The sequence below is a fragment of the Oncorhynchus tshawytscha genome, linkage group LG01 (genome assembly GCF_018296145.1).
Source record: "Oncorhynchus tshawytscha isolate Ot180627B linkage group LG01, Otsh_v2.0, whole genome shotgun sequence".
Taxonomy (NCBI): Eukaryota; Metazoa; Chordata; class Actinopteri; order Salmoniformes; family Salmonidae; genus Oncorhynchus; species Oncorhynchus tshawytscha.
Genome location: NC_056429.1, coordinates 18,396,213 through 18,539,956, shown reverse-complemented (window position 1 = coordinate 18,539,956; position 143,744 = coordinate 18,396,213). Strand labels below are relative to the sequence as shown.

The 143,744-nt window shown below is 43.0% G+C and overlaps 6 protein-coding genes and 1 pseudogene across 21 annotated transcripts; 6 read left to right on the top strand and 1 right to left on the bottom strand.

The window, feature by feature from the left end:
* Positions 1-4,812: 4,812 nt before the first annotated feature.
* Positions 4,813-6,895, bottom strand: LOC112214646 (forkhead box protein A1-B-like). Its single transcript, XM_024373936.1, has 2 exons — positions 6,300-6,895; positions 4,813-5,351 (listed from the first exon to the last, which is right to left on the bottom strand). Exons 1-2 carry the CDS (start codon positions 6,732-6,734, stop codon positions 4,971-4,973), a joined length of 816 nt encoding a protein of 271 aa, XP_024229704.1. The 5' UTR covers positions 6,735-6,895; the 3' UTR covers positions 4,813-4,970.
* Positions 6,896-9,081: 2,186 nt separating this feature from the next.
* Positions 9,082-20,197, top strand: LOC112231534 (E3 SUMO-protein ligase PIAS4-A). The gene is made up of 11 exons (XM_024398270.2): positions 9,082-9,238; positions 10,203-10,581; positions 12,312-12,396; positions 12,498-12,539; positions 14,734-14,824; positions 14,939-15,067; positions 15,242-15,347; positions 15,464-15,537; positions 15,950-16,110; positions 16,709-16,854; positions 17,021-20,197. The coding sequence occupies exons 1-11, from the start codon at positions 9,212-9,214 to the stop codon at positions 17,260-17,262; spliced, it is 1,482 nt and encodes a 493-aa protein (XP_024254038.1). The 5' UTR covers positions 9,082-9,211; the 3' UTR covers positions 17,263-20,197.
* An 8,798-nt stretch (positions 20,198-28,995) lies between these two features.
* Positions 28,996-40,051, top strand: LOC112231367 (dual specificity mitogen-activated protein kinase kinase 2). Of its 2 annotated transcripts, XM_024398206.2 has the most exons (12): positions 28,996-29,267; positions 29,736-29,853; positions 30,129-30,339; positions 30,468-30,614; positions 31,021-31,098; positions 33,953-34,004; positions 34,793-34,917; positions 35,112-35,331; positions 35,522-35,586; positions 35,685-35,746; positions 36,146-36,191; positions 38,747-40,051. In XM_024398206.2, the coding sequence occupies exons 2-12, from the start codon at positions 29,765-29,767 to the stop codon at positions 38,855-38,857; spliced, it is 1,206 nt and encodes a 401-aa protein (XP_024253974.1). In that variant the 5' UTR covers positions 28,996-29,267; positions 29,736-29,764; the 3' UTR covers positions 38,858-40,051. The 2 variants fall into 2 exon arrangements, with proteins under 2 accessions (XP_024253974.1, XP_024253902.1); XM_024398134.2 differs by having other exon boundaries at positions 28,996-29,853.
* Positions 40,052-40,943: 892 nt separating this feature from the next.
* LOC112231294 (zinc finger and BTB domain-containing protein 7A) lies at positions 40,944-64,780 on the top strand. Its single transcript, XM_024398014.2, has 4 exons — positions 40,944-41,095; positions 51,474-52,025; positions 52,691-53,598; positions 57,390-64,780. The coding sequence occupies exons 1-4, from the start codon at positions 41,066-41,068 to the stop codon at positions 57,805-57,807; spliced, it is 1,908 nt and encodes a 635-aa protein (XP_024253782.1). The 5' UTR covers positions 40,944-41,065; the 3' UTR covers positions 57,808-64,780.
* A 10,561-nt stretch (positions 64,781-75,341) lies between these two features.
* On the top strand, positions 75,342-103,370 carry LOC112230859 (transcription factor E2-alpha). 10 transcript variants are annotated; one of them, XM_024397320.2, is made up of 21 exons: positions 75,342-75,834; positions 79,076-79,177; positions 80,607-80,679; positions 89,249-89,322; positions 89,790-89,862; positions 90,442-90,482; positions 90,744-90,879; positions 92,776-92,822; positions 98,341-98,440; positions 98,612-98,769; positions 98,907-99,048; positions 99,246-99,304; positions 99,418-99,496; positions 99,675-99,751; positions 99,861-100,067; positions 100,227-100,338; positions 100,505-100,646; positions 100,925-100,987; positions 101,554-101,789; positions 102,055-102,206; positions 102,299-103,370. In XM_024397320.2, the coding sequence occupies exons 2-20, from the start codon at positions 79,097-79,099 to the stop codon at positions 102,198-102,200; spliced, it is 2,046 nt and encodes a 681-aa protein (XP_024253088.1). In that variant the 5' UTR covers positions 75,342-75,834; positions 79,076-79,096; the 3' UTR covers positions 102,201-102,206; positions 102,299-103,370. The 10 variants fall into 10 exon arrangements, with proteins under 10 accessions (XP_024253088.1, XP_024253419.1, XP_024253261.1 ...); XM_024397493.2 differs by having other exon boundaries at positions 75,343-75,834; positions 98,937-99,048; positions 99,858-100,067; XM_024397232.2 differs by having other exon boundaries at positions 75,343-75,834; positions 99,858-100,067.
* A 14,609-nt stretch (positions 103,371-117,979) lies between these two features.
* Positions 117,980-137,845, top strand: LOC112230605 (methyl-CpG-binding domain protein 3). Of its 6 annotated transcripts, none has more exons than XM_024397123.2 (7): positions 117,980-118,127; positions 121,531-121,690; positions 121,940-122,077; positions 122,205-122,295; positions 122,970-123,147; positions 123,302-123,445; positions 128,615-130,751. In XM_024397123.2, the coding sequence occupies exons 1-6, from the start codon at positions 118,114-118,116 to the stop codon at positions 123,438-123,440; spliced, it is 720 nt and encodes a 239-aa protein (XP_024252891.1). In that variant the 5' UTR covers positions 117,980-118,113; the 3' UTR covers positions 123,441-123,445; positions 128,615-130,751. The 6 variants fall into 6 exon arrangements, with proteins under 6 accessions (XP_024252891.1, XP_042160044.1, XP_024252804.1 ...); XM_042304110.1 differs by lacking the exon at positions 117,980-118,127 and adding an exon at positions 118,949-118,967; XM_024397036.2 differs by lacking the exons at positions 117,980-118,127; positions 128,615-130,751 and adding exons at positions 118,974-119,240; positions 137,445-137,845.
* On the top strand, positions 135,431-140,479 carry LOC112260630 (annotated as a pseudogene).
* The last annotated feature ends 3,265 nt before the right edge of the window (positions 140,480-143,744 follow it).

The following is a 143,744-nucleotide window of genomic DNA, read 5'->3' as shown; positions in this document are numbered from 1 at the left end:
TCAATCAGCTTACATACCATCTGTGAGTGAACTGTGAGGATTGTCATGTTTCCCATGCCAATAAAGCCCATTTGAATTGAATTGAGAGAGAGAGAGATAATCACTGTTGAGCATTCCATTTCAAATAGTGTACAACTGTTCTATAGTCATATTGACTCAGCACAGTAGGGTACAGCAGGGTTAGAGAAATAGGCAGACTTATAGTCTTGGGGCCAGGATTATTGTTTCCCATCAGGATGTTGTAGGAGGCGGTAGTGCGGGGCCTTGAGAGCATCATGTCTACTGGATAGGCCTTTTTAAACCTCAAATAAGCTATAAGCTTGCAACAACTGGGTGATTCAATTAAGATCCTACTCCTGCATACACGGATTGTACAAAGCATTAAGGACACCTTCCGAATATTGAGTCGCACCCCCCTTTTGCCCTCAGAACAGCCTCAATTCGTCAGGGCATGGACTCTACAAGGTGTCGTAAGTATTCCACAGGCATGCTGGCCCATGTTGACTCCAATTCTTCCCACAGTTGTGTCAAGTTGGCTGGATGTCCTTTGGGTGGTGGACATTCTTGATACACACGGGAAACTGTTGAGCATGAAAAGCCCAGCAGCATTGCAGTTCTTGACACAAACCAGTGTGCCTAGAACCTACTACCATACCCTGTTTAAAGGCACTTAGAAATGTGGTTTTGCCCATTCCCCCTCTGAATGGCACACATACACAATCCATGCCTCAATTGTCTCAAGGATTAAAAATAATCCTTCTTTAACCCCTTTATCAACACTGATTGAAGTGGATTTAACAAGTGACATCAATAAGGGATCATAGCTTTCACCTGGATTCACCTGGCCAGTCTATGTCATAGAAAGAGTAGGTGTCCTTAATGTTTTTTACACAGTGTACATTCAGAGAAGTCGGCCAATTGTCATAACAATAGTCGTGTTTTGTACTGAGTATAGCCTTGGTCTGCCTTTCAGTGAGTAGGAAGGGATGTTGGTGAAGTATACCAACGCCAATAAAAGGCTTATTTTAACTTACTGTATTACTTAATGTAACTAAAGTTCATGATGATCAACTGATCAACTTGTACTTTTCTCCTACGGGGACATTCAGAACTCTCACACACACAGACACACACACACACACGCACACACAAGAACACACGCATCAGCACTGACTATAGTTTAGTAAGGAGATTATTGTATACATAAGCAATATGAAAGTTAGCTATGCAAAGTGCCAGATAGGTAACTATTTACAGTAATTGCAGTTCATTATTACTTAGTCAACAAACACCATCAGCCAACAGAAGATCGAGCTACCTTTCTGCCGGAAGTAGACTTGCCTAGTTAAATAAAGGGGACTAATTTACTTCCATTAGCTACCACTAGCTAGCATGACTATAGCCAGTAACCAAGTAGAGCTAACTAGCCAGCCTGCTAGCTATTCTGTAGCCAGCTAGTGCAAGCTAGTGCAAGCCAACTTTGTTCAATTGTTTTTGAGTTTGTTCTGTTGGCATGCTAACATCATAATTAGTTATGCAACTTTGCTAGCATTTTTATCTTTCTGTCACACTCACACAGTCTAATCCTTTCTTTCAGCTGCCAACCTAGGCTGTAATCCCTGTGAATATTCTGAGGGGCGTGTACGTCCAGGTATGAAAAATAATTGAATATATTTTGATGTTGTTTGTTTTCTGTTATTCCATGTCCAGTTTTGACACAATAAATGAGAAAACAAGTAGATTTCAGAAACACATTTTTCACACTCTGTCTTGACAGAGAATAACAAAAAACACATATTCCGTTATGAATTTAGTAAACCTAGTTGTATATCCTAGGTCATTGAACTAAGTGAACCATTGGCTAAATTTGGGTAATTTAAGGCTTGACTAATACAAATAATCTAACACATTTGACACATTTATTGAAATAATATTTTTTATATGCCAAGTTTTGGTGGTGCAGTTGTGCTTTCTTGTCTTATCAAATGTCATTCACATACAACCCCCAGCTTTATGTAATTTTCTTCTGTTTTACAGATGCTCTGTGGAATCAGACATCAGCCAATGTGTGGTCAACATTTGTCAATATTGTGTCTTGTGTTGAGCCATAATCAATCCAAGAGATACTACAACAGAGCTATCAGAGCTAGCTTTGGAATACTGTAATGTACTAATGTACTAGAACATGGCCATAAGTTTTCATCACAGCAGGACACATCTTCTTACCTCACTCTCAGATCTGTTAATCAGGCACAAGTCGTGGACAGTAATCCCCTGAACCCTTCAGCCTATCCTATTAGATTAAGAAGTTAAAGCACCCAACCTGACAACCTCCCTCTGCAATGGCCCTACAGGCTGGGGCTAAAGTGTACCACACACTGACCACGTCAGTCATCTTACTGTGAACACTTTTAACTTCTGACCACCATACATTGAATGGAGAGTTTATTTGGAATATTGAGATATCAGGTTTCTTGACGATGGACAACTCACATATTCCTAAAATGCATGGCACACCTACAATGTCAGAGGCCGAAAGAATATTGCACATTGCTTGACTATTCCCAACATTTTTTAAACCTTCAATTATGCTATTTTGGATTAGACATCATTACTAAAAGTTGAACAACTTGACAACATGTGTTGTATCACGTTAAAGTCATTCAAGGGGCTCTACATTGTCTGATAGTTTTCCCATTGTTCATTGCAAATTTTATTGTGAACTTCACTTTATTGTGTGTGTGTGTGTGTGTGTGTGTGTGTGTGTGTGTGTGTGTGTGTGTGTGTGTGTGTGTGTGTGTGTGTGTGTGTGTGTGTGTGTGTGTGTGTGTGTGTGTGTGCGTGTGCGTGTGTGTGTGTGTGGATGCAACCTGTTCAAAGTCTTGTTTCCTGCCAGCATGCAGCAAACATATGCAACAGAATTAAAGCCCTAAAGCTCACAAATTGATGAGGATTTAATGCAGAGTGCAATTCATGGGAATTAAACTAATTAGTGATCTAATTAGCTTGTCCACAACGAATCGAGAGATTTGGTCAACAAAAATTAATTAGATGGATTTGTCATTGCTCTAATGAACATAGATGGAAATTGGGTATTGAGATGTTTGTCTCTTGTATTTTAGCCCTTTCCCATTAATAGATTCATTCTATTTTCTTTCTATAATGTAATCTAATTGTCACACCCTGACCATAGTTTGCTTTGTATGTTTCTATGTTTTGGTTGGTCAGGGTGTGATCTGAGTGGGCATTCTATGTTGGATGTCTTGTTTGTCTATTTCTATGTCTGGCCTGATATGGTTCTCAATCAGAGGCAGGTGTTAGTCATTGTCTCTGATTGGGAACCATATTTAGGTAGCCTGGGTTTCACTGTGTGTTTGTGGGTGATTGTTCCTGTCTCTGTGTTTTGCACCAGATAGGACTGTTTTAGGTTTTCACACTTTTGTTAGTTTATTCGTGTACAGTTTCTTTATTAAAGGACAATGAATAACAACCACGCTGCATTTTGGTCCGCCACTACTTCAGCTAAAAAAAAACCGTTACACTAATCTACATGTCAGATGTATTGCTTTATCTGAAGAAAAAAAACTCATGTGATTTGCAATAAACAAGCAGCATAATTCATTAAAAAAACAACTCAAGTATTGTGAATTTAAATGTCAACCTTTGGAAATCACATAGGAATTTCCTATTAATGGAATAACTGATAGCTGATTGACTTTTCTTTTTAATCTTGTTGTATTCTCCAGATATGATTTTCTGACCATGCTGCTGCATATTTTAACACGTTTTGCCCTTTGGGAAAGAAATATGGTGTCAGTTCCCTATCCATTTTCAGATCTGTTTAAAGATCATTATTATTGTATACTGTATCATAACTCTTTCACATTTCCAGTTGGGTTTGATTGACTGTTGGGTTTGATTGACTGTTGGGTTTGATTGGACCTGAATACCTTCTACTTGTTGTTGCCTGTGATGACTTTGACAATGACCTTGTCCTCTTGGCCTATCCATGTCCACTCCTCCACCTGCACCTCGCCCTCTCCATGACATCCACTCCCCCTCCCCCTCCCCCTCTCATCTCCCTCCCTCCTTTCCTCACCTCCCTCCCCCTTCCCTCACCTCCCGCAGTGTCTCTTCACCACAGGAGCGGTTACAGATTACACTGTGTGATAAGCTTCCTATTTTTTTCGAAACTCCTTGGGATCTCTGGGATTATCCAGGTGCTTATCCCCGGAGTCAGCTTTGGGAAGCCTGCTTTAGTCTCTCTTACGGCACAAGATTTGGTAACCTGTCAGCTCTGACTAATTAGCATCTAAACCACGCCGGGCTGCCGGAGTGGGCTCACTTTTAACACCCTGTATCTACACACAACCACACACAGACACAATTAGGAACACACAACCACATACAACCACACAAGTGAATACACAGGCACACAAAAAGACACACAGACACATAAAGGTATTCGCACGCACACACACATGCACATGCTCAGTTGATGAACTGTACTACTCGGAGTACCATATGTCTTCTCAGAACAGTCATCTGTATGGTCCATTATTCTGTACAGATTTGTTACTTTAAAGTTCTTTATTTACTAGTTCAAAAAGTTATCATTCAGTTTAAGCCTTTTCTCATCTGACAGAAATCAATGACACTTTGCTGGGTGAGTTTTTTGTTTATTTATTTGAAATTGTGCAAGATATATAAAATATTGCAATATCTTCATTGGTATATTTACAATTCATTTTCTTCATATACAGAATTCATCAAATACAATATACATGTATACTATCACAGTACAAATCTGGTGTATTGCATTTCAAACAAAAATTGTGCAATATCATACTTTGGTGCTTTGGTACTCTTATTTGTGCCAGCCAGCCACAGATTTCACAATCATACTCAATACATCTCTCTCAGCCACCTGTCATATAAAGAACAGACCAACATGCAACATGCATCCAATTCTATGTGGTGCTATTGAACCGGAGCGTGGATGGGTGTCGTCTGGTCTGCAGGCTGGCCCAGCTCCAATAGATCCTGGCTGAGACGTAGGACAGAGGGTGGGCTGCGGAGAGAGGGTGGGCTGGGGGACAGCACCAGCACCACACCCCCCTGGGCCTATGGAGGGGGTAATAGGGTGTGTGCAGGGCGTAGGGGAGCTGTCCTGTTACTCTGCGGATCCTGCGGCGAGCCCGGCGGCGATGGTAGTCCCCATTGGAGAAGTCCTGGAAGTTAGTAGGGTGGATGGCCCAGAAATGGCCTTTACCATTGTCACTCCGACCAGCCTTCACAAAGCACTCGTTCAGGGACAGGTTGTGTCTGACGCTGTTCCTCCAGTTCTTATCCTGTAGGACAACAATAAAGTTCACATATGAGACATGAAGTATAAAGTTGAGTAGTGAATGAAGTGTTGTATGTGGCCCTGGAACAGAAAGTATCTTAATTTATTAGAAACTAATAATCATTTTCCCTCACAGCTGAATCCCCAGTATATACATTGATACACTTTACCGAGAATATGGCAATTTGCTCTTGCTTTCATTTCATTGGTGCCAAGTTCATGTGAAGGGTCCATGGTGACCTTTGGTCAATGACGTTTCAGTTGGCTGCCAGACGAAACCATCATGTTCACTTTGTCAAACTCCCCCAATCATGAGGTAAACTTGCTGTTACACCTGTTAAAGACCTAGTTTTAGTTTTTATCCTGTTGCGGCTATCAACAGGTTTACCTATAGCCTTGAGATGACTCAGTTAGACCTTCCATGCAACAACAGCATCAGCCGAGCCAGGGTCCTGCATGCAGCAATTATACTCATTACTGAGTCAGACCACTGTATTTCTACAGCTTACAATAGGAATATAGTGAACATTTAATATTATAGATCAACTTTTTTCAAGCTCTTTATTTTCAGATGCTGCCTTATGACTACAGTGGAGGAAGTGTGTAATGTCCCAGAATAGTACTTTACGTTTTGGAAACTTTCCACACACTAGTCATTGCTTGACCAAAGAACTTTGCAAAGGTCTACTGTTATTCAGTTAAATTGATAGGAATATCTGTAATTGGCTATTGGCTATACAGGGTTGGCAATGTCAATTCAGTTCATATATTAAATGAATTGAAATTGCATTTCAATCATTTAAAAAATCTGCTTTCTAAATAAATGGAACTCTTTTAAATTATTGAATTGGAATGTACTGTATCTCCTGAATTGAAATGAAACTGGCCCCAACCCTAATTCAGACAAATTCTCAACTTGAAATGAACCCTGAAATGAATCACTAGGACATACCTTGCTCTTGAAGTAGGGGTAGTTATCCATGATCCACTGGTAGATGTCACACAGCAAGAGCTTCTTCTCCTCTGAAGCAAGTATGGCCATGGAGATAAGGGAGATGTAGGACTGGGAAGGCTTGTCCTGTGGGCTGTCTGTAGTGGTTTCCTCTTCATCTTTCTCCCCTTTGATCTCCTCCTCCTCTTCATTCTCCTCCTCTGACCCCTCTTCTCCCTCTGGCCCCTTCTCAGGGCTCCCAGGTTTGATAATTTTCCTCACTGAGAGGATGTCAAGACTCTGGCCCTCCAGTAGGCTATGAGGGGTCTGCTCCACTGCGGGAATATTTTGCTCTTCTCTCATACACTTACTGTCCTTGTTGTACAGCAGGTAGTCTATGGTGAAGCGTATTCCCAAGCGCTCCCGGTCATTGTTGCAGCTGCTTCTGTCCTCCATGGTTCTTCTTAGACTTTTAAGGCAGTTACTAATACTTTCGATGTAGATGATCTATAACCACCACAAAAGGCAATCCTCAGATTCTTTCACAGGTGTTTTTGTTTCTTAATTTCAAGACGCTGGTCTAGGACACTGCTGTGCTCTCCATCAGGTAGGATGCCTCTCTTCAATGTCCTTTGGGCTAAGTAAGTTAAGTCTCTGGTCACAAGATCAAGTTAGGACAATTAAAAGGGATCCTCCCAATGTACTCTAATTGTTTGGTGACTCAAACTCAATGTGATGCCAAAGCTCGAATAAGTTTAGAAAAATCTAATTTGTTAGACCAAATAGATAGGTTAGAGAAAAAAACAGTATATTTTTACAATCTATGCAGTGCTCAACTGTATCTTGTGTACACTAGATCAGAATGGATCACAGTTGTGAAGGTACCACTATTTAAATGTCCGTGAATTTATCCTTCACAGTGAGGGGCAATAGAGACAGGAGAAGCAGAGGTAGGGGGTCTAATCGAAGCAGATTAATTTTATTAACCACAGCAAATCTTTGTAATTACGGGAGATTAAACACTCTGATTTAGTAGGACATGGTGTTCAGAGGGTGCTTCAGCAGCACCAAAAGGCATTTAAACAGCGTTATCCCTACTTAAATGGTTTTCGAACAGAGGATGCGCTGCATAGTGCACATCATTAGAGTTAGGCTTACTGTAAGCCTTTCTGTCATAAAACATTAAATCATTTATCATAAATGATTTGTTAAAATCCAACTCCTTTGGCACAATGACAATAGCCAAGAGGCTAGACATAATAACTCAAACTACACTGCTTGAGTTTATCTACTTGATCTAAATTCAATAATTTGGTTGCAGATGTTGAGTGCCAAATCAAGAGCAGAACTATCTCAACTTCATTATTTTACGAATATTCTACTATTTCTCGCATAGGTCTTGTCACAGTTGCTAGGTTCCAAATGGAATATGAAATATTTAATTGTTCTATGTCAAAAGCTTTAATGCTGCTGACTATTTGTAACTATTATAACACTAAAAAAGTGTTGCACTTGTGCTATTCTAGAGTTAAACTACAATAGCCCTGCCTATAGCCCTGTTCTGTACATAATCTTGCTATAAAATGTATTATCCTCAATTATATTTCATTCAAAGTTCTACTTTCCAGGAATGTCCCTAGCATCAGTAAAGAAAGCTACGTTGTAATGCTGTATTAGAACAAGGTAGGGCATGCAAACCGTCTCACACTGGCCAAAGAATGAGAGGCATGAAGAACCACCAGTGGAATATATCGCCCTCGTCTGTCCGAGTTGTGGAACTACTACTACAGCATACACAGTACTATCTAAGTATAAAGAGTGAGCCATGTGGTAAAATGTGTCATTAAATTAAAGCTAGAATCCTTCATTTAACGAATAACAAAGAGGTTACATCCACCTGTGTATTGGTAAAAAAGCTGAGGGATTGGCCTGGAGAAATGTAACCACTCTCAAATATATAGACAGAGATATGGATGCAAGGACTGACCATCCATAATATCAAAAGTATAGTTTTAATTAGTTTTGAGGCTATCCAGCAGTCAAACTCATTCCATGGAGGGCCTAGTGTCTGCATTTTTCTTTTCTTATTTCAAGACCTATTTAAGACCTAAAGCAGAGTTAGACTACTATGTTAGACTACTATGTATTGTTCCAATAGTATACTTAAGTTAACATATATCAAAGATGATATATGACAGCTTATATAATATTTAATTGCATTTTATGAATCAATTTGTACCATTTCTGTTCTTCAGTACAAATCACAAAGTTTGGAAATCCAGAAATGGATCTTCAATGGAGAGTGTGAAATCGGGATTTATTTAACTAATGACTGCTCTAATTCAATGCACTGCATTTTCAAATTGAAAATCAAATATAACCTCTCATCAGAATGTGACTTCAGTACGCTACATCTGTGTACTGCATTTTGACTTGACTCCCTGTGATTATTTAGGTTTTGTATAAAAAAATATATACAAAGCCTTTACAGTTGATAGCTAATAGTTCATTGCAAATCCCGAAGTGGAGCTTTTCACTCGGTCAGGAGTTGATTTGGCCATGTGCCTCTCCCCATTTAACAAGTCATGCTTTCCTCTTGTGTTGAATTTGAATTATTTCCACAACGCATATTCTCTTTGTCTCGATAGTATAAAACTCAGCAAACACCAACGTTCAGCTATTTGGAGGCTTGTTATGTTTTCTTATAATTGAGGCCTAACATGTAGGGGAGGCCTGTCTTTTAGTGTTTAAAAAAAGGTTGTACTGTCGCTTTAAAACAATGCTGTCACGCCTACTTTCAACACACTCCTTGAGGCTCGTGATGTAGTTGCGCTGTGATTGGAAGCGGAGAACCGTCGTCCAGCGACCCCTCTGTCTCTCATTGGCGAAGGACTATCTTTCGGCTCTGGCTCTCGCGGGGCTGCTGTACGAAGATGGCGGCCGAACTGGTGGAAGCGATGGTAAGCAGAGCTCCGCTCGCCTGGGTTGATAGAAAAGGGTCTGCTGTAGCGTGGGGTATGGCCTGCTAGGCTGGGAAACTGTAAGGGTGTGTCATGAATACTGTCTAAAATGATTTAACTTAGCTACTTAGTGATGGTTGATTAATTGTATATTGAAACTGGTTTCCGTGCGCTGCTAAGTGCGTCTAGTTAGCAGGGACATGGCAAAGTGATGAGACCATAAACATTCGCCAGCAGGGAGTCGGCGTGAAATTGTACCATTCAGTGTTTAAGCAAGATATTGCATTAAGCATTCGGGCCATCCGTTGTCCATTTGATGTATTTTCAGTATTGGGGGTGACAACAGAACAAGTGGAGTTAGCTTAGCTAGCTATGTAACCAATAGCCTAGCCTCTGTTGTCAGACAAGGCAATTGCTCAATGCCGCTGTCTGGACAAAACAGTAAGCATGTCACTGAGGCTTATGCACGAACTGTAGAAATTAAGTCAGTTGATGAGATTGACTGATGTAGCTAACTTGTAAGGTAATTTTCTTATTAACTAAATAGCTAGCTAACGTTCCATGTATTGCTGGGTCTTCGACTATACTGGTGTTGTGTCCTATAGTAGTTAAATGAGGGACCAGTCTAGGTTTTGCTTGCAGGAAATATATGTATGGCGTTTAGGAACAGAAGGGGCTCATAGGTCACGTTACTGAATCCTAGAGGGTATGGATGGGAAATATTGCTCCAAGCAAATACTGACACTGATATTTCAACCCAGCAAAAAAACAAGTTAGAATGACCTGAGTATACACTTAAAAAAAATGTTTTTAGACACCTGTGCCCATCTCTTTGTGTAGGCTATTTTTCTTATTGGGACTTGCCTAGGTCAAGGAATCCAAAGATTGTAATCCAGAATCAAAGATGGTAATCCCAAAACCTCCCCTCTTCTTCCTGACCCTCTCTCCATTGTCTTCACTCCAGAACATGGTGAAGAATTTTCGGGTGTCTGACCTGCAGACGCTGCTGGCCTCCATGGGCCGCAGTAAAAGTGGTCTGAAGCAGGACCTGGTGGGACGGGCGCTGAGGCTGGTGCAAACAGAGTGCAGCCCAGAGCTGCTGAAGAACGTGCGGCAGCTCTATGAGTCACGCTTCCCCAAGGCGTCGGGTTGGCTGGCTGCCCGGCGCCCGGAGGGGGTCTCTGTGGCCTATTCCTCCCTCAGCTCCTCGCCCACTGGCACACAGGGCACAGACTACCTCAACGGCATCCCCAAGCTGTCCTCCACACCAGCAGCTGAGGTCAAGCTGGTGTCACTGCCCTTTTACCAAACTCTTGAGAAGCTGTTGCTGCCAACGGAGCTGAGTGAGTGATTTTTGTATTATTATTTTTACTCGCAGTGACATGTCAGGCTAGTCTTTGTAGAGAGGCCCAAACATTTACTGCTCAAACGATAAAGCTCAGAAGAATACTTCCTGGTCAGGTCTTGTGGTCAGAAAACCCCCTGGCAATTGGGCCCTGGCCCTACACATACAGTGCATTCGGGAAGTATTCGGACCCCTTGACTTTTACCACATTTTGTTACGTTACTGCCTTATTCTAAAATTGTTTTTCTTTTATTTATTTTCTTTGTTCCCTTCAATCTACACATACTACCCAATAATGACAAGGCAAAAACGTTTTTGGAAATGTTTGCTAATTTATATATAAAAATAAACTGAAATATCACATTTTCAGCCCCTTTAGTCAGTACTTTGTTGAAGCACCTTTGGCAGGGATTTACAGCCTTGAGTCTTCTTGGGTTTGAAGCTACAAGCTTGGCACACCTGTATTTGGAAAGTTTCTCCCATCCATCTCTGCAGATTCTGTCAAGGTATGTCAGGCTGGATGGGGAGCTGCACAGCTATCTCCAGAGATGTTTGATCGGATTCAAGTCCGGGCTCTGGCTGGGCCACTCGGGCATTCAGAGACCTGTCCCGAAGCCACTCCTGCGTTGTCTTGGCAGTGTGCTTAGGGTTGTTGTCCTGTTGGAAGGTGAACATTCACCCTTAGTCTAAGGTCCTGAATGCTCTGGAGCAGGTTTTCATCAAGGATCTCTCTCTACCTTGCTCCGTTCATCTTTCCCTCGATCGTGACTAGTCTCCAGACCTTGCCGCTGAAAAACATCCCCAAAGCATGGTGATGCCACAACCATGCTTCATCGTAGGGATGGTGCCAGGTTTCCTCTAGACGTGCTGCTCTACCATAAAGGCCTGATTGGTGGAGTGCTGCGTTGATGGTTGTCCTTCTGGAAGGTTCTCCCATCTCCACAGAGGAACTCTGGAGCTCTGTCCGTGACCATCAGGTTCTTGGTCACCTCCCTGATCAAGACCCTTTTCCCCTAATTGCTCAGTTTGGCTCGGCGGCCAGCTCTAGGAAGAGTCTTGGTGATTCCAGATTTCTTCCAGTTAAGAATGATGGAAGTCACTGTGCTCTTGGGGTCCTTCAATGCTGCAGAACATTTTTCGGTACCCTTCCCCAAATCGGTGCCTCGACACAATCATGTCTTGAGGTCTTCAGACAATTCCTTCGACATGGCTTGGTTTTTGCTCTGACATGCACTGTCAACTGTGGGACCTTTATATCGACAGGTGTGTGCCTTTCCAAATCATGTCCAATCAATTGAATTTACAACAAATGGGCTCCAATCACGTTGTAGAAGCATCTCAAGGATGATCAATAGAAACAGGATGCACCTGAGCTCAATTTTGAGTGTGCATAGTAAAGGGTCTGAATACTTATGTAAATACGGTATTTCTGTTTGTTTAATACATTTGCAAGCATTTCTAAAAACCTGTTTTTGTTTTGTCATTATGGGGTATTGTGTGTAGATTGAGGACAAATGTATTTTTTAATCAATTTTAGAATAAGGCTGTAAGATAACAAAATGTGGAAAAAGTCAAGGGGTCTGAATACTTTCCCGAATGCACTGTATATTACTGATAGAAACATGCCATGGCATTAAAATTAGAAGTACTAAGGACATTTTGGACATTGCACAACATCACTATGCTTTGTAATGTGTATGATCTATTTTTCTGCACCTGTCCTTGTAGTTGCCCAGAACAGTGAGAAACTGCAGGACAGTCAATGTGTATTTGAGTTAACACAGAGCCAAGCGGACCAAGTCAGAAACTCAACGTGAGTATAACACTTTTATTAAAAGTTAACTGTCTATCCTACTGCTTGTGACTTTGAATGAGCACTGAGGGTACCATAATTTTTCCCTCTTGTTGTTTCAGTGAGCTTCGGCCAGGAATGAAGGCAATCCAGGTGGTTCTTAGGTGAGTTAAGATGTCCAAGTTTGGACACACCTACTCATTCAAGGGTTTTTCTTTATTTTTTACTATTTTCTACATTGTAGAATAATAGTGAAGACATCAACTATGAAATAACACATGGAATCATGTAGTAGCCAAAAAAGTGTTAAACAAGTAGCCACCCTTTGCCTTGACAGCTTTGCACACTCTTGGCATTCTCTCAACCAGCTTCACCTGGAATGCTTTTCCAACAGTCTTGAAGGACTTCCCACATATGCTGAGCACTTGTTGGCTACTTTTCACTCTGCAGTCCAACTCATCCCAAACCATCTCAATTGGGCTGAGGTCAGGTCATCTGATGCAGCACTCCACCAATCTCTTCCTTAGTCAAATAGCCCTTACATAGCCTGGAGGTGTGTTGGGTCATTGTCCTGTTGAAAAACAAATTATGGTCCAACTAGGCACAAACCAGATGTCTGCGTCTCACAAAGATACGGTTGGAACCAAAAATCTCCAGTTTGGACTCCAGACCAAAGGACAGATTTCCACCAGTCTAATGTCCATTGCTTGTGTTTCTTAGCACAAGCAAGTCTCTTCTTCTTATTGGTGTCCTTTAGTAGTGGTTTCTTTGCGGCAATTAGACCATGAAGGCCTGATTCACACAGTCTCCTCTGAACAGTTGATGTTGCAATGTGTCTGTTACTTGAACTCTGAAACATTTATTTGGGCTGCAGTTTCTGAGGCTGGTAACACTAATGAACGTATCCTCTGAAGCAGAGAACTCTGGGTCTTCCTTTCCTATGGTGGTCCTCATGAGAGCTAGTTTCATCACAGTGCTTGATGGTTTTTGCGACTGCATTTGAAGAAACTTTCAACGTTCTTGAAATGTTCCCTATTGACTGACCTTCATATGTTAAATTAATGATGGACTGTCATTTCTCTTTGCTTATTTGAGCTGTTCTTGCCATGTGGCCAAAATATTGCTATCTTCTGTATACCCTCCTACCTTGTTACAACACAACTGATTGGCTCAAATGCATTAAGATAGAAATTCCACATTAACTTTTAACAAGGCACACCTGTTAATTGAAAGCATTCCAGGTGACTACCTCATGAAGCTGGTTGAGAGAATGCCAAGAGTGTGCAAAGCTGTCATCAAGGCAAAGGCTGGCTACTTTGAAGAATCTCAAATATATTTTGACTTAACATCTCTTCTTTTTTTTTTTGGTTACTACATGATACCGTTTGTGTTTCATAGTTTTGATGTCTTCACTAATATTCTACAATGAAGAAAATAGTAGAAATAAAGAAAAACCCTTGAATGAGTGTGTCCAAACTTTTGACAAGTACTGTACATGTTAGGTACATACAGTTGATTTGTAAAACTCAAGTATGCAGTTATAGCCTATGCCATATCAGTATCTAGGTTTACAGCAATTTGTTTAGATTTTCATGCAAATGTTTGCTTAAAATATGCAAATTTCACAAGCAGTGGTCTATTTCCATCAAACGGTCTTGTTTATTAAAAGCTGTGCGGAATGACGTGAACATAAAAAGCACTTTGTCGTAAAACTTTTAATTTACCAAACAAAACAAGTACAATGTGTTTCCATCCAGTTTTTAACTCTGCCGTTGGTTTTGGCACAAGAAGTCTGCAACAAACGGTAAATGTGCCCACTGCTCTAGCCAACAGCTCGCATATGCCGTGCAGAGGGTAGGCTTCATGATGACATTTTGAATAAGAGCAAGATCATTTTTATTTGTCAATTGACAGCCAAGCATTGATCATCATGTCACTAGCGTCAAACTAAGACCCTCAATATTTACTGGAAAGGAGCATCAAGATCATCACTGTGCACTTTCACCACCCTGTGAAGTTCATCAATTATTTCATCTGTAGCCTAATAAACTGCAGTGCACATTCTTTTCTAAGTCATGGGAGAACCACGCAACATTCTACATTTTACTTTGAGATTGTTTTTTTGTTCTGTTGACATTTGGAAAGTTTTCCTCTACAGTGTCCTCGTTTGTCAACAGTGAAAGTAAAAAAATAAAAAAAGGTGTACAATTTGAAATGTGTGTATTGAATGACAAATCTGACCACCTCAACCATTCATTGGGAATGGCTCAGTGTCTATTCCCTGAGCCATAAATGTTGCCACTTATCTAACACTGCTAACCAATGAACCTCCTATGCTGTTTTTACGATGCTTTACAGAATCTGTTACACAGACTCCATCGGTGTCCAGGAAGATCAGTACCCTCCCAATATTGCTGTCAAAGTCAACCAGTCTTACTGTCATGTACCGGTGAGTATTCAAGATGGGGAATCACATCAGGCATACAAACCAACTAACTAATCAGAAGAAAATGCTTAGGCCTAAATATTAGAGGCTTAACATGTCTGTATTTGTTCTGTACAGGGTTACTACCCTTCTAATAAGCCAGGTGTGGAGCCGCGTCGGCCCTGTCGCCCAGTCAACATCACACCTTGGTTACAACTCTCCACTGCCACCAACCGGGTCACTGTCACATGGGGCAACTTCGGCAAGGTCAGTCTCTGGTTGACACTGTTCTGTAATTGAAAACCTCACTGCTGTATTCCAAATTTGTTTTGATTCATTTTTATGACAAGTTTTTGAAATGGTGTGGTTTGTTTTCTGTAAAACTTCATATCTGCTGCTTTCCAGTGTTCATTCTGCTCACTGCTCTTGTTCTGTGTGCAGCGCTACTCTGTGGCAGTGGATTTAGTGAGGGTCTTCACATCAGCAGAGCTCTTCGGCCAACTCAAACACTGCTCAGTGGAGAGTGCAGAACGCTGTCGTGAACGCAGTAAGTGGCCTCAACATTTTTCTCTTTCTCCCTGTTTTTCATGCTTCTTGCATTTTAGTGATGTTCACTGTGTAATGCTGTGTGATGTTCAACTAGTTTCTCTCTGCTGTGTCCAGTCCAGGACAAGCTACGCTTTGATCCAGAGAGCGAGATCGCTACCACAGGGCTACGGGTGTCCCTCATCTGTCCTGTGAGTATCTGGCTCCCACCCTAATCCATATCCACCCAAGAGAGGAAGTCACAAACCTTTGTTGTTTCTGACCAAAAAAAGAGAACTCATGACAAAACAGGTTACAACCCACCATTTGTCCACAGCTTAATAATCAAATCAAAGTGTATTCGTCACATGCGCAGAATATAACAGTTGTAGACCTTACCGTGAAATGCTTACTTTACAAGCCCTTAACCAACATTGCAGTTCAATAAATAGTTAATAAAATATTTACTAAATAAACTAAACTAAAAATAGAATCAATCAAAAAGTAACACAATAAATGTAAATAACAATAACTAAGCTACATACAGGGGGTACCGGTACTGAGTCAATGTGCGGGGTTACAGGATAGTCGAGGTAATGGCATGTCTCCCTTTCCTCCTCTCAGCTGGTGAAGATGCGGATAGGTGTTCCATGTCGGGTGATCACCTGTGCCCACCTGCAGTGTTTTGACGCGATCTTCTTCCTGCAAATGAATGAGAAGAAGCCCACGTGGACCTGCCCTGTGTGTGACAAGCAGGCTCCCTTTGAGCTGCTCACCATCGATGGGTAAGTAAGGCACGTTGAGACTTACTAGCACTACCACTCACAGGAATTTGAGAACCACGCTTCCTCTTTGCATGGGTCATTGCTTGTTCAACCTTGGAAACAAACATTTGCATTTTTGGAGCAATTTGTAGACTCCTGTTAAAACCTGCAATGGCTTACCTACACTGGGCTACATTTTCAATAAGGCTGTTGCCTCTCCCTGTTCTATTGTGGAACAGAGTAGAATAGTAGAAATATCAAACCATTTCCATTGGGCTCCTGAGTGGTGCAGTGATCTAAGGCACTACATCTCAGTGCTAGAGGTGTCACTACAGACCCTGGTTCGATTCCAGGCTGTATCACAACTGGCTGTGATTGGGAGTCCCATAGGGTGGCACACAATTGGCCCAGCGTCGTTAGGGTTTGGTCGGGGTAGGCTGTCATTTTAAGTAAGAATTGATTTTTGACTGACTTGCCTAGATAAATACAATTCCACAAACTTCCTATCTAAGATTTGAAAGTTGATAATGTGTGTTGTGGGACACATCTGATCGATCCCTTCTTGTGTGTCCTGATATGATATGTACTTCTCTTACTGACTGTTTGTCTCATGTTTCAGGCTGGCATCTGAGATCTTAAAAGAGACCCATGAGGATATTGAGGAGATTGAATATCTGACTGACGGTTCATGGAGACCCATCCGAGATGAGAAGGAGAAGGAGAGGGAACGCAGCAACACGCCTGACTACCCTGTTCTGGATATATGTAAGTGCATGTCAAATATTGCCATTATTGCCTTTTTGACAATTGCAGACTAACGTTTAGATTTTTAATTTAAGTTAAGACGCCACGCTGTGTAGGTCATGTCTGTTTATCTTTTTCTAAACAGCATTGGTTTGTAATAGTGTGTGAACCTGTTCCTTCTTCTCAGGTGTTCCTGAGGTAAATGGCCACTCCCCGGCCCACAGCAGCACCAGCCAGACGGGGAAGTCAGGAGCTGGGTCCACGGCGGGGGGGGCGGGAGGAGGAGTGGTGGTTGATCTGACTCTAGACTCTGAGGAGGAGGGGGGAGGGGCTGGAGGAGACAGCGACGACACTGAGGACAGCCAGGACAGCCCGGCCCCCAAGAGGGGCCGATACGACTATGACAAGGACCTGGTCACAGCGTACTGACTGGCGGACTGACCCCACAGACTGGGAGAGAGGGTTGGGCTAAGTTGGAGGACTGGAAATCATTAGTCCCTACTACATCACCCGCCCCCACTACTCTAGCATATATTCACACAGACACATGCACATACATGCACTGTCAACCTCTGGAGTGGTTAGGCTTCCTCAATACACCACTGGAAAAAGCAGCTCCCTGACACTTGTGACCCTCCCCCTCCCAGCATTCAAATTCTGTATCCTCCATCATAAAGACCATTGAAAAGAGTAGCCTCCTGAACTATTTATCCCCTCCATCTTCTTGTACTTTGTATTTGACTTGAACTTAAGGCTCTCAAAGCCACAAGCATTTGGTGTTTGCGTCTCAGAATTTCGTCACTTTTTGTGATCGCAGGCAGTGGGAGATATGGAGCCTCCTCCGTAGTTCAGTGGTAAGAGGTCAAAATAACTTAAATGAAACATTTGGGACACGAACAACAGACTAGATTTTTCTGGAATATGATTAAATTGAACAACACCCCTACTTTTTCTTTCTGTTTAATTTATTCAGAGAATGAAAATAAATTAGCTCTAACAAAACCTTTCCCCATTTTTGTCTTTAAATGCTGACAACCTACCTCAGTCATACACAGCAAACTTACTTGACCAGAGAGAGTAGTACCTGAACTAAGGTTGCTATAGTATTTAACAAGAGGGTCTTTTTTTATTTTTTTGTCTAACTTTTTTTCGCTCACCCGCCTCACTTTTTCCAAACAATTTATATATGGCCTTTCTAAGGAATGGGTTATTGGAATCAGGGTCGTGTTTATTAGGGCACATGTTGCAAAATATATTTTTATGGTTTGTAACAGAAAATTAGCATTTCTTATTGGACAAGTACAGTTGGTACCTCCCTATTTCACTCCATTAGAGCATTTTTGTTCCAATTTGTGCCTACTGAATACGACCCAGGAATGCTGTGTCTTTGACAAGTTCTTGTATATACCCCTCACTGCATTGAAATCTACGATTTGATTTGGTGGCTGAATTCATATGACAAGCAATTGTCTTTGTGGAGAGTTTGCAAAAACAAGCAGTTATCATTTGAGGTTTTGGAACATGCTCTTTTCAGATTCTTCCTAGTGTTCTGTTTTGCCAGTGTTGTTCATATTGATCAAGGAAACAAATGCAGGATGTATTCTTTTCACTTGCCTATTTCATGTCAGTTTTCAACAGTTGGATAGTCTAGACTGACTACTGCTGCATTCAACCTTCCCCTGATATCCTGAGAGCTTTGCAGGGTTTTGAACTGGACTAGTTTTTTTCTTTCTGTTTTTTTTTATTGAACAAGGCTCTAACTAAAGAATGATCATGTCACAAATATTACCATCCACACAATTGGTCAAGATCATGTTGAGGCAATTGTGCCAAACAGATTTGGGTCAGTTATCTCTTGTTGTTAGGTCAGATTTGGGTGCCTTTTTGTTTTGAGTTAAGATTGGTGGAGGCTGGAGCCCACAGTTGTTTGGCTACTTGAGCTGGTCTACACAGGAAGGCTCAGTAAGAAAATTAATTAACTTATTTTTTTTCTTTTCCCTGGAGTGGAGGACTTGAGGGATGTATCTTCAGATCTGGAATGAGATTCATTTGTTAGTGTCGTCATCCATTTTGACTTAATTTTCTTCGTCTTAAGTATTTTATTTATTGATAATTGATTGCTTCACGTCTTTTATTTGAATGGCAGTTTATATTAAAATGTACATATGTCTCAATGGAAAGAGTGCTTTACCAGAGCATTTATATACGGCTCTGATACACGTTTTCAGTAAGGGATGGCAGAACACTTACGAAGCTTGGACTTTTTGTGGAAGAGTGAATGATTGCGGCACAAAGCACTGCCATTGTTAGACAGGTTCCATTCCTTTTCCTCTGAGGAAACTTAGCACTTCTAACCAATTACACATTCTGCCTCCTCCCAGTTCAAAGATATTACCCTCAGAAATCAGCATTTATTATCACATAGATCCTAGATGAATGTCCTCTACATCCGTAATAGCTTCTTCAGAGGAGCTTTTTTCCACAGGCACAGTTAAAATTGTAATAAGCAGTTCATCTTTTGATGTTGTTGAGAGAATTTGGCTACATGGATGGTATGAGTTTAAATATCCTCTTACTTTTATTTACTTTCCAGGTCATTAGATTCCTCACCCCAAGATAGTCCCTGTTTTCATTCAGAACTGTAGAGATGGCATTTCTGTTTTTATAGAACTGTGTTCTGAATTCCAAAAATGTCTCAAATGGTATTGATGATGCATGCATTTGACTAGCATATTGATATTTTGTGATCATCCTGAATTCAGACTTGCATAGACATTTTGTCTAAAGTGTAGTAGTATACCTAATCTAATAACGAGATGGTAACGACCTGAGGAAACTTATGGGCTCTGGTCTTTTATGTTAACCTGGTCTTCCAACATTCTGCAGTACTCATGACATGTCCATATAGCTTGCGGATTGTTATACCGATTGGTGAGTCCTGTAAACATGAGAAACCCGCAATGATTGATGGCACTTTCTGTAAAAGAAACTCAAACCGTAGCCGTGTCCCTAAATATGAGAGTCGTTTTACAACTTAATGCATTTAAGCAACATGTTAATACATCTTGCCGAATTTAATCTTCAACTAACATAAATTACTTTACAGATTTAAATCACATTGTTTAAATTTAAAGGTGCAAAAGTGTAGAAGAACATCGCTGCACAGATGAGATTTCCTCAAGCTTTTTCATATCGTGGGCAAGGCGAGAGGTGAAGTACATGTTGTTTCTAAGGAACTCAATTATAATAATGCTTAAGGTAGCATGAGCAGTGGCTTGCAATCCATGATGTAAATGTTTTGTTTGTCTTTTTATATGTTCATATTAAAAGACAATACAATTAAAATATTTTATTAAGCTTTGAATTGCCTCCAGTTGTTCCAAAAGTCCAATAAAATCACAAATACCAGTGTTGGAACTGATGCCACTTTAGGTGTAAGCGAGGTGGTTGAGGTGTAGATTGGTGTGATGTCCTGTACCTGACACATTTGTCTCCTGTTCAAAAAGAACTACAATTCTAAATAATCCTATTCAAACACCTGTTATTGATGTGTGGAACTAATTTAAAACATTTTTAAATCTAATTGTCTTAGATACTTTTAAAGATAAAATTACTTAACTGAAGTTCCTTCTGGAAAAGGTGATTTAAAACAAACATTTAATCATGATCAAATTACTTTTGCCAGTTTTCCCATAGGTAATCAAATTGTATTTGTCACATGCTTCGTAAACAGATGTGGACTAACAGTGAAATGCTTACGTATAGGCCCTTCCAAAAAAGAGAAATAATAAAGTAAAACACATAGTAATGACCAATGAGTAACGCTAACTTGGCTATGTACAAGTGGTACCAAGTCGATGTGCAGAGGTACGAGGTAATTGAGGTAGTTGAGTATATACATATAACTAGGAATAAAGTGACAGTAAACGGTAGCAGCAGTGTTGGTGATGAGTCAAAGTTATTGCAAAATAAATAATGGCTATCAATTTATTAATGATCAGTCTTTTATGGCTTGGGGGTAGAAGCTGTTCAGGATCATGTTGGTTCCAGACTGTGCATCGGTACCGCTTTCCGTACAGTAGCAGAGAGAATCGTCTATGACTTGGGTGTCTGGAGTCTTTGACAATTGTTAGGGCCTTCCTCTGACATCGCCTGGTATAGAGGTCCTGGATGGCAGGTAGCTCTGCCCCAGTGATGTACTGTGCCGTATGCACTACCCTCTGTAGCTCTTTGCAGTCGGATGCCAAGCAGTTGCCATACCAAGCGGTGATGCAACCAGTCAAGATGCTCCCAATGGTACAGTTGTATAAATCCTTTTGAGGATCTGAGGGCCCATGCCAAATCTTTTCAGCCTCCTGAGGGGGAAAAGGCGTTGTCGAGCCCTCTTCACGACTGTGTTGGTATGTTTGGACCATAATAGATCCTTAGGGATATGTACACCGAGGAATTTGAAGCTCTCAATCTGCTCCACTTCAGGCAGTTCTATGTGAATGGGGCTGTGCTCGGCCCTCCGTTTCCTGTAGTCCACGATCAGCTCCTTTGTCTTGCTGACATTGAGGAAGAGGTTGTTCTGGCAGCAGACTGCTAGGTTTCTGATCTCCCTGTAGGCTGTTTTATCGTCGTCTATGATCAGGCCTACCACCCGTGTGTCATCAGCAAACTTAATAATGGTGTTGAAGTGTAGTCCGACCATGCAATCGTGGGTGAACAGGGAGGACAGGAGGGGACTAAGAACGCACCCTTGAGGGGCCCCTGTTTTGAGGGTCAGCGTGGCGGATGTTGTTACCTACTCTCACCACCTGGGGGTGTCCCGTCAGAAAATCCAGGAACCAGTTGCAGAGGGAGGTGTTCCAGGGTGTTCCAGTCCCAGGGTCCTCAGCTTAGTGATGAACTTGGAGGGCACTATGGTGTTGAATGCTAAGTGAAGTTTTCCATCCTAAATTTAAGCCTTTTAATAGTCTCTTGATGCACGTGTCTAAGTAACATACTAAAAAAATCCCCATCAAAATCTGTCAGTTTAAGAAAAACATGTTCTCAATCCACCGCATCCGGCTATGTCGATGCAGAAGGTCTTGGCCATAGTGGAGTTTGGAGTGTGACTGTTTGAGGTTGTGGACAGGTGTCTTTTATACTGATAACAAGTTCAAACAGGTGCCATTAATACAGGTAACGAGTGGAGGACAGAGGAGCCTCTTAAAGAAGAAGTTACAGGTCTGTGAAAGCCAGAAATCTTGCTTGTTTGTGGGTGACCAAATACTTATTTTCCACCATAATTTGCAAATTAATTCATTAAAAATCCTACAATGTGATTTTCTGGATTTTTTTCTCTCTCATTTTGTCTGTCATAGTTGAAGTGTACCTATGATGAAAATTACAGGCCTCTCATCTTTTTAAGTGGGAGAACTTGCACAATTGACTAAATACTTTTTTGCCCCACTGTATATCCACAGTAAAACGAGTCCTATATCAACATAACCTGAAAGGCTGCTCAGCAAGGAAGAAGCCACTGCTCCAAAACCGCCATAAAATTGCCAGACTACGCTTTGCAACTGCACATGGGAACAAAGATTGCACTTTTTGGAGAAATGTCCTCTGGTCTGATGAAACAAAAATAGAACTGTTTGGCCATAATGACCATCGTTATGTTTGGAGGAGAAAGGGGGTGGCTTGCAAGCCGAAGAATGCCATCCCAACCGTGAAGCACGGGGGTGGCAGCATCGTGTTGTGGGGGTACTTTGCTACAGAAGGGACTGGTGCACTTCACAAAATAGATGGCATCATGAGGTAGGAAAATTATGTGGATATATTGAAGAAACATCTCAAGACATCAGTCAGGAAATTAAAGCTTGGTCGCAAATGGGTCTTCCCAAATGGACAATGACCCCAAGCATACTTCCAAAGTTGTGGCAAAATGGCTTAAGGACAACAAAGTCAAGGTATTGGAGTGGCCATCACAAAGCCCTGACCTCAATCCTATAGAACATTTGTGGGCAGAACTGAAAAAGCGTGTGTGAGCAAGGAGGCCTACAAACCTGACTCCTTTACAGCTTTGTCAGGAGGAATGGACCAAAATTCACCCAAATTATTGTGGAAAGCTTGTGGAAGGCTACCCAAAACGTTTGACTTAAGTCAAACTATTTAAATGCAATGCTACCAAATACTAATTGAGTGTATGTAAACTTCTGACCCACTGGGAATGTGATGAAAGAAATGACAGCTGAAATAAATAATTCTCTCTACTATTATTCTGACATTTCATTCTTAAAATAAAGTGGTGACCCTAACTGACGTAAGACAGGGAATTTTTACTAGAATTAAATGTAAGGAATTGTGAAACTGAGTTTAAATGTATTTGGCTAAGGTGTATGTAAACTTTCAACTTCAACTGTATGTTTTTATACCTACAGGGGTCCTAAAATTCCAAATCAGATAGCTAAATGATCCATGGTATGACCATCTTAAAACAATGCCATATATTAGCTTAGTAAAAAAAACCTGAGGCTTAGACTTTCAGAGGTGAAATACTAAAATGAAACAAAAATCTAAGCAAACCTTTTGAAAAGTGAAGTAAGTTTGTAGTCTGAACTGAAGTATTTGAGTAGCTAGTTGAAGAAAATGGCTTGATTGTCATTTCTACAACCTTCCATTAGAGGTCGCTAATCATGAGAGACCTGGCGATAGTTCAATTACTATGCCCAGATAGCTCAGCCTGCGATTTTTGGAAGACTCCACTGTTTTCGGTCGTTGCAAACAGGAGGACGGGGAGTCCATTGACAGCTTTGTCACTAGGTTAAGGGAAAAGGCAGCTACATGTGACTATGGTGCTTTAAGAGATGAACTGATCAGAGATAAGATTGTGCTTGGCATAACTGATGAGGGCACCCGCAGACGTTTGCTGAGAGAACGTGACCTGACGCTGGCCTTGGCAGTGGAGACATGCCGTGCAGCGGAGCTTACTGATATACAGATAAGGTCCATGGAGCTAGAAAGGCAACATACGGACATTGTCAATGCTACATTCAGGCAGCCAGTAAAGAAATTCCCCTTTGCCACAGCTAATGCTAATACTACAGCCAACTCTGCAGTAGACAACCCCAATACATGCCGATATTGTGGCATTTCTCATGGACGAGGAAAAGAACACTGCCCAGCCTATGGAAAAATATGCAAATCCTGTGGTACAGCTAATCAATTCGCAAGGGTCTGCATGAAAAGCAAAAGAAAGGAGGGCAAAGTGCACTCCATGGAAACAAACACAGATGAAGGGAACGACATCACAGGGGATGTACATGATAACGAGTGCATAGGGGCAGTGAGGGCAAAAGGACAAAAGTGGTTTGTCACTCTGCTACTTAGTAATAAACCATAGCAATGCCAGCTAGATTCAGGGGCCACATGCAACGTTATGAGCCTTAAAGACAAAAGGAGGCTCGCGCCCAGAGACAAACTCACACAGAGTAGCACCAAGCTGAAACTGTATTCAGGCCAGTTCATGACCTCTTCAGGCCTGTTTGTGACAGAGTGTGTTTTACGTGGCCAGAAATACACCCTTGAGTTTGAAATAGTTGAGGCTAGTCAACAGCCATTACTGTCAGGTTCTACATGCGAGCGCCTTGGGCTTATTAACTTCACCATCCCAGCTGATCTTAACATTATAGACCCAGTCCAGGCTGGGCCCCTGAGCAAGGAGACACTCCTAAGCAAGTACCATGATGTCTTCAACACACCGGTTGAGTCAGTTCCCGGGGAATTCCACTTTGAGTTGGACGCAGTGTTACGTTCCCCAGATTATGTGTTGTAGTTTGTGTATTTACATGTGTTTATTTCAGGAAATGGCTTCCTGAAATCCCTCAAGCAGCTGATTGGTCGACTCCAGGGCTAATTGGAGAGCTGACCCCGCCCCCTCGTCAAGACACAGCTGTCTCTAATTACCCATTCCTTCTGAAGCTATATAAAAGCCAGTGTTCTGTTCAGGAGGGAGATCTTTTTGGAGGTAGAGATTTTGCTGGAGGTAGGGATTGCTGAGATTGATTGTGATAGAGGTTGATTTTGCTGGAAAGTGATATGTTCTGTGAGTTTGTTGCTCAGATAGAGCTTATTTGACATCCTTTTGTTTCTTAGTTTGTTTGAAATTGTTTAATATTCTGTTTCATTTGTTCCCAGGGGGAAAGGGGAAGGCACCTAGGGAGTGCTTAGGCAAGAGGCCCGCGGGCATACATATACCCGTAGCATATTCGCTGTCTAGACACACTAGGTAAGACCTGGGCGGACCACCCCTTGTATTTTGGTTAGGGCACCAGGTGGTGCTAAATTAGGTAAGTAGTGGGTAGGCAGGTAAAATAGGAGAGGGGGGCTTTGAGATTTACTTTCTTTGCTTTGGTTCCGTCCAGCCCCTTTTCCCCATATTACCGTGTAAAGGAATAAAGTCCTTGTAAACGGTACCACATTCTGCCTGTTGTCATTCTTACTTGCACCTACAGTCCATACCTTTTTCGCTTCACGGAGAGTTTAGTTGTAGCAGGGTGTTGCGTTCCCTCTTCATAGAGGCGTGCGTAACATAATGGGGGCTCATCTGGGATTTTTCCATTAAACCCACCGGACCCTGCTGCTCTGAGCTCTCTCTGTGGTTAGTGATTGAGGTGTGATGGTAGGTTGTGAGTTTGGATGACTTTAGTTAGTGTGTTCAGGAGACTGCATTGGAAAAGATGGCTGCCTCAGCCATCTCCAAGTTTTTTGAAGCGCCCTCTATTGATTGTTTAGTGAGGTTTCGTAAAGTAGACCTTATAGCTATAGCTGACCATTATGGATTTGTATTCCCTGAGAAAGCCCTAAGGCTGAGCTGTTGGTGCTAGTCAGGGAGGGTTTAGTGAGAGAACGGATTCTCTCATTGCAAGGAGAGGAGACGGGTAGACCTTCTGATGCCAAGTCAGAGGACAGAGGACAATCCAGCCTGTCCAGTGTGCACCCCGCAATGTCCCAGTGGCCATGAAAGCAGCTACGAAAGCTCAGCTTGACAAATACGAAGCAGATGGCCACATCATATCCGTCACTGAGCCTACAGACTGGATAAGTAATATGGTTATCGTCAAGAAACCAGACAAGCTACGGATATGCATTGATCCTAAACACCTCAACCGGGCTCTGCGACGTTCACATTACATTATGCCCACGTTGGAGGATGTTCTTTACAAGCTCCCAAAGGCCAGAGTCTTCACGCTCGTGGATGCCAGAGATGGCTTCCTGCAGTGCAAGCTCGACGAGCCCAGCAGCTACATGACCACCTTTTGGACACCCTGGGGCAGGAAGAGGTGGTTGAAGCTTCCGTTTGGTGTCTCCGTGGCTCCAGAGGTGTATCAGCGGAAACAGCATGAGCTGATGAGGAGGCAGAATGTGACCATGACGCCAAGCTGCTGGCCCTGATGGTCAGATGCAGACAGGTCAAGCTAAGGTTAAGCATTAAAAAAGCTTCAGTTTAAAGTGCCAGAGGTCTGCTTTCATGGGCACATCTTGTCCTCCACCGGATTGAAGGCGGATCCTGAAAAAGTGAAGGCTGTCTTGGAAATGCCCCACCCATCTGACGTGAAGGGAGTGCAGCGCTTCGTCGGATTCGTCACCTACCTGGCCAAATTCCTACCGCGGCTCTCTGAAGTGTGTGAGCCACTGAAGAGGCTCATGGACAAGGACACCATCTGGCATTGGCTCCCAAAACATGACGCAGTGGTGAGGGAAATAAAACAACTGGTCACCCAGACACCTGTACTGCGATACTACAATGTGTCAAAACCTGTCACGATTCAGAGTGACTCAAGCCAGTATGGACTTGGCTGTTGCCTCATGCAGGAGGGCCAGCCTGTGGCATTCGCCTCTAGGCCACTCACTCCAACAGAGCAGAACTATGACCAGATAGAGAAGGAGTGCCTCAGCATTGTGTTTGCATGCCAACGCTTCCACCACTACCTGTACGGGCACGATAATATTACCGCAGAGACAGACCACAAGCCCCTTATTGCTATATTCAGCAAGCCTCTCCTGATGCCCCCAAATGACTGCAGAGCATGCTACTGGCCCTACAAAACTACAACCTCAAGGTGGTGTATAAGCCAGGGCCAGAGATGTATGTGAGTGACACGCTCAGCAGGGCTACTGCATCAGGCACTCACACACGCTCCATGCATGAACAACACGCAGTGTGCAGCTTACAAACAGAGCAAGTGGATGTTGAACACATCAACCAGGCTGACTACCTCAATGTTACGGACCAGCGCCTTATACAAATCAGACAGCACACAGACAGGGATGGGCAACTCCAGGCATTGAGGTCTGTGATTCTGATGGGCTGGCCCGACTGCAGGGAAGAAACTGCTTAAGCCGTCAGAGAATACTGGCCAGTCAAAGAGGAGCTCAGTGTTCAAAACGGAGTAATATTCAAGAGTCAGAGAGTCGTTATTCCCCGGTCTCTGCGCCCTGAGATGTTGGCACGAGTGCACTCAAGTCACATAGAAGGTGAGGCCTGTTACAGACAAGCACGTGACACACTGTATTGGCCAGGAATAAAGAGTGAAATCAAAGACTATGTCAGTAAATTTCTCAATCTGCAATGAATATGCCATTGAGCAACAGAGAGAGACGATGATGTCCCACGAGCTACCGATGCGCCCCTGGCAGATAGTAAGTCTAGATCTCTTCCAGCACAGTGGCAAAGACTTTCTGCTGGTAGTCGATCATTACTCAGACTTTTGGGAGATCGACCTCCTTCCCGACCTCTCAGCAGAGACAATGATCAAACGCTGCAAGGCTCAGTTTGCCCGCTATGGCCAGCCAGATAGGGTAATTTCAGACAATGGACCCCAATTCTCTGGAGTTGAGTTCCGAAAATTTGCTGCAGGATGGGAATTCGAGCACGTCACTTCATCACCACGACACCCAAAAGCTAATGGGAAGGCGGAGTCCGCAGTAAAAATCACAAAGAACCTCTGCAAAAAGGCTCTGCGAGAGGGCAAAGATGCCTGGAAAGCAATCCTGCAGTGGCGCAATACCCCGACAGAAGGCATGGATAGCAGCCCGGCACAGCGCCTCATGGCACAGCGCTTAAAAGCAGCTTTGCCAGTAGCCAGCACTCTCCTGGAGCCATGTGTGGTGAAGCTACGTCACAGAAGACAGGTCTCCAAGTTCATCTACGACAAATTAGCAAAAGACTTACCTGAGCTCAGGGTGGGTGAAACGGTGCGAATGAAGCCACTACCAGGGGACCGGACAGGCCTCTGGAGACTTGGATCCTGTGTACAGAAAGTGGCACCACGCTCCTACTTGGTCGAAGTGAATGGATCACTGTATCGTCGTAACAGGGTTGACCTTCGGATTGCTGAGTCAGCACCTACTCAGAACCCTGATGGCCAAAGGGGTCGCATAACAAAAGACAGAACCCCAGCAAGTCACATGGGGCCTGAGGCACTGGGCGAAGAGCCAGAGGATCACAGGTCGGCCGCTCCCTCTCCCATCAATTCTCCCCTTAGACATTCAGGTGACACGCCTGTGCGGGAACTCGCAGACAAGCCCCCTGTCTTTTCACGCTGCAGGCGTCTGTCCCAGTCACCAAAAATACTTAATCTGTAGGTTTCCCATCAGGGATTGTTGACAGACAGAGATAAAAGTGAAGAGAATATCAAAATGTGTTGTTACCTGAGAAAAATAAATAAATAATACTAAACTGTTCATGTTGGAAATTGTTACTAGGTTTGTTTTGTTAGTGAATTGACACCTCCTGTCCTATTTTATTAAATTGAAGATGTTATGGGTGTAAAATGGCACAGTGATGCCCTCTGTTGGTAAATGTTCATTACTGCAACTCTTGTGTTTTACCGGGGTGCTTGAGATACCCGGATGTGTCGTGATGTACTGAACAAGACTGGTTACTCGCATCAATGCCTCTGTCTCGTCATTTAACATTCAAACAGTTGCTGGGTTTACACTAGATAGCACAGCAACATAGTCAAAATTGTCTACATCTTAATTTAAGGTTAGGATTAGCCATTGAGTTAACACTGTGGTTAAGGTTAGGTTTAAAAATCAATATTTAAGGAGATACATTTTAGTTTATAGGCGGGGTTTATGACTTTGTGGCTTTGGTAACTAGTGACGAACATGTTTCTGTTTCCTGTACAGAAACCCCATAAGCAAAGATAGTTTCACTCATGCCGTTTACCATTGGAAAAAATAAGTCAGTTCCGGTCTACTTAACTGGGTGTGTCTCCCATAGACACCAATACAATAGCAGCTGAGTCCATTAAACCAGAAGAAAACAACTGCGAGTGGGGTGTCTCGCTTCCTTTTCAGTCTCTGCCGAAACCCTTCTCCGCAACCAAGCTTCACACCCGGCTGCATAGGGAAGGTCCACCGCGGCACCCCCCCAAACCTTCGAAGGCCAACCATCCTCGGTCAGTGACCAGTCCTGTCAACCACCACCGCTGTCCTTTCCGTGAGACCTGAGTGGCGAGGGCCGCTCCAATTTGAGGAACGCAGCACACGATTTTCGTAGGGGAGCTGGTTCTAGTAATCGCCTAGCAGCTAGCTTGCTAGCTAGGCAATAATCGAAAGGAACAGTAACGTTAATATGTTGTGTAAGAAATACTGCTAGTGTAACGTTACTGTTATAGCTAGCTAGTTTGTTTGTGAAATATTCTGTACTCGTTAACTAGTTAGTTATCTAAATAACGTTAGTCAAATGCACCTGACCTGTAGGTGACGTGCATGAGGGATTGTCCTTACAGTTATCTGCCATGATCGCAAAGTAACGTTACTTAGCTAACGTTAAGTCACAGACCGCCAGCAACATTTACCCCTGTTGCTGTTTTAGAACAATTTTGAAATATCAGTTAATTTTTGTACTGATTTGCTTTGGAAAGTCGTCCAGTGCACTGTCAAATATTTCGAAATGGCTCCGAAGAGAAGACCCGTTCCCCTAAATATCACGCCCATTGGAGAGGGGCAGTCCATCTCCACGACCATCGATGCTGCGTCCGAGTGAGTGTTCAAGGAGGGCTGAGGGCATGTACTGTACTGATATTAGGCGAATATTGATTCCGGGAACTGTAGTTGCACAATTTAGTTCCAGGCCAAAACTAACCTACGTAACACTAGCCTAACACACCTGATTCAAACCAATCATGGGCTCAGTGATCAGTTGTATCTGGTACTGCTCGGCTAGAACACAAATGTGTCCCCAGGAAAATGGTCAAGAATATGGTTGTTTAATATTGATCTATGGCATCCTCACTCCGTGCATATCTCCTTCTCAGAGCCAATCTGGAGGCCTTACAGAAGAAGCTAGGAGAGCTAGATTTGGACGAACAGCAGAGGAAACGTCTGGAGGCTTTCCTCACCCAGAAAGCCCAAGTGGGCGAGCTGAAAGATGACGATTTCCACCCCATATGTGAGCTGGGCGCTGGCAACGGTGGAGTGGTCAACAAGGTCCGCCACAAACCCTCCAGACTGGTCATGGCCCGGAAGGTGAGTCTAACCTTGTATGTACTTTTGACATTTTTCTCCAAATCCAGAGTTTTTGACTCTGAAACTGATAGTTATTCTAGATGAGCAGTAGATTATTCGAATGTTTATCTGATCTCTCTACTCCACAGCTCATCCACCTGGAGATTAAGCCTGCCATCAGGAACCAGATAATCAGAGAGCTGCAGGTGCTCCATGAGTGTAACTCTCCCTACATCGTGGGCTTCTACGGGGCCTTCTACAGTGATGGCGAGATCAGTATCTGTATGGAGCACATGGTAAGAGTGAGAGAGACAGAGGTTTGAGTTGAGGGGGAGTGTCTGATTTACCTCAGTCATTGAACTAACATTACGCTGGAATGATGCAGCTTGCTGGAAGACAATATGGGGGGGGTTCATGGCAAAAAGGCAGATGTGTGAACTCTCATTTTTTAGCTGAGAGTATGAACATTTGTGTGTGTTTTTGAGACGGCAATGGTGCTTTATAATAGGACCTGTGGTATAACACTAACAAACCAGTTGTAACTTTGTTTTAACAAATTGATATGTTGCAATGGTTGTTATGATATACCTTGCCATGCACCTGGAGCTATTGTGTATTACTGTATGACAAAACAATACAAAATGCAGACCGTGTACAGTAGCAGTGTGTGTCAGACATTAAGCCGTGGCCTGTTGGGTACAGGATGGAGGCTCTCTGGATCAGGTTCTGAAGGAAGCCAGGAGAATCCCTGAGGAAATCCTGGGCAAAGTCAGCATAGCAGTGAGTATTACACTACATACTGAAGATTTATTTGTGTATTATTTGTGCTTCATTCAGTGGTACTTGCAGTTATTTTGTAGATGTCTAGATTTATCTCATTTTAAAGCAAGTTTCCTGCAATTCTATATGTTTTGCCATGGGGTGGAGAAAAAAATCAGCAGTCTTACACCACATTTCCTGCAATTCTACACATATTGCCATAGGGTGGAGACAAATGTTTGCAGTTTTTAATATGATGACCGGAGTGACTAACAAAAGCAATGAGAGCCCCACGGTCGGTAATTCAACCATGATTCCTACAAGTTTAGATAGTTTGGTAATTTGTGTTATGGCCAGCTAAAAAGTTTTAGCTGACACAGGCCAATTGAGTAACTGACATAACAAGATATGAACTACTAATGCACAACCACATTTCAAAATTGCACCTTGTGGGGGAATTGATCCGCGGGCCAGTTGCCCATCCGTGCTCTAAACATAACTTCACAGTATGTCACAACTGTGATCAAATGCACTCTGCTCCCTTCCCATGTGGTTAAAGGCCTGATGCAATTATTATCAAATAATTTCTGGGTAACAATTACTACATTACTGTAATACTTTTCCATAATAATAGCTTTTTAGCAAACATTTAGCCTTTTATGCTGGCTTCAAGGCCAGCAACACTGAAGCATGCATGAGAGCACCAGTTGTTCCGGACGACTGTGTGATCATGATCTCCGTAGCCAATGTGAGCAAGACCTTTAAACAGGTCAACATTCTCAAAGCCGCAGGGCCAGATTGATTACCAGGACGTGTACTCAAAAGTATGCGCGTACCAACTGTCAAGTGTCTTCACTGACATTTTCAACCTCTCCCTGACCTGAGTCTGTAATACCTACATGTTTCAAACATACCACCATAGTCCCTGTGCCCAAGAAAGCGAAGGTAACCTGCCTAGAGGATTACCGTCCTGTAGCACTCACATCTGTAGCCATGAAGTGCTTTGAAAGGCTGGTCATGGCTCACATCAACAACACCATCATGCCGGAAACCCTAGACCCGCTCCAATTCGCATAACGTCCCAACAGATCCACAGATGGTGCAATCTCAATCGCACCCCACACTGCCCTTTCCCACCTGGACAAAAGGAACACTTATGTGAGAAAGCTATTCATTGACTTCAGCGTTCAACACCATAGTGCACATAAAGCTCATCACTAAGCTAAGGACCCTGGGACTAAAGACCTCTGCAACTGGATCCTGGACTTCCTGACGGGCCGCCCCCAGATGGTAAGGGTGGACAACAACACATTTGCCACATTTGCTCAACACCTGGGACCCTCAGGGGTGTGTGCTCCTGTACTCGCTGTTCACCCAAGCAAAACTCCAACTCAGTGGGTTAACTGCCTGTTCAGGGGCAGGATGACAGATTTGTACCTTGTCAGCTCGGGGGTTTGAACTTGCAACCTTCTGGTTACTAGTCCAACGCTCTCACCACTAGGCTACCCTGCCGCCCCAATGTGAGCAAGACAACGGAGCTGATCGTGGATTATAGGAAAAGGAAGGCCGAACTGGCCCCCATTAACATGGACAGGGCTGAAGTGAAGCGGGTCGAGAGTTTCAAGTTTCTTGATGTCCACATCCCCAACAAACTATCATGGTCCGAACACACCAAGGCAGTTATGAAGAGGGTACGACAACACCTTTTCCCCCTTATGAGACTGAAAAGATTTGGCATGGGTCCCCAGATCGTCAGTTATACAGCTGCACTGTCGAAAGCATCCTGACCGGTTGCATCACCACCTTTTATGGCAACTGCTAGACATCTGACTGTAAGGCGCTGCAGAAGGTAGTGCGTATGGCCCAGTACATCACTGGGGCCAAGCTCCCTGACATCCAGGACTTATATACCAGGCGGTGTCAGAGGAAGGCCCTAAAAATTGTCAAAGACTCCAGTCACCCAAGTCATAGACTGTTCTCTCTGCTAACGCATGGCAAGCGGTACCAGAGCGCCAAGTCTAGGACCAAAAGGCTCCTTAACAGCTTCTACCCCCAATCAACCCCCCTTTCTTTTTACATTGCTGCTACTCACTGTTTATTATCTATGCATAGTCACTTTACAAATTACCTCAAATAAACTGTATCCCTGCACATTGCCTCGGTACCAATACCCCCTGTAATATAGCCTCTTTATTGTTATGTAAATCCTCTTGTGTTACTTTTGTCTTTTTTTCTCACTTTAATCTATTTAGTAAATATTTTCTTAACCAACAATGCAGTTCAAGAAAGAGTTAAAGGCTTGTAAGTAAGCATTTCATGGTAAGGTCTACTACACCTGTTGTATTTGGTAACATTTGATTTGATTTTGCTGGGAATGTCTGAGTGGCCTGAGTGAGGGGCCTAATGGGAGGGACATAACCTGAAAACTAGCTGTTATTGGCAGAGCGGTTTGGAACTCTCTTTGTGGTCTATGGTATTCTATTCATTTATAACACCAGGCAAGCCAAAACTGCACCCAAACCCTGCTGATTAGGTCCTGGGTAAATTGTATTTTCAACCAGCAACTATCAGGAAATAACACATTTCACCAGTTGTTGTACAATATGATAGGACAAAAATGAATTTAGATTGCACTGGGCCTTTTGGAATGAGTTTCTTATTGTTTTGTCCTGTAATTGTGATAATCAATAGTCACAGGAAGCTCGGTATGCAAGACCTCACTGTTCTCACCGTTCACACTGTGTGTGTTTTTGATGTGATATCCTGTATGGATGTATCTATGGACTCAGAGCTGGTCTTTGTATGATTTCAGGTCCAGGAAGTGTGGGTTATTATATGTTGTGTTAAATAAAATGTTTGCATCTCACTTTTAAAGGTACTCAGAGGACTTGCCTATCTGCGGGAAAAACACCAGATCATGCACAGAGGTAAGCGACAGCTCTCCATATAGAATGTGTGTGTTTTTGTGCATATTAACGATATGATTTCAGACCCTGGATAGTGTTTGATTTGGATGGGATGAATTAGTGTGATGTCTATAGTGTGTTTGGGTGTATCTGAAGCTGAGGAGTTCTGGTGTCTAGTGTTCTGAAGTTGAGGGCGGTGGTGAAGTGTTTTGAGCTGAGCGTTGTGGTGTACAGTTTAAAAAAAAAATATATATTTTTTTTAGTTGAGGGCACTGGTGCATGTGGAGCCGATGGGGTGGGCTCTGGAGTGTAGTTAGAGGCGGAGCTGTGCGCCACGGTGTATTGGGGTGTGGTGGTGTTCAGCAGCAGGGCTGAGGCAGAGCTGTCTAGGAGCCCAGTCGGTAATTACACGCTCTCCGATGTGATTACATGGCAGCCACACCCTGCAGCCCCCTCCCTCTGTCTCTGTCACGCCACCTCTCATACTTGCCCCTCTGTCTCCTCTGAAGTGGGAGGGGTCACCACAGAGGATGGATAGCAGGTCTACTACACCCCATTATTGAGGGAATTTTTCCAGACTAGAGGGATTGAGGAGGATTTGGCTTGTTTGTATGGTCTCAAATGTAAATGTTGCGGTCCATGCTAGCTAGCAGAATCAGTGGCTTTGTGAAATGTCAGTGGTGAGGTGTCTGGCATGGTATAGGGACAGGGACAAAGAGAAGTAGGGAAGGGGCTGCTGGGTCTGGGCCTCCAGCCCTCTCTCGCTCTCTGACAACTCAACTGTCCTCCCTCCCTGCTCTGCCACGCAGACGTCAAGCCCTCCAACATCCTGGTGAACTCGCGCGGGGAGATCAAGCTGTGTGACTTTGGCGTGAGTGGCCAGCTCATCGACTCCATGGCCAACTCCTTCGTGGGAACGCGCTCCTACATGTCGGTGAGTCAGCTCTCCCTCCCCTGCCCAAGCCGCCTTGCCAAGAGCCGAGGCCGTACCCAGTAGAGGGCTGTGTCACATGGAGGCAGCCGCTGCCAGCCCTGTCCCCTTCCCCCAGACACCTGGAGGGAGCGATGCACAGAGCTGCCCACCCACTTGGCCCACTCTGGGTGTGACGTGCGTGTATTCCTCAACAGCCGGAGAGACTGCAGGGCACACACTACTCTGTGCAGTCAGACGTGTGGAGCATGGGCCTGTCCCTGGTGGAGCTGGCCATCGGCCGCTACCCCATCCCCCCGCCTGACGCCAAGGAGCTGGAAGCCATCTTTGGCCGGCCAGTACAGGATGGAGCTGAGGGGGAACCACAGGCCCCCTCCAACCGCCTCCCCAGACCACCAGGAGGACGACCAGTCAGCGGTTAGAACACACCTGAAGCCCTTTCTTCTTACACAATATTACAACACCGATTATATAACTGCTTTTCAAACAGATTTATTTTTGCTTTTCAATAAAAGGTATTCTGGAAGAAAAATATATATAATTACAAAAAAATGTTATGTTTTATTTATAATATCTAAATACCTCTCCATATTGTCCTCTTCCTCAGGACATGGGATGGACAGTCGACCTGCCATGGCTATATTTGAGCTACTGGACTACATTGTCAATGAGGTCAGATGAACTGCTGACTCCACAATATATTCTCCTTGTTCGTGTGCTCTGGTTATTTTAAATGAGTTTTGTCTTGCGCACCTTCTCCTCATTCCCAGCCTCCTCCCAGGCTTCCACTCGGTGTCTTCACCAACGATTTCCAGGAGTTTGTGACAAAATGGTGAGCCCAAGCATTCATCATATAATAATACTGCCTATTATTACCTCAGCACCTTTTATTGTCAGCATTCAGACAGAATTCCCAGTTGGTTTACTATGATTGTTTGGTGGCTGTGTGTGGACTCTCCACATCTTGTGAATTATTGTATACACTAGGCAGAGCCTAGAGCAATATGGAACAAACTTAGATTCTCACCTCTAGAGAATCACTTTATATTAGGTAAAGTCAGCAAAATGCTTATTGTGATTCCCTGTGCTACTAACCTACTCCAAGAACTTCTGGAGGGTTTAGAGAGAAACATCTTTCATAGTGGAGAAAGCTTTCCTTTTATTTCTCTCTGCTGAGTTTTCTAATGATTTCTCGGGAGTCATAGAGATTATCAACTGTTTGTGTTAATAGTCTGATCAAGAATCCAGCGGAGAGAGCTGACCTGAAGATGCTGATGGTATGTAGTTTTCAAATTGGCTCAGTTTTAAACCGCTTCACCTGCGTTTCATATTGAAAGTCAAGTCTTTTTTTTCCATTTTATTTTTCAATAAAGTGATCAGAGGCATGCAACTACAATCAGGTTTGGGGTGTAACGGATTACATGTAAGGGATAACAAAAATGGTAACTGTAAACCGTTACGTTACCAGCAAAAATATTGTAATCAGATTACAGATACTTTGGAATAACTAGATCATTTCTTCGAGGATTACTTTTAAATTCAGAAACTTTTGCAAAGAAAAATATTTCACATTTCTGTTTTCTCAATGACATTCAAATCAGCATTGAAAAAAGGCGCAAGTTTAAGTTTGTTCCACCTGAGTGTGTCTGACCACAAGTCAGAAAGTCAGAGAACACTGATGTCACACCAAATGTGTTTGATGGATCGCGTGAAAAGAGCAGGAATAGGCTTTTTTTAGGCTACAGTCCAAACTATGTCTTCCAATGGTACAACTGTTGTCGGCATCCAAAGATTATCCAACTTGAATAAAGGCTTGGAGGTCAGGATGACAGCAGTGGTGTAGTCTATGGCGATACGGATATCACTTATTATTGATATCTACATTTGAATCACACTGCTGCGCTCTCATTTAGCTATTTGCGCCTTATGGATTGTGGTTGTTGTGGATTGCTGTTCACAAATCTAAATGTGTATTTGAACCCAATAATGGTTGAATTCAAGAAGTTTAAGCTGCTTATCAATCATCGTTTTTAAACCAGTGGACAGTCTGTGAAAAATGCGCTCTTGCAACAGCTTCACAGTGAGGATCCCAGCCTATGGAATAAAAGTGGGCATTTCATTGCTCAATCTAATTCATGCTGATAAAAAAATGTAATCCATTGGCTTAATGGACACATGTTCCAACTCACACACTTTTGATAGACTTAAAGGGGCAATCTGTAGTTGCTGCATCCATTTTTGGACTTGTAAATTATATATATATATCCATCCATAGATTGATTCTTGAAGAATATAACTTATAAATGACTCATGAGCTTAGTTCAACTGTTACACTCCACGAGAACCCAAAATATAAGCTTGTTTTTCTCCAATGTTTGTAAATGTAAACAACCACTATATAGCTTCATAACATGGTTAAAACAATCATTTTGATATAATGGTCCTTGCATCCATAGCTCTGTCTATTAATTTGAGAGTGGTAACATTTCTCCAGGCCCATCCCTCAGCTTTTTACCAAAACACCATCAACAGTTTAATAGGCCTATAGCAAATGCAGCATTCATTTTTCACATGTAAATAGCATTTTGCTAGTGTTCAAAGCATGCCATTCCACGAGCGCAGAATTCATTTTTCAACTCAAATGAATGAGCCCAATTAGTCCTCCATATGGCAAAATCCTAAACAACAGAGTAGGGCTGGCTAATAAGTCCTTAGTTTTGGGGTTATGCTCAGGTAAAACAATTTGGCTAATCTATATTTCCAAGTCCTATTCTTGAAGATCAAGGGGTATAACATTTTTTTGGAATGACTGGAATTCTGATGGACGGGTTTTTAATGTAAAGATATAATTTAATCGTATTATTATATGTAGTAGAAAGCGATGGGTTAGAAGAATCCTACATAACCAACCCATAAAGTAAAATTTAACATATGGCCAGCCTTGTAAACTTGAACATTGATTTATCCTGCAATAGATGTATATGTTACCGATTGAAACACATTTGTCTTCTTCTAATTACTCTCTTAAGGGGAAAGTAATCTAAAAGTAATGGAATGTAATTAGATTATGTCACTGAGTTTGGGTAATCTAAAAGTTACATTACTGATTACAATTTTGGATAGGTAACTGTAATGGATTACATTTAGAAAGTAACCTACCCAACCCTGCACAAAATACGCTAGTGCAACAGATTCGGCAGAAAATTGCTTCATTTTCATTAGATGACAACAGAAGTGCAATGCTATTTTGCCTAGGAGCCACACAAGAAAATTAGTTTACAATGGAAAAAGCAAGGTATTTTAAAAAAAATTTAAAAATACAAATTTAAATGCAAAAATGAAACATTGCCATCATATCTAATGTTTGTCATAGGACATTTTAGCAGGCTACATTCTAATGTTTTGCTTTAAATTAATCTATCATTTTACCAGAGAAAAATAAGAGAAAAGAACTGGATAAAAGTAGCTTCACATCAGTCAAAGCACTGTCAACTGATGGAATGCCTGTTCGAGAATGCAGGGAATTGATTGGTCTGATGATGAGAGCAAAGATTTCTTATCTGGTGGAGAATTACAACTGAATCACAAAATGAATCTGAAGCCGAGCAGAAATTACAATAAGAAGCATTTCAGATCTACTTTGACAATAGGCAGCAATATATTTCTTATGCGTTTTATCTAAAATAATTCTGTGGAAAAACGCATAAATTCTGCGTTAAAGCGACCACTGTGGCTATGTTACCTATCTACTGTAAATGCCCTTTCGATATTAGCCATGAACTAATTCTGATGTATTAACTAACTTGCGTTTGCTGTTTTTGTTATTGTTTAGAACCACACGTTTATCAAGCGTGCTGAGGTGGAGGAGGTGGACTTTGCTGGCTGGATGTGTAAAACCATGGGCCTCAACCAACCCAGCACCCCAACCCGCATCACAGAATGAACAGCCCAACGCCAAACTGCTTCCCACAGGATCCATGGTGTCTCACTGTCACACACACACTTTGGCACCCTTTTCGTCTTGCTCTTTAAAAAAAGGTTTCAGCACTCTCGCTAAAGTACATATCATCAACAGGGCCAATTGACTCAATGTATGACCACAGATTTTCCATACCAGTAGCAGGGTAGATCTACACACTAGTCATGATATTTTTCTCCAATCATCATATTAAAGAGAAGGTACAAGGCATGAAAGGGCTGCCAGGTTATAATTTAATGAATTGTCATTGATATCATCTTACCACATTTGTATTGATAAATTCTGTATTAATATTGACAAGAGAGTTGTTAATGGTTTGTGCAACTGCATATTAGTGAAGGCTGTAGAGGGGCCATATTTGACAAAGAAAAAGTGTCCATGACAGAAATCATTGGAGTCAAGTGCTTTGTATTCACAGGAGGACAGCAAACCAAAGAAGGTACTCATCGTGACTACTAATGTTTTGCATTTAATGCCTTATCAAAGTACTTCGTTTTGTACATTCATGACCAGTACAGTTTTGAGAGGAGTACTTTGAATGTTGACATTTTTATTTGACTATAATAGTAATTACGTAGTTATCAAATGTGCTCATTTTACAAAATGACATAATTTGCTATCTTATATATTTTCCAGACACTCAAGATCATGTTTTTGTTGTTTTTTACTTGTCTGTATCAACTGCCTGAAACGCACATCTGTCAAGTCAGAATACGTCCAACACCTTGACTAGAGACGCTCTGAAATGTTCCGATTTTTGCCAGTCGACTCAATTTATTCCCCCAAGTGTTTTTGGTTCTGCTCGCACTGTTCTGCTTTGCGTGAGTAAGTGTAACCTACACGCCAAGCTTTCTTTTGGTGAATCCGTGGTTACTGGCTTTGGTGGGGGTTTGGGTAGCATGTATTAATTAGCCTGTCTGTAAGAGCCCCTGTGTATATATAATCTGCTTCTGGCTGACCTTTACAATTTCCAATAGACTTGCATTCGTTGCTAACAAAGTTAATGCTTTGTCGCCTGTATGTGTATAAAGCTATGTAAACTGTACGCAAGTGCTATTTTGACTCGTTTAGACAGAAATGTAAGACATTTCGTTTTATCTAAAGAAAATGTGTTGGATATTGTTATAATGTAAAAAATAAAACGTATTTGTGAATGTATATGGCAATTTTGTTTTATGTGGGGAGAGTTTTGTGGTTAGTTATGGAACAAATGATAAATAGTGCTTTCTATTGGGCGAACTGAATGGCTTTGCCCTCTTGGAGGAGCGTTCCTTTAGAAACTGAACACTACCTGATTCTTACGGAGGAAAGACGGGAGGTAAGTGCCAAATGATGCTCTTGACCCAGGTTATGACATGCTACACATATCCAAGGAGTCTTCAACTCTCAAGTCACGTACTGTAGCTATAACACAGCTCCCCGTTAAACTATACTCTGGATACTTATTTTAAAACCAAAACACTTTAGGAGATACATTCCATATTGCTCTTAAGTGTTTGATTAAAATGTCTCGCATTTGGCCTGAATTAAGTCAACCGTGACTCAGCCACAAATGACAAAAGCAGAGTTGCTGGTGGGTGTTTGTGGTGGGTAAGGCTAGTTTATATTGGACTGTATTGTAATAAAAATGGCTGACATCATCTGACCTGCCAACCAGAAGGGAAAATTAACCAGTCTGATGGTTCGCTAATTATTTAAGACTTGTATGAAAACCGTATAGTGCAATGTATTGGATATTAAACTACAGTACTGATTCATTTATTGATTTCTAGCTGTTATTCTAGTGTAAATAGTTTATATTAATTGTCCGTATAGCATGGGTATTCAAAAACGTGCTGGTTTTCTGTTCTACCTGATAATGAGGTGCACCCACCTGGTGTCCCAGGTCTAAATCTGTCCCTGATTTAAAATGGAACAAATCCAGTGGAACACCCTTCGAGGTCCAGAGTTGAGTTTGAGGGATGTATATATTTTTTATATTCTGTGTTTTGTCTGATTGTGAACTACCTCTACTACCTGCTGTAGTGCTGACACTGCCCTCTAGGCTGGGTGTGTGTTACTGCCTCCCCCATGCTGTCACAGCATGCCTAGCCTAGTTCTTCTCACAGTGCCAAGCCATGCCACACTGTGTGGGGTGCAACAGATTCCAGTCAGACCAAGGAGACACCGGTCATGGCTTGCTGTTTCATCACAATACATAAGGTAAGCCATTTCACTTCATACATGATAATGTGTTCATACTCTGTGTGATGCCTGTTTAGAGTATGGAAGATCTCCATCCCACTCTGACTGACTGTCCAGGTGTGCAGTGTAGAAAATTTAAAAAGTGTGTAGGCCTGTTAGAAATCAGTCAAAATGCGTTGTCCTTATAAGAGATATAAAGCCGAACGATTTGATTTTGACTGGTGTCTTACACGCCACCTAAGAAGCGTTGGTAAAAGTGGGATTAGTATGACGAGGTGAGGCATGTTCTGTAGTCTTACCTGTAAAAGGTACAGGTATTCTAGTACAACGTGAAAAGGGGGAGAGAGAGATTGAGAGTCTAGGGGGTTACTGGCAGCCCCTGTGTCCTGGAATGTACCAAGGCTTGTTTTTGGGGTGGGACACTATGACCTCAGGCTATGGGATGGGTGGGTGCGATTCGGTAGAAGAGAAAAGACGAAGGTAAGAACTACAATCAGTTCATGCCCAATTAATATGGACTCTGTTGTCAACTGTACCCACAAGCAAGACGATGAAGTCAAGTGCTCATTTTGATTTATGTCATTGAGATGACAAATGTCCATTCTTGATCGCAGACAAATCTCTCTCTTATTTTTCTCCCCAGAGAGGAGAGCAAGAGAAACATCTAGTGGAATGCTGTTTCTTTAAGAGAGAGAGAGGGTGAGAGAGAGCGAGAAAGGGAGGGACCTCTTTGCCCTCCAGAAACCAGGAAGGGAATTGAGTTGATCTGCTGGCGCTTGGTTAGCGCATACGGGGCTTTGAGCAGCACGACAGTTAGAGAGAGAGGGAGGGAGAGGAGGGCTGACCCATAACAAGCACCACCACGGCCATCGCAGGTGAGCTAAAAGCACCCCCGCTTACACCCCGCTGTCCGCCCAGGGCCTGTCGACCGGAGGGAGCAGGCACAGAAGGAGAGGAGAAAGGAATGAGGGAGGGGGACAGAGAGAGAGAGAGGAGAGAGCAAGAGGGGAGGGGGAGGGGGGGTTGTCGCAGACAGTAGTTATGGATATGTTTTTATTCCTGATAAAATACTTATCTGATTCCTGCTTTTTCCTTTTTGGGGATGATTCAGTTTTATTTGGTGTGTGTGAGGCATTAACTTTTTGGGCAGGTGGAAGCACTTAGAGGATGAGGTGGATGGGATGTTTGGGGGTGGGGGGGGTTCTGAACAAGAGAAAGGAGGAACCAAAAATAATTATGTAGAACAAGGTACGATGACAAGCAAATGACAACTTTTCAGAATTTGTCATTCACTAAGAAATCATGCTTGGAGGGAAAAGTTATGAGCAATGTGTTTAAATATATTTTTGCTGGGTTGGTCCTTTCCTCCTGGTTTGGAATTGATCAGAATAGAAATGAGTCTTTAATTTGGTCAGGCCTCTTGAAGTGTGTTTAAAACGTAGACAGAGGGGTAGTCTCACTGAATACAGTGTTTGGCTGTGACGGTTCTGGCCGAGAGCCTTTTGTTAGTATGCAGCACGGCCCTGTTTGATGGCTGATCTGTACTTTTAATACCTGGCATCCTGCTAGCAACATACTGTAGTGTATAATTCTGCCCTGAGTGCTTACGTTGGAACAGGCTTGGAGCAGTGGGGGTGGCGAGGGACGGAAAGCTGGGACTCGTAGTTCACAGCAAGGGCTGTGTAGCAGGTCAAATAGCATTTAAGGACTCTACATCCCAGAGTGCCTTGCCCTTGGCCATACAGAAAAGGGAACAGCTGCCAGCCTATCCCAGCAAGGAGGTGTGGTGAGTGAGCGGCTGTCAAGCCAATCACAGACGAGGAAGATATGCAAGAGCAGTGGGCTGAAAATAGAGGGGGGGAGTAGGTGTCTGCTTGTGTGGAATCAGGCAAGGGCTTGCCTGTATGACTAGGGCCACTCGGAAGTTTCCTGTCTGCAAAAGCTCCAGTACTGAGGCAGCAGGCAGGGCCCTACCCAGACACGGAGACAGGAGAGCCGGACAGGGCCTGGGGAAGGGACACGTGCTTCTGCCCAGCTGGTAAGAGCTCAAACTGCACTCTCTCCCCTGACACTGAGGAAAGAGAAAGGAGGAGGAGAGCTGAGGAAATAAATACCAGGTTCTCTCTCTCTCGCTCTGTGTGTGTGTGTGTGTGTGTGTGTGTGTGTGTGGTGTGTGAGAGAGAGAGTGGGATGGGGCTTCAGAGCTCCTGACCCACTTGCAGATAAAAAACCAATGAAAAGATGGTAAATAGGGCACTGTTCAGAGCAGGTAGATCACATCATGTTTATAGAGACTGTTGTCTTAAAGATTTGGGAATACACACTGACATTTTAACACCTTACTTACTGGGATGAGTTAAAATGAGGATGATCTAAAACAATGTGATTGTGTGTAATGTTAATGGTTATTAATGGTGTAATGGTTATTAATGGTGTTATTAATGTAATAAGTGAGTCTGCTACAGATGATATCTCCCTCCTTACCCTCAGGCACAGCTGTGACATGATGGAAGAAAATGTGACACCTCTTGTGGACAATTTCCCCTCATTAGTGAAGTGTAGAGAATGAGCCGCCACTGGAAACTTTGCCCACTGCCCTTGGGAACTCCTGTATTAGTTTATTAACTTTCAGTTGTTCTTTTCCCCGGCTGCCCACACCCTCCTTCAGTTGTTCTTTTCCCCGGCTGCCCACACCCTCCTTCAGTTGTTCTTTTCCCCGGCTGCCCACACCCTCCTTCAGTTGTTCTTCTCCCCGGCTGCCCACACCCTCCTTCAGTTGTTCTTCTCCCCGGCTGCCCACACCCTCCTTCAGTTGTTCTTCTCCTCGGCTGCCCACACCCTCCTTCAGTTGTTCTTCTCCTCGGCTGCCCACACCCTCCTTCAGTTGTTCTTCTCCTCGGCTGCCCGCACCCTCCTTCAGTTGTTCTTCTCCCCGGCTGCCCACACCCTCCTTCAGTTGTTCTTCTCCCTGGCTGCCCGCACCCTCCTTCAGTTGTTCTTCTCCCTGGCTGCCCGCACCCTCCTTCAGTTGTTCTTCTCCCCGGCTGCCCGCACCCTCCTTCAGTTGTTCTTCTCCCTGGCTGCCCGCACCCTCCTTCAGTTGTTCTTCTCCCCGGCTGCCCGCACCCTCCTTCAGTTGTTCTTCTCCCCGGCTCACCTCAAGTAGCCCTCTTGGCATTGTGTGATTTGTGTCACAATGTATTTTAGCCTACTGTCTGTCTCTGTCCTGTCCGTCTGTCTGTCCGTCTAAAGACGTTGCAGGAAACATAACTCATTCTAATTCACAGATGCATATTTCTGGCAACCCATACTTGTTGGACTTGTTTTGAAGTGTGTGGGTAAGAGAGAGAGGAAGGGGCATATTGTATTGTAATAAAGACACCCACAACTGAGAGGTGTTTAGATAGCTTTCAGAGGCAGTGTTTTTAAAATGATTCATCTGTCAAATGTCAAAGTGTTCTGATGTTACTTTTGCTACCCCTGAGTACCAATTGCAAAAGGCTGCACTTACTTTCAGCCTGAATAAATTCCACTAAGAGGTTAAGTCGGGACGCTCCATGTTACCCACAATAGCATCCAGGGGAATTGCAGGGGACTTCAGTGGCTGTGGGTAGGCCCTAGACACCACCCATCAATTTGGCGGTGAGCATGTTGAATACAGTTTGATATTCTTGTATGTTGTGCACCATAATGCCCCAAACTAGCAGGTCCACAGTGACAGGAGGAGACAGGTTGCATGCATGCTTACTGACAGTCTTTGGAAGGCCTCATTTTGGGGTAATGTTGCTTTTGGGTGGTGCACTGAACTATAATCTGCCCCATTTATTAAGGGGGAACTCCCCTTGTCAGCAGCAAAATGTCCCACTGTTCTTGTCCCAAGTAGACAGGCACACAGACATGGCTCTGTCTGTTGTGTTGTTGTTGTGGAGTCTGGGGGGAGTGATAGGGGCTGTCCTGGGCCTGCTGGGTTATGAAGCAGCTCACATAACCTGATCAAATTAGAGGCTGAGATGCAGCCAGGGTAAGAATAGGTCGTTGTGTTGTGAGTGGGACTTCACTTTTTACACTTTCCTTTTATGCGGTGGGTTGTCTCCAAGATGTCACACATTTTTGTCTGAGTAATCTATTGTCTGAGAAATCCCATGTTGACCTTGGTACTACGTATGGAGAGAGGAGTGTTCGCTTAAGTCTCCTGTGATCAGAGGGTAGCATATGACAATCTCATGGCTGGTGAGTTCCTGTCTCATTTCCAGACGTTGTTCTAGCCTTCTCAGCAGGCTGAAGGGGATGTGGGCGATGTGGTTGGCCAGCAGGGGCACAGCGCAGTGCAGTGTCTGGAAGAGAGAGAGAGAGAGGGATGGTCATCTGATAACAGAGCGGGTTCTGTTACACGCCTGTCACAGACACACAGGAAGTCCTCTGCACACAATGCACAGCCGCCTGCACAGAATGGCGCAGGGCTGAGGGCTACTGCTGCTGGGCCTGGCTCTACTAGGGGTGCAGCTGATTTTTGTGCTACTGTGAGTTTGGATCCACTACTTCCTGACTGACAGCATGGCAGCGTTAGGGAAGTATAGTTCCAGCAGTAGAAGAGGTTGTGTCTCTGTTTGAAACGGTGCTGCCAGATTTGCAAGTCTGTTTCTGGACCAGCTAGCTCAGGCTGGAGGAGGGAGGCAAGGAAAGCCAAGTAGAGTTTGGTTTACTTTACTTTGCTAGGAGAAGGGGGATGGTACTGTAAACCCATACAATAGTCAGTTATTGATTCCCGACAGTGGCTCTCCAGCTATCTCTTGATCTCTGGGGTAATGGTACCCTTAAAGAACTTAGACCTTTGATATGAAATCATAAAAATCTCCCTCTTCCTCTTGCACTTAACCTTTATTGACAAACATGATATAAGGACTTTATATAATGGTGTCTAACCCCTCCTGCAGTGTGAAGGGTTAGTTTCTTACAGGGGCTAAGAAAAGGTTTCTCGAGTCTCAGACACTTTCGAAGTGCATTAAATTTACAGTATTCCTTGGGCTGATGTCAAGGTTGTGAGTTTGTTTAAGATTGCCTCGCCCACTACCTTTCAGTCAGGGGCATTGTGTCTGATTCTTGGCAGCCGTCTGCCGTGTTTCAAGTTGAGCAGCACAGCCCCACCTCCACTTTTATCAGTTGTTCGCCCTCTTCCTGTTCAGGACCTATCAGGCTTGTTATCCCGGGAAGCCTGGCAGAAATGATTCACACAGCCACACTAGGCCAGGCTCAGCCTCAGTCAGAATCATGTTCTTCTTGGAACTGGCCTGCCCCCCTCCTCCCCATAGTATTTCTGATTATCCTGTAATATCCTCTGTGACATGACCTTGAACCCTGGTGACCCCAGTCCAGGGATTCCCTTTCTCTGGGCTCAATCAACAGGGGGCTGGTCTTAGCCCGTGACAGTCAGCCAGGAAAAGACAACCTGTTTGCACTCTGCTGTCTAACTATATCACCCACCCTATGCTTCTATGAGTTATACCCTAGTCTACTGTAATTGTTCCAGTGTGGTTGGAGTTAAATTATTCACAGATATACCACTGATCCCCCACACACTTGCACTGCTTGTTCTGCTAAGGATGCTTGTTTTCTGGTTTCTGTGTTGCTCCCTTCAGCAGGGAAACAAAGAAGTGTGTGGTTGACTGCTCTTCAAAAGCATCATAGCAAAACACTCAGTTTCAGCGACTTTCATTTTGGTCATGTAAGGAACACCTGAGCTTGTCGTGGGTAAGGATGATAGTCATTTTACTCCAGGAATGAACGGTATGTGTCAGACAAAGACTGTAGCTTCTTTGATCCTGGTCCCAGTTGACCTGAGATTATATTTCCAATATAACGCACCACCCAGTGTATTACAGGTTTTATAACTACCAGTATAACCACACGGTGTCACTGTATTGGTCATTAAATAAGAAGGGTTCTATCTAGGACAGAAGCCCATTTATCACAGTCAGGTGTTAAAAGCCAAATAGACAAAGTTCAATAGAACTGAAACAAAGTCGATGTTCAGCTCAGAGTGTCTTGCATGGGATCGTCCCCGAAATCTAATCTTGATAGCTGTTCTCCACGTTTGCTGGGCACGCATGGTGGTGGTGGGGGGGGGGTATGCAGCAGTAAGTAGTGGTTTGACTTGCAAAGCAGAACCCTGTGCGTGCAGAGTAGGATCTAGTGAACTAGGCAGGCAATGCTGGATCGGTGGTGGCCCTGGGGACTGAGACGTTGGGGACACCGTGTGGCACTGTGGCCGCTGTCACCCACAGCCATGAATAAGTGATAAGGAATGTTTCAAGCCATGAGTAGGTGTCAGGATCAGGTTTGTTTGCACTGTTGTTTCCTCCTCTTTCTCTCTGTGGGGCTCTCTGTAGGTTCATCCTGGCCCCGGCCTCTTCTCCTCTCCCCCTAGCGCCTGGGTACGAGACAGGACACCTGCATGCCTCAATGGTGACTGGGCTGTATGAGGTAGCCTATGAGACTGTTTTTAACTTCTCTCAGCCTCCACAGATCTGCATGTGACCCAGGGTCGGGCGTGTATGTCCTGAGGATAATGTGTAAGCAGGTTTGCACCAGGGGCCAGCCCAGCAGCTTGGTGCAGTAAGCAGCAGCATCAGTGAGAGCAGGTTGACTTGGCTGAGGTCTCTGTGGGCTCACCCAGGATCTATTTCCACACTGTGAAGGACATGACCGTTAACCCTGCGGTTGCCTTCTCCGACTCTCTCCCTCTCCCCCCTCTCTCTCTCTCGTCTCTCTCTCTCGTCTCTCGTCTCTCGTCTCTCTCTCTCTCTCTCGTCTCTGTCCTCGCTCCCCTCCCTCAGCATATTCAAATGAGAGGTGGAGGATAATCAAATGTTCCCACGTCAGACAGGGCAGTTTTATCAGAAAAACAATGGGAGAAGTTGTAGTGGCGGTGTGGTCAGGTGCATATAAAATAGTAGGGGGTTAAAGGAGAAAGCAAGTGCTCTAACTTGGCTTGAGCCGAAATGAAAGGGCATTGTGTCATGAATAAAAGACACAAACTACTCCACATGGAACCAAGTGGGACAGTATTATTTCCATTTGCAAGCTTGTTTGTTTTAAGATTACCGCAAGACAGATGTACCGGTTTACCATAGTAAAGCATTTAAATGTCACACATTATGAGATGGCATGATTGACAGGTCTTGTTAAGGATTTTTCCTCTTTGTTGAAGGAGTGGAGTTAACATCAGAGAAAGTGCAATTAGGATTCTAGCACTACCCAGAGTTGACTTTTCAGAGAGCGTTACCGGAGTATGACCTGTGGTTATTGTTGCTGCGGTGCCAGATCTCTAGGTGTGGAGAGAGGCGTTGCTTTGTGAGGAGGTGTGGGAGAGAGCCAAGCAGGGGAGAGGAGAGGAAGCCAGGTTGAGCACAGCTAGTGTATATACCAAGAGGCTTAATCTGAAGGAATGTCATTTGAATGCGTTGCTCTTATAGAGAATAATCCCACTTGCCTCACCCCCTGCTGGGTCTCCCTGGCAGATGGATAAGGGTGGGGGGGGCTTTATTTAATGTGTGTGTGTGTTTGTCTGCGCTTGTGTAAGTGTGTTTGTAAATGGACAAATCAGGAAGGACTTGCGTTGCCGAGCCCCCCTCCCCGCGCATTGCAAGCTGCAGTCGATCATTTTAATCTTACCCACCCCCCACCCCCCACACACACACACACGTGAGCGAGGGGACAGCCTTCCTGAAACTTGGCACACAGTACAGGGTGGGGTAACCGGCTCAGACCGGATTGACAACCTCCCTTTTTAATACCTTTCCCTCGCAGCTTGTGCGTGTCCTCCTCCTCCAGTGAGGTTTTTCCACGGGGTCTGTAACCCCCGCCCCACTCCTCCCCCTTTCCTAACTGACACAGAGCGACGCACAGGCTGCTGTACAGTCCCGGCCCTGCTCCTCCTCCCAGCATGCACTCTGATCCTCCCTGCTCTCCCTCAAACTGCCCTTCACTCTCTCTCATGGTAATAGGTTCAGCAGTGGGCCAATACATCCAGCATTACAGATACAGCATGGATGACAGCTATTTCAACACTATGTATTGGAGATGTTGGCCAAAAAGGATGTATGCCATAGCTATACTGTAGATTCTATTAGATTGGTCTGTGAAGCCAGTATGTCGGCCAGTAGCTGTTTGTCAGTGAAATCAATGGTATCTGTAGTGTTTGTATGTTGGTGATGTTACAACATGGCTCACCTCCAGGCCCTTCAGGCTCTTTAATGAACTCTGGGGCCTGGTGTTGTAGAGGATTGTAGTGATGGGCTATTGGCAAGAGAAATCAGCCGTTTTGAAAACTTTCAGGTCTTCAGCTAAACTGGCCAATAGGAACTGACATGATTTAATAGTGATTGATCTACAGTATCAACTTTTATACCACGTTGGTTCTAGGGCTGTGAAGATACCAGCATCGTAATGTTTTTTTCCATGGCAAAAATTAAAACACGAAGCAGTTCAGTCTTTGGTCCTTTTAAAAACATTTTGTGGGCTATAGTTTGGAAAATAATTAATCTGACTCTGGATGACAACATAATGATGTTTGTTTCCAACATTAGGGTTTTTCCTTGCCATTACACATAAACGAGCATCGCAATACTGGTATCGTCCCGGACCTAGTTAGTTCAACGTAATTGAATTGAATGGACGTGGAATAAACACTAATTCAACCAGTGTGTGCCCAGTGGGTATTAATGACACGCCACATTATTGTGGCATTAGTGAGCAAAATTTCAACGCAATATTATTTTCATGTATACTCTCAGGTGTGAAGGCACTTTAAATTACTTTCTTACACAATTTCTGAATAACCACCAGACCTTACCCTGAGGCACTTCTTATATATCTGGGTGGATGGAAAAATTACAGAGAAAAGATCATTTAAGAAGATCATTTGAAGATCATTTACTGCATTTCTATATAAGGAGAAAAAAAAGTTCAAATGCTGTTTAGAGAACAGCAAAAACAAGCTAGTGTAGGTTCATTCACCTCAGTCCATCTAGAAACACACAGCCTATTAGGAGAGCAGGCATGGTGGGGGGAGCTATAGGATCATGGACTCATTGTAAAGACTGGAATGGCATAGATGGAACGGTATCAAACATATGGAAACCACATTGTAGACTCCGTTCCAGTAATTAAATTCCAGCCATCACAATGAGCCCGTCCCCCTATAGCTCCTCCCACCAGCTATTAGCTATACCACTGTAATGTTATACTCCTGAAATGGGGGAAATATGAGAACTGAATCACACTGACACCTAGCATCAGCGACTGTTCAGTCAGTTGTAATGATGAATTGCATTAGATCATCAACTCTTTACATACATATCTCTTTTCTCAAATGACGTAGCGTTCACATGTGTATTCCGAGCCATTACTAATCAAGCTCCGCACAGACAGACATCAATGGAGCACATAGATGATCGTATTATCAATTATTAGACTATTACTTACGGGGCCTCCAAAGTGGCGGCGTGGTCTAGAGTAGTCGCTACAGACCTGGGTTCGATCCCAGACTGTGTCCCAGACGGTTGTGACCGGGAGACCCATGAGGCGGCACAACAATTGTTAGGGGAGGGTTAAGCCGGCCGGGAGGTCCTTGTCCCATCGCAGTCTAGCGACTCCTTGTGGCGTGCCGGGTGCATGCACGCTGACTTCAGTTGCACAGTGTTTCCTCTGACACATTGGTGCGACTGTCTTCCAGGTTAAGCGAACAGTGTGTCAAGGAGCAGTGCGGCTTGGCAGGGTCGTGTTTCAGAGGACGCATGGCTCTCGACCTTGGCCTCTCCCGAATCCATACTGGAGTTGCAGCGATTGGACATGACTGTAACTACCAATTGGATATCATGAAATTGGGGAGAAAAAGGGGTCAACAAATAGAATATAATTTACGATTCTGTATTAATATCAGCGATGTGGTGGTAAAAAATGATGGGTGAACTATAAACTCCATGTGCTGCTAAAATGGCAAATCCGGGGGCGCAGGCGAACATAACGAGCAAACCACTGTTCATGATTCCATTCTTTTGCAAACGAGCAGGCGCGATTAGAACTCAGTCCTATGAATAATATAAATGTTCTGAGCTTTGAGCAATATTTAGATTGATTTCCTTTGTGTACAAAATATATATTTGTATTATTAAACTTTTTTTCAAATTCGAAAAAAATACAGTGGTCCGGACCTCGGTGTCCTCAAATGTTTGTAGTTATGGCCATGTACGTGGTGCTATTACCATATTGCTACTGTAATACCTACCAAATCCCTAGGACTTTGGGCTAGGAATTGAATTGGGCATCTGTGTATTGTGTTTTAAAGACTGAGAACTGATTCTCCCCTCCTTTTCTCCCCCTCTTCTTCCTCCCTCAGACAGGCAGACGGACAGACGGCAGGACGGACACGCGGGCGGCGGCTGTGATTGGCGGCTCTGCGGCAGGCTGGTGGAAGATGTCGTTGGGAGCCGGCGGAAGGGGCGGGCGGCGGCTCAGGGGCACTGGGGGTGGAGGAGGAGGGAGAGGGGAGGTGGCGGAGGAGGGCCTGGTGGGCATCCCCTTCCCCGAGCACAGCGCTGACATCCTGGGCAGCCTGAACAAGCAGCGCCTCAGCGGCCTGCTGTGTGACGTGCTCCTGGTCAACCAGGAGAAGGAGTTCCCCGCCCACCGCTCGGTCCTGGCCTCCTGCAGCCCCTACTTCTACAAGCTGTTCACCTCTGGTCCAACTGCCGACCAGCAGCACGTCTACTCCATCGACTTTGTGGCGGCCGAGGCCCTAGGCGCCTTGCTGGACTTTGCCTACACAGCCACGCTGACCGTCAGCCACAGCTCCGTGGGAGACATCCTGGCCGCTGCCCACCTGCTGGAGATCTCGCCCGTCCAGGAAGTCTGCACTCACCTGCTGGACACCAAAGTGCTCTCCCCGCCGGTAGGCTGGTCATCGTGACAACGCTAACTTACCAACACTCCGTCAGCAGTCTCTGTCTTACCATTACATCACAGGCCTCGCATCAAAATATGGTCACTTAACAAACCTTCATATCCAAAGTTTCTGAAAGTTAAAATACATGTATTCAGTATGGCCTCTGTGGAAACCAGTCAAACCACTCTTGTTTTGAGTTGTTAAAACTATTGTGTTGCAAGTGCCATTCTGGAGCTCCATCCAAATGCGCCACCACAGACCACGTACCACACAACCTCATCGCGTCACGCTAACAAACTAACACTCAGTCATCGGTCTTTGTCTGGCCATCACATCATGCTCTTTATTAGTGTCTCTCTCACACACTGCCAAACACACATCCACACCCTGGGGTCACAATAACACTGACCTCAAAACATTTACCCATGCTAAGCCAACACCAGTCTCTGAGTCTCAGGACAGGGTGCGCTTTCACAAGCTGCATTCTACAGACAAAACCTATCGCAGTTAAGCTACAACATTTGCATGGCGGGGAGCGTGTAGAATAGCAGTAGCATGGCCATGTTCATAGTCATATATGTTTCTGTTGTGTGAATATGATATGCATGTGTCCACTCACATTCTATTAGACATTGTATGAGTGTAATGGAATCCTGTTTATTTTTTTGTAGGCGGGCAGTGAGCGAGGAGAAGAAGAGGATGATGATGAGGAGGAGGGGAAAGGTGGAGGAGGAGAGGTGGAGCAGGGGAATCGGCTGCGGGCCCAGGAGTATCTACAGTACTTCCAGAAAGGGGCCCACTGGAGCAGCAGCTGCAGCACGCCAGAGCTCAGGGACATGCCCACAAACCTGCACTTTAATCATGGCAATGGGGCCCAAAGCAACGGGGCCCCCGGGGGCCCCAGAGAGTACTACTCTCCCCTGGACCTCGCCCTGACCCAGGCCCCCACACAGGACCCTGAAGATGAAGAGGATGAGGATGAGGAGGACGAAGGGGAAGTGGAGCACTCTGAAAGTGGCAGGGACATGCTGGCCTGGGCCAGGGGTAACGGAGGGGGGCCAGGGGCCTCTTTCTACGTCCCAGCCCAGAACGGACATTTTTACCTCCCAACGAAGCCCAAACTGGAGACGGAGGAAGAGGGGGAGGAAGAGGGGGGGCGGGATGGAGAGAGGGGCTCGGCCAGCGCCCTCCTGCAGAAGATGATGGACTCCATCGAGAGGCAGAAGGAGCGGGCCGCGGCCGGGGAGGAGCTGGGGGAGGGAGAGGACCCGGACGTGGAGTTTTACTTGAATTACTTTAACAGCACGCAGCACGAAGATGCCGCTGCCGCCGTCTCACAGGGACTGCTGCCCCTCTGGACGGCACGGGGCGGCTCTAGCCGAGAGAGAGAGAGGGGGGGAGGAAAGGGAGGAGAAGAGAGAGGGGGCGGAGGGGAGAGGAAGATGCGCTCCAAGGCCTTCCAGAAGTGCCCCATCTGCTCCAAGGTCATCCAGGGTGCAGGCAAGCTACCCCGCCACATCCGCACGCACACGGGAGAGAAGCCCTATGAGTGCGCCATCTGCAAAGTGCGCTTCACCAGGTACGCCCCAATTAATGCATTGACCACCCATGTCACATCTACTCATGGTGAGGAGGCGTGATGGAGCAAAAACAAGACCACTGTTGTCCTACAGCCAAGGACATTCTTACTTAGTATGAGCTATGTTAGCTTAGCCAAATGTTTGCTCTCTGTCAATTAATTAATTTACTAATGTACTATCCTGAAATTAAAGTGAGAAACATAGCTGAAAGCATAGTAAACTATTTTTTTTATTTAACTAGGCAAGTCAGTTAAGAACAAATTCTTATTTTCAATGATGGCCTAGGAACAGTGGGTTAACTGCCTTGTTCAGGGGCAGAACAACAGATTTTTACCTTGTCAGCTCGGGGATTCTATCTTGCAACCTTTCGGTTACTAGTCCAACGCTCTAACCACTAGGCTGCCTGCTGTCCCCTATCTATGTGGTAATGTAAATCATTTTGCCAAAACCTTTCTGGAAAATGTTAATCAGAGATGAACATGTTTGATATTTCATCTAGTGGAGGGAATCAGGGTGTCATGAAGATGTGTTTTATAAAGACATGGCTCATGGCAAAGTCCTGGAATGTTAACAGGTGGTATAAAAGAGGGTTGTGACACGTTATCTAGGAGGGATCTGCTGTAAAGTTTTCTGTTCTGATACTGACGGGGATTACAAGCCAAGCGGTGCCCTATCTGTGCCAATGCCGGAATTTGAACTTGTGATCCCTGGTTTTGTTGATTATTGCCCACGACAAAACCAACTGGACCTCTCTCCTCTCCCAACCGACCAGTCCTCTCTCCCCCTCCCAACCGACCAGTCCTCCCTCTCCCCTCCCAACCGACCAGCCTTCTCTCTCCCCTCCCAACCGACCAGCCCTCTCTCTCCCCTCCCAACCGACCAGCCCTCTCTCTCCCCTCCCAACCGACCAGCCCTCTCCTTCTCTCTCCCCTCCCAACCGATCAGCCCTCTCCCTCTCTCTCCCCTCCCAACCGACCAGCCCTCTCTCTCCTCTCCCAACCGACCAGCCCTCTCTCTCCTCTCCCAACCGACCAGCCCTCTCCCTCTTTCTCCCCTCCCAACTGACCAGCCCTCTCCTTCTCTCTCCCCTCCCAACCGACCAGCCCTCTCTCTCCCCTCCCAACCGACCAGCCCTCTCCCTAAATATCCCCTCCCAACCGACCAGCCCTCTCCCTCTCTCTCCCCTCCCAACCGACCAGCCCTCTCCCTCTCTCTCCCCTCCCTCTCCCAGTCCTTAGCCAGCTAATGAAATCTGTCTGCTCACAGTCAGGCTGCCCAGCTAGCTACAGGCCAGGGTGGACTGCTAGATTAGCGCGCTGTGTCGCTGGTCTCCCTGTATTTTAAGAGCACTACCTCTTCCTTGAATCTATCTTCTTAATGAATGAGTCAATGGACTTGCATTGGAAATAGATGCACACTGGAAATACCCAGGACTAGGGTTGCAAAGGGAGGGTATATTACTGGAAATGTTTGAAGTTTACCAGAAAGCTACCAGAATGTTGGTAACTTTCAAAGAATATATTGAATTTTATCAAATGACATCTAGTGGGCTTTTGAGGTACTTCAGATTATCACAGGTGTGTGTAATTATCTCTGGCTCTCTTGTGGCCTTATCACATGTCAAATATATTTTTAAAATAAATACAGAATAATGACAAAGCTGTAATACATTATTCTGAATATAAACCATCACCTTAGAATTTAATATGAGGGTTTCCACATGAAATATCCTTTTTATATACATATTTTTATATACCCTTTGCGCAGGCGGGCGAGCCTGATCTAAATGTGCTTGCTTCTAAATGCAGCCTATCGGTAGTGAAGTGGGAAGCGGGTGTTGTAATCTTAATCCTATTTGATCAGGGTTACGAGTGTGCTGCTTTCGCACTGTAATAAACCACTCCTGTCCTTTAAATATTTCACCCCGTGTCACTGTATGTGTGTAACCATGGTAGCAGTAGTGCCCCTATGTGGCTTGTGTGGGTGCTAAGTAGTTCTCTTAACTCCGGAGGTTTGTTTAGGTGCACTCTGGGTGCTAAAGGGCTGGATGGCAGAGAGACAGATATTATGACTGGGTGGGTAGGTGAGGGAAGCTGAAGGACTGATTCAAATCCAATGTTTTATTGTCACATGCGCTGAAATCAACAGGTTTAGACGTTACTGTGAAATGCTTACAATGCTGTTCAAGAAATAGAGTTTAGAAACTAAAGTGAAAAATAAAATAAAAAGTAACACAATAAAATAACAATAACATGGCTATACGTATACAGGGTTACCGGTATCGCGTCAATGTGGGGGGGTACAGGTTAGTCAAGGTAATTTGTACATGTAGGTTGGGGTAAAGTGACTGCATAGATAATAAACAGTGAGTAGCAGCAGTGTAAAAACAAAGGGGGGGTCAATGTAAATAGTCCGGTAGCCATTTGATTAATTGTTCAGCGGTCTTATGGCTTGGGGGTAGAAGCTGTTTAGAAGCCTTTTGGTAGCAGAGAAAACAGTCTATGACTTGGGTGACTGGAGTCTTTGACAATTTTTAGGGCCTTCCTCTGATACCGCCTAGTATATAGGTCCTGGATGTCAGGAAGCTTGGCCCCAGTGATGTACTGGGCCATACACACTACCCTCTGTAGTGCCTTACGGTCGGATGCTGAGCAGTTGCCATACCAGGCGGTGATGCAACCAGTCAGAATGCTCTCGATGGTACAGCTGTCAACCTTTTTGAGGATCTGGGGACCCATGCCAAATCTTTTCAGTCTCCTGTGGGGGAAGCCTTAATTAATAAAGTAGAGGGGCCTGAACTTGGCACTAGTAAGGTGTACAGCTAGCTGTCCTACTTTTACAAGATAGCACTTCTACAGACTGTAATCCTAAAGTGTATGTTTTGTCTTCTAGTTTAATGTCACTGAAAACCTGCTGCTGATGTTTTAAGAGGACCTATTGACCCAATGATTAGTCTCTGACCCATTGATTAGTCTCATTTTTTAGGGTTTGTCCAAAAAAGTGACAAGAGAAACCAACGCTTCTGCAACCCTTAATCTAAAATAAAGGTTCAATAAGAAATATACACTTTCGTTCACAAGCATTTTTGTTTAATTGAGTTTCTTTCCACTTTCCAGTGTTATATGTGATATTCTTTGAAGGTAGCGGCCCCAGAAATAGATTTCCCCTGAACCTAGCCACACTGTCTGTGAACGTTGAGCTCCGGGCCAGGTCTCTACATGTACTTTGAGAAATGGTGTAGATAACTGTAAGTGAAAAGTGTGAAGTAAAAAATAGTTCTATAAGCAAAGAATCCTCAATTCCAGCATGGCTGGAACTTTACAAGGCCTTTCTTCCACAATATCCACACTTAAGACTGTGTGACCACTACTATTATTTTCCAAACTTTTGTATTTATTCATGGCCTGTCCTCAGATGACCTTGCTGCCATGGCAGAGTAAACAACCTGGAAGAGGTCCATTAGGTGTTATAGTGAAGGAGATAGACACAGGGAGACAAACAGCCTCCATAAGCACATTCACCCTGGACAAACACCCTACTTTAAGATCACATAACAATATGTACTGTAGCCTATGTTGCAAAGTAGTGGAACATTTACTATTTTCTTTCAATGTCAACACAGACATGTTTTAAATTGTCATTTTTCAAGATTGTGATTCTTAGCCTATTGTTTGGTTAATGGTTGTAGTTTGCTTCTTATTTTAACGACCCTTGTTGCTATCGGAGTTCCTACTGTACTAATCAATTCTGTTGTTTTTCTGTACTGAGCCTCTGTGTTCTTCCTCCGCAGGCAGGACAAGCTCAAGGTTCACATGCGTAAGCATACGGGAGAGAAGCCTTACCTGTGTACGCAGTGTGGTGCTGCGTTCGCCCACAACTACGACCTGAAGAACCACATGCGCGTGCACACAGGCCTGCGGCCCTACCAGTGCTCCAGCTGCTTTAAGACTTTTGTGCGTTCAGACCACCTGCACCGCCACCTCAAGAAGGACGGCTGCAACGGGATCCCCTCCCGCCGCGGCCGCAAGCCTCGTGTGCGGGACCCCGGGCTCCTGGAGGTCCCTGTGGGGCTGGCGGGCCCCGGCCCTCGGAGTGGCAGGGGGAGACGGCGCATGGAGGCGGCTTCAGCTGCGGCGGTGGAGGGGGCCTCCAGGGCCCATGCACACAGTCCTCAGCCCCAGGAGATGGCAGGGGAGCCGGGGGACTGAGACCGGGAGGGACGCTGGACGCCATATTCATACTGGGACCCTGAGGGGCCGCCACCGAAACCAAGGGAGAAAAGAATGCGCTATGAACAACGGCAAACAAAATAAACATAACAACTAACTATTCCTCTATATACCAAATCAGGGTGTCACCAATCTAATATTTTCTGTTTATTTTATCCCTTTGCTTTAGGAAACAGAGTAGACACACACACACGAGTCAGCGTTCTGTTAAAGAGCAAAGAACGCTTCAAATCACACCTCCATGATGTCTCCTTTCTGGGTCATTTCTGTCTCATTTGGGTTTCTGTACATTTGGCAAAAGTGCTTAAGCTTATGTATAACCAAACAACAGAAAAACCTGAGAAACTATGCAGTTAAAATAGATTCTATTGGTTTGTAGCCTTCAAACTTTGAGGTGTCCCACATCTATTGGCTGCTGCATTGGTGAACGGAGTGTGATCTCTCATATTCAGATGGAAAGCAACCGATCTTTTTCTATTCTTTTGCATTTCTACAATGTACAGTTACTATAGAAATAGTAGTATTGTCAGAATATGACAATATATGCAAGATTAACTCAACCACACCTCTGATGCAGAAATAATCATTGTTTTCAAATGCTCCAGAAAGAATCAGACAAGGATTTGATTTCAGTGTCACTTACTCTTTAAAATATATTTTTAAATCTATGGTTCATCTTTTTAAAATGTTAAATGTCGAGTTGAATCCACGTTTGGGGGGGCTCTTCCATTGCAGGGGTAAGGACTGCAAGAGCAGGGGGTGTGTTTCTAAAGCACTACTATGGTCATGTTGCCAGGTGACCACGTCATTGACTACCAATCACAACCCTGACATTTCAGCCTTTCTATTTTCTTTTTGATTTGTCTTAATTTTTTTCCATTTGTTTGTTTCTTGTTTGAGTTGACTGCTTCGGGTACTTGACACTTTACATTTGTATACATGTAGATACGTTAGGCGGTGATTATATTGGTCCCTTTTTAATGCTGAGATATATTAGCCTACCAATTGGGGTTTCCTTCAGCTTGATGTCAGATTTCTCACAGAGTGAAGCTTGTGGGTGAAAGAGAAAAGAAACTTTATGAATGTTAGAGTATATTGAATTGAGAAACCCATTGGTCCTAAACTTAACACCTGATTGAGATTTGTAGAGTTGCTGCCCAAAGAAAGAAGAGTTACTAGCTATGTGCTTAACTTTGTGCAGTTCTGACAGAATCTTCCCTGGCGTGAGGAGAGAGGGCAGTGTCTAACCAACAGCAGGTTGAAAGAGACCAAAAGCAGGGATAGACAGAGATGAGATGAGCACCTTTTTTATACGTTTGCACAGCTTTACTAAAGATATCCAACAGAGAGATGTATATTTAAAGGGGGTCGTCAGGGAAAGGAGGTGTGTAATAGTGCGTATTCCAATCTTTTTTTTGTCCTGGGGACCACGAAAACCACGAGGCAACCTGTGTGGTGAAGAGAGCAATAAATACCTGTCCAAGTTGGGAGGCCAAATAAGTGCGCAGCTGGGTGTTGGGGGATGGGTGCCGAGGGGAGGGCGAGTGGAGGGGGATTTCACAATGTCTGTTGCATTCCAAAATATAATCTCCTCGGCACAGCCATGTTTCCAGGCAGAACGGGTTCAAATCAGGCCTTCTCTCTCCCACTTTAGTCCTCCAATGCCCCAAAACCAGCCTGTGGAGTGCAGGGTATTATAGAGCCCTGGGTAGAGAAGGTCTACTCAGTGGCTGACTGGACTGCTGCTGGGTGTTTGTGTGTGTGGCAGCCAGGGTCTTTTCTCTGGCCACATCAGTGCAGTGTGACTCACTCACAGACGGGCTGGGAGTGTCAGCAGCTCCTCCAGTTGTGGGCACGTTCAAACACGCTCCCCAAACTGCTGGCGCACTAAAAACCAGGCAGACACTAAAGTGGGCGAAAAACACGAGGGCAGCCACTAGGTGTTGCTCTACAGACTTATGACGTGTGTTCAGTGTGGGCCACTGGCTCACATACATCTGGACATGTTTGTCTTGGTCAGTACACTCTTAACCACACAGAGGAGAGGGTGCCGTGCCAGTGACTTAGATCCAATTCCCCTGCCATTGCTGCAATGCGGTGTCCTGAGTATCAGTCCTTTGCACCTTAATGGGAAAGAAGCAGGTTCTGAATGCACTTTGTTACTGAGAAGGGCACTTTTGTCAAAGAAACGGGTACTTTGAAACAAAGTAAGGCGAATGAGCTAAATATCCCCAACGCAAGTGCTGCCGTTAAAGCTTGTTTTCTGGTTTTGTTCAGTTTTTGACGACAAGCTGCCAAAAAAGAAAGAAATGTATGTGCGTTTTGGATCTCTTAAGAGAATTCAGGCAGGTTCAGAAATTAACATGTTGGGTTTTGTGACCATACAAACTTTTAAAAATACAAAATAACCCCATGTAACTGATTGCACTTGAAGTTAAGTTTTGGTAAAAAACAAATATATATATATAGTCTATATTCATGTCTTAATGCAGAGCAGGGGACGAGTGGAGGGGGTGGGGCCGGAGTGTGTGTGAGTGGTTGTGCATGGCTGGAGGGTCTCAGGGCAAGCCTGGATAAACAAACTATCTCCACCCATCTGTTCACCAGCTCCCCTCTCATAGCTCCACATATTATCGCAGGGAAGAAAACACAGTCAGACACCAACTCCAACTGCACGGCAGTTCCATCATACACATACTATTTTCCAAGTAGTGGCTAACTAAGGGGTGTGTGTGTGTGAGTATACTTGAAACATCCACACACCCTAAACGATCTTTTCCATAGCTTTTCACCGCTTTGTATTCTGTTGCAATCTTTATTTCCCTGGGATTTGTTATTGAGCAGTTTGACTCGTTTTAGATGAATGTATTCATTAGTCTGTCAGTGTGGACATCTACAATGATCAAGTCAAATACTAGGAGGTAGTAAGGGGTGGTTGATATGTATAGCCTGAATGCCAGGAGCTCGGTGTAGGGTCATGTATATGCACAGGTCTGATGAAAGCCATAGTTCGGTAAGGTGTTAGGCTTCTAAGTTACCCCTCCCAAGCATATGTAACCATTTAAACGGGTGACGTTCTTGGGCCTTAGTATTGTGATTTCAAGTTGTATTCCTATTTTATTTCTTTATTCTTTGGCTAAGCCAAAATTGACCCAGATTGCACATAGGACACTCTTATAGAGATATGCCCTAGTTGCTCTTCATGTCTGGTGTATAATATGAAGGTATGAAAGTAATCCCAGACATTATATCTAGAATGAGACCGCCTCTGACCAAGCCACACACCAACGAAGCCCACCCCCTCGATATGTATGCAGCAAATTGTGTGGAATCATACACAACATTTACTTGAGTTCACATTTCTCCCTTTATTTCTGTGGACTTTACAATGGTGGAGATGGAATAGCTTGTCCTTTATGTCTTTATGTAAAAAAAAAAAAAAAACATCTTAAAGGTTCTGCTACAGCATTCCTTCTTTTTCTAACCAACTTTATGGCTGTTTTTGTGTGGGTGGGGGTCAGGGTATGGGATGTGGTTTAGGGAGGGTGGGGTATTTTATGAGGTCGGGCAGAGGGGTGTTTTGGGTGGGGTTGGGGATATAAAGCCTGATAGCACTGGAAATAGTGCTATAGCTGAGACAACAAGAGTTTGCACTAAAGTCATGTCCTTGTCCTGCTAAGGGTAGGAGGGCATGAGACCTCAGCAAGGCCCTTGAGTTTCCATGAGCACAGAGTGTTACACACTCAGCGGTCCAACACACAGAGGTCATCCATTCCCCTAACCAGCAGACTTGATCATGTAAAGGTTCTTCTGAGAAGTATACCAACATTAATTAACCAAACCAAAGCAGAAAAAGACTTTGATAAGTCATTGCACATTTAAGATGTCTTATCATGTTGAATGTATACAGCAAAGCCTGAAGGTGCTTTGAAAGTTGTAGAATAGTTCACACAGAGGAGACTAAAGTCATGTAACTACAGCGAATCTGAAACTCTCCCTCCATGTTTGAAATGTTGTAAACATTCAGACCCTATATATAACTTATATAGCTACCTCTGGGAGGTAGTATGACAACCCTCTGAGCAGTGTGTTCAGCAGCAGTGTCTAGATAAATTCAGGTGTCCTTTAGGTAGAGTGAGTGTTCTCTGGGACTCTGTGGCCTTGTCTGAGGACTAAGCTTTGTTTAATGGGTCGAGTAGCAGTCTGGGGCTCTGTTTGTCTGTCTCGCCAGGTGGACATGGGATATGGGTGAGAACGGGACTTAAAACAGAAGGAAAGCAAGAACCCCTCCCTCTTTTTAATTGTCGAACACCTTAATCTAATTTCCTAATGGTTAGTTAAAACATGTGGATGTTGAGGAGTGTGGCTGAAAATCTCTGGTGAGCCACTCTCAATCAAACTCCCACTGTATTGTTTGATCAAACTACTATGACTTACTTCTAAATGTAAGAAGAGGTGAACCTATGAACTAATTGTTCTACTGGTTGATGTTGTGGTGTAGTTCTCTGCTACTTCCTTGCCCTATGTTCCCATGGTCCCACTCCTGGTGAGACCTCCCAGGCTCAGCCCCTGACCTCTGTTACTCCGACACACGCTACACTGACAAGGTGTCTCACAACTCCTTCAAGAAAAGACTTATTGTTGGTGTTTATCCAAATCGTCCGGATGTTTTGTTCCTAAGTTATTAAGAAAAAGAAAAGAACATGTCTGAAAGCATTAAAAACTACGCAAAACATTTGATAACAATTATAACTGTAATAATCATAGAACAGGAGTGGGTAATGGTGGTGGAGGATATGTTTTGTTAGTGGTGCTGCACACCTGAATGTCCAGGCTGGTGAAGCACAGCAAGCTGAGGATGACATATGTAGTATGGCACAATGCACAGCGTGGCTCTGGCACTGGCACAGCTATCCCTGGGGCCTATTAGAGGCTATTGGCTGGTTGGTCGGCCAGTTTACTGTAGGAGTCACTATCTACATCAGTGGGGTACAATGGTTTGCAAAAAGTGGGAGAGACCAGATCAGGGAAGTTGTGCTGTGCAATGGTTCAGGTTGCCCCTTCTTGTTGTGTTTCACTGGGAATTATATGATGTAGCAAAATGGTGGGCGATATAGGGGAGTCACAGAACTGGTGATGGGGAAATTACAGGGGAATGTTGATTATCTACTTTTCTGTTAGTGCTTCTCAGGTGGAAAGCAACACTGCAATGCATTGCGTTTCAATTTCTGTTTCTGTTCAGTTTGTGATTTGACCCCAGTAACATCCATTTGTACAATTGCCAAATTGTACCAATGTTTAACAAAATGGTTCCCAGAACGCAGAGCGGGGAAACAGTTGGTTCCCCATTGCCATGTGACTGTGACCCCTATTGCTTTACCTAATGTTGATTCAATGGCTTGTCTGTGGGAGGGAGAGTGCTGAGAAGTCTGTGTTAATCAGGTTGAAACATGCATAAAAGTATCTGGGTATGAGAAGCACAGAGGGGAGGGGAGAAGGGTGGGTTCTCTCTCCAGACCCTGGTTTCCATATCTCTAAAGACAGGCCTTTGATTAGAGATCACAGGCCCTCAGCAGGGGAAGCTGAGGGAGGGAGGGAAAAAGAGACTCACTTGTGGTTTAAAGCCACCAACCAAGAGAGAGGATACATTCCATAACTTCATACAGTAATTCCCGCTTTTGAGTCTTGGCGTGGGGAGACGGAGGGGGTAGAGGGAGAGGAACAGTCAGCGTTTTACAGCCGAGTGTTTCAATCTGTCTATCCTCCTACCACCCCCAGTCTGACAGACAGACAGACAGGCAGGCAGTGAGCTCGGCCTCTCGAGGCTTGGCCGTCCGACTGCCTGTATGTCTCAGCTTCTGCGATTGTAACAAAGCACTTTGCGAAAGGCCATCCAGAATATTGTTTGCTGTTTTTTGGGGGTTATTACTATTGTTATTATTGTTTATTCTTGTTGATATTTTTATTTCATTATGGATTTTTATTTAAATGCAAAGCTACATGAAAATGAGAACTTGAATATTTGATATTTGGGTTGAAGTCCATTCGAGCTACCGCCCCAAATAGGCCATACATACACCTCTGGCATACACACAGTCTCAGCTAATAGATGCAGCTCAGTGGGGATACACTCGGAGTGAAAGGGTTTTAAGGCAAGGTCTCCTTCATCTCCACATACAATCTCTTTGGAAAACAAGTCATATAATCTCATTGGGAGAGTTGCGCTGCACAGAAACTTCCATAACAGTTGAGAAGCTTTCTGAGAAGGCTAACTGGGTAGTTCTACTTAATGTCAAACATGCAGTACTTTGTAGGTTTAAAGCTCATTTATTTGTATTTCTCACGTCACTTACACATACTGGTTCATTAATGTATGTGGTGTCTCTTTGCTGTACAATAGTGCCCCTTGTGTAGCTAGAGTAAATTGCTGGATCTGGTATCCTCAAATCATTCTGAGACATGAAAATAGGAACAACCAAATTTTTCAGTCAAATCTAAATCAAATTTAGCAAAATAGAGTAGTATGCAGACATGTAGCAGAAGTGTGAGGGAGAAGAGAGTGACTATCCATTGTAGATTGATTTCTAACTGTAAAAATCACTATCCATCCATTCTAGTTTAAAACGCTGGGGCAGCAGAGTACTCCCTGTCTGTCAGGCTTGGATGCTAAAAACCCTCCTCTTCAGAAAAGTCCTTTTCATTAACATTGTCTGTCAGTGTATTTTGGAAGCTATGCAGGGCTATGCAGGGGATAGGTGGTGCTGGAGAATTTGCACTTTTGGCTACAAAAATAAATTGTATTGTATATGAGACCACTAAATCCACACCGTCTAAACCATATAATTCCATTTGTTTTGTTCTGTTTTTCTCTTTGTAATATATCCCAAAATGTCTGGCGTCCTTGGTTGAAAGAAAATACGATCTTTCTATTAAAAAAAAACAATGGTTGTGACTTGTTTGTCTGCATGCACATGTTTGTTTATAACTAAGAATGGACACTAGCAAATGCATTCAAGAGCAAGCCTCTGGCGATTGTCATTTTGAATGTCAGGCAAATGGTTTCTGTCTCTATTATTTTGCCCACACACTAAAACCACATCAGATAGCCTTCCCAAGTATACGTTTCTCATCCAATATTGTCTAAAAACAGCTAATAGTACTGCAATAGTTTGCATAGTTACTGAATATGTATTTGTACATTCAGAATGTTTTGCATTTCATTATTTAGTCTAAATCTGCTTCACTTTAAAATCGTCCCACTGAAAAATACAGCAATCCAACCTGTTTGTGAATTTTTAATAATTAAGAATATTATAAATTACACATGTACCTTAACTATCAATGTAATGTCCGAGAAATTATTGCTATCTTTTACAGTATTTTTCAATCGCTTTGGTGCTATTGTCACACGTATGTTGTGAATTATCAAAACTCTTAGTACAAAACTCCAAACTGGTAACACTTGTAATGCAGCAAGTCTCATATTCAAAACCTTTTCACTATTGAACCAAAATATAAATTTACTGTGGAATACCATGAGCATAAAACAATGATATCTTCTCAAATGTTTTTCTTCTTTTAACAATTTTGTTTTTTCAATCGTTTTTGTGCAATTTTCACAAGTATGTGGTCAGTTTTCACAACTATTGTACAACATTCATCTAGAAATACAGTTTTCACATTGCAATACATGTTCAAAAAAAGTCTCACATTACTTTTGTTATGATTCTTTTATCATTTGTTAAAATACATTTTATTACTTAATCTGTTAGCTCTTAATTGATAATCACTAAATTGAACACAGTGGCCTCCATCATTCTTAAATGGAAGAGGTTTGGAACCACCAAAACGCTTCCTAGAGCTGGCCACCCGGCCAAACTGAGCAATCGGGAGAGAAGGTCATTGGTCAGGGAGGTGACCAAGGACCCGATGGTCACTCTGACAGAGCTCTGGTGTTCCTCTGTGGAGATGGGAGAACCTTCCAGAAGGACAACAATCTATGCAGCACTCCATCAATCAGGCCTTTATGGTAGAGTGGCCAGACAAAAGCCACCCAGTAAAAGGCACATGACAGCCCGCTTGGAAAAGGGCCAAAAGGCACCTAAAGACTCTCAGACCATGAGAAACAAGATTCTCTGGTCTGATAAAACCAAGATTGAACTCTTTGGCCTGAATGCCAAGCTTCACGTCTGGAGGAAAGCTGGCACTATCCCTACAGTGAAGCATGGTGGTGGCAGCATTATGCTGTTGGGATGTTTTCCAGTTGCAGGGACTGGGAGACTTGTCAGGAAGCAAAAATGAATGGAGCAGAGAGATCCTTAATGAAAACCTGCTCCAGAGCGATCAGGACCTCAGGCTGGGGAGAAGGTTCACCTTCCAACAAGACAAAGACCCCAAGCACACAGCCAAGACAACGCAAGAGTGGCTTCGGGACAAGTCTCTGAATGCCCAGCCAGAGCCCGGACTTGAACCCAATCGAACATCTCTTGAGAGACCTGAAAATAGCTGTGCAGCAACGCTCCCCATCCAACCTGACAGAGCTTGAGAGGATCTGCAGTGAAGAATGGGAGAAACTCCCCAAATACAGGTGTGCCAAGCTTGTAGTGTAATACTCAAGAATACTCAAGGCTGTAATTGCTGCCGAAGATGTTTCAACAAAGTACTGAGTAAAGGGTCTGAATACTTATGTAAATGTGATATTTCAGGTTTTTTTTATAAATCAGCAAAAAAATTTAAAAAAAATGTTTTTGCTTTGTCATTATGGGATCTTGTGTTTAGATTGACGGGGGAGGAAACGATTTAATCCATTTTAGAATGAGGCTGTAACCTAACAAAATTTGGAAAAAGTCAAGGGGTCTGAATATTTTCTGAAGTCACTGTATATACAGTGCCAAAAGACAGATTAACCAGCATGGCTTGACCAGCTTAACCAGCATAGCTACCACAGCATTCTACAGCGATACACCACCCCATCTGGTTTGTGCTTAGTGGGACTATCATTTGTTTTTCAACAGGACAATGACCCAACACACCTCCAGGCTGTGTAAGGGCTATATGACCAAGAAGGAGAGTGATTGAGTGCTGCATCAGCTGACCTGGTCTCCACAATCACCTGACCTCAACCCAATTGAGATAGTTTGGGATGAGTTGGACCGCAGAATGAAGGAAAGTAGCCAAGTGCTCAGCATATGTGGGAACTCCAAGACTGTTGAAAAGCATTCCAGGTGAAGCTGGTTGAGTGAATGCCAAGAGTGTGCAAAGCTGTCATCAAGGCAAAGGGTGGCTACTTTGAAGAATCTAAAATATGTTTTGATTTGTTAAACCATTTTTTGGTTACGAAATGATGCTATATATAGTAATGTGCTTATTATGGTGATAACTATTATTATTTGAATTTACATTAAGTTTTAAAAAGTCTGATATTGACAAGATCAGATATGCACTTCATGTAACAATGCATCCCTTATACAGTAAACATGTATCCAAAAGGAAGTTGCTGGGGTGGGATTCACACTAAAAGCATCTGCTATGTAAATGGAATATATTATGGCATTACAGGACTGTATTGGCCAATGCAATTTTATAGTAAAGCAGTGTGAATCCCACCCCAGGAGCTTCATTTTGGATACATGTTTACTGTATTGGGGATGCATTGTTACATACAGTACATCTCTGACCTTGTCAATATCAGATTTATTTTAATTTACTGTGAAGTAAAATTATAATAATCCTCATAATAGAACATTACAGTATATATATCACACTTTATATGTTTCTACTTCACAGACCTACATTTTCATTATGTACTTCTCAAAATCTTTAGTAGACAAACCGGTTTAAAATAGGGTCACCAAGCGGTTAAGTAATAGTAACATTTAGTTTAACAAATGAGAAGAGAATCATTAAAAGTAAAATGAGCATTGCATTGTAAAAGGTAATCATTTTATATGAAAATGTATTGCAATGTAAAACATGTATTTCTAGACGAAACACTGATTAATTAAGGATTGGACTCTTTTTTTTTCTCCAATTTTTGCCTAAATCTCATACCCAAATCGAACTGCCTGTTGCTCAGAACCTGAAGCACAGATATGCATATTCTTGATACCATTTGAAAGGAAACACTTTGAAATTTGTGGAAATGTGAAATGAATTTAGGAGAATATAACACATTCGATCTGGTAAAAGATAATGCAAGAGAAAGGCCATAATATACTATTCCAGGTTAGGCGCCATTTCGATTCTGGCCACTAGATGGCAGTAGTGTATGTGCAACTTTTTAGACTGATTCAGTGAACCATTACATTTCTGTTCAAAATGTTGTATCAAGACTGCCCAAATGTGCCGAATTGGTTTATGACTACATGTTCAAGTTCATAACTGTGCACTCTCCTCAAACAATAGCATGGTATTATTTCACTGTAATAGCTACTGTAAATTGGACAGTGCAGTTAGATTAACAAGAATTTGAACTTTCTGCCCATATCAGATATGTATATGTCCTGGGAAATGTTCTTGTTACTTACAACCTCATGCTAGTCACATTAGCCTATGTTAACTCAACTGGACACTGATCCTGTACAGGTTAAATTAGGTGAAAAAAGTGGTTGTATGATTTTGTGTTGTACTTAGTCAAAAGAAGAAAAAAAAAACTATTTTTTTAACAATTGAAAAATAAATAGGATATTCTGGTATTAAGAGCTCCCACCTCAACTATATATTTTCCACATGCAGTACTCAGGACATCAGTTCCGCCTCAAGATGGCAGTATCCTTTCTAGAATGACCTGAATACTGAAGCTACATCCCAGTAGTAACTTGCTACTGCACACACAAACTTGATGCTATTCATTCTGCTGAATCCACCACAGCGGAAGCCGGCCCAGCCATCAAATCAAATACATTGTTATTGGTCCAGTACACATGGTTAGCTATAGACTCTAAGCAGACCATGCTGAACATTCAAGTACAGTACTATATTTTTTACCCACTTAAGCAAATGCATAAACACACCACCATTATGCTTCTTGATGCTTTCTTACGTATTCTGAAATGTGTGCACTTTGACTCTTAACTTTAATTCCTCCATTTTTGCTAAGGTCTTGTACTCTGCCGTGTCCACTTACACAGTTGTGTGTGTATGTGTGTGCGCACGTCTGATTCCCTCAGGGTGTCCTGTGGGGTGAACGGAGTCACGTGACGTCCACTGTGTGAGTTGCATATTCCCACAAATGGTGTGTGTGGGTGCTCTCTCGTGTGTTATCCATGTGGTTATAAATGTTTCCTAGCTCAGCCTGTGATGAGAAGGCATACTGTCGGGAAAGTGTCCAAATCTCCACTGATTCTTCATCTTCACTGAGATAACGTCTATTTGTGCATGTTTGAGTATAATGAATCTAGTATTTTTGGTGAATACTTGAAGCTAACAATTTATTTTCAAACAACAAAACATCATGAATGGAGAATACCTACATTATACATGACTACAGTGAAGTGCAGAATGTCTTTAGGCTTGACACAATGAATAAATGTGTTCGGTATCTCCGACTCAGTAGGATGTGGTGTTATTTTCCAGGTTTAGGCCCATGTGTTGTAGTCTAAACATATTGGATAAGATGCACAGTAACACTGGGGGGGGGGGTAAGAGATGCCTGGGAGCTGTTGTCCACCGTCTCTGGTGACCACTTTGTGTGTGTGTCGTCTTCGTTATGACCTGAGGTAGTTGGGCACCCTGCTGTTTTCACAATGAACACACACAGAAGACATGTGTTCTTTCTTATGTTGATCAGGGACAGTGACCCTTGACCCCTGAACCCTGCCACCCTCTGCATCTACCCCCACTCTGCCCAACTCCCACCAGGAAGTATTTTGGGGGACGGGGAGGCTTGGAGCCTCGCTGCTAGCCATTCCCCTCCCTAGAGGAGAGGACTGAGGTGCATTTAAACCACTGCGGCAAAAACCCCACCAAAACTCTGCAGTCATTAATATGCAAAAATGCAAATGAGGAGGTAATTAAGAGCCTGAGCTCTCTGGAGGCTCTTTGATTGCTAATTAATTCTAATCTGCAAAGAAAGGGGGAGGGGATGCAAAAAAAGGTTGGAAGAATATAGAGATATAATGAAAGAGGGTCCAATACCTGAATTTCTTACATTCCTAACTTTAGAAATCAAAGTTATTACCTGGGGTCATACGCTTAAAAATGACCCTAGTCATTTCAGCCAATAACAAAATGGTAGATCTAGGTCACAAACATTTTGGGAGAATAGCAATATGTACTTGATTATTTTCGAAATAAAGAAATATAGTCTAGGCATTATTGTTATATTTTGCTGATGTAATTTTTACCTAAAGAGAGATCATGTTTTGAACAGAAAGGGTTGTGGTAAACAATAGAGTATCAGTGTAACGGGAGAACGTTAGACATACTGAAGCAGATTAGAACACACGGATAAACACACTTATGGCCTGATGTGTGTCAGGGAGAAAACAGAAAAAGGTCAGGTATCTTGGCAGAATGTGTTCTACTGCTGCAGCAGCTGTGTTGTGGAGTAGAGGAGATGTCATTTCATCACGTTTGCAAGCAATAACACCCCCCTCTTCTATGCTCTTGCTCAGACACATGCACACACGAACAAACACACACACGCAGGCACTCACTCACACAGACACACACACACTGCTGTTATTGTTGTTCCAGTGCTCCCAAGACACCAACAATCTCTGTCTCCCTCCCCCACTCACTCCCATCTATCTCCCTTTCTCTCCTTCTTTTCCTCCTCCTGTCCTGGATCTGCCTGACATGCCTGCTCCAATTGATTTAGAGTCAATTCAAACCTTGATCTGATTGTAATCATATGAATTTGCCCTCCCACACTTCCTACTCAGTATGTGACTATTACATTATATTTACAAAATGTCAAGCGACCAAAGATTGGGAAGTGTTGATATTGCCAGGGACCTCTCTCTCTCTCTCTGTCTCTGTCTCTCTCTGTCTCTCCGTCTTTTGTTGCACTACCACATTTTTGCTCTCCTTCTCACTCATGGGACCGCAAGTCTGTTCCGTGGTGGGGGTTCTAATGTGCCTGCCTGACAGTGTTCTGTTCATTGTACTTGAAGTGTGGGTTGCAGAACAGGGGCTACCCATGGAATTACTGCGCAATAATGGGATTTCAAGATGGCAGGAGGGGTGTCAAAAATCACAAGAGAAAGGTAGTGGTCAGGAATCCACCTCATGTTAAAATGGGACAACAGGGTTTGTTGGGCTTTGTTAATACACAGTTGATTTGTTTTTGTCTGTGACATACAGCATTATGTTCATTTTAGCTTTGGGATGGTTGTGAGATTCATTTTAAAGTCAATCCAAAAAGCTCTGTGGGAATTATAGTTTCAGTCAAATGCAATATACTATATTGGAAGTATAATACAGAACACATTTGTGTTCACATTTAACTTATTCTTTGTGTACCATGGGGGTACTTTGTGTACCATGAGGTTATCTACGAATTATTTGAATTTGAGGTGTCTTCACATCACATACAGTCTTAAACTTGTCTTTCCTCATAGCTAGCTGGCCTTGTAGCTTGTTAAACACTCTTCTATGTGCACCTTGCTGATATTACACAGGTGGGCATCTGAGCTTGGATAGTTTCTGCTCTGTGGGAGTCAGTTTACCATGAGTACAGAGAGCACAACAGATAGGTCCTCCTCCCCTCCCCCTTTCCTTCTGCAGAGATAGACTCAAAATACAGGCATCCAGCCAACGCTATCAATCTATCCCCTGCTACCTTCAGCCCCTTTCATTGGAGCAATGCTTTCAAGGGGTACGGAAATATGAATCATTGCCCAAATACATGAGGTTTATTCTCTAAACACACATGTTGTGGACCAAACACTTTTTTATGTCTGGTTAATGACATTCTCTCAAGGGATTGTCTTGATCCTGTAACAAGTTGCAGTGATGGGAGGGGCTAGCGTTTGAAGTGTTGTCGGTCTTGGCCTAGTTTCTTGTGTGATCAGAACCCTATGCACCTCTGCCCTTCCCCCACAACCAATCCAAAGCCTCTACCATTACCCAGTCATTGACTGTTAGGGGCTCAGTGTAGTGAGCAGCTTGTCTCACTGCTGTGTGATATAACCTGGTGATGTGGTTTGCATGAGTGGCTTTCTATAGACTGAACAGAGAGGATGCTGGGGAGGAGGGCTGGATTTGAAAAAAGATGTAAGAGACTGGTGAGACAGGTAGCACCAAACCACAAAACATAACGAGGAAAGGTACATGCTGCCATTTGTTCAGCGTAAAATGGAACAAAGAGAACATTGGCCCACAAGGCTTTTTTCCTTGTTCTCCCAGGAGTGGTGAATCCCCCTTTGTTTATTTGTTTCTGTTCTTTACATCATTAATTTGATAAATACATCTAATATTGCATTATTTGTACACTTAGTACACAATTATTACTTACATGAATTGGTCTATATTCAAAGATTTGTATACATTTGAATATTTTATACATGTGCCCAAATATATGACCGATTAGCACCAATGTGCAAAATATATGCTAATTTTTCTACGTGCATCTGGGGTTAATTACAGAGAGGAGGCAGGGAATGGCTTGAAGGAAGTAATGAGGGCAAATATGTCAGTTTCTCGCTCCAAATACATTCTGTCTTGTCTATTGTACTATTAATGCATTTGAAGATTGTATATTAAATATACAGTATTTTGGTATCCATTTGTTCTTCCAGTGACAATGATATATGATTATCATGATCTGGGGCTGCCAGGCTACCATTCTGCGACCTGTTAATCATAAACAACCATTGCAATATGACGGATGGTTAAATGATGTGATTTTAAATCATACTTGTCTATTGCCCTGGCACACACATTATTGATACAAAATTTACAGGTACACTTAACTCAAATCAATACTCCATTTTATGTTTCAAATTCTATACAATGCCCCTTCCACTCCACCTTTATTTCTTGGAGTTCACTATCCACTCCAATTTTCTATGAATTCATGTCTTTGATCCTTTAGTTAAAGGTTTTCAGACAATTTTTTTACCCCCCTTCACTCTGGCTGCCCTTGTACATGCTCTCCATGTCAGGCCCAGCTGTTAATACAAACTACTTGGAGAGCTTACAAGCCTCATTGCTAACACTGACAACAGCACTATTCTTACCCAGGGCCCAATAGTGGAAAAATATATTTTTTCTTCTGCCAATTCCTTTTCAAACAGATGTTTCCATCTGTTCAAATTTTTATTTTTGATGAATAGATACCTTAATTCCGGATTTTTCAAGTGGCTGTCAGATAAGTGAATCAGATGTCCTTTTTTGACAGCAGGGATAATTTTCTGTGTTTTTTCTCCCTGCCTTCCATCAATGTGTTCAGTGTGTTAGTAAAGGTATTTATGGCCCATATGTGCATTTGTAGGCAATAACCCCATTACATTCCACAGATGGTCCCTGGGACTAATTAATGCACTGTGCTGCCGAGACTCTCCTACCCAGGGGACACCGTGATTATTTACCTATATATTCTATTGGCAGCCAATCCCTCTCTCTCTCCTGGCTATCCTAAGTGAATGGACAGTTAGATATTTAGTTGATGATTTTAATAATTTCCATACAAAATCTTTGCTTTCCAACTGTAAACTTTGGCCACAACTTGAACCACCAACACAAATGGTTGTCATCATCCTCATCATAAACATCATCATCACATGTTTATCTACCCATTAGCCAGTCTGAACTTGATGTTGGTCATTGCATTCCTTATCGCATCCTTGCCTCATGGTTGATCTAAAGGGTTTGTAGTTTCTACACGCAATGATCTCCAACCCTGCTCCTGGAGAGCTACCCTACTGTTTCGCTCCAACCCCAGTTGTAACTGACCTGACTCAGCTTATCAACCGGGTAAATATTAGAATCAGGTGTGCTAGATTAGGGTTGGAGCAAAAACCTACAGAATGGTAGCTTTCCAGGAGCAGGGTTGGAGAACCCTGTATGACAAGGTTTAAGGCGGAGCCTCTGACATTAGTTATAAAGCAGCCATTAGAATAACATAAGACCAGCTGGAGTTGGTCAGCTGGTCTCAACACATAAGACATGCTATAAGAAACATATAAGCTGATTAAAACATATATTTCCAATAGTGTGTGATGCGCTTAGAGTTTACATATATATTGCCCTTCAGTGTAAAAACATTTTGTTTTGTTTTATTAGGGGAAGTGAGGTTGATTTAAAGTCATTGACATTCCAAAACTGTGTATCTTTTGTGGTAATTTATAGAAAGATATAATCTAACTACCTAGCTATTAAGTCATATCTTTTTTTTTCTTAACGTCTTAATCATCAAAACGTAGACTTCAATGTATGCCTCTTCGTCTCTCAACACATGCTCTCTCTCTCTCTCTCTCTCTGTCTCTCTCCCGCTCTCTCTGCAGCCAGACCTCCTCCCCTCCCCCCACATTCATGCTCTGTTAAAATCCTGTACTCTGTGATCCCATACTCTTTTCTTTCCCTCCTCTCTCAGTGGAGAAGACCAAGGAAGTTTAGTTTTATGGTTAAGGTTCAGCTTTTGTCAATAAATATTGTGTCCACAGTGAAAATAGCACGTAATCAATCAACATTATTTAGTGTCTAGAGAGTTTTCTCTGTTCATATCACCAGGTCAAGAAAAACTCAGGCCCAATAATAACATAGTTATCTATTATCTTTAAAAAATATATTATTCATTGATTGGCAAACATTTAGTAAAAACGGGATAAATAGGCTTATCAATGGTGTGAGCATTTTTAAGGTGAGAATTGAGAGGGAAACAATTGATTATGTAAGAAAATTGTCAAAAGAAAAATGGTTAAAGTCTAACATTGTAGTACTGTTAGACATGTGGTGTCTATCTGACCTTAAAAAAGAAAGACAAAATGTATAATAATGTAGAAACAGCCTATTACTCTGAGAAAGCATTGCAATACACCCACAATAATATATGGTAAATATGTGTGTGACCAATACAATTTTATTTGATTAAAGGCTAGATCATAAGGTCTGACATAACAATTTGGTGATGTCCACTCTGTTGATACTACGGTGCACATAGTCTATAAACCAATACAACTAGTATAGTGTGTGGTTGACATAGGCAATGAATGTTATTTATTTGACCATTTCACCCATCCGCTTAGAGTAGGCTAGGGCTACGCTTTCAAAATGTAGAGCGAGAAAAAAACGATAACCACAGCATTAAAATGATGTCAGAGTTTACACTGTAGCCCCCCTCACAGCCTTCATTATCACACAGCAAAAGCAAGCGTCAAGAAGAGGGAGGTTCCAAAATGTATTTTCGGTCGGCTATTGGCTTCTGTGTCTGGTTGTCACTCATACCTGCTTTTCTATTGGCTATGCTCTTACGGATTTATCAATCCATCTCGGGAAACTGCTGTGTAATCACAGTGAGCTTTCCTACAATAACCTTCCGCTGAAAGGCGTAGTCCTTTAGATCTCTTTTATTTTGAAGAGAACACCATGAACTGTTGACCAACGAACTAACATATGCGGTTGTTACATCAATGTAGATCGTTATATCTAATATTTTTTATTGTCCTATGAGCAAATATGTTGTCTTTCTATAGGCGTTTGAAATCGGACACCGCTGCGTTGGGGCCCTCATTTCATGCGTAGGGATACGTTGTTGCTTTTGACAATGTGGACGGAGGTGGTTAAGATGTCTACTAGAAGAATGAAATCATCTTAATTGTAACAACAAAAAGGAAGACGTGAGATTAATAACTAGATATTGTTTGGATTCGGACTGGTTACATTGTACTAATGATGTGAGTAGTGTAACAGAGCAAGGTTCAAGAGGAATAAGGAAGACATCTACAGCGATCCAATGTGTTTCACGCGCTGAGGTTGAAATTCTCTTGAAGTTTTATGTTTTTTCCCCCTGCGATACTCAGCCTTTCTTTTTACTGTTGGATGCCAGACATTTGAAGATTAAAGGTAAAAATGTTTCTGTTTCACACTCGCATATAGTCGTTTAAATGCACGAATTCATTGTACCTAATGTAGGCCAATTGTAGGACGAATGACTCTACAATTATCAAAAGTTTTGGGAATGTGTGGTTGGAGCAGGGGGGTGTAAGTTTTTGTCTGGTTTCTAGTAAGGTGGCGAGTTCAGCCATCAAGTGTGTGATGGTCTCCGCACCAACCGTGTAGTGAGGGAAATTAGTCCTTTGTTCACCATAAATATATTGTAAGGTTATTCTGAATATGACTAATTTTGATGTGTTTGCCAGTCTCAATTTTCCAATTAAGAAGCCTGTTATGTGGTTATGACGAACAACGAATTGACTGTAGCCTAAATAATGTTGAGTGGCATTATAAACTTGTGCTTTCATTTGTTCACCCTGCCATTTAAAAGGTTCATAACAAATGTAAAGCAAGTAACAAACCTTTCTATAACCAATAATACACAAAACCACCACCCCTTAATTTAATGAAAGTGGTTAAGCGGCTGTTCACAGGCTAGACTTTAATTTATTTTATTGCACATTTGGCAGGAAATTCCTTATGCCCCCACCATCTCTGAACGAACTCAAATGCAAACTAACCTTGAGTTGTATTTTGTAATATTTCAAAAGAAGCAACATATTTATTGCATTATTTCAAGGTCTTTCGCAGTTATTCAGAGGCCACCTTTTTTCAGTATCTTTCAGAAGCCCTTTTCATAAAGGTAATTCATTATTTTAAACTTTGTGTAGCTGGATATTCCACTACATAGAGCATTTTGAACCTGAATATCCTCCGGCTGAAAAGCATCCCTTTTCAGTATAGCTATATAGGACCTAGATGTGGCCTGTTATCATTGGAAACGGATAGCTGACTGTTTAGAATAGTTGATAATCTGGAATAAATATTTACGTTGTTTCAGTCTTGGAAACTACGCGGAACAATGTGGGGTAAAATGTATTGTAACGAACTATCGTTGGACTGAGAAGATTTGTTTTTAAAACATTGATCATGATGTCCACACTGCTTGCTTCGATTTCTGTCGATGTTACATTCTGGTTGGCTACATTGACATTATATTCTGTTTCTAAGAAGCAACAGTTGAATTAAATTTATTTAAACTCAAACATAAGCAATTTGTTATGATGATAATAACACAACTATCCAAAGCTCACATTCTACTTACTAGTTGGTGATTTGGCTTCAATTTGCTCGAATATTTTGCGAAAGTACATTATCCCAATGGATTTTATTTTGCTGTTAGATCTCAAATATTTGAGGACTATTAGGTCCGTTTTATCGAACGTGTGTATATATTTATATTTAATCATTTTTAGAAAAACGTGTTCCCTTTAGAAATACATTCTATAGGCCTAGTTTTGCACTTGGAGGACTTCTTTCCTTGTCTGTCTCGCATGTGTACAAGGCAACCATAGACGTAATCTGTTGCAACCGAATATTGTTTGTACGGTCAGTAGCAAAATATGCAATTCTGCATTACAAAATGTGTGTATCCACAAAGTCCTTTTAACTATCAAGACATACCCACAACATTTTGGAACAGTAAATGTTTTTATGGTTTATGTTTGGCAAGGTTTGTGTATCCTTGGCCTACCACCTTATCTGAAAGTCTGGCAAAACAACATTAGGCTTATTTACGCTTGGGCCTAGTGTTCTATTAGGGCATTCAATTTGTTTTATTCAAGGTTAGGTTATGTAGGCCTAACCTGCCTTCACTTTCAATACAAAGGCCTATTCCTGATGGATCCTTTGCATGGTATATAGCCATTTGTATGGTCAAATTTGATCTCCCTTTTTCATCTTTTTTTACACAGGTATTCTCAGCCTTCAAAGAATATATTCAAGTTTCAATATGCTGAAGCATCATTTGCTGAAACTCCAAACACATAAATTCCTTGATCCCACAGTGTGGTCTTGGCTCTAAGGAACTAGGCCCTATGTGTGACAAATAAGAAGAAAGTAAGAATAGCTTTCATTTTGAAATGGATGTATTGTTACAAATCTGGTCTTTTACCTTTTACTTCTGAGAAGTTGCGTTTATTTTCTGGTTTAAGCCCCTATATTGTTGATTACAGCAAATTGCACTAGTAATGGATTACAAAGAATGTGGTAAAAGTACACCACCTGTTGGTGCCCTAGTGCTTCTTTCCAGTTGCACTGGCAGTGTTTTTGTGTGGCATGTATTGGTGCTGCTGAGCATCCAAGCTCTACCCTTTGTGCCTCAGGCGCATGTTGGAATGCAAAACACAGGGTAAATCCAGTATTCATGCTTATTTTTTATATATATTTTTTCATTTGACAAGGTTCCTCTGCGCTGACATATGGTAATTTGGTAATGACATGTTTGCATACATCCATTAGCTCTGCCTTTCACCTCTATTACCCAGTGCAAACAATGGTCCCAATTATGTCTAATTGTAAACCTAATATACTTTACTTTCATATAGAATTGGATGATTGACGTGCGTGTGATTTGTTGTGGAAACATCAGAAAGGAAGACATGGTCTCAGAAGTGTGATTACTCTTGCTAAAGGTTGGATAAGGGATACAAAAACTAAACAGGCCTATATGTTTCACATAGAACGTCAGATTCTCTTCTTTGCAGCCTGTGTAGTGAGCCTCACTATTAGTAGCTTATTTGGTCATGCCCAAAGGAGTTGATGCCATTCTCTGGTTGTTCTTTAGGTTGTAGTTGTTCATATGTTATTATTACCAATTAATTAATGCACTGGCCTAACTTTTAACTCTGTTACAACAAAATAGTGTTTCCCATTTTTCCGGTCTATTGTTTGAACAACCGTGTCCCATATGCCAAAATAGCCTTGACTCCTCACCCACGTCTGACGACAATTATTACCATGAAAAAGTCAGAGGCGATCAGGCGGCAGTGTTAAGGTTGTAGGGCTTCTGGGAAATCATTTAGTAAGAGGGGAAGGATCTTTAACTATTAGTCTGGGTACTCAACTCTTTACTCATCTGTGTCCATAGATAGTGGTAGGTAAGGGTCAATGACAAGGCCGAAAAAGCAGTATGTTATCGTCTGTATGTTCACTCATTTTCACAAGTGATAGAACTCATGAATTCTTTAGTAATATCAGCCAGTAATATCGAGTGTGATATTTTTTTTCTCAGTCACATTCAATGTGTTTGTACTCTCTAGTCTGGTTCCATTAAAAGTCAGTCTATCCTATTTGCGAATCTCTCTCGTAGGGTTGTTAGAGACTGAGGGGCATGAACGAGCAGCCGCAGCAGAGAATGGCTGCAGTGGGAACACAAGACAAGGAACTCAACGACCTCCTGGATTTCAGTGCGGTAAGAGAGAGTGGTCTAGGGGTCTGGGGCCAGGTCATAAGGGCTACTGGGCTGGGCCGGGTGGGCGGTAGGGTGGACGAGAGAGATGACTGGGGAGGGACGGGCCCGTTACATCGCTCACCTCATGCTTTTTTTTATCCTTTAACTCCTGCATGGCAGAAGTAGCTTAATTTGGGGGGGAATCTGTTTTACCCCATCCCACATCAAAGTAAGGTCACCTGAATACAACACAAGTCCAAGGTGTTTATTCATTGGGTTTTAAATCAGTCTTTGAACATGAGAGAACATAATCTGCAGTAAGGTTTATTTATGGTTTGTTCTGACCTGAATGCTGAAGATTTATTTAGACTAGATGCATTTGATTCCTATGTTTGCAGTTATGTTTATATTTTGCTCCGAGTTTGGTTTATCTTATTTTGTGCACAACCTTGCAATAGTTTGATTGCTGATAAGTTCCAGGACTTTTAAAGGGATACTCTTGAGTGGTTCTGGCACTCTCAAAGTATACACAGCTGAAAAACTTTACATCATATTCAACTCAGTACATGCTGTGTGAAATGGGGTAGCCCTGTCATTTGTGTCTCTTGAATAGCAGGTCTTTATAAATGGTCAGATGAATGAGATTTTGGTTATGATTTTTATCCACTTGCTGGCATCAGCCTGTTTTTTTCTTCCCCATTCATTTTTACCATATGATTTCTGTCTTGGGCTTTTGAGTTGACATTCATGTCAGTGTTTCTCTCTGAATAAATGTAATATCCTTAGTAAATCCATTGTTATGGAAAATTACCTTATACGGGGGAAATCCATGGATTCAAGACCAGGAATTCTAATTAAGGTAAACGCTTGTCATCAGACTTGATGTCCCACATTAATTGATATCTCTCCACTAACCACAGCTTACTAATGTGATCTGCCCATGTATTTGATTTCCTCTCCATTATTTTAGCCTTATGATGTGTAACATTGGGAAATTCCATTGGTTCTGTTTCCTCTGTCAGTTAATGGGCCACTAGTGTGTGGAGCATCAACTATCATGCCCTCAATCAAGACCTTGGTTTGCTATGCACATCATTTGTGTAGCCACCACTCAAATCATAAACGCGTCCATGGTTCTATAAGTAGTAGCTAGGGAAGGAATCTAAACCCACTAGAGACAAAGGTGTGTGTGTGTGTGTGCGTGTGTGTGCGCCGTGCTATGCCAGGATTGGCTGAAAATGCTGCAGTATGGCTGTCGCTGGCCCAGATGCCAAAGAGGCAGAAACATACAGTGGCTCATGAGATGGCATGTTAAACAAGCCCCTGTAACCAGGGATTAGGATACATCACTCTTATCTGTGTCCAGCCCACATTTCATATCACAGATGATCTAGTTTTACTGTATGTTCAATGAAGGTGTATTTATGAATTTATTTCCCACCTCTTCTAGATGTTTGCACCACCTGTGGCTAATGGGAAGAACAGACCGACGACACTTGCTAGCAGTCAGTTTGGTGGATCAGGTAGGATTCTATTCTGAATGCAAGATCCTGTCATCCTGAGCCTTGAATATTCTGCAGGGCCATACTGTATTGTATGAAGCTTTAGTTTTTTTGATAAGGTCATTAAGTAATTGAGTGGTTATGTAACAACAAAATATTTTGGTTGGAAGTACTAGGGCAGTGGTTAGTGCTTTGGTTCTATTGCACTATGCCTTCACCCATTCACTTGGTTATATAATTAAAGATGCTGTATATGGGGCGGCAGGTAGCCTATTGGTTAGAGCGTTGAACTAGTAACCGAAATGTTGCAAAATCCCTGAGCTGACAAGATAAAAATCTGTAATTCTGCCCCTGAACAAGGCAGTTCTTAACTGACTAGCCTAGTAAAATAAAAATATAGATTTTTTGGGATTGACCTTTTTACATCCTCTGTGTGCGGACACTATTTCATCACCTTTTAGTGCTGGTAGTAAGTTGGCCAGATCTAGTTACTTTGATCCGAGTTCTCCTCTGGAAACGTGAGAGCCTGCTCTGTCCCTCCATGTGTTCACATTTCCCCTCTTTGATCTAACCAAGATTATTCATCTGTGCTGAAGCTTCAGGACACTGTTGGTGCCTTTGAGCGCTGTGTTGTTGGATGACACTTAAGAGAAAAGCTTTCTGGAGTTCAGCAGAATGTCTTCATTTATGGTTGTTGAACGAGACCCATCTTTTTTTTGATGGGGTGATGAACAAGCTATCTTGGTAACCCTTTTAATTGATGGCAATATCTCAATTTAGGAAATGAGATCTATATATTTTATTTTCATTGCATCTTTTTCTAGCACCAATATACAAAAACTTGCTTGTATTTTCCTACCTTAAACACCTGAAACCCCTGTGTAAGCTAGTAGCTTTTGCTGAATGTTATTAGTAAGTCATGTTCCTTCCCACTGTCACCCTGCCAACCTGCAGTGTGAAATGGAGTCACACTGCGCGGCCCCCAGAGTGAAAACTCCGCCACAGAGGAACAAAGACGGAAAAGGGCTTATGGACTTGAAACGACTCCCCCACCCCGAAGTGTAAAACACTCCTCCCCCAACTCCGCACAGGACTTTTCCCCCCACTGGTTCACAGGAAATGGCTTGAGCCTGAGACAATGCCCCTCACCCCCAGCTCTGGGGCACTTAACTGGCCCAGCATGGAGCGCTGGCTAGAGTAGGAGCCCACTGAATGGGGATCAGTGGCAGGACTCAGTGTTTGTTTCTATTACAGCAGGCAATTACTTAGCAGTGAGGAGTTAATTCCTGCCCCCGTCCTAAGTGTGCCCCTTGGTCATTGACACCATTCGAATGTGATACGTCATGCTGTCACATTTAACTTTCAGAGAACTCCAGGTATCTCGTAATAGCATTTGAGTGCCACAGCACAAACCTCCATAGATGCCAACCTCGAGAGAATCTATATCAGATTGAGACAAGCCTATCAATCCATGGAGCAAAATCAGGGTGTCCATAAATAACAATTCAGGCTTGTGTGTAAGCTACAAAGTATTGTGCTTTGATGTTTTTATCAGTCATGGAAATAAAAGTGCTGAAAACATGTTGGCTCACTATTTAAAAAGATGAATAACAAGTTGTAGGATGAAAAAGTAGTTTAGTTGCAGTTACAGCTGACTAGCGCTAGTTAATGCTACCTAGTCCAAAAAAATACAAATTGGAGTCAAAAGTATCGCAATAATATTGTGATGTGTTACTGTCAATTTTTTTTCCATCCCTCTATCCCTTTGTTATAAAATCAAATATAAAGTGCCTTCAGAAAGTATTCATACACCTTGACTTATTCCATATTTGTTACAGCCTGAATTTCTCACCCATTTACACACAATACCCCACATTTATTGAAAATAAAATACAGAAATATCTCATTTACATACAGTACCAGTCAAAAGTTTGGACACATACCCATTCAAGGGTTTTTCTTTTTACTATTTTCTACATTGTAGAATAATAGTGAAGACATAAGCTATGAAATATCATATATGGAATCATTTAGTAACAAAGTGTTAAACAAATCAAATTATTTCATATTCTTCAAAGAATCCACCCTTTGCCTTGATGATAGTTTTGTGAACTCTTGGCATTCTCTCAACCAGCTTCACCTGGAATGCTTTTCCTTCACTCTGCACTCCAATTTATCCTAAACCATCTCAATAGCCCTTACACAGCATGGAGGTGTGTTGAGTCATTGTCCTGTTGAAAACAAATTATAGTCCCACTAAGCGCAAACCAGATGGGATGGCGTATCGCTGCAGAATGCTGTGGTATCCATGCTTTTGAAGTGTGCCTTGATTTCTAAATAAATCAGTGTCACCAGTAAAGCACCATCATACCACCACCTCCTCCATGTTTGACGGTGGATCATCCGTTCACCTTCTCTGTGTCTCAAAGATACAGCGGTTGGAACCAAGAATCTCAAATTTGGACTCATTAGACCAAAGGACAGATTTCCACCGGTCTAATGTCCATTGCTCGTGTTTCTTGGCTCAAGCAAGTCTCTTCTTATTGGTGTCCTTTAGTAGTGGTTTCTTTGCAGCAATTTGACCATGAAGGCCTGATTTCACGTAGTCTCCTCTGAACAGTTGATGTTGAGATGTGTCTGTTACTTGAACTCTGAAGCATTTATTTGGGCTGCATTTTCTGAGGCTGTTAACTCATATTGAACTCATCCTCTGCAGTAGAGGTAACTCTGGGTCTTCCTTTCCTGTGGCGGTCCTCATGAGAGCCAATTTCATCATAGCGCTTGATGGATTTTGAGACTGCACTGGTAAAAAACGTTCAAAGTTCTTAATTTTCCACATTGACTGACCTTCATGTCTTAAAGGTTAAAGTAATGATGGACTGTCGTTTCTCTTTGCTTATTTGAGCTGTTCTTGCCATAATATGGACTTGGTCTTTTCCCAAATATGGCTATCGTCTTTATACCACCCCTACCTTGTCACAACACAACTGATTGGCTCAAATGCATTAAAAAGGAAAGAAATTCCACAATTTAACTTTTAACAAGGCACACCTGTTAATTGAAATGCGTTCCAGGTGACTACCTCATGAAGCTGGTTGAGAGAATTCCAAGAGTGTGCAAAGCTGTCATCAAGGTAAAGGCTGGCTACTTTGAAGAATCTCAAATATATTTTGATTTGTTTAATACTTGTTTGTTTACTACATTATTCCCTATGTGTTGTTTCATAGTTTTGATGTATTCATTATTATTCTACAATGTAGTAAAAATAAACAAAAACCCTTGAATGAGAGTAGGTGTGTCCAAACTTTGGCTGATACTGTATATATTCCCACCCCTGAGTCAATACTTTGTAGAAGCACCATGGCCAGCGATTACAGCTGTGAGTCTTTCTGGGTAAGTCTAAGTGCTTTCCACGCCTGGATTGTGCAACATTTGCCCATTCTTTTCAAAATTCTTCAAGCTTTGTCAAATTGTTTGTTGATCATTGCTAGACATCATTTTCAGATTTTTGCCATAGATTTTCAAGTAGATTGAAGTCCAAACTAACTCGGCAACTCGGGAACATTCACTGTCTTGGTAAGCAACTCCTGTGTAGATTTGGCCTTGTGTTTTAGGTTATTGTCCTACTGAAAGGTGAATTAATCTCCCATAATCAGGTAGAAAGCAGACTGATCCAGGTTTTGCCTGTGCTTAGTGACTCCCCAGTCCTTAACAATTACAAGCATACCCATAACATAATGCAGCCACCACTATGCTTGAAAATATGGAGAGTGGTGCTCAGTGATATGATTTGGGCAAATCCAACAACTCTTTGTATTCAGGACATAAAAAATGATTTTAATTTGTTACAGGATCACTTTGTGCCTTGGTGTAAACAGGATGCATGTTTTGGAATATTTTTATTTGGTACAGGCTCCTTTTCTGTCTGTCAGTTAGGTTAGTATTATACAGTAACTACAATGTCTCCTATCACAGCCATTAAACTCTGGAACATGTTTTAAAGTCACCTTTGGCCTCATGGTGAAATCCTTGAGCGGTTTCCTTCCTCTCCGGCAACTGAGTAAGGAAGGATGCCTCTGTCTTTGCAGTGACTTGGTGCATTGATACACCATTCAAAATGTAATTAATAACCTCACCATGTTCAGTGGGATATTCATGGTCAGTGTTTTTTAACGAATATACCAATATGTGCCCTTTGCGAGGCATTGAAAAACCTTGCTGGTATTTGTTGTTGAATCTGTTTGAAATTCACTGCTTGACTGAGGGAACTGTGGGTTAGAGATGTCATTAAAAAATAATGTTATAAACACTATTGCACATGAGTGAGTCCATGCAACTTATTATGCGACTTAAGCACATTTTTACTCCTGAACATATTTAAGCTTGCCATAATTAAGGGGTTGAATACTTATTGACTTATTGACATTTGTAAAAAAAAAAAGAAAAAAAGAAATCTAAAAACATTATTCCACTTTGACATTATGGGGTATTTTGTATAGGCCAGTGTCAAAACATTTAAATGTAATGCATTTTTAAATTCAGTATCTAACACAACAAAATGTGAAAGTCAAGGGGTGGGATACTTTCTGAAGGCACTATACAATCAAAGGGGAGTAGCCTCAATACAGGGATAAAATTACAAACTTTAGCAGTTTTACATCATTTTTTCCTCCTGACAGTGGACTTCTATTGAAGTAGGCAATGTTTGTGATTCATGTTAACTTTTTCCCCATGATATTTCCCCACCTCTTCCACTTTGTCCTGAAATGACAACTTGATTTGATTTATTAGGATATGTAGAGGTGGGCCTACACACAATACCTTAATGTCAAAGTGGGATGTTTTTAGAAATGTTAACAAATGTAATACATTTTTTTTACCTGAATTGTCTTGAGGTATTCAACCTCTTTGTTATGGCAAGCCTAAATAAGTTCAGGAGGGAAAATGAGCTTAACAAGTCTCATAAGTTGCATGGAGTCACTGTTTAAAAAATATATTTTACTTTTTTTTTTTTTCTTCTCCATTATGATAGGATCACAGGGCCATAACAAAGAGCAGCCTGTTTTGTTCTTTATTGTTCTCCTGGTAACTTGTGTCAACTTCCTGTTTGCCTGGGCCAACTGTATCCCGTGACATCATGGCTTCAGTGTGCCTCTACTAGTAGATGACCCAGCGCGGGAAAGGCAAAAGCAGAGCTATTCACCAACACAAGTACTCAGAGGGGTACTAATTGCAAAGGGAGGCGTCCCCTATCAGGCGTCCCCTCACTCACCTCTGCAGCTGCTGGCCCCCGTCACCCAGCCAGCCAGGACAGCCCCCCAACCACAACAAACAACCCCCGTTCGCATGCACAGACAAATGCTCGTGCACACACCCCCACACAAATATTTTTTCAGATGATTGTCATGGGGTTTTCTGATATGCCCTATACTGCTGACACTAGAAAATGGCTGCTCTACTAGGTCTATATCTTGTTAAGACCTACGTAAGAAACGATCCAGGCTGCCTTTTGGAGGCATATTAGATTTTACCATGTGAGAAGGTTTTGTGCCTCAAAATATGATTATTTCTTCAGTGGCTGGCTGCTCTCTGCAGTGTTAGAATTGCCCTCATGGCCTTCACTAGATTCTCATTATCAGGTCATTAAAGTTGAGGCACAACGTTTCAACAGGTAGAAAGTGAGAATAAAATGCAATCACATTTATAACAGCATTACACAAACAATTAAATATATATTTTCAAAAGAATGACGAGTGAACTTGGAACAATGAAGTCTGTCCTCTCGTCTCACACCGCTGTCCTTCTCTCCTCCCTGTGCCTTTTACTCCCTCTGTTCCTCCAGTCGTTCACCCATGTCCCTCTCTCCTCCACTTGTCTTGTCTGTTTCTCCCCCCCCTTCCTGTCCTCCTTTCCTTCAGTCCTTTACCCCTGTCCTCCCTTCCTCCATTGTGGCAGTAGGCTCAGTGTTTGGCTCCCACTTCTTAACATGGCTGGCTGTGTCATTGTCATCTCAGCAGCTCCCCACCTTGTTTAATTGCCTTTGAGTTAATTACTCCACAAAGTGTGAACAATGTTGTCTGAGTTGTAAGGCGATTCTATCTCCGACACTATCCACTCGTCAAATGGAGGCCTTTAAAAAAAATTGTAATTGTTACATTTTACCCTCTTTTTCTCCCCAATTTCGTGGTATCCAATTGTTAGTAATTACGATCTTGTCTCATCGCTACAACTCCCGTACTGGGTCGGGAGAGACTAAGGTCGAAAGCCATGTGTCCTCCGAAACACAACCCAACCAAGTCGCACTGCTTCTTAACACATTGCGCATCCAACCCGGAAGCCTCCAATGTGTCGGAGGAAACACCGTGTACCTGGCTTCCTTGGTTAGCGCGCACTGCGCCCGGCCCGCCACGGGAGTCGCTGGTGCGCGACGAGACCAGGATATTCCTACGGCTAAACCCTCCCTAACCCGGATGACGCTAGGCCAATGGACCTCCCGGTCTTGGGCCGGCTGCGACAGAGCCTGGGCGCGAACCCAGGGTCTCTGGTGGCACAGCTAGCGCTGCGATGCAGTGCCATAGACCACTGCGCCACACCTCAAATGGAGGCCTTTTTAAGTGGCGTAGGTCTAGGTGGGCACCAAATACTATTATTGAGTGGCTGCTGGACCAAAGCCATTGTAGACACTGGATAATGGAAAAGCTTGTTTTATAGACCTGGGGTTCCTCTTATTTGATCGTGTCTCAGTGTTGAGTAAACTAACTCTGCCAGCAAGGCTGTTTTAGATGAAGTGGTGTCCATGCAAAGCCTGTCTTACATATTTCGTTGTCCATCACTCCTGTGTGCTGTTGTGACTATATGTAGCTGTGTTAGGAGTGTGGCCTTTCAGCCCACTGACAGTGACTGAGTAAGGCTGATCTTTGGAGGTCCTGCTCCCCTGCTTCTCCATGCCAGTGGCATAAGCTCCATAGATCATGGCTGTCATAGCGTGTGTAGGTGCTTGCACCACTCTGTTAGCCTAATCAGTCATTTTCACTCGTCACTCACTCATCTCACCCTCCTACTCACTCACTCACTCACTCACTCACTCACTCACTCACTCACTCACTCACTCACTCACTCACTCACTCACTCACTCTCCTCTCTCCCCTCACACTCTCCCTCTCAAGCACACATTTTTTTAATTAGGCAAAAATCAAAGGAGAAACATGAATATTCATAAGGCAACTACATTAATATGCACAATTATGCAAATTAGTATGCAATTAAGCCCTGTGTCTCCAGAGAGGCTTGGTAGCATTAACGGATAAGACTATGGGAGAAGGGGGTATTTGGAATTTCTGCTCCACCAATCTTTAGAATCCTTGTTTTTCTTATGCCACAGCCACCACTTGTGAAATAATTTAACATATTCATATACGTTTTGTGTACTGAATATGTATGTTATTGGTTGTTTTATGGCTTAGCGTATGATGGCATCTGCAAAACTGCTGTGGAACGAATTTCAATGAAGCTGGACAATGACACATTCTGTTTTATAGTTTGCTTTCTCAGCCAATCAGTGAAATGACCCCTCTATTAGACTGGTGATTTTCACTTTGATGTTTTCACATGGATATGTATGGAATCGTTCCTCAAAGGGATAGTTCACCCAAATGTACAAATACATATTGATTTCCTTACCCTACTTTAAATAGTCTCTGCCTAGATCTTTGGGATTTGTTTACATTGTTTGTGGAAAACTGTCTATGGACAAGGTATGACAGCAATCCATGCTTTTATTTAGTTTCCCTGGCACTGTTTCCACATGCTAACATTTTAGCATTTGTGGCACAAATCCCTTTCAAGTCATGGGACCAATATTAACATTTTTTGTGCATCATGTTCAAAACCTCTAAGTGACTTTGAGCTTCACAGTCAATTTGGAATACTTTCGGATTATTTGGAAATGAGGTGCTAAAAATGCTAATATCGGTCCCCTGACCACCTGAATGGGATTTGTGCCACAAATGTGAAAACGTTTGTATGTAGAAACTGTGCCAGGGGACCGATATTGCATGGATTTCCATCATACCTTGTCTCTGGACTGCTTACAAGTTGAAGAAACCAATGTCATGTTGTAAATTGGGTTAACTATCCCTTTAATGCAACAATGGCAGATTCTCTTAAAGATTACCTGTTGTCTCAGTTGCTTTGCCTTTAAACCAGTTAACTCTTGTGAATGACATACATTGGCTCAGGGCCCTGCACTGCTGACAAGTTCACCTGAGTGATGGGTGCTAGCTTGTATTATGGCTACATGCCTACAGATAGGTTTGAGCTATAGGACCCTACCCCTAACTTCACTGTTGGTCGACGGTATTGCCCTGCTGCCACTCGATCCCACCGCTGACACCAAATGAACACTTGCGCTAGTACTAGGAAGGAGGAACATGCCCACAGTCATTGTAACTTGCTGGTCTTAGTATAATTTGTCCGGATCTAATAGTTTAATGGAAGTTGTCTCTTCCATGGTCCATCCAACCTAATGTGTGTTTTTAAAGCTGTCTATCTATACCAGTCAGTGAGTAACCCCACCATTTCTCTCATCCAGCTCTGGACGAGCGCAGTAGCTCTGGATCCTGGGGCCCTGGAGAACAGAACAGCCCCTCCTTCAACCAAGGACGGGTAAGCATTACCAGGGACTCCTCACAGGCTCTCAAACGCTCTCACTCATACACGATAACAGCTCAGTGTGTTGGCAAACTTTAGATTCAGACTGGTAGTTTTTACTTTGTACCTAATGTCTTGGATCAGTGTCAGGTGTTGGCAGGCTCTGCACTAAACTTTACATCTGTGGAAGCCCAACGGTAATTGCAGCTTCACAGCCACGGTAACTGTCTTGGCTCATTTCGGTGTAAATTTCAGGAACGGGGTATAGGGGGTGAAGATTGGCTGCAGCAAACTGTGATTACTGATTACCACAACTTGATGATTAAGAAATTTCTAGAGCCTGGATTCTGCACATTTCCTGAGCTCGCATGACAGTTTACAGACTGGGATGAACCAGTGCACTGGCCATGGCATGGAAGGACTTCAGTGAACTCTGCTGACTTGGACTCCAGTCCTCATCATGTGTTCCTGTTTTCCCACAGGGCTATGGAGATGGCTCCCACTACAATGAGCATGAGGGCCTGTCATCTCCCTTCCTCAGTTCAGGAATTGGAGGTAGGCTACACTCAGTCTGCTGGCTTGTCTCTGTGTCTATCACTGTTGTAATGAAGTGGTTCCCAACCTTTTTCAGTTACTGAATTTTGCTCTGCCCGGATACCCCTGAAGTTACCCCCTCGTGCATTTTTACCAGTAGGGCTGTGGTGTCATAAGTCTTCAAGTACCCCCTGTGGATAGGCCAAGTACCACCAGGGGTCCTAATACCCCTGGTTGGGATCCACTGTTGTAATGGGGATAGGTTGTAAATAAGTAGCGGAGGTTACTGTTGGTGTGTACATATTTTGTTATGACCATGAAATTGTTATCTGAGTGTCAAAGTGCCAGAAACTGTGTGTGTAATGTGTATTTAGTGGGTGCTGGGGATGTTAAGAGCACTGAAGCAGAAATGCTCCCTTGGGGTTTGTCTGGCTAGCAGCTGAGCGCTCTGAAAGGGGGAGCCCGCTTTTATTACTACTTTTGTATTTTAAATGGCTACTAAGAATTTTTTACTTTGTCATTTTGAAAAATTACTCTGAATACCCAATGTGTAACTTCCATTCCATAAGGAACCTGCTAATTGTACATTTCGTCTTGCAGGTAAAAATGAGAGGGTACCATACTCTTCGTTTGGAGGCCAGGTAAGAGTACTGCTGACCCCTTTGCTTAGACCCTGTTATGATCATAGTTTAGGTTGCCCACATCACCAATTCTAACTTGATTTGAGCAAAATTCATAGTCAGGTTTCAGTATAAGGAAGACCCTGTTTTCTCACTTCTCCTTTCATCCGAAACACATTGAATTAGAGCGTTTTGGATTTCCCAGAACTGTGCATTCATGCGTTTTTGTATGCATTCCTGCATGTGTTGTTTGTTAACCCCTTGCTCTTTGTGTTCTGCCAGCCCGGCTTCCTACCCAGTGACATCGCCATGCCCAGTCCAGATTCCATGTCCCCCTCTGGGCTAAAGTCTGCCTCTCAGTTCTACCCCGGATCGTACCCCAACAACCCCAGGAGGAGGCCTCCCGATGGCCAGCTAGGTAAGAGAGATGGATTCGGGAAAAGCTTTTCTTTGTAGAAATGTTTTTCAGGCTCTTGCCTTTTTATGTCAGATTATAGAACAAGTTGTCTCAGCCAAATATGTGTAGCTTTAACCTTTTTCACTGGGTGAAAAACGCTAACAATACACAATAATACCATTTAATATGGTCAAATAATATTTTATTATCAAACAAGACACTAAGGGCTCTAATTTAATAAACCTAACACAATGGCAAATATTAGTGCTGGCGGTAGCGCTATAGGTCTGGGGTGTGCCAGAAATATTTGTGCTATTTTGACAGCAGGAATTATGAGCGCATTAACTGGCGGTGCTGCGAAAGGACTGGGTTTTGATGAATAAATTAATTGTAGGTGTGACAAGGGCTTGGCCACTCACTGGCCAATCAACGTGTTTCATGGCTTAATACTGCATGCCATTGTCTCAAATTCTGTAGGTTATTGATGGACTTTGCGTTGTCGTTCAATTTGGCTGGGGGCAGGAATATTCTCGTCCTAGCCCCTTGTGGATTGATGCTACAGTTTATTAAATAGCATAGGCTACAGAAACTGGTAATACCTGTAAATAAAACATTCAGTGTTTGGAGTGTTGACAGAACATTGTAATTGACTTCAATGAGTATAGGCCTACATATCTTTATGCATCGCTCTTCTTTCTTCTCAAACAAAGAATACTAGGCTTCTGTAAATTGTATTGTGTGAGGCACGTTCTCAATAAGCAAGATACATCCTTGGCCTACCGTTGATATGGCGTTATAGGACTGAATAATTTGAATACGTTTGGAAATGTGCTTCTTTGGTAACTAGACAAGAGGTGCTCTTTGGAAATGAGGATGGATACAACCTGAATGGAGTATGCACTGCAGGTAGGTCTATGTGAATAATGCAAAAGCATCACGAGTAAACGTTTTAGTAACCTTTTATGGATAGGCTACTTGGCTAATGCATGGCCAGGAAAAACACCTGGTGAATTGCTTTTGAAACAGCTGATTCTAATTCTAGTAGGGTAAGGGTTTCCTACTTTGTGCTTGTTTTGTTATCAAATGGAAGAGAAAACAAGCAATTGTTACAGGAAAATAACTTAAGTTTCTAAATACAATGGTCACAGGCATTATCTCAGCTCTCATTCCATTATGGACATGTAGCCTACATTGAGTGTTTTTTAAAGTTTTTTTTACACACATCCAAAATAATAACAGGCGCTGGATAAAATAACGTACATAGATACAAAGGGGATGTCCGCTCACTGTTTTTCTGCTTCAGAACGTGTTTTTTTAATAAAGCTTTGGTGATTGAAATTTATTTCAAAGTGGTATCACGAGCTTAACCCTTTATCGATAGTCTTGACTACTTGGCGAATGCATTGGGACAGACAACAAAAACCTGCCTTAGTCAAGTGAAACAAAGTGGGAAAATATTGTTTTGATGTTTCTCAATACGAGGTTTACGGGAACAAAAAACATATTTTCCTTGTACTATGTGCATAGGGCACTGTGTGGCACGCCTGGACAGGCTGTGCTTCCGCTGTCAAAATCCATGCCATAACCAGCAGCGTTACCATTAAGGCCAGGTTTTGGTTGGTCTTAAATATTCCCACCAGCGCTGTCTGAAATTGGCACTTTGGCGCATGTTTTTAAGAACATGCCTCAGATATTGCCACCCCTCCCACCTTGGCGCAAGCGAGCTCATGTAAGACAGTTCAATTACCAATCCTGGCGCAAGGGCTGGAAAATAGCAGAGCGCCGGCTTTAACGGGTCAAAATTTCCAACGAGCGTGCGTTTGACAATTGTGCTGTCTTAACACCAGCCGAAAATAGAGCCCTAACAGTCAACCTTTATGAAGCGTGCTATCTGATTTACCTTCTGTCTCCCTGTAGACACCCAACCGAAGAAAATCCGGAAACCCCCTGGCCTGCCTTCCTCGGTGAGTGTTCATTCTGCTCCCCACACTAACACTTACCACTCTGTCTGCTCCAGAAGCTCTCTGACAGACAGACAGGCAGGGCCAAAGGGCCTCTGCTCACTCAGACAAACAACTGGCAGGCGTGTGAGAGAGCTTCCAAACAAACATTTAGTCTCTACAACACTGGGCTCAGACTACTGACAGAGTACCAAATGAATAACTTTAGTCTACATTGTGCTCCACTGACAAATGCTACAGATGCTGAGCAAGCCTCCAAATAACCAACAGTAGTAAATAACACAAGTTGTTTTTGTTGAACTACTGCTTGATATTGCATGCCGTGTGGTATTTGCTTACCATGCCCTGTAAGATGGTCCAGTGTGTTCAGGGTGCCTGATGCCTTTTTAACTAATAGTGGAAGGCCCCCTGCCAGGGATCATTAAAATGATATATTGCCATTACACAAACATTTTCTGTAACCCAAACCATGGGCACATTCACTCTCCTGCGCTCTCATATATGCATATATGACACCGCAGCGAAGACGGTCATAGTGAAACCTCTGTGGCCAGTGTTCGTGACTGCACCACATAGGCAATATTAAACACTGCCTGGGTTTGAGGCCCGTCTCTCAGCCGCTCCCACAGTTTGAGCGATGGCCATGTGGTTTTAGTGTAAATTAATGTAAAACCCCTGGCTGCCCCCCTCAACCCGTCCGCTTACGCTTCACCACACGATGGTCTGGGAGGCCTCCCCCTATGAGTGACCCAGTTGTGAGGCGTGCTGCTCGCAAGTCCTCTTAGCCTGTGTCTGAGCCCAGATTAATGACTGCTGATGATCCTGTCTCCCTCTCCCTGCTCTCTCACCCTGCTCTCGCTCTCTCCCTCTCCCTGCTATCTCTCTCTCCCCCACCTGCTCCCTCTCCCTTTGCACCCTCAGCTCTGTGGTAGCCTAGTTCTAGCTCTCCAACCCAACTGCCAGACCCCTCAACTAAACTTCTAATACCTGTACATCAGGGCCTGTCCTAACCCCTAACCTCCATGTCACACACAACACAGGCCATTCCTCAGGTGTATTGTTACCCCTTAATATGGTGCCATCTACACTACATGAAAAGTATGTGGACACCTGCTTGTCGAACATTTCATTCCAAAATCATCAACATTAATATGGAGTTGGTCCCCTCCTTTACTGCTATAACAGCCTCCACTCTTCTGGGAAGGCTTTCTACTAGATGCTGGAACATTTCTGCAGGGACTTGCTTCCATTCAGCCACAAGCATTAGGTCAGTGAGGTCAGGCACTGATGTTGGGCGATTAGGCCAATTCCCAAAGGTGTGAATTATATGGACCTCGCTTTGTGCACTGGGGCCTAACCCAAACTGTTGCCACAAAGTAGGAAGCACAGAATCGTAAAATGTTGTCATAAACTGTAGTGTTAAGAATACCCTTCACTGGAACTAAGGGCCCTGAACCATGAAAAATGTCCCCAGACTGTTATTCCTCCTCCACCAAACTTTACAGTTGGCACTATGCATTGGGGCAGGTAGCGTCCTCCTGGCATCCGCCTGGCCCAGATTTGTCTGTCCAGTCGATGCTTGGCATTGCACATTGTGATCTTAGGCTTGTGAGCGACTGCTCGGCCATGGAAATCCATTTCATGAAGCTCCGGGACGAACAGTTATTGTGCTGACGTTGCTTCCAGAGGCAATTAGGAAGTCTGTAGTGAGTGTTGCAACCGAGGACAGATTTTTACGCACTAAGCTCTTCAGCACTCAGCGGTCCCGTTCTGTGAGCTTGTGTGGCCTACCACTTCGCGGCTGAGCCATTGTTGCTCCTAGACGTTTCCACTTTACAATAACAACACTTCCAGTTAACCGGGGCAGCTAGCAGGGCAGAAATTTGACAAACTGAAAGGTGGCATCCTATGACTTTATTATTATACCTTTTATTTAACTAGGCAAGTCAGTTAAGAACACATTCTTATTTTCAATGACGGCATAGGAACAGTGGGTTAACTGCCTGTTCAGGGGCAGAACGACAGATTTGTACCTTGTCAGCTCGGGGATATGAACTTGCAACCTTTCGGTTACTAGTCCAACGCTCTAACCACTAGGCTACCCTGCCGCCCCGTTGTGCTGACGGTGCCACGTTGAAAGTCACTGAGCTCTTCAGTAAGGCCATTGTACTGCCAATGTTTATCTATTGAGATTGCATGGCTGTGCTCGATTTTTATTTTATTTTTATACACCTGTCAGCAACGGGTATGGCTGAAATAACCTAATCCACCAATTTCAAGGGTTGTCCACATACGTTCTTTAATACATGCATACAGTACCAGTCAAAAGTTTGGACACCTACTCATTCTTGGGTTTTTCTTTATTTTACTGTTTTCTACATCGTAGAATAATAGTGAAGACATCAACTATTAAATAAATCCGAGACAGTGTCACCAGCAAAGCACCATTACACCAACACCTCCATGCTTCACGGTGGGAACCACACGTGCGGAGCTCATCCGTTCACCTACTCTGTGTCTCACAAAGACAAGGTGGTTGGAACCAAGAATCTCAAATTTGGACTCATCAGACCTGAGGACATATTTCCACCGGTCTAATGTCAATTGCTTGTGTTTCTTGGCCCAAGCAAGTATCTTCTTATTATTGGTGTCCTTTAGTAGCGGTTTCTTTGCAGCAATTTGACCATGAAGGCCTGATTTCACGTAGTCTCCTCTGAACAGTTGATGTTGAGATGTGTCTGTTACTTGAACTCTGAAGCATTTATTTGGGCTGCAATATCTGAGACTGGTAACTCTATTGAACTCATCCTCTGCAGCAAAGGTAACTCTGGGTCTTCCTTTCCTGTAGTGGTCCAGATTGACTGACCTTCACATCTTAAAGTAATGATGAACTATTGTTTCTCTTTGCGGCAGGTAGCCTAGTGGTTAGTGTTGGGCCAGTAACCGAAAGGTTGCTAGATCGAATCCCCGAGCTGACGAGGTAAAAATATGTCATTCTGCCCCTGAATAAGGCAGTTAACCCACTGTTCCTAGGCTGTCATTGTCAATAAAAATGTGTTCTTAACTGACTTGCCTAGTTAAATAAAGGTTAAATAAAGCTGACCTTGACTGACCTTCATGTCTTAAAGGTTAAAGTAATGATGGACTGTCGTTTCTCTTTGCTTATTTGAGCTGTTCTTGCCATAATATGGACTTGGTATTTTACCTATCTTCTGTATACCACCCCTGCCTTGTCACAACACAACTGAATGGCTTTAACGCAATAAGAAGGAAAGAAATTCCACAAATGAACTTTTAACAAGGCACACCTGTTAAATGAAATGCATTCCAGGTGACTACCTCATGAAGCTGGTTGAGAGAATGCCAAGGGTGTCCAAAGCTGTCGCCATGGCAAATGGTGGCTACTTTGAAGAATCTCAAATGTAAAATATATTTTGATATAAGAATTAATTTTATTACTACATGATTCCCTATGTGTTATTTCATTGTTTTGATATCTTTATTATTCTACAATGTAGAATAGTACAAATTAAGAGAAACGCTAGAATGAGTAGGTCTGTCCATCTTTGACTGTTACTATGTGTATATGTAGTTCCTTAGACCAGTGTTTCCCAAAGTCTGTCCTTGGAACACCAAGGGGTGCATGTTTTGGTTTAGTTGATTATTTGAATCGGCTATGGCGTGCCAGGGCAAAAACCAAAACTTGCACCCCTTAGGGTCCCGAGGACCGAGTTTGGGAGACCGTAATTTAACTAGGCAAGTCGGTTAAGAACATATTCTTATTTTACAATGACGGCCTACCCCGGCCAAACCCTTCCTGAACCCGGACAAAGCGGGGCCAATCACTGTGATACAGCCAGGGATCGAACCATGGCCTGTAGCACTGAGATGCAGTGGCTTAGACCGCTGCGCCACACAGTGGTAATAATACAGACTTACAGTGGTTGTATTATTAATGTAGAGGATATTTTCTCTAAGTTGATATTGCTTTCTACTAGGCCCATTCTATTGTCATATATCACTTGTTTTACAAATGCTCACACAGTCAGAACCTGAATTACATTAAACCCCCATTAGTGAGATTTTTCCACAGAAATCCGAATTCTTTCTTCCTAAGAACACAATTATCCACCCGCAATCATTGTTTCATTCCCCCACACATCTATCTAGAGCAGAGGATTCGCTCAACATTGTTTCCCCTGAAAGACAAGCCTATTGTTAAATGAAGCCATCTCCGCCTTGTTCTCTCAAATTAACCGTGATGGTAGTAAAGCCCCTATTCACACACACACACACACTGACTCCCCTGGCCATATCATGCTTTGTTTAAGTCGTTTAGATTACCTTATTCTGTCCCCCACCCCAGCCTTATCTCTGCCTATTTCATAAATCATCAGCGCCTTCATTTCCCCCCACACTCCTCACTCTTTGCCCCCGCCCCCTCCATTGGAACCTCGCACTCTCTCGCTGACTGGCACCCAGCCCCCGCCTCTCTCAGCCCTCTCCCTCTCCTCGGCTCTCCTCAGCCCAGCTGCCTGTGGAGTTGGACCTGGTCCAGGAACAGGCAGATGGCTCTGTAATTAGAAGTGCATCTCTCCATTCCCTTTCCACTTCTCTCTGTTAAATCAAATTACAGAAAAAAAATCTGTTTTCTGGTTTAGCATTCTTTGCAGCATAGCCTCTCTCTCTTCCCTCTTTCACCCCGTACATGCCAGAAAGCGTGAGTGATGGGTTATAGTGTCAGGAAGCTGGGATCTTTGTGTCCATTTGAATTTTAGGGGAGTGATTTGACGTTTCCGACACATGCAGGGGAAAAAAGGTTTGGAATGGCTTGCCATTTTCAATGTAGCATTCATTGTGGTTCGGAATAACTTGATAGGACCCTTGAAGGGCCATTTTAACCAAATGGCTATTAGAGTATTGGGTCACAGACCCATATCACCCCTAATTCAATAAATACAAATTCAATACATGCGTATTATCTATGCCCCTTCAGTTCAAACCCACGGTCTTGGTACAATAGAAATCGGAGAAATGATTTAAATGTGATTCCCTTGCTTATTTGAAGTCATGGGCTGGACAATGTTGTGCGTTTGTGCATATCTCAGTGTGTGAGCTGCTGGTGAAAGGATAGCTTGAGGGCAGGCGCTGCAGGCACTAACCCTGCTATGTCACTGGGCTCCTGGGAGAGAGGAAGTGCTGGCTGTGCTGTGGGATTGTAACCGTCACTGTGCCCAGCATGGCATGGCCACACTGTGCCGCTCTCGCATACGGCATAGGCAAGGGAGGCATGCAAGCCTCACCCTCGCCACCTCCTGGCTGCTTAGTGCTACAACCGTTAGCTAAACGTTAAAACCATTGATTAGTGGCAGTTGTGCATTTGTTATCTTGGCAATTGTAGATGTAAGGCACAGATACATTTTATTTTAGGGGAGGCTGCCTGTAGGTATATATCATGGCACAAGTGTGCTTTGTGTTTTGTTGAAATGGCGGCTAATGTGAAATTTGTTTGACCCATTAGGTGTATGTCTCTTCCTCCGGGGATGAGTATGCCCGTGACAACGGAGGATATCCTGGCACCAAACCTGGCTCTGTCTACCCAGGCTCTTTTTACATGCAAGGTAACTATGACAACCACTTAAGCGCTAGAGTGATGACACAGTCTAACCTCTTTTTCTTAATGTTAACTTAATGATTTAAGGTATATGAAAATGTGTTTTGAGTTCAAATACACTGGAGTGAGTCATGTTTGAGTGAGTAAGTCCATTGCCTAACCCTGTTGTTGTTAACAGAGGGACTCCACCCCTCCTCTGACCCTTGGGCCTCCTCAGGACCTTTGGGTCAGTCTGGCTACTCTGCCATGCTGGGGAACTCTCCCCACATCGGCCAGCCCGGATCCTTCTCTGCCATCAACCCACAGGACAGGATGGTGAGGACAACCCCACACTATGTAATATTTCATATAATTTACATTCAAGTAACTGTTGTATTGAGTTCTGTGTTCTTTTTTAATGCTATTTCTACTCTCTGACGAATCCAACTTCCATACAAGTTGCTCTAACCCAAGCTGTTCTGTCTTCCCTCTAGAAGCGTCAACCCCTGCCTCTGTCCCCACAGAACTACCCTCTCCACGGCAGTGAGGTGAACGGCAGTCTCGCGCCCGGCTTCCACTCTGGGTCTGGGAGCTACAACCACACATCCTCCATCAACGGTGCAGACAGCATCATGGGTACAATAAAGGCTCACATGACAACTGTGCATTTTGTTAACCAATTACCTTGTCCTTCTCCTGTTAAACATGTTGTGTTGCCCCTCGGATTAACATTGTCTTTAAAGTGGTCTCACTAGCTTATTGGAGACCTTTTATATAGTAGTTGCTGCCTTTTAAATAATGGGTGAGGTCAATAAGCTGTCGTTTCTCCACAGCCAATAGAGGCACCACTGCAGGGAGCTCAGGGGATGAGATTGGGAAGGCTCTTGCTTCAGTGAGTAATCCTCTCAAAAAAAAAATCCTACAGACCTTTTGATTGAACTGCATTGTGTTCTTTCAGTGTTCTGCTGTTCACTGTCTAAAGACACTTTGTCCTGTGTGGGTTAGATCTACCCCTCGGACCACAACAGTAACAACTTCTCCTCCACACCCTCCACCCCAGTGGGCTCACCCCAGGGAATTGCAGGTATACATACTGGATTATATCTGCATCTGGTAGCTTGTATTAGTAAAAGGTTTGACTGGATCTCTGGAGCCCTGAAAATGGTTCTGGAGCTCCATCTACTGTTGGAAATCAGAGCTGTCATTTTGTTGGACAGGATTTTCTGTGTAAATATGGCACTTCTTCTATTCTCTCTCTGCAGGAGCTGCATCTCAATGGCCAAGACCTTCAGGGCAGTCTGCCCTGTCACCCAACTATGAAGGGCAACTGCATGCTCTGGTGCGCCCTCTTCACTTCAAATAATTCCAAAATCTATTATTTGATGTGATCGTATAGTAGTCAACATAGTGACTGAGATTTGCCCTGTACATCTGTCTCCTTGCAGCAGAACAAAATGGAGGACCGCCTGGAGGAGGCCATCCACGTGCTGCGTAGCCACGCTGTCCAAGGCCCTCCCGGCCTGGGAGGAGGAGCCCACTCTGACATGCACAGCCTGCTGAGCGCTGTGTCCTCTGTACACAACGGTGGCCTGGGAGGTCTCTCTCAGGCCTTCTCCAATGCTGGCCTTGCCCTCAGCAACAGACACCCTACCATGGTGAACACACCCTCTGACTCCAAGACTTAGCCCCCTGTTGTCTTACATTAGAGATTATGATGATTTGTATTGAACTTTCCAAGCAACAGGTTTAATAAAGCTTTTGCCATCGCGTTGCATGTTGTGTTTGATGTCTCATGTTTTGTTACCGTTCTCCAGGGAGGGAACCATCAGGAGGAGCCCACAGGCCTTCCTCCCAGCAGTACCCTGCTGCACGGTCACCACGCCTCCGGACCCCCACAGTCCACTGGACAACCAGAGGGCTTCACCAGTGAGTTACACACTCTGATTCACTGCTCATCCCCACATGACCTGTGACCTTTACTCCTGTTCCCTGATTTAATGTATAAAACATGGCAAGCCGTTAAGATAATGGGGCTACTTAATTGTTCTCTAAATCGGACATACTGAAGGTGCGTTTCTGTGATGCAACACAGGTCTGCCAGGAAGTGTGGCCCGCTCCACACACTCGTCCAGTGGCTCGGACATCAAGCGGGAGGACAAGGAGGACGACGAGAACTCCTCCATCGCTGACAAGTCTGAGGACGAGAAGAAAGAAACCAAACGCATCAGAGCAAGGTAGGTGATCACCAACCGTCTCTCACCCCGACTATTGACACTGGCAACTGTCAGATAATGCATTCCTGTGTATTACCATTGGTTGATGAACATACTGTAGACTATTTTATCCCACATAGGTGGAAATGTTGTAAAATGATGTTAGTGAAAGAAATACGAGGAGAAATGCATTACATTAGCCCTGATGTAGATGCACAATTTCAACTGCTAGTTAGCTGTTTTAGTTGAGTTGGTAGCTAGTTGTGTAATGCCCTCCCCTCATGTCCCATTGTTTTCAGAAAGGAGGCGTTGACCCTCCAGATCCTCTCTGGCCTCTCAGGCCTGTCAGACCCGGGAGATGAGTAAGTCTCTCCATCCATAGGCCATAGTGCTTTGTGTGCTGAAAGCACACAATTGGGGAGCCAATACTGTATATCAAAGTCTACCGTTCTGCAAAGCCTAGCACATACATTTTCATTTGGTTTGATGGTAATAGACGTAAGTTCGAAAACAAAGCAACATTGAATAGCATAATGGTAAAAGATAACAACATTTCCAACCCATGTGGGATAAATCATTATTGTTTAGTATTTTTACCAAATAGTCTTATAATGCGTTTCACTGCAATTGGTAACTTATTTTCCTAGTCTTGACTAAATTAAATGTTTCTATTCGGATCAATTGTATGACTTAACAATGTATCTGGAGCTTCCTTTTAATACATTTACTTTCAGAACTACATAACTTCCTGGTGCTACCCAGGATTCTTTTAGAATGACAGCTAAATGCTTAGGTGTCTATGCTGCTTCGCATGTTTTGCTGAGGTGCAGCTGGCACATGCGGCCCAACTCTTTGAAAGTCTAGTTGCTTGGTTTGTGAGTGCCGTCCTCCCGTGGCTTCATTCCTCTCCGTGTCTTCCGCCTTCTAGTCAAGAGGATGAGGATGACGAGGACCTTCCTCCTGAGGTAAAGGTAGAGCGTGAGAAAGAGCGGCGAGTGGCCAACAACGCCCGCGAGCGGCTGCGAGTGCGAGACATCAACGAGGCTTTCAAGGAGCTGGGCCGCATGTGCCAGCTGCACCTCAGCAACGACAAACCTCAGACCAAACTGCTCATCCTGCATCAAGCCGTCAACGTCATTCTCAACCTGGAGCAGCAAGTCAGAGGTAACGCAGGGCTACTGTGGCCATATCTCTTGTATTGTCACTTTTTACATGTTGACCTCTGTATTACTTTGTCCCCTGTGTATATTCTTTTCTCAGTGGACCATCGAGAACCATCCCGAATATTTCATCCAGCTATTTTTCACACCAGAAAAATCTGTTTTATGTCTTTTTAATAAAGGATTGAGTTTTTATAGCACAGTGGAAGGTTGGATAAATGACTTGTATGCAATGTAAACTCATATTCCCTGCTATCCCCTCTTGTCAGAACGCAACCTGAACCCTAAAGCAGCGTGTCTGAAGCGACGGGAGGAGGAGAAAGTCTCTGGGGTGGTGGGGGAGTCCCCCATGCAGCTCTCAGGAGGCCACCCCGGCATGGGGGGAGATGGCCATAACCCAGTCAGCCATATGTAATACCAGGTAGGTATCTCTTCATCCATATTTCATCTTTGTCAGTAATTGTAGTGCTTTCAAGTTTAGAAGACTGACACTAATTGTATTTTCCTTTGCAGATCTGATGGAATTCCTTTGGCTTTCGGAAGATGTGGCCTTGATCTCTTCTTCCACCCATTCTTCTCAGTGTGTACATATACTGATGTGTCTGTGTATTGTCATAATTCAGTTTGAAGACACACATTCACACACCCTTATCCACACATGCATACTGCCAAAACTGACACAGCCAATTTGCCGCACTCCTGACCATGACTACCAGCGCAAATGTGAAGAACCTTGTACTTTTTTTTTTTTTTATATACATGTTTTTTTTTGCTTCCGTAACATGATGGATCACCGGAGTACTAGTGTCCGGCCACAAATGGGACTTAAAACACTGCCGAGAGGTGCTCTGGGAAAGACAGAAGCCTAACAAACTACAAATTTACAAAAGGATTTGTGCCTAATTGTTACATGTTTTATGAGACATTTAAGCAAATGTGTGGAACGTTTTGTTTCGGGGTTGCTTGTATGTATGAGCAAGTGTAGATTTGTCATTCCCAACTTAATGGTACAGTCTTACATATGTTATGTAACCAAATCCATGTGATAGAGAGGGCAGTTGACCTGCATCGTGGGACAGAGTTGCAGTCCCACCCCAGCTCTGTGGGCCCTGGGCCCAACATGAGATGAGGCAGAAGGGGGAGGAACCTCACCTGCCTAGTTGTCATGTTCAGGGTTGTAGAAGGCTTTTTTGTAGAAGACTCCAAGGCTTTTCTTCCCTGCCATAAACAAAATAATAGTATTTCAGACTCCAGTATTGTTTCAGCATCCCCTCGGTGTAGGTTAATTGGGAGACACCTGGCCAGGGGTAGAAAAGCAGTTTAACAGCACAAAAGAAACAGTAATTTTTCATCCTGCGTCTCACCCATTGGTTACTATTGATGCCATCAGAAACTAGAGAAGCTTTCTGGAAAGCTTGTGGCGTTAACCAGCCACTCTGTTCCGTCTAGTCATGAGATTGGAGGCTTGGTTTGTAATACTCTGATGGGCATCTTATGGCCAAATTGTGTAGTGCCACCCTTTGAGTTTCAAATCAATTGACCCTGAACTCATGCCCCATGCATTGTCATTAAAAAAAAAATAACACTAGGTGCCAATGTGCATTTGCAGGATCAACCATTGATACCCTTAATGGAATGAAATGTCCTCTTAATACCAGACAAGCAATTTATTAGAAGTTCAGTTGTCTATTCTTAAAATTGAAGCTTTGAGCATTCCCAATGAACTACACTACATGGCCAAAAGTGTGTGGATTCGGTTATTTCAGCCACACCCGTTACTGACGTATATAAATCGAGCACACAGCCATGCAATCTCCATAGACGAACATTGGCAGTAGAATGGCCTTACTGAAATGCTCAGTGACTTTCAACGTGGCACTGTCATAGGATGCCACGTTTCCAACAAGTCAGTTCATCAAATTTCTGCCCTGTTAGAACTTCCCCGGTCAACTGTAAGGGCTGTTATTGTGAAGGGGAAACGTCTAGGAGCAACAACGGCTCAGCTGTGAAGTAGGCCGTATATGCTTACAGAACAGGACCATGTAGTGCATAAAAATCATCTGTCCTCGGTTGTAACACTGACTACCGAGTTCCAAACTCCGGAAGCAACGTCAGCACAGAAACTGTTCATCGGGAGCTTCATTAAATAGGTTTCCATGGCCAAGCAGCCACACACAAGCCTAAGATCATGTACACAATGCCAAGCGTCAGCTGGAGTGGTGTAAAGCTCGCCGCCATTGGACTGGAGCAATGGAAAAGCATTCTCTGGCGTGATGAATCAAGCTTCACCAATCTGGGTTTGGTGGATGCCAGGAGAAAGCTACCAGCTTGAATGCATAGTGCATTGGTGGCGGAGGAATACTGGTCTGGGGGCTGTTTTTCAAGGTTCGGGCTAGGCCCCTTAGTTTCAGTGAAGGGAAATCTTAATGCTTCAGCATTCATTTTATTTCACCTTTTTTATTTAACTAGGCAAGTCAGTTGAGAACAAATTCTTATTTACAATGACGGCTGACCCCGGACGACGCTGGGAAATTGTGTGCAGCCCTATGGGACTCCCAATAATGCTTGGTTGTGATAAAGCCTGGAATCAAACCAGAGTCTGTAGTAACTCCTCTAGCATTGAGATGCAGTGCCTTAGACCGCTGCACTACTTGGAAGCCCCGGCATATAATGACATTCTAGACAATTCCGTGCTTCTAACTTTGTGGCAACGGTATGGGGAAGGCCCTTTCCTGTTTCAGCATGACAATGCCTCCATGCACAAAGCCAGGTCCATACAGAAATTATTTGTTGAGATCGGTGTGGAAGAACTTCATTGGCCTGCACAGAACCCTGACCGTAACCCCATCGAACACCAGACCTGATCGCACAACATCAGTGCCCGACCTCACTAATGCTCTTCTAGCTGAATGGAAGCAAGTCCCTGCAGCAATGTTCCAACATCTAGTGGAAAGCCTTCCCAGAAGAGTGGAGGCAGTTATAGTAGCAAAGGGCAGACCAACTCCATATTAATGCCCATGATTTTGGAATTAAAAGTTCGTTGAGCAGGTGTCCACATACTTTTGGTGATGTAGTGTAGTAAGAGCTCATGCTGTGTCTTGACTATATTGTTAAAATGTCTGCATAATGAGACAATCTGATTTGTAAATCCACCTCAAGCATACATTCAACTAAGGATATTGTTTCAAATGGAGCAAAATTAAATGCATATAAATATACATTTGTCTATACATTGTAGATTTTAAATCCATGACAATGTTAGTTTGAAGTTTAGAGTGTATTGTAGTTGAGCAGAATGAAGAGCTGATATTAAATCTTAATGTATTTTCAAAATGAACTCAAATTGGACTGTCAGATTTGCTATTAGAGAGGAAAGCTTAACTTACAAGAACACAGGCTCAGAAAGTGAAACGAAGACCGATGGGGTCAGTTGTAGGCTTAATTATCATTACGTATTTAGTGGACATTAAGCTGTCAGTCTTTGGTGCATCCCATTTTGATGAGATTGAAACATTTGACAAAGGGGTACAGTGGCCTAAAATATTGATATTGTTCCTGTTTTATATATATATATATATATATATATATATATATATATATATATATATATATATATATATATATATATATGAGTAAGGAAGTTTCTTTGTTCATTACCCAGATTCATTATTTCTTTTCAAATGGGAACGTGTGGATGGAATTTATGCCACTGACTGTCCTATTGAAGTGTTCTTACTGAATGGTCATGTGGCTTCACAAAGCAAAGTCTATGAAGACGGGCACTGTCTCGAACAGTAATTATGCAACTGGTTTTGAATGTAACATTCAAATGTGGATTGCCTTCATTTTCAAGTACATATCCAGGTTTTGTCTGTCGGTTCAATGTTATTATTTTCTCTTCATTTCAAACGTTCCATTCTATTCTCTGCATTCGTCCATGTGGTCGTCAATGTGCAGCTACATTGTCCTGACATGTTATTTCGGAGTTTGTGTTTGGATGGTCTGAAAAAACAAGTGTTAATTCCTGTTGTAAGTTAATATCATGGCTTCAGACATGGTATAGCACCGACCTCTAACCACAGAGGCAGAAATGTACATTGTTACTTGTTGGTCATAGTATTGAGAAGGATTTAAGTTTACTTTGTAGAAAGTGAGGAAAAGAAAAGAAAAAGACAGTTTTAAATCAATAGTGTGGCCTTTTCATTCTCAAGACTAAAGATGTCATTACTAGAGAGTGATGCCTTATCAGTGCCTGAACTTGTATTTTCATTAACTATAAAGACAGTTCTTTTTTTAAACCATAACATTTCATGTATCGCCAAGATTAGAGGTACATCGGATGAACCGCCCCACCCCTCCCTTTTCACTTTTCAGGAAGAAGTTGAACATTTAAAAAAATAAAACATTATGTATCTAGATAAATAAACATTTTAACTTTATGTAGATCTCTTGTTATTTTAATTTTTTTATTCAACTGGATTTGACCATACTACTGTTATGTTGTGGCTGTAGGTTCAAGTCCTGGTTGTGTTTGTCTGTTTGCCCCCCCTATTGATAAACCACTCAACACTACTGGGTTCTAAGATATGATGGGTTCTGCCCTTGTGATCTGCTTTTCGAAGCACCTCAAACTGTCTATATATATATATGGCTTCAGCTTTGAAGTGGGGGGCTGTGTTATTTTGAGCCATGACAACTGGAGCTTTTTGTCACTAGAACTATCATTTCTGTGTAAAAGAGTAAGTCTCCTCCATTTACTTTGAGATCTTTTTTTTTCTGATATCAATCTCCTTATTGACTTTGACAGTGACTTATTGTAAGGGGTATTGATGTACCTCTTCAGAGTTGATTTTGAATATTTGTTTCTCTACTATTACAAGGTGAAATATGTGTAGGCCTACTAAATATTGCGGATTTGTTCTGAGAGAGAAAATTTACTGATCTGATGTCATTACGTATTCTGTGAACATCCCACAATGACAAAATGTACAACCTGTATTCTGAAGTTGTTGGATAGGGGGAAAGATGGAGGGTCTTTTCTGTGTGTCGACCTGAAAATTGACACCGGCCCTGTTTGAATACTTAGAAGTGCGTCCATCCCGTCTCGCTTAATGACATGACTGGATAGTGTGAGTTGTATTGTCAACCTGTTTCAAATCTGACTTGAATATAACTTTATTTGATTTCATGTAATTTCTTATATGAAAGAACCTTGCTTTCACCTACCAAATTATTTCAGACCATAGATCAATTCAAGCAGGAGGGCATTACTTTAAAAAAATTCAAGTATTCAAATGGGGCCACTCACTCACTGCTACAAAGCCTGGCATCTTACACTTGCAGCGAGGACACAATCAAGACTGAGCAGTGTTTTCAGAGTGCCTCCAGTCCCGGTCTTTATTATCATTTTTTTATATATATAAAGTAGTTATTGAGAACTGTCCTGTATATAACAGTAATGTAGCAATAAATGTGCCATTTTTAATAACAGAATTATACCTTTTTCAATGTCTGGCTTTTGAATCTTGTAAACATGAAAGGAAATAAAGGAAAACATTGTAATAAAGGGTTTATCATAGCTTGGCAAATTAATGTCTCCTCTCAATGATCTCACATTGGTGAGAAAGTATAGACCACAAGCCCTAACTAAAGTTTTCCAAATGGTTGAACTTGGTCTTCAATGTGATGTCCCTTAAGCCCAGACAAAGATAATGTTATTTACTAACCAGCCTCTTCCTCTCCGGCTCAGATTTAAAAAAAAAAAAAAAAAAATCACATTGGAGATTTAGCCAAATTAGGCAGTCATAAAACTAGAATCTAATGGCATTGATTGATAGGGAAATATTGACCATCTAGTACCCCACTAAAATGAGCACTAAACCAACAATCATACAAACCATTCGCTATCTATAAATCAAGGCCTACTCACAATTCCAGTATGACTATCTGTACACAAGATTATGTATCTAATATATATGAAAAAATAAAATTATTGTATAGCTATATGTTGATTTAAAGGAAATTGTGGTTTAAATAGTAGCCAATGCCGTAGTATTGGTATAGTCTTTGTAGCGTATGTATTTGACAACAATGGGTCAACTCAGGTTAGCTATCAAATCTCATTGTTATTCAAATGATAAACTAAACTGTTCAAACAATTGTCAATAACCTAATATTTTAAGAAACATTATTTTACGATGTTTATACTATTTGGAAATACTGTATTCCTTATGATGTATTTTGGAGCTTTTTAAAACATGAATTTAAACCGACATTCCTGAGGTCCTACAAAGCAGCAGCCATCTGCGACGGAGGTGAGAATGGTGCAAGTGATAAAACGAGTTAATTGGGGCAAAATACATTGCCATCTCCAGAACGTGGAAAGTTGAAGTCTGTATCATAACTTTGTGAAGATTTATTTGACTTTAATAAATAGATTCAGACAACCGCCCAATGTGTACTGATCTAGCTAGCTAACGTTACTATCAGGCCTCTGATTTAATTATGGCCTCAGTATTGACAAATTCCACTGTTTTGGAGTTTGTTTACTTTTACGAGTAGGGTCACTGTTAGCTAGTTACTGTAACTACCTAGTTAACGTTAGTTCCATAACTGAACAATGAGACAGATGTTTCGCCGGATGTACACATCTGAAGCATCCGGTTGGCGTTTATTTTCCGCTCGCCGCCAAATATAGTGATGCGAGGAAGCCCAGGGGCCGGCAGTGAGAGAAGATCGACCTAGATGGATTTTGGACGATATTCTGCAAATGTTCTTATGTAATCTCAATACAGTTTTCTGTTACGAACATAGTGGAGTACGTTTTGCAGACTTTACTCTTTGCCAAAGTAAAAAAAAAAAAAAGCTTTGTTTTGGAGTGCAATTAAACATTGTTGTTATTGCACGCGCATTTCACAGAGTAGGCGTTCCCTAACGGAAATATGCAAATACATGCTAGAACGTGCCAATAGGATCTCGCTAGCTCGTGCTTGGCTCTCGCTAGCTCGTGCTTGGCTCTCCCACTCTGCTTGTTCTGCCCACTGATTAATTTGCTCCAATTGGAAACAACAGGTTCCATCTTGTTAACATATTTTGGTCTCTCTTGGAACAATTACCAACCAAGTAATTTATGGCCCTCATTAGCAACCTATTTTGAGTAACTTCCTTCTTCATATCTAAGAAATAATTTCTCCCCCATCCAAGTCTTTGGTTCTAGTCAGGAATGCCAGTAGTTTACAACATGAGCATTATATTCTTATCTGTCTAAATAACTTTGGCTTTGATTCTCAATAAAAGTGTGACTGTGACCGTGTGAGAATGACCACTGTTTTTGATTTGGCAGGCATTTTAATACAATTTACACCGCTTAGTGATCTCTAGGTTTAGGGGTCAAGGGGTTAAATACTGTGAGGAAAAGATGATGTTGGGACTTGACAGCAGTAGTGAAAACTCCTGTAGTAGGATACTTGACTTCAAATATCTCCTCATGTTATCATTTGTCCAGGGTTCCCACGATGGTTGGTTGAGGATCAGTGGGAGGAGTTGCCCTCCATAGATTGGAGGCTGATCTTGGATTGTGTCCCCTAAATCAACGGAAAGTTCAAGGACAACTAGTCACCTCTGGCTCAGAATTGTAAGTGAACATAAAGCAACTGAACAACCCTTTCCGGGCCTGTAGTTGTAGGCTATTGAGTGGCCAACAGATGGCACTGTCGTTAAATAACTTTTCAGTTGTCCCCTAAGAATATAGGCTAGCAAATGAATTAATACATCACTGGACCGCTAATGACTGGACTGTGTGTCTGTCTGCAGGACTACAACTTGGGGAAGGGAATGGTGGAATGCTTGCTCTTTCTGCGTTGCGAAAGTGTGATGCCCTGACACACCTATCATTCAGGGCTTGTAGATGTTTTTCCAAAGGGATGTCTCGTTAGATTGAATGCTGTTTTGTTCCAATGTTATTTAATGTGAATAAATATTTAATTTACTTACTGTCTGTCAAATTATTCTACACATTGCCAATCATTCCAAATATGTTAATGCAATGTTACCAGTGTGTGAAATTGTTATTTTGAGAAAAGGCTCTCAAAACGTTGGTTCTTAATGCATAAAGTATTTGAAACCAAATGTTATTGGTCACATACACATGGTTAGCAGATTTTAATGTGAGTGTAGCGAAATGCTTGTGCTTCTAGTTCCGATCTAACAAGTAATCTAACAATTCCCCAATGACCAAGACATTTGATGTGGGGGAAAAAAGCTTTACATACAGTATGTTTTTCTTTTGTCTAATATTAGTTAACATAAATACAGCACCAAATAAGTTAAGTGTTTTTTGAATAGCATTTCATGCAAATAAATAGGTTTAAGTCATTAGTTCGGTTACCATCCAATTGGTGACAGATTTCCATGTGAATATGCTAAAATCAGAATAAAAACTATACGCACATTTTCCCACCAGAGATGTTGTGCGTGATGAGGAACTGTACGTAAACAAGTACTTTGTGGTTAAATTCCAATTGACCGGATAAAAAAAACTAGTTTAATGGGTTTCTATTGCATTTTCAACTCAACTGATGGTTTTCTCACCAAAACATGTGGGTTATATAGTGAGTGTTTACATTTTTTTTTTTTTTAACCAGGTAGGCTAGTTGAGAACAAGTTCTCATTTACAACTGAGACCTGGCCAAGATAAAGCAAAGCAGTGCGACACAAACAACAACACAGAGTTACTCATGGAATAAACAAGCGTAAAGTCAATAACACAATACGGTGTGTGCATAAATATAAGGTGTGTGCATACGGTGTCTATATACAGTGTCTGCAAATGGCATGAGGAGGTAAGGCAATAAATAGGCCATAGTAGCGAAGTAATTGCAGTTTAGCAAATTAACACTGGAGTGATAGATGAGCAGATGATGATGTGCAAGTAGAAATACTGGTGTGCAAAAGAGCAGAAAAGTAAATAAAAACAATATGGGGATGAGGTAGGTAGATTGGGTGGGCTATTTACAGATGGGCTATCTACAGCTGCGGCAATCGGTTAGCTGCTCAGATAGCTGATGTTTAAAGTTAGTGAGGGAAATATAAGTCTCCAGCTTCAGCGATTTTTACAATTCGCTCCAGAGTGTGCCCACTCTAGTATTAGCATCTGTGCTCTGGCCAACAGCTCGCAGATACAGTGCGGGTTTAGCCTACATGATGAGATTATAGACAAAAGAGTGAGATTTTGTATTTGTCAAACGGCAGTCAAGCATCGTTCATGTCACCAGAATAGGACCTTCAACATTTATTGGAAAGGAGCATCAAGCTCATACTGTGCGTTATCACCACCCTGTGAAGTTATTATATCTGTAGCCTAATAAACTGCATGGTTTCCTGAATCGTAGTGGGAGGACCATACACCATCTCATTGTGTCTCTTAAGTTTACTTCTATTATGGTTATATCAATATTTGTGCAGAAAGGCATTTCTACCTCAATGTTTTGCATAATTATACTGAAGAAAAATATAAACGCAACATATAAAGTGTTGGTCCCATGTTTCATGAGCTGAAATAAAAGATCCCAGAAATGTTTATTTCTCTAAAATGTTCTGGGATCTTGTGTTTAGTGAGCATTTATCCTTTGCCAAAATAATCCATCCACTTGACAGGTGGCATATCAAGAAGCGGATTAAACAGCATGATCATTACACAGGTGCACCTTGTGCTGGGGACAATAAAAGGCCACTCTAACATGTGCAGCTTTGTCACAAAACACAATGCCACAGATTTCTCAAGTTTTGACAGAGAGTGCAATTGGCATGCGGACTGCAGGAATGTCCACCAGAGCTGTTGCCAGAGCATTTAATGTTAATTTCTCTATCATAAGACTCCTCTGACATAGTTTTAGAGAATTTGGCAGTACGTCCAACCGGCCTCACAACCGCAGACCACATGTAACCATGCCAGCCCTGGACCTCCACATCCGGCTTCTTCACCTGCGGAACCGTCAGAAACCAGCCACCCGGACGGCTGATGAAAATGTTTGCGGAAGAATTTCTGTACAAACTGTCAGAAACCGTCTGTAACGGCTGTTGGAAGGGGAGGACCAAGGTGCAGCGTGGTATGTGTCCATATTTATTTAATGAACACAGTAATCACAAAGAGAACGACCGAAACAGTTCTGACTGGTGCAGACACAACAGAAAACATCTACCCACACCCATAATGAGAAAACAGGCTGTCTAAGTATGGTTCTCAATCAGAGACAATGATAACCAGCTGCCTCTGATTGGGAACCATACCAGGCCTAAACATAGAAACACAACACCTAGACATACAACCTAGAATACCCACCCACATCACACCCTAACCAAACGAAAAATAGGAACATACAAACGGCGTGACACCGTCTTAAGGAAGCTCATCTGTGTCCTCACCAGGGTCTTGACCTGACTGCAGTTTGGCGTTGTAACCGACTTCAGTGGGTAAATGCTTACCTTTGATGGCCACTGGCACGCTGGAGAAGTTTGCTCTTCGTGGATTAATCCCAGTTTCAACTGTACTGTGTACATGGCAGACATTGTGTATGCTGCTGTGTGGCCGAGTGGTTTGCTGATGTCAATGTTATGAACAGAGTGCCCCCATTGTGGCAGTGGGGTTATGGTATGGGTAGGCATAAGCTACCGACAACAAACACAATTGAATTTTATTGATGACAATTTGAATGCACAGAGATACTGTGATGAGATCTTGAGGTACATTGTCGTGCCATTCATCCGCCCCACGTCTCAAGGATCTGTACACAATTCCTGGAAGCTGAAAATGTCACAGTTCTTCCATGGCCTGCATACTCACCAGACATGTCACCCATTGAGCATGTTGGGGATGCAATGGTTCAACGTGTACGACAGCATGTACCAGTTCGCGCCAACATCCAACAACTTCGCACAGCCATTGAAGAGGAGTGGGACAACATTCCACAGGCCAAAATCAATAGCCTGATCAACTTTATGCGAAGTAGTTGTGTTGTGCTGCATGAGGCAAATGCTGGTCACACCATATGCTGACTGGTTTTCTGATACCCTAAAAAAAAGGTAGGGGTGTGTATATGTAATCAACAGATGCATTTCTGTATACCCAGTCATGTAAAATCCATAGATTAGGGACTAATGAATTGATTTCAATTGACTGATTTCCTTATATGAACTGTCACTCAGTAAAATCTTAGAAATTGTAGCATTTTGTGTTTATATTTTAGTTCAGTGTAATTTTACAGATGCAAAAAGATCCCACCATGTCGAACGAACAAATGATGTCACCATTTATAAAATTGTACCAAAACATTTCCATCACAGCTTTTAATTCAGTATGACTTTACTCGCATAAACTGTGAATGGAAACGTGGTTAGTGAGAGCAAAATTATTATTTGTAAAATAGTCTTAAAATGTAATTAACACAACAGTTTATCCAACTGAAATACAAAGTGATATTAGCAACAACTGAAGGATCCACCCTTTTTTTTCTATTTTCACCTAAAATGACACACCCAAATCTAACTGTCTGTAGCTCAGGCCCTGAAGCAAGGATATGCACATTCTTCTTACCATTTGAAAGGAAACACTTTGAAGTTTGTGGACATGTGAAAGGAATGTAGGAGAATATAACACTATAGATCCGGTAAAAGATAATACAAAGAAAAAACCAACCGTTCGTTTGTATTTTTTTTGTACCATCATCTTTGAAATGCAAGAGAAAGGCCATAATGTATTATTCCAGCCCAGGTGCAATTGAGATTTTGGCTACCAGATGGCAGCAGTGTATGTGCAACGTTTTAGACTGATCCAATGAACCATTGTATTTCTGTTCAAAATGTTGTATCAAGACTGCCCAAATGTGCCTAATTTGTTTATTAATAACTTTTCATGTTCAAAGTTGTGCACTCTCCTCAAACAATAGCATGGCATTCTTTCACTGTAATAGCTACTGTAAATTGGACAGTGCAGTTATATTAACAAGACTTTATGCTTTCTGCCAATATCAGATGTCCTGGGAAATGTTCTTGTTACTTACAACCTCATGCTAATCGCATTAGCCTACGTTAGCTCAACTGTCCCGTAGATGGGATACCGATCCCGAAGAAGTTATTAATATGTAGGCTGCTTTGAAATTTCAGAAAGGTACATTCATTGTCTTTTTCTACTTGGCTACATTGACACAGTGTGGGGGGTACTTTGCTTCAAGCCCCCGTTGATATCCATTATTTGTCTCTAGGTTCGTCAGGAAGTGCATAGAGGATGTTGTGCCTACAGTGACCATTAGAACATACCCAAACCAAAAACCGTGGATAGATGGCAGCATTCGGTCAAAACTGAAAGCGCAAACAACTGCATTTAACCAGGTAAAGTGATTGGAAACCTGAACAAGTATAAACAGACCTTCGCAAGACAAAGCGGAAAAAATAAAGTACAGGGACGAAGTGGAGTCGCAATTCAATGGCTCAGACACGAGACGCATGTGGCAGGGACTTCAGACAATCCCAGATCATAAAGGGAAGCCAGCCACATCGCGGAAACTGAAGCACCACTCCCAGACATGGTCAACACCTTTTTCACATGCTTCAAGGAAAACAACACAGAGCCTCCAATGTGTGTCCCCGCTGCTCACGAGGACTGTGGGCTACTAATCTCTGTAGCCGATTCAGACCTTCAAATGTGTTAACCTGCACCGGATGGAATCCGAAGTCTGTCCTCAGCACATGCACAGACCAACTGGCTTGAGTGTTTACTGACATTTTAAACCTCTCACTATCCCAGTCAGTCCTCACTTGCTTCAAGATGGCCACCATTGTCCCTGTACCCAAGCAAGCCAAGGTAACTGAACTAAATGACTATCCCCCTGTAGCACTCACTTCTTGTCATCATGAAGTGCTTTGAAAGTTTTGGACCATATCACCTCCCCATACCTGACCCAAATCAAATGTATTTGTCACGTGTGGCGAATACAACAGGTGTAGACTTTACCATGAAATTCTTACCTACAAGCCTTTCTAACAATGCAGAGTTAAAAAAGTAACACAAATGAGCAAAAAATAAATAAATAGTAACACAATAAATAGGCCTTTATAGAAACAAGCCATTTTGCTACACGGACCTGCCATCATTCACTTTGAACTGGACTGTGTGTTTATAGGCAGTTGCAACAGCGCGACTTTAGATCATTGGAACGAATTCGCCAAAAGCCACAAAATACACCTGAATGGATTTCTGAAAATATGTAAATACCACGGGAGTCCTCTTACATTTGGGAACTTTACAGTCCTATTGATTAAACAACCATGAAAAGGTAGGCCCTATCTCCCTCAATTATGCACATCAACAACAACAAGATCAACAACTAATGCTAGCTAGAGCAAGATGAGCTAAAATCTAACGAAGGAACATTAGATAAACCCTCTCAAACTGAAGGCCTATAGGTTCGCCACTGTGCAAACATGTCTATAATGTATATAAAGGTTGTTAAGATATTAATGTTTCAAGAAAGGAGTGTATATATTTGGCCTGGTGAAGTGGTTTCATGCATTGACTGAATGGAAGCTAATCATTTTGTTTTTTACTCTGCTGGTCTCCTCACTGTCTGAGACCGAGTCAAGACTGAGTACAAATGTAACGGACACTGAGACAGAGACACTCAATATATGGTCTCGAGACCTGAGTGTCAGTGTAGTATGTGTGTGTGGGTAAAGTCCGGTGGTGAGTAGTCAGTGCAAAAAAAACAGAGTTAATGCAAAAAGTCTGGGTAGCCATTTGATTAACTGTTCAGCAGTCTAATGGTTTAGGGGTAAAAGCTGTTCAGGAGCCTTTTGATTCCAGACTTGGCGCTCCACTTGATGTGCAGTAGCAGAGAGAAGTCTATGGTATGGGTGTCTGGAGTCTTTGACAATTTGTAGGGCCTTCCTCTGACACCATCTGGTTAAAAATATAGGTTGTTTATGAATTCAAAAGACAAATAAAAAATAATTTTAAAAACTTTGTGGATTTTAGGCCAGTAGCAACCACCGAAGGGTGTTCATTTAGAGCACTAGGAAGCAGTAGTTCCAGTTCAAGGGTTGAATGAATATCCACACACACGCATACAACACCAATCTCTCTGATACTAATTGTGGTTCTGTAAAGAAAAGGGGAAAACTTAGCACAGTATGGGAAAATACAGTATGCCTATTTGCATGTCATAAAACTAAACAGGCTAAGTGAACCCAAACACATGCTAGATGCACAAATAAACAACATATAATAAACATAATAAGCATGAGCATGAGTGATCTACAACCAGAAATAGCCTAGCGCCAAAGAGAAATGCTAACAAACACTATATCGCTAATAAGCATGCTAAATAGTAATGCCTTCCGGGTGACAATACTAATGCAAACTGGAGCACGCAAGCTAGCTAGCAAGTTTAACATCAATGGTATTTTGATATTTTCAAGACACTATTTAGCTCCAGGACTTTGGGACTTACATTTATCTGCACACACAATAAAACATCAGAAAATAAAATAATTTATTTCTACGGAGGTAGAGTAAGCAGGATGGAAAACCCGGTTAGTCATCAGAATGGAAACTACTGACTGACTGAGGCCTTGCCTCGTCGGGTCCTACGCTAAGTCCCGTAAAAATAAAAATAAAGTACAATAATGATGATTGGGGTGACCTTATTTCAATAAGAAAAGCAAAAGAAAGTTGGGGTCTTGGAAAAGAGATGAGCTGTTTTTACTTCTGGTATAGAGATCCTGGATGGCAGGGAGCTCAGCCCCAGTGAAGTGTACTGGGCCGTATGCCAAGCAGTTGCCATACAAAGCAGTGATGGCAGTCAAGATGCTCTCAATGGTTCAGTTGTAGAACTGTTTGAGAATCTGAGGATGTTATCGTGCCCTAGACCCACAAAAAATGTGCATACCGCCACAACAGATCCACGGACGATGCAATCGCCATTGCACTGCACATCGCCCTATCCCACCTGTACAAGAAGAATAACTATGTGAGAATGCTGTTAATCAACTACACCTCAGCTTTAACGCCATAGGGACCTCCAAGCTCATCACTAAACTCAGGACCTTGGGTCTATACTTCTCCCTGTGCAACTGGATCCTAGATTTCCTGTTGGGGCGACCCCAGGTGGTGAGGGTAGGCAACAACACCGCCGCCTTGCAGATCCTCAACAACCTTATGGGTATGTGCTCAGCCCCCTCCTGTACTCCCTGTTCAACCTTGACTGAGTGGCCACGCACGACTGCTACTTAATGATCAAGTTCGCTGACGATTTAAAACAGTGCTAGGCCTAATTACCAACAAAGACAGCCTACAGGGCGGAGGTTAGAGCCCTGGCGGAGTGATGCCAGGAAAATAACCTTGGGCTCAACGTCAACAAATCGATGGATCTTATCGTTGACTCCAGGAGACAAAAGAGGGCGCATGCCTCCATCCACATCGACAGGGCCACAGTGGATGGGATCAAAAGGTTCAAGTTCCTTTGACGTTCACATCATTGTGGTGTGAACAGCGCCTCTACAAGCTCAGACGGCTGAAGAAATTTGGCATGGCCCCTAAGACCCTCGCAAACTTCTACAGACGTACCATTGAGAGCATTCTGTCGGGTTGCATCACCACCTTGTATGGCAACTGCTCCACCTTCAACTGCATGGGTCTCCAGAGGATGGTGTGGACAGCTCAACGCATCACTGGGCCACGCTGCCTGATGCACACTATATCACACAAAAGCTATCTCACACGCACACACCTTATGCTCAGGAACACATTTAGTTACACACTCACACACTTTTACAGCCAACACTGCTGTCCCATGTTGTTCCATGTTATAGAAACATTAAACCACTCACTTCCCGTTTCACACAAATGCTGTATCACCTTCATAGCTTATTCTAACTCAAGATATAGTTTACCTTGTAAATTCCCCGGTGTACATATGTATAGATTGCATTTTGACTGCTGGAGTGCTATTTGAGTTGTTAATTGGATTCGTACCGCCATTCTTGATGTCTTGCCTTTTTTATTTTGTAGTATTGTTTGACATTTGACTGCATTGTTATGAGCTAGTAACAAGCATTTCGCTGCACCGCAATAACACCTGCTAAACTGTGTACGCGACCAGTAAACTTTGATTTAATTAGATTTTTTATTACCAGTCAGGTTTAAACTGGGAACGATTCTGTCTTTGCGCGGATAATGTCTTTCATTTCTATCATCGAAGGGGGAGGGGAATGAAAGAGGAGAAGGTAGAAGGGATTTAACACAGACTGAAAAGAGAGAAACCGAGATAGTATGCGAGATGGACAAAAACGAGTAAGTAACCAAAAAAGAAGACGAATACCAAGCTATATTTCTGCTTTTCCTGTCTGTGACATAAAATATGTTATGTTAGCAAAGAATTGTTGCACAATATATTTTTTTCATCGAGGGGTTTAGGTTCTCGTGTGGGAGGCGTTTCGGTGGTCTCGAGTGTCTGCAAACCATAACTGTAGGCAGTGTTATGGGATTCCAAATGTAGTTACACACTGTTCTTTCTTATTGGTGTTGCAGTGTTTAACTTTTCTGAAAAGCAATGCATTTATTCAAAATAGGACGAGTAATTCGTTATTATTAGTTAGTACCAGTTATTCTCCTTCAAATGCAGTCATAGGTAGGCCTATATAATTCGTGAGATATCTAATAGATCATTGTTTTATACCTAATATTTGCAGACAACTCCTATAATTAATGTCGGTCTAGCTAGCTAATCAAAACTCCATTAAATTATTGTATTGCCTAGGCCTACTTTGTCCAATGACTGAATAAAAAGTGAGCATTGTCGTGATGAAAACGACTCCCACTGCATTCTCGAATTTCACCTATAGTCAGTGACATGAATCTTTGCCTAAATTATCTCCATTGTTGACGTTGTGAAATCATATTATGGTCATCTGTAGATATTTTTGGGATATATAATGCACAACGTTTGGAGCTAAATTGTGTGACATGCGGTAGTCTACCGTACGCGACAAATCAATGATTTATGTCATCGGCTCAGGATGCAATAATGTGTAGTCTACATGTATTGCGGATGTAGCTCTCATTGGCAGACAGGTAGTGATGTGGCTGAGGTTACGGCGGAGGGATATTATTTCTGTACGACAAAGAGATACGGTAAATCGGGAGAAAGAGAACTATGATAAGTGTGTGAGCCTAGATGTATGTCACATAGTAGGCCTAATGGACTTATTTGTATAAAACACGAATTTTAACCCCAAATATAATAACGTTAGGAGCAATCACTGAACACTTCAACGGAATTAAACTCTGGGAGAACATGGAGAAGAAACGGTGGGATTGCTCGGCTCTCCCCAAGGGCTGGCAAATTGAAGAAGTGACCAGAAAGTCGGGTTTGTCTGCGGGGAAAAGCGATGTCTATTATTATAGGTACTGAGCGGGCAGTATTTCAAGACGGCTAGGGCTGAATGGGTTTACTTGAGGGAGAGGGGGGTGACCAGGAGACAGAAAGTTGGGGAGGGGTGTAGCCGATATTAGGCTACTCTTATAAATTGTTGGATATGGAGCTTGTAAACCAATGTTTAGCCTATGTAGGCCTAACAGCCTGTCAATCAGCTAGGGAGCAGGCCTAAATGCAACAATTTTAGGCTATTGAATGATCGCATTCCAAATAGCCTAGCCTGAATCTAGGTCCATGCTATAACCTATATATAGCCAAGTCTTACCCTTTTATATGACCGGAGCAACAACCAAGAAACCATAAGCTATTCTTTTTTAGCCGAGGTAAGGAAGAAGAAGAAGAGGAGGAGGAGCAGAGGCGAGAAAGGGGGGAGGCGGGTCGGTTGTATAGTTTGTGGTAGGCTACCATATACCGAATTTTCATTCTGTGGTGTGATGCACGCACGAAACTCGCAATTGTTGTCTACATTTTTTACATGAATTATCAGCAAGCACGAACGTTTCCATACTTTGGTAATCATTCAAAGTTTTCCATTTGTAGAAAATCATCGTGCATTAATATGCCTACTTATTTGAAATAGATATGCTGCAAAGTATCTTGTCGTTAAGGCGTCAGCATACTTCAGTTCAGTTGGCGCTAGCTGAACCGAACGGGTGTGCTCGCATACTCACTTAAAAGACAATTGGCTTGAAAAACGAGAAAAGTGTCAATAGTACTGTTTGTCCTTTTTGAGACGCTGTAGCCACTATACGTTTCAAAATATTTATAATTTATCAAAGGTAACTCAATATATCGGTCATTAATTTGGACATTTTGACGATCTTAGTTGTTAAATGTTAGGCTTAAATTTAACTAAAATATATTTGCTGCAGTACTTTTCAATGAAAAACTGCGTGAAAACGAGTGGTCTCCTTTTCAATGACAACAAAGACTTCATTGAAGAATCCCTACTGTTGACCAATCACTGACGAAGAGGCGTAGACTTCAGCTCGGTTTTTCGGCTTCCCTCCAGAATTTTTTTTTTTATGTAACCAAACAGCCGAAAAAACCCTCAGCAAAGTCAAAAACGTAACAAAATGTCGTCATAATATGTGCACGAACTGTTTCGTCGGAGAATCATGCAGACACCTTTAGAGATGTTGATGGCCGGGTGCCAATATAATATCAGCACCGGCTTTTGTGGCATTATCACTTGTGTACAAGAGGGTTACCAATGTAACCGATGTGAAATGGCTAGCTAGTTAGCGGTGGTGCGGACGGAAGCTATACTGTTACACCAACATATTAAAATAATAGACATATTTTCATTAAAACCTTTTTATTTTGATGAATTTATTCATACTATTTCATAATTCCACGAGATCTAGTCCCAAAACAAATCTAGGGTTGCTACCCAAGCCGGCTGGTCATTAGTTCTACGGGTTCAGTTGCCAGAGACTCATTAAGTCTTTCTGTTCTAAATCTATGGACATGATCACTGAGAAACTCTCTCTGTTTACTCCCGTTTTGGCTGCCATGTACTTTCAAAAAGGTATGCCCCATAGAAATGGATACTCTTTGCTATAATAACCATTTATATTACTAATTTACCAAGGCCTTTGTCCACTGATTTAAGATGCAGATTAAATTGGGCCTGCCATTCTGCCCACTTTGTCTAGGACCAGTGAACATTAACTATGAAACAATGTTTCCAATTGAACTTTAGGAAATGTTGCAAAATGTATTGCACTTGATCACCCTGTTACATTGTATCCCAATAGTTGATCCCTACTACTCCTTATTGAACATATAAGTTATTTCAGTTAAGCCATCTTAAACTCTTAAGGTCTATAATTTTAATGGCGAATGGGTTATACATTTGGGAATATGCTGCAATACATGAAAACTTATTCTACTGCTTAAATAGTTTATTACAATTAGCTACACACATTAAATCGGTCATAAAAATATGGATTGTTAAATTCATTAATGAAATGCTAATGCAAAGACTCATTGTTCACACTCTGATTCCCATACCATTATACATGAATAATGATGTCTGTGAATAGTTCATCCGTCTGTAGTCTCCTTTGCAGTTTTGGCTCTTGCATGATTGTTTTACATTTTCTCATGTCTACAGTTTGTTTGCAGCATAAAATGTGTTTGTTGCAGATTGTTTGTTGCTTTCCTGATCTATCTTGCTACTTTTCTCCTTTTGTTATCCCCTGGTCAGTTGTCCATATCCTTACACTGTGGTTTGTTGTCCTTTACCTCTCCTAGTCCAACCGGGAAGAAGTTTCGGAGCAAGCCTCAGCTGGCTCGTTACCTTGGCAACCAGATGGACCTCAGTTCCTTCGACTTCCGCACGGGGAAGATGCTCATGAGTAAACTGAACAAGAACAGACAGAGACTGCGCTATGACAACAACAATCAGACCAAGGTGAGAGGGCTGTCTCCTGAAATTAATATTTCCATACACGTTGGACACACTCTTCTAAATGACTTCACACTTATTTGCTGTCAAACCAGCAGTTAGAAATTAGAATGCTGAAAACTGTGTTTTAAGGCTTTCCCTGGGTGCAAAGGATAACTGACATATATCTAGCATTATCTAGTATTTGAGGAACATCTCTGTGGCTACGTAGTGTTGGTTGTCATTGTCAGCTGTTTATTTGTGCGTGTCTTCCAGGGCAAGCCAGACCTGAACACATCACTTCCCGTCAGACAGACTGCTTCCATCTTTAAGCAGCCTGTCACCAAGGTTACCAACCACCCCAGCAACAAAGTCAAGACTGATCCACAGAAAGCTGTGGACCAGCCAAAACAGGTAAACACAGCCATTAGCCTGTATGGTGAAACTGCAGTTACATTGGCTTATATGCTTTTTTTCCTGAAGGTTATTTTGACTAAGGAGATACCAAAACTAAATTAATGTGCATTTGTTTTGTCCACAGCTTTTCTGGGAGAAGAAGCTTGGTGGTCTCAATGCGTTTGACATCGCAGAGGAGCTAGTGAAGACAATGGATCTGCCTAAAGGTCTGCAAGGTAAGAGAAAGGGCCATGTACACTGAGAGTACAAAACATTAGGAACTGACCATGTGAATCTACATGAAGGCTATAATCCCTTATTGATGTCACAGTATCCCACCGCACATTGACCCGGTACCCCAATAGCCTGTTGTATTTGGCGCATGTGACAAATACAATTTGATTTGATTTAAATCCACTTCAAACCGTGTAACTGAAGGGGAGGAGACAGGATAAAGAAGGGATTTTAATCCTTGAGGCCATTTAGACATAGATTGTGTATGTGTGCCATTCAGAGTGTATTCAGAGTGTGAATGGGCAAGACAAAATATTTAAGTGTGTTTCAATGAGGTATGGTAGTAGGTGCCAAGCTCACCGGTTTAAGTTTGTCAAGAACTGCAACCCTGCTGGGTTTTTCACACTCAGCCGTTTCCAGTGTGTGTCAAGAATGTTCCACCACCCAACTGACATCCAGCCAATTTGTCACAACTGTGGGAAGCATTGGAGTCAACGTGGGCCAGTATCATGTGTGGAACACTTTCGACACTTGCTCTGACCAATTGAGACTGTTCTGAGGGCAAAAGGGAAGAGGTGTTCCTAATCTTTTGTACACAGTGTATAATCCCCATTTCCCATTAGGTTTTTGAATGTCTTCTCACTTCTGTGATTGTGAACACCTGTCTGTCCTACAGGAGTTGGACCTGGATGTACAGACAAGACTCTACTGTCAGCGATAGCCAGCGCCCTGCACACTAGTGCAGCCCCCATCACCGGTCAGCTGTCTGCAGCCGTGGAGAAGAACCCAGGGGTGTGGCTCAACACGACCCAGCCCCTCTGCAAGGCTTTCATAGTCACTGACGAGGACATCAGGTACATACAGGAGAGGACATGAGCTCCAGAGTCATATTAGTGCTATGAATAATTGAATCTATGTAATTAAGAGTTTCCCCATGTTATTTAGCTAAATTGCAGTCCATATTTCTAACAGTTGTTTTTGTATGTTATCTCATCATGGTGAGTGTAGGAAGCAGGAAGAGCTGGTGTACAGTGTGAGGAAGAAGCTGGAGGAGGCTCTAATGGCGGACATGTTGGCTCATGTGCAGGAAGCAGCCAGTGAGGGCGACTCACTCAATGAAGGCAATGATGACATGGAGACTGTATAGCAGAGGTAGGCTACCGTTCAGAGAGACTGTATAGCAGAGGTAGGCTACTGTTCAGAGTAGAGGTCGACCGATTATGATTTTTCAACGCCGATACCGATTATTGGAGGATGACAATTAATGTAATAATGACAATTACAACAATACTGAACGAACACTTATTTTAACTTAATATAATACATAAATAAAATCAATGTAGCCTCAAATAAATAATGAGACATTTTCAATTTGGTTTAAATAATTCAAAAACAAAATGTTCGAGAAGAAAGTAAAATATGTGCTATGTAAGAAAGCTAACGTTTCAGTTCCTTGCTCAGAACATGAGAACATATGAAAGCTGGTGGTTCCTTTTAACATGAGTCTTCAATATTTCCAGGTAAGAAGTTATAGTTATTATAGGAATTATAGGACAATTTCTGTCTATACCATTTGTATTTCATTAACCTTTGACTATTGGATGTTCTTATAGGCACTTTAGAATTGCCAGTGTAACAGTATAGCTTCCGTCCCTCTAGTTAGCGCGCGCTAACTAGCTAGCCATTCACTTCGGTTACACCATCCTCATCTCGGGAGTTGATAGGTTTGAAGTCATAAACAACGCAATGCTTGACGCACAACAAAGAGCTGCTGGCAAAACGCACGAAGGTGCTGTTTGAATGAATGTTTACGTGCCTGCTTCTGCCTACCACCGCTCAGTCAGATTATATGCAACGCAGGACACGCTAGATAATATCTAGTAATATCATCAACCATGTGTAGTTAACTAGTGATTATGATTGTTTTTTATAAGATAAGTTTAATGCTAGCTAGCAACTTACCTTGGCTTACTGCATTCGCGTAACAGGCAGTCTCCTTGTGGAGTGCAACGAGAGAGAGGCAGGTCGCTATTGCGTTGGACTAGTTAAATGTAAGGTTGCAAGATTGGATCCCCGAGCTGACAAGGTGAACATCTGTCGTTCTGCCCCTGAACAAGGCAGTTAACCCACCGTTCCTAGGCCGTCATTGAAAATAAGATTGCGTTCTTAACTGACTTGCCTAGTTAAATAAAGGTATAAAAAAATATAAAATAAATAAAATCGGCAAATCGCCCCCCAAAATACTGATTTCCGATTGTTATGAAAACCTGAAATCGGCCTAATTAATCGGCCATTCCGATTAATCGGTCGACCTCTAGTTCAGAGAGACTGTATAGCAGAGGTAGGCTACCGTTCAGAGAGACTGTATAGCAGAGGTAGGCTACTGTTCAGAGAGACTGTATAGCAGAGGTAGGCTACTGTTCAGAGAGACTGTATAGCAAAGGCAGGCTACTGTTCAGAGAGACTGTATAGCAGAGGTAGGCTACTGTTCAGAGAGACTGTATAGCAGAGGTAGGCTACTTACCATTCAGAGAGACTTCATAGCAGAGGCAGGCTACTGTTCAGAGAGACTGTATAGCAGAGGTAGGCTACTGTTCAGAGAGACTGTATAGCAGAGGTAGGCTACCTACCGTTCAAAGAGACTTTATAGCAGAGGTAGGCTACCTACCGTTCAGAGAGACTTTATAGCAGAGGCAGGCTACTGTTCAGAGAGACTGTATAGCAGAGGCAGGCTACTGTTCAGAGAGACTGTATAGCAGAGGCAGGCTACTGTTCAGAGAGACTGTATAGCAGAGGCAGGCTACTGTTCAGAGAGACTGTATGGCAGAGGCAGGCTACTGTTCAGAGAGACTGTATAGCAGAGGCAGGCTACTGTTCAGAGAGACTGTATAGCAGAGGTAGGCTACCTACCGTTCAGAGAGACTTTATAGCAGAGGCAGGCTACTGTTCAGAGAGACTGTATAGCAGAGGTGGGCTACTTACCATTCAGAGAGACTTCATAGCAGAGGCAGGCTACTGTTCAGAGAGACTGTATAGCAGAGGCAGGCTACTGTTCAGAGAGACTGTATAGCAGAGGTAGGCTACTGTTCAGAGAGAATGTATAGCAGAGGTAGGCTACTGTTCAGAGAGACTGTATAGCAGAGATAGGCCACTGTTCAGAGAAACTGTTTTGCAGAGGTAGGCTACTGTTCAGAGAGACTTTATAGCAGAGGTAGGCTACCTACCGTTCAGAGAGACTGTATAGCAGAGGTAGGCTACTGTTCAGAGAGACTGTATAGCAGAGGCAGGCTACTGTTCAGAGAGACTGTATAGTAGAGGTAGGCTACCGTTCAGAGAGACTGTATAGCAGAGGTAGGCTACTGTTCAGAGAGACTGTATAGTAGAGGTAGGCTACTGTTCAGAGAGACTGTATAGCAGAGGTAGGCTACCTACCGTTCAGAGAGACTTTATAGCAGAGGTAGGCTACCTACCGTTCAGAGAGACTTTATAGCAGAGGCAGGCTACTGTTCAGAGAGACTGTATAGCAGAGGCAGGCTACTGTTCAGAGAGACTGTATAGCAGAGGCAGGCTACTGTTCAGAGAGACTGTATAGCAGAGGCAGGCTACTGTTCAGAGAGACTGTATGGCAGAGGCAGGCTACTGTTCAGAGAGACTGTATAGCAGAGGCAGGCTACTGTTCAGAGAGACTGTATAGCAGAGGCAGGCTACTGTTCAGAGAGACTGTATAGCAGAGGTAGGCTACCTACCGTTCAGAGAGACTTTATAGCAGAGGCAGGCTACTGTTCAGAGAGACTGTATAGCAGAGGCAGGCTACTGTTCAGAGAGACTGTATAGCAAAGGCAGGCTACTGTTCAGAGAGACTGTATAGCAGAGGCAGGCTACTGTTCAGAGAGACTGTATAGCAGAGGCAGGCTACTGTTCAGAGAGACTGTATAGCAGAGGTAGGCTACTGTTCAGAGAGACTGTATAGCAGAGATAGGCCACTGTTCAGAGAAACTGTTTTGCAGAGGTAGGCTACTGTTCAGAGAGACTGTTTTGCAGAGGTAGGCTACTGTTCAGAGAGACTGTATAGCAGAGGCAGGCTACTGTTCAGAGAGACTGTATAGCAGAGGCAGGCTACTGTTCAGAGAGACTGTATAGCAGAGGTAGGCTACTGTTCAGAGAGACTGTATAGCAGAGATAGGCCACTGTTCAGAGAAACTGTTTTGCAGAGGTAGGCTACTGTTCAGAGAGACTGTTTTGCAGAGGTAGGCTACTGTTCAGAGAGACTGTATAGCAGAGGCAGGCTACTGTTCAGAGAGACTGTATAGCAGAGGCAGGCTACTGTTCAGAGAGACTGTATAGCAGAGGTAGGCTACTGTTCAGAGAGACTGTATAGCAGAGATAGGCCACTGTTCAGAGAAACTGTTTTGCAGAGGTAGGCTACTGTTCAGAGAGACTGTTTTGCAGAGGTAGGCTACTGTTCAGAGAGACTGTATAGCAGAGGCAGGCTACTGTTCAGAGAGACTGTATAGCAGAGGTAGGCTACTGTTCAGAGAGACTGTATAGCGAGGTAGGCTACTGTTCAGAGAGACTGTATAGCAGAGGTAGGCTACTGTTCAGAGAGACTGTATAGCAGAGGTAGGCTACTGTTCAGAGAGACTGTATAGCGAGGTAGGCTACTGTTCAGAGAGACTGTATAGCGAGGTAGGCTACTGTTCAGAGATACTGTATAGCAGAGGTAGGCTACTGTTCAGAGAGACTGTATAGCGAGGTAGGCTACTGTTCAAAGAGACTATAGCGAGGTAGGCTACTGTTCAGAGATACTGTATAGCAGAGGTAGGCTACTGTTCAGAGAGACTGTATAGCGAGGTAGACTACTGTTCAGAGAGACTGTATAGCAGAGGCAGGCTACTGTTCAGAGAGACTGTATAGCAGAGGCAGGCTACTGTTCAGAGAGACTGTATAGCAGAGGTAGACTACTGTTCAGAGAGACTGTATAGCAGAGGTAGACTACTGTTCAGAGAGACTGTATAGCAGAGATAGGCCACTGTTCAGAGAAACTGTATAGCGAGGTAGGCTACTGTTCAGAGAGACTGTATAGCGAGGTAGGCTACTGTTCAGAGAGACTGTATAGCAGAGGTAGGCTACTGTTCAGAGAGACTGTATAGCGAGGTAGGCTACTGTTCAGAGAGACTGTATAGCGAGGTAGGCTACTGTTCAGAGAGACTGTATAGCGAGGTAGGCTACTGTTCAGAGAGACTGTATAGCGAGGTAGGCTACTGTTCAGAGAGACTGTATAGCAGAGGTAGGCTACCGTTCAGAGAGACTGTATAGCGAGGTAGGCTACTGTTCAGAGAGACTGTATAGCAGAGGTAGGCTACCGTTCAGAGAGACTGTATAGCGAGGTAGGCTACTGTTCAGAGAGACTGTATAGCGAGGTAGGCTACTGTGTCAGTGTTGTTGAAAGATGAGAGAGACCTTGCAGACTGTCGAAAAATAGGAATAAATCCAATACTGATGATGGCTTGATGCCAAAACATTTGTGCTTTGTTTTTCACCTTTAATTTATGCATTTGTCTGCACAACAAACTTTTAGGCATCATGATGCAGAAAATAAAACATCTATATTTTTGCATTTTTGGGATGTATTCCTTTTTCTTATTTTGTACCTTTTTATTTTGACAGGGAGTCAATGCTGAGACCAAGGTCTCTTTCCAGATGATCTATGTTTAGCACAACAATACACATGAAAATACAATCAAAATCCTATTTTTCGAGAGTGTCGGGGTCTCCATCTCTTCCAGTATTTTGAGAACGGACACTATTTGGTTTAAAAGGACCTTTAAAGTGCGTAGACGGACAGCCTCCTGTTGTTGAAAGTACATATGCTACTGCTGCTACTGTTTATTATCTATGCTGTTGCCTAGTCACTTTACCTATACCTATATGTACATATCTACTGCCATTACCTCGTACCCCTGCACATGGACTCGGTACTGGAACCCCGTGTATATTGCCAAGTTACCGTAACTCATTGTTTATTTATTCCTCATGTTTTTATTTTTCAACTTTTTATCTCTGCATTGTTGGGAAGTAAACATTTCGCTGTAGGTCTACACCTGTACACAATTGTATTTTATCTGTAAAATGAGAGGGTTTTTCAGGCTTCCACAGCATTTATGGGCTCCCCCCAGTTTTTCAACAGATGTCAGTATTTTAAATTCAGAGCTGCAAATCATTCCACCCAAGGGATATGATATGACACATTTATAATTTGATTTATTATCTGTATTATTATAAGCTATTTCAACAAACGTCTGTCTTCATCCTCTCTTCCAGGGAGATGGGGTGTTATAGAGTAGTCTGGATGGGTTTTTCAACTCCTTGTCAAGTGACAATGAAACCAGGAACCCTGTACCAATCCAACCAAAAGAACTGCCCACTTTCTGCCCATCCCCTTCCACGTGCTACCCCTCTGAAGCTCTGCCTACCTACTGTTCACCTCGCCCACTGTTTAGCCTCTTCTGGCACCAGCCCCATGAAAGTACTTGGACTCAGGAATTCTGAATCAAATTGATTATTAGCTAAATTAGCTTTCTTTTGAAAAAGATAGCATGAAATAAAATGTTGGCAGGGCAGAGTGAAAGAGATCGGTTTCGTACAGTATGATGAATTGGGTGTTCAATCATGTAGTCTTTTTGTTTTGTAAGACATTTTATGGTTTTACTGAATGTGAGTTATATATTGTGACGATCATGTCGTTGTCAACCCACCCCAAAACATGTTTTAAATTCATTGGGATATTTTGAATGAGAAGTGAATTCTGTTTTTTCCATGGGTTTTTCTTTCTGGGTGTCTAATGCACTCCATGGGGATAGATGGACCATATTTTAAAGGTACTTTGGCTTATTTTATAGGGCTATGTGAGAGGCTTTGGTGAGAGGGAACAAGATACTTGCCTAAATGATGATAATGTGGCAGGTAGCCTAGGGGTTAAGGGCGTTGGGCCAGTAACCGAAAGGTCACTGATTCAAATCCCTGAGCTGATGAAAAATCTTCCCATGTGTCCTTGAGCAAGGCACTTAACCCTAGTTGCTCTGGATAAGAGTGTCTGCTAAATGACTAACATGTAAATTATGCACTCTAAATTCTAACGCTTGTGTTAGTCACAGGAGAGAGTATTAGTGAAAAATCATTGGATCATGTTCTCAAGAAAATATCCTTATTGTTGTAATGTAGTCCATATAAACCCCCTTACCCAGTACTTATGAGTCAGGCCATACTGTACTTAGTTATAATGGGTACAGTACCTATGAGTCAGGCCATACTGTACTGAGTTATAATGGGTACAACAGTTATGAGTCAGGCCATACTGTACTTAGTTATAATGGGTACAGTACCTATGAGTCAGGCCATACTGTACTGAGTTATAATGGGTACAACAGTTATGAGTCAGGCCATACTGTACTTAGTTATAATGGGTACAGTACTTATGAGTCAGGCCATACTGAACTGAGTTGTAATGGGTACAGTACTTATGAGTCAAGCCATACTGTACTGAGTTATAATGGGTACAGTACTTATGAGTCAGGCCATACTGTACTGAGTTATAATGGGTACAACAGTTATGAGTCAGGCCATACTGTACTTAGTTATAATGGGTACAGTACTTATGAGTCAGGCCATACTGTACTGAGTTATAATGGGTACAGTACTTATGAGTCAGGCCATACTGTACTGAGTTATAATGGGTACAGTACTTATGAGTCAGGCCATACTGTACTGAGTTATAATGGGTACAGTACTTATGAGTCAGGCCATACTGTACTGAGTTGTAATGGGTACAACAGTTATGAGTCAGGCCATACTGTTCTGAGTTATAATGGGTACAGTACTTATGAGTCCGGCCATACTGTACTGAGTTATAATGGGTACAACAGTTATGAGTCAGGCCATACTAATCTGAGTTATAATGGGTACAGTACTTATGAGTCAGGCCATACTGTACTGAGTTGTAATGGGTACAACAGTTATGTAGAAGTCACACTGACCCTCTGCTACATGTTGTAGATTGTATTACTTTTAACACTCCCTGTGTAGGTGCTCACTGAAGTTGTTGGTTTAATGTTGGTGTTTCTAGCCAAGGCACATTTTTCCCATGGCCATGACTTCAGTCAACATATTTTTGAAATGTTTCCAATAATGTGTCAATGCCACCACAACACATGCTGCCTCTCTGTTATCTTGTTCACTGGGTGCCAGACAGTAAGCTAAGATTTTTTTGGTTTGAATAAAGGTGAAGATTCTCAGTGTTGAGAAAATGAAATGAGCTTTGAACATTTACCTACATTTCTCAAAGTTTGATGTATGTATGAAATGTCAAGCTCAATGCGATCCCTATCCCACATCAGCAGGCTGACTGCTGAACTGAATTGGATTGTGTTACTGAATAAAATGTATCTGTATTTCAACAGTAGTACAGTTTCTTTGTCGGTGATTGGTTCAATGTCTATATATATTGATGACATACTTGATACTCCAATGTCTTGTGTATCATTTGAATACTACAGTTGTTCCTGCAGTGCTGACAGGCCTCCACAGCTCAGGGTTAACTGCTGCTGTGAATGAGACCATAGAAGAGAAAGTGCTTGTAAATCCTTCCATCTCAATCACCTCCTCCTTGAGATGAACGGTTAACCTGGCTGCTCTGAGGTTTTCATTTCAGCCTGTCAGACCAGTGCTTGGACACATGATAGAAGGGGAAGAGGACACAAACTGTTTTAGACCTCTGCCTGTTGGAGTGACTTAGGAGTCTATCTACTCTGGACTTGGTCAGGGCCTTTGCAGACAGAGGCTTCGTGTCTGAGAAAGCAAAAAAAAAAAAAACGATTAAGATTGGAACTATTGAGTTGTACACCAAGGTAAGCGTTTGATCCAGCATATCTGATTGTAGCTGAGTAGACTTCATTTATTGACAGTTTGTTTTCACTGTCGTGTTCATGGTAGAAATGGATTTGATATCATGTTGTCATTGTGAAACCCAACCCTGTTAGTTCATTGTTATTGATTTCTGTGCGCATATGTGAAGTTGCAAAGACATGTTGGACATTTCTGTCCATTACTGTGAGTCCGTTTGGATCAGCTAATGTATGTTGGCCTACATGTCATAACATGTCAATATCGTGATAGAAAGGCACAGAACTGCTGTATAAGCTCATGCTCAACGGGTTGGCAATGATCCACATTGTATGTGGTGCACAGGATCTTGTGCCAGGAGGTTGTCATTACGAGGATAGCTGGGATGATTGAAAAGATGAGTAATCCGAGCTGAGAGAAAAGGATGACAGACGTTCATTTTTAACGGCATTTAAGGGTGTTTTATGCTAATGGAAGACTGTAGAGACTGTATAGCAGAGGCAGGCTACTGTTCAGAGAGACTGTATAGCAGAGGTAGGCTACTGTTCAGAGAGACTGTATAGCAGAAGCAGGCTACTGTTCAGAGAGACTGTATAGCAGAGGTAGACTACTGTTCAGAGAGACTGTATAGTGAGGTAGGCTACTGTTCAGAGAGACTGTATAGCAGAGGTAGGCTACCATTCAGAGACTGTATAGCAGAGGTAGGCTACTGTTCAGAGAGACTGTATAGCAGAGGTAGACTACCATTCAGAGACTGTATAGCAGAGGTAGACTACTGTTCAGAGAGACTATAGCAGAGGTAGGCTACTGTTCAGAGAGACTGTATAGCAGAGGTAGGCTACTGTTCAGAGAGACTGTATAGCAGAGGTAGACTACCATTCAGAGACTGTATAGCAGAGGTAGGCTACTGTTCAGAGAGACTGTATAGCAGAGGTAGACTACCACTCAGAGACTGTACAGCAGAGGTAGGCTACTGTTCAGAGAGACTGTATAGCAGAGGTAGGCTACTGTTCAGAGAGACTGTATAGCAGAGGCAGGCCACTGTTCAGAGAGACTGTATAGCAGAGGTAGGCTACTGTTCAGAGAGACTGTATGGCAGAGGTAGGCTACTGTTCAGAGAGACTGTATAGCAGAGATAGGCTACTTTTCAGAGAGACTGTATAGCAGAGATAGGCTACTGTTCAGAGAGACTGTATAGCAGAGGTAGACTACTGTTCAGAGAGACTGTATAGCAGAGGTAGGCTACTATTCAGAGACTGTATAGCAGAGGTAGGCTACCGTTCAGAGAGACTGTATAGCAGAGGTAGGCTACTGTTCAGAGAGACTGTATAGCAGAGGTAGGCTACTGTTCAGAGAGGCTGTATAGCAGAGGTAGGCTACTGTTCAGAGAGACTGTATATAGCAGAGGTAGGCTACTGTTCAGAGAGACTGTATAGCAGAGGTAGGCTACTGTTCAGAGAGACTGTATATAGCAGAGGTAGGCTACTGTTCAGAGAGACTGTATAGCAGAGGTAGGCTACTGTTCAGAGAGACTGTATAGCAGAGGTAGGCTACTGTTCAGAGAGACTGTATAGCGAGGTAGGCTACTGTTCAGAGAGACTGTATAGCGAGGTAGGCTACTGTTCAGAGAGACTGTATAGCGAGGTAGGCTACTGTTCAGAGAGACTGTATAGCAGAGGTAGGCTACTGTTCAGAGAGACTGTATAGCGAGGTAGGCTACTGTTCAGAGAGACTGTATAGCGAGGTAGGCTACTGTTCAGAGAGACTGTATAGCAGAGGTAGGCTACTGTTCAGAGAGACTGTATAGCGAGGTAGGCTACTGTTCAGAGAGACTGTATAGCAGAGGTAGGCTACTGTTCAGAGAGACTGTATAGCAGAGGTAGGCTACTGTTCAGAGAGACTGTATAGCGAGGTAGGCTACTGTTCAGAGCGACTGTATAGCAGAGGTAGGCTACTGTTCAGAGAGACTGTATAGCAGAGGTAGGCTACTGTTCAGAGAGACTGTATAGCAGAGGTAGGCTACTGTTCAGAGAGACTATAGCAGAGGTAGGCTACTGTTCAGAGAGACTGTATAGCGAGGTAGGCTACTGTTCAGAGAGACTGTATAGCAGAGGTAGGCTACTGTTCAGAGAGACTATAGCAGAGGTAGGCTACTGTTCAGAGAGACTGTTTAGCAGAGGCAGGCTACTGTTCAGAGAGACTGTATAGCAGAGGTAGACTACTGTTCAGAGAGACTGTATAGTGAGGTAGGCTACTGTTCAGAGAGACTGTATAGCAGAGGTAGGCTACCATTCAGAGACTGTATAGCAGAGGTAGGCTACTGTTCAGAGAGACTGTATAGCAGAGGTAGACTACCATTCAGAGACTGTATAGCAGAGGTAGACTACTGTTCAGAGAGACTATAGCAGAGGTAGGCTACTGTTCAGAGAGACTGTATAGCAGAGGTAGGCTACTGTTCAGAGAGACTGTATAGCAGAGGTAGGCTACTGTTCAGAGAGACTGTATAGCGAGGTAGGCTACTGTTCAGAGAGACTGTATAGTGAGGTAGGCTACTGTTCAGAGAGACTGTATAGCAGAGGTAGGCTACTGTTCAGAGAGACTATAGCAGAGGTAGGCTACTGTTCAGAGAGACTGTATAGCAGAGGCAGGCTACTGTTCAGAGAGACTGTATAGCAGAGGTAGGCTACTGTTCAGAGAGACTGTATAGCGAGGTAGGCTACTGTTCAGAGAGACTGTATAGCGAGGTAGGCTACTGTTCAGAGAGACTGTATAGCGAGGTAGGCTACTGTTCAGAGAGACTGTATAGCAGAGGTAGGCTACTGTTCAGAGAGACTGTATAGCGAGGTAGGCTACTGTTCAGAGAGACTGTATAGCGAGGTAGGCTACTGTTCAGAGAGACTGTATAGCAGAGGTAGGCTACTGTTCAGAGAGACTGTATAGCGAGGTAGGCTACTGTTCAGAGAGACTGTATAGCAGAGGTAGGCTACTGTTCAGAGAGACTGTATAGCAGAGGTAGGCTACTGTTCAGAGAGACTGTATAGCGAGGTAGGCTACTGTTCAGAGCGACTGTATAGCAGAGGTAGGCTACTGTTCAGAGAGACTGTATAGCAGAGGTAGGCTACTGTTCAGAGAGACTGTATAGCAGAGGTAGGCTACTGTTCAGAGAGACTGTATAGCGAGGTAGGCTACTGTTCAGAGAGACTGTATAGCAGAGGTAGGCTACTGTTCAGAGAGACTATAGCAGAGGTAGACTACTGTTCAGAGATACTATATAGCAGAGGCAGGCTAATGTTCAGAGAGACTGTATAGCAGATGTATGCTACTGTTCAGAGAGACTGTATAGTGAGGTAGGCTACTGTTCAGAGAGACTGTATAGTGAGGTAGGCTACTGTTCAGAGAGACTTTATAGCAGAGGTAGGCTACTGTTCAGAGAGACTGTATAGCAGAGGTAGGCTACTGTTCAGAGAGACTTTTAGCAGAGGTAGGCTACTGTTCAGAGAGACTGTATAGCAGAGGTAGGCTACTGTTCAGAGAGACTGTATAGCGAGGTAGGCTACTGTTCAGTGACTGTATAGCGAGGTAGGCTACTGTTCAGAGAGACTGTATAGCAGAGGTAGGCTACTGTTCAGAGAGACTGTATAGCAGAGGTAGGCTACTGTTCAGAGAGACTGTATAGCGAGGTAGGCTACTGTTCAGAGAGACTGTATAGCAGAGGTAGGCTACTGTTCAGAGAGACTGTATAGCAGAGGTAGGCTACTGTTCAGAGAGACTGTATAGCGAGGTAGGCTACTGTTCAGAGAGACTGTATAGCAGAGGTAGGCTACTGTTCAGAGAGACTGTATAGCAGAGGTAGGCTACTGTTCAGAGAGACTGTATAGCAGAGGTAGGCTACTGTTCAGAGAGACTGTATAGCGAGGTAGGCTACTGTTCAGAGAGACCATATAGCTTTATGGCTTGATGCCTAAACATTTGTGCTCTGTTTTTCACCTTTAATTTAGGCAACTTTTAGGCATCATGATGCAGAAAATAAAACATCTATATTTTTGCATTTTTGGGATGTATTCCTTTTTCTTATTTTTACCTTTTTATTTTGACAGGGAGTCAATGCTGAGACCAAGGTCTCTTTCCAGATGATCTATGTTTAGCACAACAATACACATGAAAATACAATCAAAATCCTATTTTTCGAGAGTGTCGGTGTCTCCATCTCTTCCAGTATTCTCATTTTGAGAACGTACAATGACCGACAAAAGTCTTGCTTGGGTGGCACCTGGCAGTGTAACAGGGAAAGGCACATAGAGTAATAACAAGACTGTAGAGTTGATAGTGTCCTGTGTGATGTCAAATTATCCTCTCCAATTTCTACTCTGCAGCTGTGTGTTGGACCACTGGCTGTTGAGTCTGTCCACCTTATTCAATAAGCTCAACATTTGTGATAATGTGTATTTCTGTAACAGGGTGCTCGTGTGTGGTTGCCTGACCCAGAGGCAGTGTGGGTATCAGCCAAGCTCCTCAAGGACTACAACCCTGGAGACGAGAATGTACTTCTGCAGATCAGCGCACACGCACAGTCAACAGCTATACTGTACTGTAGATGTGTTGTTAGTCGCTCTTGATAAGCGTTGCAGGTGGCTGGTGGCACCTTAATTGTGGAGGACGGGCTCATAGTAATGGCTGGAATGGAATGAATGGTATTCCGCACATTATTATGAGCTGTCCTCCCCTCACCAGCCTCCTGTGATAAGCATCTGCTCATGTCAAATATTTCATGTGTCACCCTCATCCACCCCTCTCTCAAGGATGTGCAGTACCCAGTGATGCCTCCCTCTGGCCTCCCCCCTCTGGGGAACCTTGATATTCTGGAGGGGGAGAATGACCTCACTGCTCTCAGCTTCCTACAAGAGCCTGCTGTTCTTCACAACCTGAGTGTGATGAAAGGACAGTGAGAGAGGAATGGTAGGAATAGGTTGAAGGAGAAAGTGAAAGAGAGGGGGGGTGTGGGTCTTTCTTCAGATTCTGTTTGGGCATAGGACAGATGCAGCTCCTGGTGCTCCTGCCTTTATGGTCATGACCTCATAAAGCCATCTTTACTAAGTGTTAAGTTAATTGGAGCAATTTCAATGTACACTGAGTGTACAAAACATTAGGAACACCTGCTCTTTCCTTGACATAGACTGACGTCACTTGTTAAATCCACTTCGATCTGTGTAGATGAAGGGGAGGGGACAGGTTAAAGAAGGATTTTTAAGCCTTGAGACAATTGAGACAAGGATTGTCTTTGATACCCCTGTACTGACGTCACCTTCTGGATGGAAGTGGGGTGAACAGGTCGTGGCTCGGGTGGTTGTTGTCCTTGATAATCTTTTTGGCCTACCTGTGACATCAGTGCTATTGGTGTCCTGGGGGGGAGCTAGTTTGCCCCCGGTGATGCATTGTGCAGACCGCACCACCCTCTGGAGTGCCCTGCGGTTGAGGGCGGCGCAGTTGCCGTACCAGGCGGTGATACAGCCTGACAGGATGCTATCAATGGTGCATCTGTAAAATGTTGTGAGGGTTTTAGGTGACAAGCCACATTTCTTCAGACTCCTGAGTTTGAAGAGGCGCTGTTGCATCGTCTTCACCACACTGTTTGTGTGGGTGGACCATTTCAGTTTGTCCGTGATGTGTACTCCAAGGAGCTCTAAACTTTCCATCTTCTCCACTGCTGTCCCGTCGATGTGGATAGGGGGGTGCTCCCTTTGCTGTTTCCTGAAGTACACAATCATCTCCTTTGTTTTGTTAACGTTGAGTGAGAGGTTATTTTCCTGACACACTCCGAGAGCCCTCACCTCCTCCCTTTAGGCTGTCTCGTCGTTGTTGGCTGTCTCGTCGTTATGTGTGCCATTCAGAGTGAACGGGGTATGGTAGTAGGTGCCAGGAGTACCGGTTTGTGTCAAGAACCACAACGCTGCTGGGTTTTTCACGCTCAACAGTTTCTCTGTGTGTATCAAGAATGGTTCACCACCCAATGGACATCCAGCCAATGCGACACAACTGTGGGAAACATTGGAATCAACATGGGCCAGCAGTCCCTGTGGAATGCTTTCGACACCTTGTGGAGTTCATGCCCCGATGAATTGAGGCTTTTCTGAGGGAAGGTGTCCTTGATATTTTGTGTATAAAAGGTCATAGAGAAGAAAAAAAAATGTTGTATTCCTACAGGACCTTTCATTCTACCAATAACACTGTAATTTTCAACAATCATTCATTCCAGGTATTGTGTTAGTGGCTCTCAACCCATATGACCAGCTGCCCATCTATGGAGTGGGCAGGACATGGCTGACATGGAGCCTCACATCTTCTCTGTGGCAGAAGAGGCCTACCGCACCATGACCAGGTCAGGGGTTAAAGGTCAAGAGCCAGGGGTCACCCTCCTTGGCCTCCATTTTATATGCCCTTTGTTACTTCAAAACACTGCCGTTTTGCCTGCTTTTTGGGGGTTTGGGCGAGGGTTGCTGTTGTTTGTAAAGATCTACAGGTAAAATGTGAGTGACTTATGGATGTTCTTGGGTCTGAAAACAAGAGAGCCTTTGATCGAGTCTCTTCACCCTGTGTGACAAATGGTTCTGGAAATAGAAATGGTTATTGAGTGTGTAGTTGTCTCTGTGTGCAGGGAGGATAAGAACCAGTCCATTATAAACAGTGGGGAGTCTGGAGCAGGGAAAACGGTCTCTGCTAAGTTCACCATTTGTTACTTTGCCATGGTGGGCGGAGCAGACCAGTGTGGAGGAGAGAGTACTGGCCTCCAACCCCATCATGGAGGTACATATGTGTGAATGTGATGAATTCTGCTTTCCTGCAATCAAATGACTTTAAATGCCCTCATGGGTGGAATATTAATATTTTTCATAATTAATTTTAAAAAATGTAAACACCAAAGATCTGGTGTTTCTATGTGAAGCCGTTTTGATATATTTCAGTCTTATGTGATGTATATACTGTAAAGTATAATATTGGGATGCAAACTTAAAATGTAATACATTTCAACTCTATATCTGACATGGTACAGGTGTCTTCTTCTTTTAAGCCCATAACCATGTGTGTGAAGTGTATACTTTTGTTTCAAAGTAGATTTGTTTAAGACTACCAAAATACCCTCTGCATGACCCTGATTTAGCCCACTGCAGTAACCTGCAAAGCTGTTCAAGGTTTTATTTTTTGAAGAGTGTAATTTTGGAAAAAGCGTATGAAAAATGTGTACCGTATTGTGGCAGTATTCAGTTGTAAAGGTAATAACAAAAGTATGTAATCTATTGTAGTTATGATTATCTCCTTTACTCTTTAGTCTATTGGGAATTCTAAGACTACCTGCAACGACAACAGTAGCTGGTTTGTGAAGTACATTGAGATAGGCTTTGGATGGAAGGGAGATATCATTGGGGCCAACTTGAGGACGTACCTGCTGGAGAAGTCTCGAGTCGTCTTCCATGCGTCACAGGAGAGGAACTACAACATCTTCTACCAGCTGTGTGCCTCCAGAGACCTGCCAGAGATGAGAGTCCTCAAACTCGGTGAGACTGCATAGAATTCATTAAACTATTACAAGAATAACAGGGAAGACGTGAACATCAATGGGTCTGTTTTTCAGAAAGGGTTCATTATGTAAGTGTTTTGTTGTGTATCTCTGTAGGTGGTGCTGATTCCATGCAGATCCTAGGCACTGATGATGTAGTAGATCTGCAGCACACTCGCAATGCATTCACTATACTGGGCTTACAGCATCTATATGACACTATGCACATATCTATGCTAACATGTTTACTTACTCTGCATATAGTCCTATCCAGTATGATCATGCTGCTATGTGTGCTCCTACAGGTGGGCCTCCTGACCAGCAGATGGAGCTCTTCAGGATCCTGGCAGCTGTTCTGCACCTGAGCAATGTCAACATCCAGGCCAATGGGAGACCTGGTGATCGAAGTTACATTGTATTTTTTTCTTAACTTTTTCCACATTATTTCCCCGAAACACACAAAATTCTCTCAAATATCCCATAATCAGTGGGAGGAGTGTTCCCTGGCTGTGTTCTCCAAGCTGCTGTGGGTGGCCCACTGGCTGTGCTAACGCAGGCTGGCAGTAGGGGGAGACATGCTGGTCAAGCCCATGCCCGGTCAGCAGGCCCTGGAGGCCCGGGACGCCCTGGCCAAGCATGTGTACGGTCAGGTGTTCACCTGGACTCAACACAGCCCTCCTTGCCCAGAGGGATCAGGCCTAGTCATTTTTTGGGGTGCTGGACATCAATAACTGAGTAGTAAGGACAGGGAGTAACACTTGACATTAGGTTGGTCTTATACCTGTGTAGTGACATTGTGAATACTGTAGTAACAACATGGTATTAACATATTCCCCTCTTTGTCCATTTGTCTTTGGCAGGTTTGAGAACTTTGAAAGGAACAGTTTTGTACAGTCTGTATAAATTATGGCAATGAGAAACTGCAGCAGCAATTCAACAGGGTGAGTCACCAAGTGTTGTGTGTGCACCTGCAAGCATGCACATAAATATTAGTGTCTGTCTGTTTCCATGAACTCGTTGTCCTCATGTCCCCTCAGTAACCCTTGGTCTCCTCCTCTCTCTCCCTAGCACGTGTTCCAGTTGGAGCAGGAGGAGTATGTCCGTGAGGAGCTGCCATGGAGCAGGATAGAGTTCAGTGACATCCAGCCGCTCTCATCGCTCTCATCGAGGGACAGCTGGGCCTACTGGATGAGGAGTGCAGGGTCAGTCAGTCACAGTCCTGGTTTCAATCGAGACCACATTGTGTTGTGTCTGCTTTGTGTTAATGTGTCCAAACCAGCTTGAAATACAATGAATAATGTAGTCAGGATATGATACTGAATCATCACTGTTTTAACTGGCAAGCCAAGAATGCTTTGCGGTGGATTTGAAAAATATACTGTTGTCTTAAGTCCAAAAAGCAAGTCTTGCCAGAAAAAGTATTGCTTTATTAAAAGTCAATCTTCAAAGTATTTATATAAAAAGCAAAAGATTTCTCAAATGTATGTTGACCCAGAAAAACCTTACCCCCATGGTGTCTGTTTCCTTGATCAGATGCCTAAAGGCTCAGAGGAGAGCTGGGCTAGAAAGCTGTATGATCAGCATCAGAGTAATGACCCAAGTCCACACTTCTGCAAACCTTGCATGTTCCATCACTGACTTCATCATCCTGCACTTCGCTGGACTACAGGAAAAGGAGGACCGAGCATGCCCCCACTCTCATCGACGGGGCTGTAGTGGAGCAGGTTGAGAGCTTCAGGTTCCTTGGTGTCCACATCACCAACAAACTATCATGGTCCAAGCACACCAAGACAGTCGTGAAGAGGGCACGATAACGCCTATTCCCCCTCGGGAGACTGAAAAGATTTGGCATGCATCCTCAGACCCTCAAAAAGTTCTACAGCTGCACCACCAAGAGCATCCTGACTGGTTGCATCACCGCCTGGTATGGCAACTGCTTGTCCCCCGACCGCAAGGCACTACAGAGGGTAGTGCGTATGGTCCAGTACATCACTGCGGCCAAGCTTCCTGCCATCCAGGACCTCTATACCAGGCAGTATCGGAGGATGGCCCTAAAATTACCAAAGACTCCAGCCACCCTAGTCATAGACTGTTCTCTCTGCTACCGCATGGAAAGCGGTACCGGGGTGCCAAGTCTAGGTCCAAAAGGCTTCTTAACAGCTTCTACCCCCAGCCATAAGACTCCTGAAAAGCTAATCAAATGTCTACCCAGACTATTTGCATTGTCCCCCCACCCCCATTTTTACACTGCTGCTACTCTGTTTATTATCTGTGCATAGTCACTTTACCTCTACCTACATGTACATATTGCCTCAATTACCTCGACTAACCTTTACTCCTGCACATTGACTCTGTACCGGTACCCCCTGTATATAGCCTCGATACTGTTATTTTACTGTTGCTCCATAATTATGTTATTTTTCTTATTTTATTTATTTATTTTTTACTTCAGTTTATTTTAGTAAATACTTTAACACTTTTTTAAAATTAAAACTGCATTGTTGTAGGGCTAGTAAGTAAGCATTTCACTGTAACCTGTTGTATTCGGCACGATTTGATTTGTACAGGCTATTTGACCAAGAAGGAGAGTGATGGCGGGCTGCATCAGATGACCTGGCCTCCACAATCACCCAATGAGTTTGGGATGAGTTTATTTTTATTTATTTAACTAGGCAAGTCAGTTAAGAACAACTTCTTATTTACAATGACAGCCTACCCCGGCCAAACACGGACGACACTGGGCCAAGTGTGCGCAGCCCTATGGGACTCCCAATCACGGCTGGTTGTGATAGAGCCTGGATTTGAACCAGGGACTGTAGTGATACCTCTTGCACTGAGATGCAGTGCCTTAGACCGCTGCGCCACTTGGGAGGCCGGAGTTTGACCGCAGAGTGAAGGAAAAGCCAACAAGAGCTCAGCATATGTGGGAACTCTTTCAAGGCTGTTGGCAAAGCATTCAAGGTGAAGCTGGTTTCTACAATGTAGAAAATAGTATTACAAAAAAAAGTAAAAGTAAATAAAAACTCTTGAGTAGGTGTCCAATCTTTTGACTGGTACTGTATATCCATGCTGTCTCTTTTCACTTAAACGCATTGTAAGGACTACATGAACACTCTTAGAAACAAAAGGTGCTGTCTAGAACCTCAAAAGGGTTCCCAAAAGGGTTCTACCTGGAACCAAAAGGGTTCTCCTATGAGGAGTCAAAGAACCCATTTGAAAACCTTTTCTAAGAGTGATCTACAGCTTTCCCCTTGTCAATACTCTTGGCTCATTGTTGCAACTTCCTTGTCCTACTGTAAGTATTTGAGTGCATCTCAATAAGAGGTGTCCTCTTGTCATTTTGAGGGAGGCTTTACTGAGGAACCAGCTCTCAGCTGTCCACTTTTGTCAGTTTGTGGTGAAATCTCAGATCTCATCCTAGAGTGAAATGAAGGACAGTAGACGAAGATATATTTTTTAACCCACTGTAACACTCTCTGTTAACCTTGTGTCTGTATTTTGTCTGTACATTGTCTATTGCTGGTAGCACCTATTCACTAAGTCAAATTCCAGGTTTCTGTAAATGAACTGCAAATAAAGTGATTGTGATTGTCTGTCTCTCTGTCAGTGTGAGTTGGTGGCTGAGCTCTTCCAGCAGGGGGCACTCTGTCCCTGTCAGGTGGGAAGTCCTATCTGCCCAACTGCAGTCTGTGCTCTGGCCCTGGAAAGATATTTCACAGGGATCACAAACTGTGGGCTTCCAGGTACTATGTCTCCCCCTGCTGTGGCCAGGCAACAATACAGCCAGTATCTACACCTATTATTGAAATGTATCTTCATTTCCAGTTTTTTTTTCAGTTGACAGAATGTATTTGTTTTCTTGCTGCAATATAATGTCTGTATTGCTGTTCTGTGCACTCTGTTGTTCTGTGCACTCTGTTGTTCTGTGCACTCTGGGACAGGAGTGGGAGTTTCTGTGTTCCTTCATGTTTCTCTATGTATTTAATATATGTTGAATATTGTACCTGTCCTGTACCTATAAGTTGATGAAAAACACACAAGGTCTCAGACTATTTGTACTCACTTTGTGAAACTCGGTCTCCCTCCTCACTCGAACATCTTGGTTCCAGGTGGACCTATGCAGAGTTCTTTATCTGGTACCGGGTGTTGCTGCGCAAGGGTGGGGTTCAGACCCAGTAACAGATTCAGCCGTCGTGCCAGCGGGCCCTGCTGGAGATCATCCCAGACCCGGAGCAGTACTTCTTTGTAAAGACCAGGGTGTTCTGGATGGGGCAGGTAGCTCTGCGGAGAGGCTGAGGGCTGTGGGGATAATTATCCAGAGCTGGGTCAGAGGCTGGCTGGGCCACAGGACATACATCAAGACCCACTTGGGCAACACTCACCATCCAGAGACACACCGGAGGAGCCCTGGCCAGGCGGTGAGAGCAGAATTTCTGACTGTGTGGCACGATAACACATCAGATAGCAGTGCTCTGAGAGAGACCCTCAGGCGGAGCATAAGGCCCACAGCTCTGAGCTGGACGCCCTGTGGGGCGCTAGTTAAACTGGAGAACCAGCTAGAGACACAGCTCCAGGCCCAGCAGTCCCATCCCAGCCCCTCCGTCACAAAGAAGGAGATAGATAAGAGGGGGGGCAGAGGAGAGGGCAGCCCAGGAGATTCTATGACTCACACAGGTAGAAATTGTTGATCCTAATGGATCAGGAACATTCCTTATGGTTTGTAGTGGTATTTAAGGTCACTGTCACTCTCTTTCTCTGTTTACAGTAGGTGAAGGCCCTGCCCTGCAGGTAGAGAGGGACTCTTTGGGGAAAGAGAAGGAAGATCTGAGCACTTGCTTACTGAAGCAGGGGAAGGCTTAGGAGGGCAGTATTCATAATTGCTATATGTTCTGATTTAATGTGTGTATCTACATTTGTCTGTAATCGTATGTGTGTGTGTGTGTGTGTGTTTGTATGTATGTATGAAGAGGAAGTACTAGGACTTGCTCAGAGAGCTCAGAG

Bases quoted from the DNA above. Each gene is read 5' to 3' on its own strand.
- LOC112214646 (XM_024373936.1), bottom strand. From the start codon at position 6,734: ATGGAGGACAGAAGCAGCTGCAACAATGACCGGGAGCGCTTGGGAATA. The intron at 5,352-6,299 runs GTATGTCCTAGT...GTTGTCCTACAG, and splicing joins ACCCCTACTTCAAGAGCAAG to GATAAGAACTGGAGGAACAG.
- LOC112231534 (XM_024398270.2), top strand. From the start codon at position 9,212: ATGGCGGCCGAACTGGTGGAAGCGATG. The intron at 14,825-14,938 runs GTGAGTATTCAA...TGTTCTGTACAG, and splicing joins AGTCTTACTGTCATGTACCG to GGTTACTACCCTTCTAATAA. The intron at 15,068-15,241 runs GTCAGTCTCTGG...TTCTGTGTGCAG, and splicing joins CATGGGGCAACTTCGGCAAG to CGCTACTCTGTGGCAGTGGA.
- LOC112231367 (XM_024398206.2), top strand. From the start codon at position 29,765: ATGGCTCCGAAGAGAAGACCCGTTCCCCTAAATATCACGCCCATTGGA. The intron at 29,854-30,128 runs GTGAGTGTTCAA...TCTCCTTCTCAG, and splicing joins ACCATCGATGCTGCGTCCGA to AGCCAATCTGGAGGCCTTAC. The intron at 31,099-33,952 runs GTGAGTATTACA...TCACTTTTAAAG, and splicing joins TGGGCAAAGTCAGCATAGCA to GTACTCAGAGGACTTGCCTA.
- LOC112231294 (XM_024398014.2), top strand. From the start codon at position 41,066: ATGGCTTGCTGTTTCATCACAATACATAAG. The intron at 41,096-51,473 runs GTAAGCCATTTC...TTCCTCCCTCAG, and splicing joins GTTTCATCACAATACATAAG to ACAGGCAGACGGACAGACGG. The intron at 53,599-57,389 runs GTACGCCCCAAT...CTTCCTCCGCAG, and splicing joins TGCAAAGTGCGCTTCACCAG to GCAGGACAAGCTCAAGGTTC.
- LOC112230859 (XM_024397232.2), top strand. From the start codon at position 79,097: ATGAACGAGCAGCCGCAGCAGAGAATGGCTGCAGTGGGAACACAAGAC. The intron at 99,752-99,857 runs GTGCGCCCTCTT...GTCTCCTTGCAG, and splicing joins AAGGGCAACTGCATGCTCTG to CAGAACAAAATGGAGGACCG. The intron at 100,647-100,924 runs GTAGGTGATCAC...CATTGTTTTCAG, and splicing joins ACCAAACGCATCAGAGCAAG to AAAGGAGGCGTTGACCCTCC.
- LOC112230605 (XM_024397036.2), top strand. From the start codon at position 119,131: ATGGAGAAGAAACGGTGGGATTGCTCGGCTCTCCCCAAGGGCTGGCAA. The intron at 119,241-121,530 runs GTACTGAGCGGG...TACCTCTCCTAG, and splicing joins AGCGATGTCTATTATTATAG to TCCAACCGGGAAGAAGTTTC. The intron at 122,078-122,204 runs GTAAACACAGCC...TTTTGTCCACAG, and splicing joins CTGTGGACCAGCCAAAACAG to CTTTTCTGGGAGAAGAAGCT.